The sequence below is a fragment of the Myodes glareolus genome, chromosome 5 (genome assembly GCF_982192425.1).
Source record: "Myodes glareolus chromosome 5, mMyoGla1.1, whole genome shotgun sequence".
Lineage (NCBI taxonomy): Eukaryota > Metazoa > Chordata > Mammalia > Rodentia > Cricetidae > Myodes > Myodes glareolus.
The window spans coordinates 41,702,419-41,828,557 of record NC_142030.1 but is presented as its reverse complement, the minus strand read 5'-3'; the positions used below and the strand labels follow the sequence as shown (position 1 = coordinate 41,828,557).

Here is a 126,139-nt window from a genome sequence, read left to right as displayed (position 1 = left end):
GAAACTCTAAATCCGAGAACTGTAACACTAGTTGCTGTCAAGGGCTCGGGATCCTGCACACTAGGCCTGTATGTTGCTGTAGGATCTGTATCTGCACTATGATATGAGAAGGTCCAGCCTACTGCTGCTTGATGCTGCCTCCTACAGACACTCAATGCTGTTAGAAACCAAAAATTGACTATATCTGGTAAGTTCTGGGGCTCCTGATGGTTAAAGCCCAGAGTGATAAGTCTCCAATCTAAGTGTCCAGATCCATAAGTCTCTGGCTTCTAGAGCCTATAGTAACGAACAGGATTTTAGCCTTCAAAGTTTGGAGTCTTAAGGCTCTAGTGCTCCAATCTATATGTTAATTCTTAGGTTCTAAGGACTGAGAATTGTCAGCACTGCAATGGATTTACCTTTTCTGCGCACAGTTCCAACCCAGGCATAATAAGAGGATCCCAGGTAGCTAATTGGTAACCTGCTCACCTGGCCGAGTGCCCCCAAACTGCCAATGCTCAAGAAAGCCCTCTGAAACAGACACACTCTCAGCAGCCTGTCCTCACTGCAGCCCACGTGACTTCCTTGCTGGCAGAGCTGACATCGGGACCCACTCCACCAGTGTTGATACTTGATTCCTTGGGCAGGAACTACATACAGTTCGCTTGTTGTCCCCAGAGTATAACCCGGGCCTGGACACATAAGAGGGACCCAGTAAGAGAGTGAGGAAAGAAGCTTGGCAGCTAACAGTCCAAGGCTTCTTGACCTTGGGTTGCCAGAGAATCCACTGCTTGCAGTCAGAGGCTTATCAAGTGGCCCGAGTCCCTGACATAACCTTTCATGCCTGACTTCCTCCAAGCTCATATCCACTCATTGAAACCCTTTATATTACCAAATAATGTGAGAGGTTTGTTTTCCCCAGAATAGAGTTGGCCCAGGTTACTTCCCATGACTCTGTGGTTGGTATTTTGGCTATTCAAGGGTCATTGGTCCATGTTTACACAAGACGCCATGTCCCCTCTCCACCCCTGCTGGAAGGAGCCTTCCAGGTACCTGGAAGGGCCCCCATTGTTAAGAAGTCACCTTTCAGGGCTTGGTTTTTTCCTGTTGGTACAATTTCTGGGCCTATAGGCTGAGAAGAGAACTGGCATTTACTGAATACATCAAATGGGTAGATCACTCCCAAAGGTAGGGGTTTATAACTTAAAAGGTTTACATAAAAACCCACTCTAAATATGCTACAGACTCAGGCAAAGATGGATAAAGTCATAGAGAGAAGGGGATTATAAGCAAAGAAACAAGAAGAAGATCTTGATCTGGCTTGGTATAAAGGTGCATACTAGTGACTATCATGCTGGGAAGGCTGAGATAGGAGGCCATCCTGGGCTATGGAGTAAGTAGCCAGCCTGCCTTGGTTGCATAGTAAGATACCATGACAAAAAAAGAAAAGATAAAAGGGGAATGATTATATTAATGGAAAAAATCAGAAATAGTAATTAAAATGTAACTGGTCATATAAATAAATAAATAAATAGTTGGCAGGCTTGACAATGATAGTTTGAATTCTTATTTCCACTTTGTTTCTTTCTTATTATAGAATTTTTGTATCCATTTCATTGCTGAAGTATATTACAGGGGGGGGTCTTCTTGAACCCCAGGAATAAACATTTAGCCCTTCTGCTGTTTGACTTGGCTTTGGGACTTAGCAAGTTGGAAGGAAACAGAAGCATCAAGGGTGCTCACAGGCTAAGTGTGACCTATTGTGCGTCTTTCCCAGCCCTAGAAAGAATATGTTGCTGGTAGTCACTGCTGGCAGGGTAACTTCATGACAGGATAAATACTAACTCACCTACACATTCTGGGCCCAGCCTATTCGGTTGAATCTAGAGAAATTCAACCAATATTTTCAAAGTTCAGCCCACTGAAAAGAAAAACAGCATAAAAAAGAAAAATGAGTGCTCTTGTGAGCAGCTGAGATGGTGACTTCTTTTATCAACTAATTGACACATTAACAATGACTATAGAAACAGTATAATAAATAGACAAATCAATAAAGAAATGGAATATCATGCTGATATAGGTACAAATGACATCATAAATTTATGTTATGTCCAATGGACTTTATGGCAATCTGTAAATCAGATAAAATTGATATTACAGGCTAATTTAAAATTATTTAAGTTATCATAAGGAATATTAGAATGAGTAGTGTGTTAATAATCATAAAACATTGAAAAAGACATGAAAAGTCACTAACTATCTTACCTATCAAGAAGGAGAATTTTAACATGAATTTTAACAAATCTTTAGAGATCATTTTTTTCTCATGTAAATGACTGGAATTAAATTTCAAAAAAAAACTGACCATAAACCACATCTGCCAGAAGACCAGGTAGACCAGCCACCCATGAACCTGCCCCCAACTCTCTCAGTTCTCTTGGGCAGATACCCCAAGCCCAACCACAGTCTTTGTCTGCCATTAAATCAGCTCCCAACTCTGGCAAATGACCCCTGCCCCGATATAGGCCATGCCTGCCAGAAGACCTCGGAGTCTGCCTATACATGGACCACCTCCACTCACTCAATGAAACACTCTAACACTGTCACCAATCTCCATCCCCTCCCCATTGCCATATTTCATCCCCCCCCAACTCTGTCAGAGACTCCCTTCTGGACCAGAGGGCACAGAAGTCACCAGAACTCCAGGTAGGTCACCAACTTTCTTCCTCCACTCTGCTGGTGCCCCCAGTACTGTTCCCAGTAACCCTCTCCTCCTTGTCATCATACACCAGCCCCCAACTCAGGGTGAGAACCCTGTTGGATCAGAAGCCACTTAAGCTAGCAGAAATCTATCCCTCACCTCAGTCAGAGAGACCATGCCTGACAAAAGACTACACCAGCCACTAGAAGTCCAGCCCCCATCTCATTTAGAAACTTTCTGCTCAACACTGACTATACAGACCAGAAGACCAGAGAGAAAACAGAAACCAAGATAAAAGAAAAACAGCTATCCAACAAAGAAAAACCCAGAAAAGCAGTTTCTAGACTTTTAATCTCCCCAAACCCTGATACCTAGACATCAGCATAAGAAAACAGTCAGAAACCAGGGCAATATGTCACCATCATAGCCTAGTTATTCCTGAATAATCCAAAACAGTTAGAGCACAAAAAAGAAAAAACCACCTTAAACCAAGTTTGTGAAGATGGTAGAGGTCCTTAAGAAAGAAGTGAATAAATGAATACATTAAAGAAATTGAGAGAAATACAAAAGAAAAAAGTGAAAGAAACAAGTAAATTCCTTAAGGAAAACCAAGGGAAAAAAAACTAACAGTTGAAGGAAATGGATATAACTGTTTAATACCTGAAAATAGAAATAGAAGAAATAAAAAAAATACAAACTGGAAACATTATGGAAATGTAATATCTAGGTAAATGAAGAGGAACTACAGACTCAAGATTAACCAACAGAATACAGGAGGTGGAAGAGAGAAACTCAGGCATTGGTAGAATAAATAGATACGTTGTTCAAAAAAATTGTTAAATCTGGAAAAGTTCTGACACAAAACATCCAGGAAATCCGGGGCACTATGAAAAGACAAAACATAAAAATAAGAGTAAAAGAAGGAGAAGAATCCCAGCTCAAAGATTCAGAAAATATTTTCACTAAAATCACAGAGGAAAATATTACTAACCTAAGGAAGGACATGACTATAAAGGTTCAAGAAGCATATGGAACACCAAATATATTCGGCCAGAAAGAAAGTCTTGCCACATAATAATCAACACACTAAAAATGCAGTCATTTGTGGTCTTTTGGCTTCTCGAATGCTGAAAGACCCTATCACGACAGAATTAAATCCTCATCCTTTTACATCAACTGCAGTGTGAGAGTGGTCTCTTGGGGTGACTCCTCCTCGGTGATTGGACTTCAGGGTCCAACACTCCCAGCACCCAGGCTGCTGTCTGATCCATTTACATTGTATGGTTGCCCCTCATTGGCTAGGCATCATGAGGACCTCTAACAACGCCTGTTGCTAGGCCCACAGGCAGACTTCCAGGTTGGCTCATCTCTCAGCCTTGTAGGCCTTATCTTCCTACAGGGAGGTGTTGCCTGCACTTTTCTGTGAACACCTGAACCTCGAAACAGGCGCGCGCTTTCCCGAACCGAGCCTATGAGAATGGATTAATATCCTAAAGCGTTGAAACACCCAGACACAGGAGACCGGCTCATTCACCAAGAGAGCAGATGGCAAATGGCAACTTTATTAAGCATAAGTCGGGTATATATACTGTGGGGCAGAAGGACACCAGCCCCCCATCAGGAACAGGGAAAGAGAAAAATCAGGTGGCCACACCCAAGCACCCAAGGTCGGAGAGCAGCTGATCAGAGAAAGAGGAAGCCAGGTGGCTGTGCTCAGGGTCAGAGAGCAGCTGACCCAGGAACCTTGCCTACTGCTAGAACCTTGCTTGCAGGTGGAATTACTATAACAGAAGAGGGAGAGTTCTCTCTAAGCTATACCCTTGGGCCGTAGGTGAAATTATCATAACAGGAGAGGGCGAGTTCTCTCTAAGCTACACCCTCAGGCAGCGGAGCAGAGGAACCAGGAAGCAGAGGAAGAATGGCCCTGCATAGCACCTCGAGCAAAATGGGGAAAGACCTGTGTACCTACAGGAGGGACAGAGGGAGAAAGTATTGGGAAAGAAGACTGCACTACGAGGGCATTTGTGGGGTGATGTGGAAACCTAGTGCTGCTGAAATTTCCTGTAACCTATGAGGGTGACCCTAGCGAGGAGTCCTAGATAGGAGGATAAGGAGCTTAAACCGGCCATCATCTGTAACTAGGCAAGGCAGTCAGTGGTGAGTCTGGGATACCAACACAGTCAGGAAACCTTTGGCATTGTGAGGCTCATAGTTGCCGCTCATTCTTCTTTATATTTGATGTGTGTCACTAGTTAGATTTTATTTATTTACCCATCTTATTTTTTACTTTTGAGATTATAATTTCAATATTTCTCCCTTCCGCTTCTTCCATCCAAACCCTCCTATACACTCGCCATGGTCTTCTTCAGATTCATGGTCTCTTTTTCACCAGTTGTTATTGCATGCATGTATATTGTATGTTCGTATACATATATTCACATACATATATATGTATATTCTTATACATATATTCACATACATATATACTCCTAAATATGATCTAGTCTGTGTACTGCTACCTGCACATGTGCTTTCATGACTGACAACTTGGTCCTGGACAACGAATTTGTGTACTCATTCCTAGGGAAGACCCCTTCTTCCAATCCCTGCTTTCCTTGGTTTCCCAGAGTTCTTTGTGTAGGGTTGAGGTCAGGTCTCCTATTTCTTTTTTCTTCATGACTCAGCAAAATCAGATGCTCAGTGTTCAGCACTGAAGTACTTCAAGAAGTGGGAATGATTTTTGGGGGGAGGAGTGTCTGCTTCTTTGTTTTGAGATAGGGTTTCCCTGGGTAGCCCTGGCCTGGATACCCTTGAACTCTCCAGATAGACTAGACTGGCTTCAAACTCAGGAATCCCCTGCCTCTGCTTCCCAAGTGCTGAGATTAAAGGTGTGTGCTGTCACTGCCAAGCCTGAGAATAATAATGTTATTATTATCTTCATCATTATTATTATTGAATTTATTCCTTTTTGTTTGTTTTTGAGACAGGATTTCTCTGTGTAGCCCGGGCTTTCCTGACTATCCTGAAACTCAATCTATAGACCAGGCTGGCCTCAAACTCACAGAAATCCACCTGTCTCTGCCTCCCTCCTGAGTGCTGGGAGGATTAAAGGCAGAGCCACCTCTGCCAGATTGAAAATGATTTTTATGCCTCCCTTGGATGGTAAGCCAGGGAAGCCAAGGGAAATTAAGTATCTTTATCCAAACAACTTAGAAGGATAGCCTCATGGGCACAGTGGGAGAAAGGATATTTTTTTATGCATGTTCCGAGGTCACCCAAGGGTGGCCAGCTCCCTTTTCCCACTTTAATCCTCCTTAGGCTAGACATAGGGATTGGTAACACTCCCAATGAGTGGCCTCATCTTTGCAGGCCCAGTGGTGGCAATCTTGGAGTCTTTCTTCGGTCTCAGAACCTCTTAGTCTCAGCTGTGCCCTGGAGGCCAATACCCAAGACTGGAAGCTGGCTCCACTCATATTTCTGTTTCTCTGTGCAACGAGACCATAACAAGCACCAGAACATCATCTGACAAAGTTCAGCACACACATTCCTGATTTAAAAGATAAAAAGTACCTTGGTCTCAGTGGCTGAACACCCCAGTCCTGCAAAAGGAACTGAAAGTAAACCTTAGCAAACTAAGAAAAAAGGGAGCGTCTCTACCTTGGTACCAAGTATCTCTTAGAAACCTAAAACATGCAAATTAAAAATAAAATTAGCATTCAAAAAATGGGTTTCACGATGATATTTTTGTAGAGACATAATTTGTACGTTGCTATGCTATCATCTCTCCATCACTCTCCCCTCTGATCTCTTTCATCCCCTAAGTCCCCTACCTGATTTCATGGTGGTTTTGTGTGTGTGTGTGTGTGTGTGTGTGTGTGTGTGTGTTAAATATAGTTTTTTACATATAAAAGAAAATGAGACATTTTCTGAGTGGTCTCAAGTCCATTAGTTCCCCCTCAGATGACATAATTTTGTTTCTCTTTATGTTAGAATACGACTCAGTTTTGTTCATATGCCACACTTTCTTTCTCTATTCATCTATTGATGGACACCGAGGCTATAAATTAGCTAATGGTAATATTGACACAATAAGTGGGGATATACATGTTTCATTGTGTTATATCAACCATCTACTCAGGAAAGATGGAGCAATGAATTTTCAATGGTGAAATAATAGAAAACTTCCTGGAACACATTAGAAGAATATGCTTATATATATGTTTGATATGCTCCAGTGGATGTCCCCACATCCATGCACACATAAGCCACACTAAATGAATTTAGTGTTTAAGAAGAAGAAGAGAAGGTTTAAAAACAGAGGAGGGGGGAACATGAGGTCAGGAGATAGATGTGTAGGAGAGATCAAGAAGAGTTGGAAGACAGAAATGAGCGTGGATGTGATCATATTTAATTATATACACATATGAGATTCTAAATTTTTATATATATAAATAATACAGGCAATTACACATACATGTATTAGAAACAAGGAAAAATGCCATCATTTGTAAATGCAATGATTAATGTATAACACATTAAAGATTCACCTGTATTGAAAGTATTAAGAGAAAAACAAGACTCTAAAATGTTGATTGGGTATAAGATCAATTAAAAAATTATGCTTTCCTTGAAACCAGCAATATCTCACTAAAAATGTGTCCAAAAAATACTATAGTAACAATAGCAAGTAATGTCCTAAAAATAGACCTAATAGGAAAGGGACCACTATCAACTTTTAGAGCTTTAGACTGTCTATAAAACTGGGAATATATGTTTTTTTCCTGTTTTTTGTTTCCCCTCAGGCAACCCTCAGCAGCTTGTATGTGGAGCCCTAATCACACAGAATAGACGGATCAGCTTAGCAGTTAATGTTTAAGAAAGTGGTAAGCAACATTCCTCCACCTGGCTGTGTCCCGGGCTTCCTGCTGCAGGGAGAGGGCCAGGTGGTGGAAGCACAGGAGCTTTCTAGAGATAAGAGGTACAGGTGGCTGTCCCCTCAAGGCATAGTTACACCCCTGTGACTCCTTGGGGTGTGGATCATGGTCCCATTCCACATAGCTGAGACTGGAGTGGGTCACATAATCTACCTTGTTCATTTGAGACTGGAATGATTCATGAAAAACTACACCTTGTGCTCCACCGTCACCCATGGCACAGCAGATGCCTGAGTGGGGGTGGAAAATATGATATCACTCCTCACCGTGGATCACATGGGCTCAGACTTGGAGTTATCTTGACATCAGCCATCAGTACTGATGTCATGTTCTTCCAGATACCTCTTTAGCTCTCATGCCCTTAATCTGGTTCTGTGGCATCATGTAAAGATATATTAGTTATATTAAACTATATCTAATAACAAATGTTATCAGTGCTTGTCAAGGTACTTGCTATGCAGAATGTGATCAGCAGCCTTTGTTGTACTAATTGGTATGGGTAGTAATTTTGATAGGTAGAGTAATTGCAATAATCACTTTATTTTCATCCCATAGATCATGAAACGGTCTCCAATGAAACAGTTATCCCCAAGATAACCTAACACCTGGAACATTTTTGAAAAATAGCTGATTTAGTTCATAAGAGGGAAAAAATGGAGTGTAGTTAATGATCACAGCTGTGTGCATTAGCAGGGAACTACCTGAGTTAGGATCTGGGTATAAAGGGTAGTGGTCTTAAAATCCAGGAGATCTGCTGTTAGGTCAAGAGGCAAATTGGCACCTCCAGACCCAAAGGAGGGGACTATACAGGTCAACCAGGGAAACTGTGTTCCACCAGTACTATGTTGTGGCCCTACCTAGCTCCGTGACATCTATGAGACCATGTTTGACCTGAAAGCTTGGGTGCAGGTGATAGGGAATATGGCCTAGTTCCACACATCAGACTTTGCCCAAAGTTCCTTATGCCTATTTTTATGTTTAACCTGAATTTCTAAATCTTAGGGCAGTGAAAGGGTGAATTGCAGAAGGATAGAAAGGGCAAGGGCCAGGCTGTGTAGTTTAGAGGATCCTTTCATGCTGGGACATCCTGGATACTACTCGTAAATGAAGAAACTGGACAAGGTGAGGAAAAAGTAGGTCTCCAGCTCATGGTGAAGGCCAAGGTTGGCAGTGGCTGCCTTGAGTGACTGCTCAGAACAGACTCTAATGGAGCATTCAGGATGAGCTAATGAGTATGGAGAAGAGTTTAGGGCCCATGTGGGGTGACTAAGAATGCTGCTAATTCTAATAGCCACAAAGAAATTTGGTTGAAAGGAACTTGCCACATTCTACGGGTCAGGTGGATCATCAGGAAAGAGGCTAAAAAACAATGTGGAATTTTATCTTTTTAATCAAAATGCTTGATCAAAATTCACAAATAGCCAGCCGGTACTGCAGGCAGCCCTTGTCATTCCATCGCCCATCTGTATACATCTCTACACACTTCTCTTTGCCCGTACCCCTGGGCTCCCCCGGGTACCAGTTGGTGTAGTTCACAGAAGCCCCATCCAGGTATTGGAACTCTCCAGGGATCTTGTCTTCAACCATGCCCAAGTAGGCATAGATGTTGTACTTGGTCACGATGCTTGAGATGGCCTCGTTCTCCTCTGGGCTCCTTGGTACAGCAATGTTGCCACCTGCCCTGATACATGTCTCTCTAATGGTATCAAAGTTGGCTGACTGCCCATTGGTGGAGAAGACTTTCTCTCCGACGGGCAACATGGATCCTTGCAAGCTGAGGACTAAGCAGAGAAGCCTGGGTTACACCACTGACCCTTAAGCTTTTTCCATAATCTCTCCATCTCTGTCTTTCTTGGTGTTTTCCCTTCCTTTCCCCAACCTCACTTTAAAGTCCATCTCCGTGTTCTCTAATAGAGATCTCTGAATAAACAACAATTATTTATTGACAGAATTTACAGTTTCACGCTTTCTTGGGAGCAAATCCATGCCCACTTCTGTGACATTCAGAGGCAGTAGAAAAGGAAAGCACCTTTCCTTCCTCCAAAGTCACATGTGTACACTTACTTGCCAGGCATTTAGGTTCTGGATTCTGGTACCAGAGACTAGAGGGAAGCATTAAGACATCTGTGCTTGGTGACACTCCACACAGTCCCCTTACCTCCCATCATTTGCTGTATCTTATGTCTTATCTCGAGGAGATCGGTCTGCAGTTCCTCATCCTGGTAAGCTGGAAATCCTGTGAAGACCCCCACAATTTCAGGATGGGGCAAGCCAGCCAAGAGCTCCACTTGCTACCAAACAGGTATTCCGCCAGCGAAAAGGCCAGAGTTCTATCTAATGCTGTGCACAGAGCCCAGGCCCTAGTTACAAGGGTCCAGGAGCAGAGCTTCTGTACTCCTACATACCCATTTCTTAATACAGCCTTGAGTCTGCTCTGCTTTCCTGTATCCCTTGACTGGCCCTGCATGCACATGCTCATCTATGTGTTTTTCTAACTGAAGAAAAGGACCCCCATCCCATATGCCCTACCAAGACCAGCAATAATGACCTCTGAACTCTCCTAATGGGCTGCTAAATTGATCCATACTCTAGAGCTTCTTCCAGTATGCATGATTCCTGATCACACTGTCTGCCTGGATTCCAAGTCCATATAACCCTGCCTACCTTACAAGATGTTCCAGAACCTCATCCCTAAGAATGACCCCTAGGCCTCCCAGTGGTGCTTCCCTTCCCCTATAGGACACCATGTGTCCCTCTGTCTGCAGCCATGATGCTTGTCAGTCTCTGAAATGTGATATTTAAGCCCCTATGGCTTCTCTCTTCAACTTCCTAGTTTCTTATTTAGGTTGAGCAGTATGCCTTGGACCCTCCCTACAATTCCTCATGTGACTGACAAGCTGTACCATATTACCACTGACTTCTGTCCCCAGCCCTGCTCACCTGGAAGACCCCTCTCTCCAGGCTCTCCCTTGTCTCCACGTTCTCCAGGGGCACCAGGGGCTCCAGGCATCCCATCACGCCCAGGAAGACCTGGCATTCCTCCAGGGGGGCCCATGGGACCTACAGAGTAAAGAGGACACAGACATGTAGGCCCCCTTTAGCCTGTGGATGAATCACTTGTCTCTCCATCGGAACATTGAAGACACATGCTACAACCTAAGGACTCCAGAGAAGTCCCATCGTCTAGTGCCCTGTACGGGATGGCTCTCATAAAAACAGGTCCCTGTCCCCGAGCTAAAAATGTGGTAATCCATACAGTAAGTACCTGGAAGTCCAGGGTCACCTTTGATACCATCTCTCCCATCTCTGCCAGGCAGGCCATGGTTTCCAGGAGTGCCAGGGATACCAGGACTTCCGGCACACACTTCTGTCCCATTGCACTTGATACCAGCAACAGCAGCCAAGAAGAGGACAAAGGCTAAAGAACACAGCGACATGGCTGCTGCTCCAGTGACTTCTCCTGCAGGAGGGAAGGATTACCAACCCATCTGTAGCATTAACGTGGCTCCCCTCTGCCACACCCCCATTCTTGCTCCACTTTGCGGGCCCCAGGAACAGAGTAGATCATGACAGACAAGCAGATATAGTCAAGATTACCAACAAGACCCAACTCTTCCCAGTCAGAAATCCCCAGGAGCATCTATTATCTCACACAGCCTCACACCCCAGCCCTCCAGCGTCAGATACTATGATCCCTGATCAGAGGAGTAGAACTCAGGGGAGTCAGGGGCCTGAATCCTCAAGGAGATTCTTTTTTGTTCTAGCCTCACTGGTAGCTCAAATGGAATCCCTGTACCTCTCTGATCTTAGCTGACCCCAGTGTGAAAATCCTAATAGGGCTGTCTATTAGCTGGTCTGTCCCTCAGTATTTTAAGTTACTCTGTTCTCAGGAGTCAGAGAGCCAACGACAAACAGTGATGAGTAGGGTTCATGGTTCCGCCAAAATGGCAGCAGTAAGCAGGACCCTCCTGCCCAGTTAGTCCTTAATTAGGTGTGCGGATCTTACCTCCAGAAAATCAAAACCAGAGGACACTCAAGCACTGGTGGCCAAGCTCACGCACACGCAGCCCACAGGTGGTGTGGCTGTCTGCCTCCAAGTCAGAGTGGATATGTGGACAGCATCACTTATAGAGGTACAGGCTGTCAGCTTTCCCCACCCTCAGAGTCCCTATCACAAGGGAGGGCCTGGCAGGAAGCAGCCATCTCGTTTACACAGCTCAGTTTCCTTCGGAGTACTTCACAAGAAAAGCACTTAGAACCCTTGAGCAGAGCACGGAATCTGCAGGAAGCAAACTCCAAGTGTGTGGGAAGGGAATCTTTGTGTCAATCAAAGTCGCCCCTCTCTTCTGAATTAACACCGCTGGCTAGCAGCACAGACTGAAAACCTTTACCCAGGTTCTGATGAAGATCCACTATCACTCAGAGAAGAAACAAAGCACCAGAACAAGCTTGACACAGAAACATGGCAAAGGCTAGCTACTCTATGCTCCACCGGTGGCCATAGAAAAGAAAGCAGAGAGCAAATTATGATGCTGAAAATTGATAAAGGTATTAGGTATTAAGAAGGAGATTAAATAAAGGAGGATCAGGAAAAAGAAAAGTAAAGAAGGGTTGAATAAAAGAATGTAGGGGGAGAAAGAAGAGGAAAGAAGCAGACCAAGACCAAAGAAAAAGTGTATTTACAAAGTAAACACACACACACACACACACACACACACACACACAAAGGTAGTTCAAGGTGAGAAGAGGAAGAGAAGAATTGAAAAATGCTTTTCAGAATTAAATAAAGTGCAATGCAAAGCAGAAGATGGTGCAGCCAGTAAGGGCTTGCTTTGAGACTGCATCCACACCCAACATGATGGAGCGGCGGTGGTCCTCTGTAGTCCCAGTTGCCCTCTGTCCAGACGGAAGTGGATACAGGAGAACCCGCTGGAACTCCCTCGTCAGCTAGCCTGGAGTGAACAGCGGCGATCCGGACTCTTATGAAATAAGGTGGAAGGCGAGGACTGATGCTCGAGCTGTCCTCCAGCCTCCACAAGCGTGCAGCACCATATGCATGTCCACATTCACACACAAACTTGCGAAGGAGATACAGAAACAACCATTTGCACATTAAAAGAGATCCAGCACCTTATCGAGCAGGGAAATACAAAGCAACACTATCATCTAACAAGCCAGAGGAAGAGCAACAAGTGCTGGGCACACAAAGAAACTTCCCAGCTCAGACTCTTCTAGTTGAGTGGAAAATAAGACAGTGGTTTTGGAGACAGTTTGGGAGCTCCACAGCATATTAAACAACTAATTATTCTTATAATGCAGCAATTCAATTCTTAGATTTATACCTAAAATAATTGGAAATAGGTATTACAAAAACCTGTACACAGCTGCTCAGATCCAAATGGTATAAACAGCCCCAGTATTTATTCATGACCCACTGATGAGCAAACCAAATGGAATGGCGCATTATTTAGGCAAAGAAAGGACAAAAGTAAGGATGTGTGATATGGTATAAATAAACCTTGGAAGCATTTTGTCAAATGAAAGGCACAAAAGACAATACATACAGTTATTCTAATTATATTAAATGTCTAGAGTAGGCAAGTCATCCAGACAGAAAGTAAAAGTCACCACTAATGGGTAAGGGATAGAGAAACTTAGAGTGACTATTGAATATAGGGTTTCTTTGGAGAAAGGATAAAAATATTAATTCTGGAATTAACTTTGAGGATCAATATGGGATTTTCTCAGAAAATCTACCTCAAGACTCAGCTATATACCACTCTAGGTCATATACCCAAGGGATGCTCAACCATACCACAAGGACACTTGCTCAACTATGTTCATAACAGCATTATTCATAATAGCCAGAACCTGGAAATAACCACAGTGTCCCTCAGTTGAAGAATGGGTAAAGAAAGTTTGGTACATTTACACAGTACAATAATACTCATCTGATAAAAACAATGACATCATGGAATTTGAAGGCAAATGGATGGAACTAGAAAAAAATCATCTTAAGTGAGGTAATCTAAGCTCATAAAAATAGTATGTACTCACTTGTAAGTGGGTATTAGCTATAAAATAAAGGATAACCATGCTACAATCCACAGACCCAGAGAGACTAGGTAACAAGGAAGGTCCAAAGGGGACATGGATCTCTCTGGGAAGAAAAAATAAGAGAGCTTGTGGGTGGGCTGGGAGAAGTGGGGATGAGAACATGAGGAATAGGATTGGGGGTGGGTGGAGGGGAAGAATATCAAAAGAGATGACAGGAAAAGCGGTATTTCTCAGGGTCAGACAGAAACCTGGTACAAGGGAAACTCCCAGGAATCTGTAAGAATGACCCCAGCTAAGACTCCTAACTGTTGTTGCCATGTTCTTACTGTGTTCGGCTGTGGAGGGCCGGACCACATTCTCCATTGCTTCTAGGAACAAAGGTAGAGATTGACCTCTGTGACCCCAAGGTGTGGCGGCACACGCCTTTAGCCCTGATGCCTGGGAGGCAGAGACAAGCAGATCTCTGTGAGTTCAAGGTGATGTAGCACACGCCTTTAATCCCAGCGCACGTGCTTTGTAACTCTCTACCGCTGTGTCCCTGCCTACTCCCGAGGCATCATCTGGGATAATGGGCAGTGGACCGATTCAAGAGTGACACGTCAGAAGCGAGGACTGTTTCCTTTATAAGGGCTGGGTTCCCCTCATTCTGGGTCTCCGCTTTGGAAGCTGATGCTCTCCCTCTCAAGAGGCATTAAAGCTTTACTGCAGAAGTATCCTAAGTGCCCCGCGTCGTTCTTGCTGGCGAGACCGTAGCGCGGGACAACTGGTGCCGAATCCCTCGGGACGCTGGGGGACCCTGACAACTGCTCGCACCGCCGGAGACCCCTTGGACACAAGGAGGATTCAGAACTGCAGGGTGTTTACTCAGAGAGGTATGACTATTCTTGGACTTTTCGGTTTTGGGCTTGACTTGTTTCCGCATTGGGAAGGTGTCGTAGGGGCCTTGCTACCTCTTTTAGCAGTCCTCTTATATTTTGCCAAAAATTGCTTAGAAGATAAATCCTGCCAGGCTGTTGTTGCGGACGGACAAAATGTATTGGAGGAAGTCCAGGATAGCATATCAGAAACTGAGTGCAGTGAGAGGTTAGGCGCGCCTACAAGAAAAAGAAATAAGGAAATTGGATCCCCCGGTGGTTCTGAGAAAATTAGAAAGGGGGAGAAGATTGACCTACAAGGTCAAAAGCTTTCTGATATCAATAATAAGAAAAAAGAAAAAACCAGTAGTTTATATCCTCTGCAGGGGCTTGAAGCTCTGCAAATTGAAAGTGACCATGAAAATGAGCACGAAAGTTCTGGCTCAGGAGAAGAGGAAGGAGAACTGGATACAGAGGAGGAAGTAGAATTAGCCAGCGGCAGGGCCATGAGGTCATCCCAAACGGCCCATCCGCCTCCTTACGAGCCGCGCCCTCCCCCAACTTCCCCTTCGGCGCCTCCTTATGAGGAACGCCTTGGGCCAAAGACCTTTTCATTTATGCCTGACAAGGTCAAAAGAAAGTTACACCTGGCCTTCCCTGTTTATGAAGGGGAAAATGGGCGAGTACATGCGCCTGTGGAGTACAACCAAATCAAGGAGTTAGCAGAGTCAGTCAGAAAGTATGGAGTAACGGCTAATTTTACCTTAGCCCAGTTGGACAGATTGGCCTCGTCTGCCATGACTCCAGCAGATTGGGAAGCAGTTGCAAAAGCGTCGCTCATCAGCATGGGTCAATATTTAGAATGGAAAGCGCTGTGGCACGAGGCAGCCCAGGAACAGGCCAGAGCTAACGCTCAGGCCTTAACTCCAGAACAACAGCAATGGACATTTGACCTCCTGACTGGGCGAGGGCACTACGCCATGGCCCAGACAAACTACCCTTACGGCGCCTACCGCCAGATAGCCGATACAGCTGTAAGAGCATGGAAAGCCTTGACAAAAAAGGGAGAAGGGAGCACTCCGCTCACCAAGATTATACAAGGGACGCAGGAGCCTTTTTCAGATTTCGTGGCAAGAATGACTGAGGCAGCAGGACGCATTTTTGGCGATACTGATATGGCCACGCCCCTAATTGAGCAGCTTGTCTTTGAGCAAGCCATGCAGGAGTGCCGTGCCGCCATAGCCCTTAGGAAAAATAAAGGGCTACAGGACTGGCTCAGGGTCTGTAGAGAACTAGGAGGACCCCTGACGAATGCAGGTTTGGCTGCAGCCATCTTGCGGTCACAACAACGCCCTTTTAAAGGACCAGACGCAAGAGTTTGCTTTAAATGCGGGAAGCCAGGACACTTAAAAAGGGACTGTAGGTCATCAGAAAAGGAGAGAGCGCCCCCTATGCTTTGCTCACGCTGTGGTAAAGGTTATCATAGGGCAGAGCTCTGCCGCTCCGTTAGGGACGCCCATGGTAAGATCCTCCCACCATTAGGAAACCCACAGATTGATGATCCAAAAAACGGAATGGCGGGCCCTCGGTCCCAGGGCCCCCAAAAATATGGGAACAAGTTCGTCAGGGCAACGACCGAGGGACCCTCGGAGGCAGAACAAGGATGGACTTGTGTGCCTCCACCGACTTCTTATTGATGCCTCAAATGGGGGTACAGCCCGTCCCTGTGCAGCTGCCTGAGCCCCTACCCCCTGGAAGCGTGGGCCTGCTTTTAGGACGTGGCTCGCTTACCCTACAGGGATTAATCGTCCACCCAGGTCTCGTTGATAGTCAGCACACTGCTGAGATACAAGCCCTATGCTCTTGCCCTAGTGGAGTTTTTTCCATCAGTAAAGGAGACAGGATAGCTCAACTACTGCTTCTTCCGGCAGACATCCGCCAGAGGCCGGAGAATAAATTAATGGGGTCAACAGGACAGGATTCAGCCTACTTGGTTGTTAGCCTTCACGATCGACCCAAACTGCCCCTTTGGGTCAATGGTAAATGCTTCGAAGGCATTTTGGACACCGGTGCGGACAAAAGTATTATCTCATCGCGCTGGTGGCCGCGGTCCTGGCCCATTACCGAGTCGTCTCATGCCCTACAGGGCTTGGGCTACAGTGCAAACCCCACCATTAGCTCCGCCAGATTAACCTGGAAAACAGACGAAGGGCAGTCGGGATATTTTACACCATATGTCCTCCCCCTGCCGGTCAACTTATGGGGAAGAGACGTGATGCAGGGCATGGGATTGACCTTATCTAATACATACTCATCTCAGGCCCAAGATGTTATGATCAGAATGGGTCATAGGCCAGGAAGGGGCTTGGGTCGCTCCCAGCAGGGAATACGGGAGCCAATAAATCCTAAACCTAATGTCGATAAACAGGGCCTGGGTTTTTCCTAGGCGCCACTGGGGCAGCACGGCCCATACCGTGGAAAACAGAGACCCCCGTATGGGTTCCCCAGTGGCCACTTACTTCTGAAAAACTGAAAGCAGTGAATCAGCTAATTAATGAGCAGTTGGCTCTGGGACACATAGAACCATCCACCTCTCCGTGGAATACACCCATTTTTGTCATTAGAAAGAAATCCGGAAGGTGGCGCTTGCTGCATGATTTGAGAGCCGTTAATGAACAAATGCACCTCTTTGGACCTGTGCAGCGAGGACTCCCGGTGCTTTCAGCTTTGCCCAAAAATTGGAGTCTGGTAATAATAGATATTAAGGATTGTTTCTTTTCTATTCCATTGCATCCTGCTGATAGGCCTCGCTTTGCTTTTACGGTTCCTTCAATTAATCATATAGAGCCTGATAAACGTTTTCAATGGAAAAACCTCCCTCAGGGTATGTGTCTCAGTCCGACCATTTGTCAGATGTTTGTGCAGGAGGCTCTTAAACCGCTTCGTGAACGGTTTCCATGTTTGCTCGTGGTTCATTATATGGATGATGTACTTATGTGTCATGAGGACTTACAGGTCCTAAAGGAAGCCTACCCACAGCTCGTTAAAAGTTTACAGCTATGGGGTCTTCAAATAGCCGCTGAGAAGGTCCAGATTGCAGATACTGGCCAATTTTTAGGTTCTGTTATTCTTCCTGAAAAGATTCTGCCTCAAAAAATAAAAATTTATAGGGATGATTTGCGAACGTTAAATGATTTCCAAAAGTTGTTAGGAGATATTAATTGGCTGCGACCGTTTTTAAAAATCCCCTCTGCTGATTTGAAGCCATTGTTTGATATCTTGGAAGGGGATACTCATATTACCTCCCCTCGGGCTTTGACGCCGGCAGCAGAGGCAGCCTTGTTGCTAGTGGAGGAATCCATTAAGGAGGCACAGCTGTGCCGTATTGATGAAACTCAACCATTTGCTCTATGCGTGTTTAAAACAAGAAAGCTACCCACCGCTGTGCTATGGCAGGACGGACCGTTACTGTGGATCCATCCGCATGCTTCTCCTAACAAAAGTATTGATTGGTACCCCGCCGCTATAGCTCAAATTGCCCTTAAAGGCCTTAAAATGTCTGTTAGTCATTTTGGCAAGCACCCAGAGGTTATGATAATTCCCTATACCTCCTCTCAGGTACAAACTTTGGCCGCTGCCTCTGACGATTGGGCCATTTTGGTTACCACCTTTTCGGGGAAAATTGATAATCATTATCCTAAACACCCTCTACTGCAGTTCGCTGCATATCATCCCATTGTGTTTCCCCGAGTTACATCTTTTGCTCCGTTAAAAGACGGGATGACGGTTTATACAGATGGCTCCAAGAATGGTGTGGGAGCCTATGTTGTCGGTTCTAAAACATATATAAAGAACTTTTCTGCCACCTCGCCCCAGGTGGTGGAATGTATGGTGGTTTTAGAGGTTCTTCAAAGATTTCCTTGTCCCCTTAATATTGTTTCTGATTCTGCCTATGTGGTTAACGCTGTTAAATTATTAGAAGCCGCTGGAATTATAAAACCTACTAGTACAGTGGCAGCTCTTTTCCAGAGGATACAGGATTGCTTACTAAGTAGGAGAGCTCCATTTTTTATCACACACATAAGAGCACATTCGGGGCTTCCAGGCCCAATGAGTCTAGGCAATGACCTGGCTGATCGTGCTACGCGGCTTGCTGCAGTAGCTCTTGCCTCCCCGTTGCAGACCACTAAAACCTTTCATGACAATTTTCATGTTACAGCTGAAACCCTGCGCAAACGTTTTTCTCTTACCAGAAAAGAGGCTCGCGATATTGTAACCCAATGTCACAGCTGTTGCCAGTTTCTTCCTATCAGACACACTGGCGTGAACCCCAGAGGGATTACGCCCTTGCAAATATGGCAGATGGACGTAACTCATCACTGCCTTTGGAAAACTTCAGTATGTGCATGTGTCGATTGACACATGCTCTGGCATTGTTCATGCCACACCGCTTACAGGAGAAAAAACCTCTTATGTCATTCAACATTGCCTTGAGGCATGGAGTGCTTGGGGCAAGCCCACATCTTTAAAAACGGATAATGGGCCTGCCTATACTTCTCAAAAGTTTAAGCAATTCTGTGCGCAGATGCAGGTCACCCACATTACAGGCCTGCCTTATAACCCCCAGGGGCAAGGTATCATAGAACGAGCGCATCGCACCCTCAAATCTTATCTACTTAAACAGAAAGGGGGAATATTGACAGAGCTGCCCACGACGCCAAGGGTGGCCATCGCCATGGCTCTGTTCACCATAAATTTTTTAAATCTGGATGATAATGGCCAAAATGCTGCAACACGACATTGTTCGGATCCGCAGCGGCCCAAAGATTTGGTTAAGTGGAAAGATGTGCTTTCTAATGAATGGAAAGGCCCGGATCCCATTTTATTGAGATCCAGGGGAGCTGTTTGTGTCTTCCCACAGGATCAAGAAAGCCCATTCTGGCTGCCAGAGCGATTGACCCGAACAGTGAAGAGTGATCCACAACACACGGATTCGCCTGAGGACCTGGCTGCTGTTCCTCCTGCCATTTTGCGGATGGATGACAGAGCACCGATGGAGGACACTCTCAGCCTTCCTGAAGCTGTTACCAGTCAACCATAGGATGGCGGTGTCTCCCCGATTTTTTACAACCAATAAGACTCTGGGCCCCCTCCCTACCGTCCTAGAGATGATTTATAAGCTTGGCCGTAGGACTCCAGTCCTGGGCCGTGTCTCTCATTCCCCTACTTCAAAGAATGGGTGGGGGTGGAAATGTTTTGGAACAGTCCTATGCTATGGATTAGTGTTTCTCCTCTGGATGGTCTGCTGACTCAAATCCCAAAATCGTAGGGACAAAGTGGTTATTGCACAAGCGCTGGCTGCCCTGGAACAGGGGGCCTCTACTGATGTGTGGTTATTTATGTTAAAGCAGTAAGGTTTAAGCCAACCAGCTCCTGCACCCCTAGGACTGTGGTCCATTGCACAGGGTGGAGTGCTTGGCTTAGCTAGCCCTGAAGGTTGTCGAGCTGAAGAGCATCGCACAGAGAATGGCCCTCTCTGAAAGATAAGTCGCTTTGCTTAAGGGTTTCCTGCCGTATATTCCCTTTCCCAGAAAATTGGCAGAGGGCAGGCTGGATAGGTTCCAGGTGTCATGAGCCTAGGGACAGATTCCGTGCAAGCCCATCGTAATGTTTTCATTTTGGGAAGTGCGACCTCTATCTTTACCTTCCTAGGGAGTTGCCTTTCTGCAAAGAAGTAAAAAAAGGGGGATATGTGGAGGGCCGGACCACATTCTCCATTGCTTCTAGGAACAAAGGTAGAGATTGACCTCTGTGACCCCAAGGTGTGGCGGCACACGCCTTTAGCCCTGATGCCTGGGAGGCAGAGACAAGCAGATCTCTGTGAGTTCAAGGTGATGTAGCACACGCCTTTAATCCCAGCGCACGTGCTTTGTAACTCTCTACCGCTGTGTCCCTGCCTACTCCCGAGGCATCATCTGGGATAATGGGCAGTGGACCGATTCAAGAGTGACACGTCAGAAGCGAGGACTGTTTCCTTTATAAGGGCTGGGTTCCCCTCATTCTGGGTCTCCGCTTTGGAAGCTGATGCTCTCCCTCTCAAGAGGCATTAAAGCTTTACTGCAGAAGTATCCTAAGTGCCCCGCGTCGTTCTTGCTGGCGAGACCGTAGCGCGGGACATTCGGCATTATGATTACTATGTGGAAGAACAGCATTGTATCTAGTATAGTGTGATTATTCCTTGGGAAAATCCCACTCCTCACTGGGCAACTTATTTGCATATCATAATGAAGATGATTTTTATAAAAGCAAAGATGATTAGTTAGATCTATGATTTAACTGGACTTTCTGAGTTAGCCTAAAAGATACAGGTGGTTAGGACAGATAGTAAAGATGATTAGGGAAATGGTTTAGGCTAGCCATTCTGCCAATTGCTCCAATAAGAGATACAAAAAAGACAAGAGAAAAAATAGGCTAAAAGTTACTTTCCCCTTCCTTAGATATGAGATTTGCAGAGGATGGAAAATAAGAACAAGGAAGTTTCATGCATTATAGGCCCGTGAATTCTGCCTGTGGGAAAACAGGCTCATGATCAAAGAAAGCAGCTATGTCCCTACACCCAGGGTTAGGTCTGAGCTCCTCGGTCATGGAGCTTATGGAATTAATCACTGGCCCCGGTGTGCAACAGGAAGATACAAAGTTGGGAACAGAATTAAATGACCCTCCTGTGTGTAAAGGAAAATGGTGAAGGGGCCACTGGTTTAAAGTTTCTCTGGAGTAGAGTTAAGGACAGAAATCTGTCCCACTGAAACCTCGAACAGCTGTCTGCTAGTACAAAAGGAACTGGCTGGAATTGTTTGCTTTGTTTGCTTAAAACTTTGTTAATCTCAGTAATTTAAAAAAAAAAGTCATTGCTTTGGAGAGAAGATGTTATGGTGGGAAAATTAACACAAATAAAAATGTTTAACTACTTGTGGGCTTCCAAGGAAACATGTGACTTGTGATCTTATTGTGATTTCATCTTATGTAAAGACTTTAATTTGGTTTTGGAAAATATGTAACTTGCGGTTATGAAGTAATCTTTCCTTGCATAGAAGTTTTTGTCTTGGGTGGTATAAAAGGGATAAGAGAAAAATAAAAGACATAGTAAAAGGTTAATATCGTGGATGATATAAGAGGAGAACAGCTGGGAAAAAGAACAGGTTAAAAGAACAGAGCAGAGAACAGGGTAGGAAGAGCAACAGGTAGGAAGAGATAAGAGAAAAATAAAATGAAGGATTAAGTGTTGGTCCTTAGATAAAGTGTGTCTCTGTGCATCTGTTCCAATAATTCACCTATCCACATCTCCTCTCCAGTCTCTCTGACCTGCTGAGAACCTGCTGGGGGCTGAGTGCCCTTGTGGCAGTGGCCAAGCAGTGATTGATCCAGTCTGCGGTCCATGCTGGGAAAGCTAGCCCACTCTTGACACTGCCTGGAATGCTAGGATCCAGAGGCTAGATTGCCCAGAGACCAGGAGAGAACCAAACACGACTGGAGAGGAGAAAAGTCAACATGATGATGCTTAATAATGTTCTGCTATACTTATAGAATGGTGGCTACCCCAGTTGTCATCAGACAGTCTTCATCCAGTAACTGGTGACAAAGACACAGAGACTCAGTCACAGTCACATTAGGTAGAGCTCAGGAAATCCTGCTGACAAGAGGGTGGAAGGATTGTAGGAGCCAGAGGGGTCATGGACAACACAAGAAAACTCACATAAACAGCTAGCCTTTGCTCATACAAGCTCACAGAGACTGAACCAACAACCAGGGAGCCTGCCTGGGACAGATCTAATATGTGCTGACAGTTGTGTAGCTTGGTCTACTTGTAGGACTCTTAACAGTGGGAGCAGAGGCTGTCCCTCTGCTCTGACTGGCTTTTGGGGACCTGGTCCTCATACTGAATTGCCCTGCCCAGTCTCAGCACAAAGGACGTGCTTAGTCTTACCACAACTTGATATGTCATGGGTGGCCTACCTGTTTCTAAACACAAGCAGAGAAGGAGTGAATTGGGTAGGGGAGGCAGCAAAAGGGACTAGAAGAGGAGGGAGGGAAAATTGGGGTAGGTACGTAAAATGAATAAATAAATAGATTTAATTAAAATACTCAAGAATTAAATAATGGTAATGATACAACATGTAAGGCCATTGCTTACACAGTTTAAAATGATGACATTTGTAAAATGTACATTAATCCACTTTTTGTTTCTACAACAAAATACTTGATCCCAGATAATGCATTTAAAAAGATGTTTATTTTGCTAAACAATATCTTAACTTTTGTTGCAACTCATACATATAATCCTAGTCCCTGGAAGGCTGACAGGGTAGCTACTTGGGAAGTTCAACGGACTGCTACACTACAGAATAAGTTCCTGTCTCAAAGTAAACTAGCAAACACACAATCAAGGAACCCACAAACAAAAATGTCAGCAACTTCCTTAGATGTCAATGTACTAAATATTTCTGTTAAAGGTAGATGAGCCTAGTGGCATGGGCCTATAGCTCTAACTATGGAGGCATCTGAGACAGGAGGATTGCAAGCTCAAAGCTTGCCTGGCCTAAAGAGTGAGTTCAAGACCAGCCAGAACAACTTAGTGAGAGAGTATCTGAAAAAAAGATAAGAAAAGTGAAAAGAGGAGTCTGAAAATAGGTCTGGTAGATTGCTTACCTACCTGAGCACCTCCAAAGAAAGCAAGAACCCAGCAGGGACTCACTGCTTCCTTTGATATTCCTCCTGGGAAGTCACACAGCGGCACTGTTTCTATCACGGAGTCCCCCCCCCCCACACACTCAGGTCGACAGTGGTCAAGATGAACAAAACAGTGCTGGGCGAGGGGATTATAAAGCTCTAGGATGCCACAGCATATGCCACAGTGAGATATGGGCTGGTGTCCTTAAGCAGAAATACCCACAGAGCCCACGTAGAAGGTTGTTTCTAAGACCGTGACTCCCCTATACTTTGGACTCTAAAATAGCTGTTCTGGGAGCAGCAGAGATTAATTTCAGCCACTATTTCCAACACTGAAAAGGTGGGAAACCATCATAAGCACCAGGTTTTAGTACCTCAAGCAGACTGGGGGCGGATGGGAGAAGGTGGTTGAGGAAAGACGGAAACACAGACCCACAGAATTTTCCTCGACACTTCCTGGGCTCTGTTACTTGTTGACCATAGTAACCTTGCAACAGGCCTCAGTATCTTATATTTGTAATAGAGACAGTTCTTAGCTGATCGCTGCTGAAGTGTTGCATGATAAAACATTTTGTTTGGTCCTACTCTTTAATAAAGGACTCTCTCAACAAAGGAGAAAAACGGAGCTTTATATGGGACAGGAGGATTCTGGGGCACAGGTACACTAAGGCATCCAAGAACCCTGGGTGGATGGGTAGGAAAAGTAATAAAACATCCCGTAGGGGGCTCATCCTCTCTCCTGGAACGAGCGGAACTGTCAGAGGGGCCTTTCCACAATGGTTGTGTGGGTCAGCTCTACCCTCTGCTGGCTGCATGGAAAATTGCAGCCAACTGGAGAGCTGTGCAAACAAGCGTTCAGAATGCGCCCTCTTCCTCAGGTTCCACGTTCACATCGGGCTGCTTTGACTCAGAAGGCCTGACAAGGTAGGCTATGGGGTGACTTCACTAAACCTTCTAGTGAATTTCTCTCCCACTTCGACTCTCCTAGTCTGAGAGGCAGAATCTTTGTTCTTGTGTGTTTCCCTTAGTCAGGGCCCTTCTCACTGCCTGCCCATCTCTGTTCCCCACAGAGTGCAGAGCGGTGCTGTCCATCTGGGGAAGCCTAATGGGAACCAAGGCACATTCCAGACTGCTTGTGAGGTACCGGATGCGAGACACTAGATAATAGTAGGTACTGGGTACTAGACACTAGATATTGAGTGCTAGGTACTCGATAATAGTAGGTACTAGGTACTAGAGACTAGATAGTAGTAGGTACTAGATAGGTCCTTTGTGCCTTCAACATCCATCTCCGACTCACCTTCCAGCAGGATCTGTCTTTTATTCCCGACATCACATGAAGGAACTGAGTCTCGGTATAGTTCTGTGTCTTTCCAGAGATGACACAGCCAGTGTGCTCAGAAGCCTGGTTCACACCTCATCTTGTGTGGCCCCAGAAGCTCTATTTAGGTTTTTCTAAAGACACCAGTTCAGGCTCTGTCTGTCCACAATACCCAAAGCCATGAGGCAAGCTCAGATCAGCCTTTCGATCTACAGGGTTGACCCGGCCCAGACCTCAGCCCTCCAGACTGCACACTATATCACCTAGAAGCTCTGGTCTTTTTCTTTGTCCATGGTGCACACAGCCCTGACATGTTTGACCTTAGTTCAGCCAGGCTCCTGGGCATAACAGCACCGATTTCACCAGTCTTGGCCCTGAGGTTGCAGACACCACAAACCCCATACAGGTTACCCTGAGGCCCTCAGGGTGTGCACCTGATGGCAGTGGTGGTGATGAGGCAGGTGTTGTGGCTCAGATGGTGCTGAGGGACACAAAAGACCTCTACATTTCTCTTTCCATGAAGGCTGAGCTCAGCCCCACTATGGCCAGTATCCGATGGCCATGCGGTAACAACTTTGCTGAAGCCAGACCAGCAACGCTCCCCTAGGCCCTCATTTCATGCACCTACATTCCACGAAGTCACCCTAATCCAATCATGATAGCATCAAATCAGGGAAAGCTACGAAGACCCTCTTTTGATCTCTTCACTAAGCCACACAAAAGCAGGAATTTAGAATGTTCTGACATTTTAAAGGTCTCTGGCTGAGCTGATCCCAGATAGTGGGTGGCATCATATTTAGGAACACCCATATTAACAGACACCTAGCTAAAACTAACAATTTGCATATTCTAGAAATCATAATGTGGATAGTTAAGTGGCCACAAATTATTTAATTTTATAATAGTGTTGGGATGCAATTTGAGGGAAAAGGATGCTTTCATTTTTAGCTAATTAAAACTAAAATACTATGGGAGGCAGGAACAGGTGGATCTCTGTGAGTCTGAGGCCAGCCTTGTCTACAGAGTGAGTTCTAGTACTGGCTCCATAGCTACTGAGAAACCCTATTTTGAAAAAAAAATTACATAGAACATCACACAGAGCAGAGATTAGGCACAGTAAGACCTTGCTAAACCTCAGATTATCAAACTCATAGTGGTATTTCTCAGTCTTGACTTCCAAAGACAACCCTCCTCCTGAGTCCCCTCCTTCTGGGCCTGTTGTCCCTTCCCAACCTCCTTTGCTTCTTCTATGGTGCTGCTTAGGTTTTCTGTCAACTTGACACAAACTAGATTCATCTGGGAAGGGGAAACATCAGTTGGGACAATGACAGACAAGACAAGCAAGACAGACAAGCCTTTGGAGATGGCCTTGACTAATAATTGCCATGTGAGGTCTCAGCCCACTAGGAGCAGTGTCACTTCTGGACTGTCCTGGGTTGTATACCCTGACTTCCTTCCTCCATGGCTCCAGTTCCTTGCTCTGGGCTCCTGCTCTGACTTCCTCACTCAATATACCACAGCTGTAAGCTGAAATAAACCCTTTATCACCCAGTTGCTTTTGGTCATGGTGTTTCATCACAGGGATAGAAAATACACATCCCTATTTTGCTACAAACTTGACTTTTGAGAATTCCATAGTTCAAAAAAGTATATTCTCCTTATTTTCTTTTTGCATGTGTGTGTGGTGTGCATGTGAATACGCATGTCCTTATGTATGTGAGCACATGTGTGTATGCATATGTGCACACACAAGTGGAGGCTGACTTTGGGAATCTTACACAATCATTCTCCACCTTATTTCTTAAGGCAAGATCTCTCAGTTGGACTCAGAGCTTGTTGGTACAGTCTAGTTTGCTCTGGGGGAATTCCCTGCCTCTACCTTCTAAGAACTGGAATTATAGGTGGGCTCTCATGCCCACCCAAAACTAAGCTGGATTCTGGGGACCTGAACTCTACTCCTGATGTTTGCTGCTTGCACAGCAAGCACCTTAACTGTTGATCCAACTTCCTAACCTTTCTTTCTTCTTTTATTAAGAATGTCATACATGTATGTAAATGTACTTTTATCTAATCCACCCATTTCCCTCCCCTTCAATTTCACCCCTGTACCCACCCTATCTTCTCCCAATTTCATGTGCAAAAAAAAAAAGAGAAAAACCACTGACTGCACAAAGTGTTGCCCGTATTTGCATAAGAATAGGATCATCTCCTGGAGCCTCTCGGGACTTGCATCTGTGAAGAAAACTGTCTCTTTCTTTCCTCAGCATCAACAATTGCCAATAGGTCCTCAGCAGGTGGTGGAACTTCATGAGGCCCCCTCCCACCCAGCCTGGAATTTTGAGCCCTTTGCTTCTTATTTCTAGTAATGGTTTTCCCTTTTCATTCTTAAACCTTCCTCCCACAAAAAAGCATTCCCAGGTGTTTGGTGGGGGGTATTGATGCTCACAGAAATTCTTGCAGAATGTGTGCCTGTTTTCTGTGAGGTCTAGAGGCTGCTTGAGATACAGAATCAGTCACATACAAGACCTGAGACCACCTGTCGTTGGCTGTTGCCTCTCTCCTCTCCTCAACAGGCCTGGGTTTTAATTATACCCCAGTCTTTCCTGGCATCCAGGTGATGAGAATGAAGAGCAATATAGACCTGCCCTCAGCCTGCATGTAAGCTGACACCTTCCCAAAACTGACACCTTCCCCCAAACCTTCTCCTAGGAAACTGCAAAAGTCCCAGCCCCCACTTGCTTCAACACAACCCCAGGGTTTGATGGCCATCGAAAGGGGAATTACAAAGCATCTCTAACTCAGAGGGTCATCGAGCACTTCTAGTAACTCAATCACAGTACAGGAGCTGGTCGGTGAGAAAGCATTGGTACACAGGGACTGGGGGAGATCATACGGGTCAAGGCTGGCGCAATCCTGAAGAAGGTACCCAGGGCTGGAGAGATGGCTCAGAGATTAAGAGTACTGACTGCTCTTCCAGAGGTCCTGAGTTCCATTCCCAGCAACCACATGGTGGCTCACAGCCATCTGGTGCCCTCTTCTGGCCAGCAAGCATACAGGCAGACAGAACACTGTATACATAATAAATAAATAAATCTTTAAAAAAAAAAAAAGTACCCAGAATTTCTGAGGTTTGGGAAGCCAGTGTCTTGCACTGAAGCAACTCAGGTTTTGCAAACAAACAAACAAAGAAAACCCCAAACAAACAAAAACAAGCATAGTGGGGCTGAGTTCAAAATCCTTGGCACTCATCTATAAAAGCTGTGTGTGGTCATGTGCAAACCCATCACTCCAGCACAGTGGTGCTGGGGAATGAAGACAGGGAATCACTAGACTCACTAGGGCTTGCTGGCCTCCAGCCCAGCTCCAGGTTCGATGAGAGACTCTCAAGGGAATAAGGCAGAATCTGATGGCGCAAGACACCCAGTGTCCTCCCCAGACACGCATGAACACACACACATACGCACTACAGGGACAGAAAACACAGAGTTGTTGCTCCTTGAGTTTTTATTCACCGTACTAGCAGGTAATAGTAACAAATATTGGCTTTGTTTCATATGAAATGTTGGAAGAAAAAAGAGAGTCTCATGACTCTTAGGGTTGGGGGAAGTATACAATTCTGGATTTTTGTTTAGACATAGTTTAAGTTACAGGAACTCTGCCATCAGCACACCCATCCTACCCTCTGGTATGAGGAACTTGGCTTCAGTCAGCCAGGAAACCTATGGAGAGACCTAGGCTGCTTCTATGTCACACATGGCTCAGGGTTTTTTGGTCACTAGGACTTTCCCTTCTGCTAACCCTCAACCTGGTGGAAAGGGTCTCTGTGGTCGAGTCAAGGCACAAAAGCAAGGCAGAACCAGCCTGAATCAGAACCAGCCAGAACCAGAACCTCCTAGCTAGCACCAACAATGTGAACCAGGGCCCTTCCTGAATCCATGACCCTGGAAGCTGGAAGGGGTCTGCTGTCGGGAGGTCCTGGCTAGGGACAGGTTGGATAGGTGGTGCCAATCATAATGGGACAGCATAGGAGCATGTGGCTTCCAGGACCCTGGTAGACAGATATGCCCTTCAAAGGCCACCTGGTTAAAGCAGGATCTTACGAGATCTTGGGTAAATTGTCCACTGCTTGGAGGCTGGCTCTGCACCTAAGTCATTCATTTCCCAAGCAGCAGTTAGACTCCATGCTCATGAGGGCCCAGGAAAGGAGAAAGCCTGGGGGCGGGGGCGGGAGTCCCCTATCAGAGGCTGGTTGCCTGTGCTGGAACACGCTGCTGCCTCTCCTCTATGGGGATGAAAACATACGAGGCTGTCTATGTTTAAACACCATGGCCAGGGCACTCACACACCTGTCTTTGAAAGATGGGAGCTAGGACCATGAAGCTTCTTAGTTCCAGACTACAGCCTGCTTGACGGGCTAAGATACCAAGTTTGCCCTTAGCTCTCTTCCAGAACAAATGAGATTTCCTGTAACACTTTCCAGGGCTTACCAAGAGCCACTGAGTTCATCTCCTAATTCCCAGGAAGGCCAGGCCTTAAATATTAGGCCCCACAGCCTCAAGCCAATCCACTTGGTCCTCACTCAAGCCAACATCTGGTTTGGGATGCAGATATAAGAATGATAAAGTCAAAACTCCAACTCTATTTCGTGACACTGATACATGGCTGTGGAAACTAGTGAGAGCTCTGTAGACTCTCTGTGCCTCAGTTTCCTCATGTGTTAATGTGGATAAGAAGGATGCCACCTTATTGTGCTGTGATGGAGAACACACAGCTCAGTCCCTCAAACAGTGCAAATGCTCAAGGGACATTGACCATATTACATGTGGCAACGTCTTGGAGGGGTCTGGAAAAAGCTCTGGCTCAGGAGCTCTGGTTGCAAATGTGAAGGGAAGCCAGAGGTATATGCAATATATTCATCTGGGCACATGCCCGGTTGGGAGGAAGAGATGGCCTAGTCAGGTTCAGACTATGGGAGGAGGTGAGGGAGCGACTTCATGCCTAACAGGGGTGACTTTTTCACAAAATCAACATTGCTGTTATCTGAGGGACAGACAGGGAACATTGTCTATCCTTGCAAGGAGACCTGATAACCTCACACCAGAAAGCCGTCTGCCATGTCATTCGTGAGATGCTTGCAGATTGCAAGATAGGAGAAGATTAGAAGAAGCTGGCTTTGCCCTCAGGGTGGGAGCAGGAAGGGAGAGGCTAAGGAGACCTGGGAGTCTCCTTAGAGGAAAGGAGAATATGAAACAAAGCCAAACCTCCCATCAGCTCTAAAACACAAGCTTCTTGGGGACCTCCCAGGGAAACTCATTTCTCCCGAAATGGCCGTAGCACGCAGTCTTCTGGTAGATGGGCTTTTTCAGGTCCAAGTCCCTGCAATCAGAGGAGGTGAGGATCAGTTTTAAATGGGAAAGGATACACTACAGGGGTGTCCTAGGAGAGCTTCCCCCACACCTGCGCTCTATCGATATCCCAGCCCTGTCCTGTTCAGGTTAGGAAGTGAAGGATCCAAGGTCAGAGACAGCTGAGGGTTCACCAGGATGTAAACGCCACCTGAGGTAACTTTCTGTCGTCTCTTGGCTTTGCCTAGGCCAGTGCTATCACAGCCAAGAACCAGAAAATAGAGATGCCATGAGAGCCCGGAGGAATGGATGTGCCTACTGGATCCCAGTCCTTTGGCCTGAGATGGCACAGCTGAGCAAAGATGGCCTCACCGGGGATTGTGTCTGTGGGGCCTCCTTCAGCTGAAAAGCAGGCAACCCACATTGGGGTCATGAACTGTGCTACGGGGCCACACACCGTGTGAAGGGGCCAGAACGTGAGACCCTCCTGCTGGTTAAGAGGCTGCAAAGCTCCTTCTGTGCAGGTGTCCACACCTGGGTGTAGGCAGGGCGAGGGCCCATGCAACAGCAGCATGCTAGCGTTTTTACCTGACAATGACACCGGGCCGGAGGTCGAAGTTCTTGTTCACCACCTCCAGCAGCTCCCGCTCGGTCTTCTGGGAGGTTCCGTAGGTGAAGATGGAAATGGACAGCGGTTCTGCCACACCGATGGCGTAGGACACCTTCCAGAAAGATCTGACTCAGGGACTCAGGTCGACGGAGAGATTTCACAGAGCAGAGCAGCAGGGATCACCCTTCCCCTGCTGCCAGGACCCCTGCCTCTCCTGTCTGGCAGCCCCTCTTTCCTCAGGGGTGCTCTCTCCTTCCCTAGTTTGCCACGGCTCCAGCCATGGTGACCAGGGCAATATATGCAGAGTTGCAACCGATGTCAAAGAGGGGGCTTTCCCGCTGAGCCAGGATCTCCCAACTCCAGGTGGGACTGGAGTCTTTGGCAAGAACAGGATGGGGCAGCCTACCTGAACAAGTACTCTCCGGCAGAGCCCAGCCTTCACCAGGGACTTGGCCACCCAGCGGGCAGCGTAAGCTGCTGAGCGGTCCACTTTGGTATAGTCCTTTCCTGAGAAGGCACCGCCACCGTGAGCACCCCAGCCTCCGTATGTGTCCACGATAATCTTGCGGCCTGTGACACCTGCATCCCCCTGCAGAGGTCAACGAATGAAAAAAGAGATGAGAACCAGCTGCCCCGGATGCTGGAGGAAGCAGGAGGCCTTAGAAAGGATGTCCTGAGTCACCTGTGGGCATTCTCAAAGACCCTTTTTAATCAGGCAGAAACCATAGGCTCTTGTCCCAGTCCTGGCACTGACCAGCTATGAAAATCGGGCAACCTGCCAAAGCCTCATTGGAAAGTGCAGGAGGCGGGCCAGAGGTCATCTGAGGTCATGCCTTCACTTTTGAGTCCATCATAAGAAGCGGTCCACCTGTGGCAGAATTGTACCGCAGTAAGTACAACCTGGGGCTGCGGTTCGGGCCCGTGCCTCCTGCTGCTCACTTCACAAATGTGCTCTGGGCAGTGGCACTTCAGGAATACCTTGCAAGGGAGCTCAATTTAAGAAAGAGAATCCAGTAACTCTCATCCTATTTAGTGATCCACACGTCACACTTACCTACTTAGACTTTGAGACACCCATCAAGAAAACAAGGACTTTAACCTTCTTTCTGCCCAATACCAACACTGTTTGACCACAGAACCTGTGATGGGTGCGCAGCCTTGGCAGCACCATCAGCTCTGCCAATCCCAACCTCCCTAGTTCTGTGTGCATATAGGAGAAAGGGGCAACAGCTCTCTATCTGCTTTTATAAACTCCAGCTCTGCTGCCCTGCCTATGACAGCTAGGGACCCCAGAACAAATATTCAGCAAGCACTGCCCGGGAACGTCTGCCATGAGCAAGCATGAGTGAGTGCCTGACCGTGTACGGAGAGGTGGTGGCAGCTGTGGGCAAGCATGATAACATCTGGAACGGCTCGGTGGTAGGACTTGACAGCCCTAAGTGGAGACCGCTATAGACATGTTCCCCCTTTGTCATATTAACAGATATAGAGTATCTTCAATGTAGGCCAAAGATCACCGAGCAATTTCCTTGATTGGCAGACACTGCTAAGCCACTCAGAACGACTTCTTGTCATCAGTGTATTCTGAAAAACAAGCAGTTTCGTCACCAAGATCTAGCAACAGCGCCTTTCCCGGAGACAAGTACTCACCTGGGGACCTCCAATGACGAACCGCCCACTCGGCTGCAGGTGGTAGATAGTGTCTTCATCCAGGTACTTGGCTGGCACCACAGCTTTGATGACCTGCTCCTTCAGGGCCTCGCGCATGGCCTCCAGCGTTATGTCTTCATTGTGTTGCACAGAGATGACGATGGTGTGGATGCGCACGGGGATGACCGCGCCATTGTCCTGCATGTACTGAACTGTAACCTGCCCATCGGGGGAGATACTGTGAGACCCAGGCCTGAGCTAAGGCCACATGGTTGCCAAACACAGATCCCCCAGAGGCTGACTGAGCTCCTGAGGGACCAAGTGCATCCCCTTGTCCTTAGAGCCTCTTTGGAGAGCTTCTATGACACATGCACACATTTGTTAATTTGCTCAGTACCACAGATGACGGCATAATGCACACACGTGTGGCGCTGTCTTTCAACTAATGACCAGGCTCTTCTTCGATGCCAGACACTGCTAGTGCCAATGACTCTCTCTAGCCAAAACCCTCTTGCCAATTCCTCTGGACTGCCCCCATGCCTATGAGTGAACATGGGCATTCACGGGCCACCTGTGATTGGCAGAGACAAGAGTACTTTGATCCTAGAATGTGAAAGACCAAGAAGAATCTTTAACCAAGGCTATATTGTTTGGCATATTTGGAGCCTCTGAGACAGATAAGAGGAGTCTGGAAAGTGGTTCTCTATCCTCAGTGAAGGATCCTGGGAGTGCATTGGGACCAGCAAACTTTGTCATCTGTAGGGACAGGATGATAGAATCTCTAGTTAGGACAGTTAAGTCAGAAGGGCAACAAGCTCTGAATCCGCTTTGTCGTGGTGCTTCACCCGAAGAAGGTAAAGTGGTGTCCATGTGAGTGGGGATCAGGTTCCGGCTTACAGACTCCTGGCTGCTCAAGCCATGCAAACTCCTTAACCATTCACCTCCACCTTGTCCAGTCCTGTGCCCATCAGGTATATGGCCAAGTGAGGAGGTGTTATGACCCCCACTTTACAAATGAAATAAACTAAGAGATCATAACTTGCCTGACATCACATAGCCAGTTTGTGAAATGCCCAAGAGCCAAACCTTGCTCAGGCTGAACCAAAGCTCATCATTCCCATAGTAGCGTAGAGAAAATGCTACCTAGAGACCCAGTGGTCTAATGACACATCACTGGGCACAGACAACTGATATCTCAAGTGGCAGGGAAAAGCAGGTAGGATGCCCTGGGCTTGCAGCGTGAAGGGATGGGATAGGGGCAGCAAATGAGGGTCAAGAAAGCAGCAATGAAGGAATAAGCTTTGCATGCTGGAAGCCACATCAAAGATTGGTAGCCATTGTTGCCCCATTCCACATACAACAAAGCCTAGGTTCCAGATTTACAAACACCTTCATCAAGATGACACACAAGATTGTGGAGGTGTGACCCAGAGATTTATAGCCAAGGCTCTGACTAGCAGAAAGTTGCTACTTAAGTCCATGAACCATATGCTGGGCTACATGCTCCATGCTGCCTGAGACAGTATGTGCCCATCAGAGCAGTATCTACAGAGCTTGGGGGCATGAGATGCTTGCAGAAGTGTGCCTATACCAAATACCGAAGTAGGAGTCTGACTGACTGGCTAGCAGGCGTAAATAGTTTTCCACTACAGAGCCAAGTTCAGACCCTGCAGCAAGCATTGCCCTGTTGAGGTGTGCTGCATTGAGGTCTTATTATCATAAGGCACCCAAGGTGCCTTAGACAGCCATCCAAAGATATCTATCACTTTTGAGTCTTTTGGCTAAGATCAAGTATAGCCAATGAGATATATATATTATACTTCTGCTCTGTGTCCTGCTGGTCCAAAAAGCAACAGAGTGGGATCTAGAGGAAGGGAGAGAAAGAGCCCTGGCCACTTGCCTTCTGACCTTAGTAAGGTGGGTAAGTACACAATCATTGGAGACCAATGCTTAAATCCTGCACTGTCCACCCATGGGAATTACCCAGGCATAGGGCTAGAGGGAGCTAGAGTGTGGGATGCGGATTCCCAAAAAGACCCTGGCAAGCTCTAGGATCAAATTATCTCCTGTAGCCTTGGAGGAGGCTCAGTCTCGAGGCAATGCTCCAACCTGGCAGGTTCCAGCTGAGCTCTAGTGTCTCCATCCCTCCTAGGCATATACCACACTGCATCCTTGCAGAATTCCTGGAACAGGGTGGCAGAGTGAAGGGCCTGAGCTCTGCTCTTATCTTGCCGTGTCAGCAGATACGGGGAAAAATACACTATGGAAAACAGAGCTCTGACCTGGTACAAAAATAGCCTCTGGACTGCCAACCCTGGTTATCAGTATCAGCAGCAGCAATTTGTTCAGGTGGAAAGACTCATCCTGGCCACAGTCAACACAGGTGACAGTGGAAATCCTTCACAAGGGGACTGTAGAGGAGGAGACTAGCTACTTTCCTGACACAGCATAGAGGCAGACCAAGGAGGCCATGGGGCTAACAAGTGACCAGTTGACAAGCCCCACATAGGACCACCAGCAGGCATATATCCTCATTGACTAGAGTAGACTAATGGTCCCTCATGATAGGCATCAAGTACTAGCATCCTATGAGAACTCAATGCATCCTCTCCCTCTTTTCCTTGGTGCTCCTGAGCCTTGAGAAGCTCTTTCTTATTAAAAAGGGAAAGTGAACGAGGCCTTTTCTACCACACTTGCTCTCAAAGCATTCCCTCTGTTCCTCTCTTACCAAAGGGAAAGGACATTAGGGGGCTTGTTGCCTTCTTCCCACCCCTGCTCTGGAGTTGTCTTTTCTGTAGAGCCCTTTCTTTTTAAAAAATGATTTATTTAACTTTTATGTGCATTGGTGTGAAGGTGTTAGATCCCCTGGGACTGGACTCTCAGACAGCTGTGAGCTGCCATGTGGGTGCTGGGAATTGAATCCGGGTCCTCTGGAAGAGCAGTCAGTGTTCCTAACCGCTGAGCCATCTCTCCAGCCCCAAGCCCTTTCTTTTGGTACCACCACAGTCTACATGTTAGCTGTCCTGTCCCATAACCTCCAACAATACCTGAGAAATGTTGGTGACCCCATTTCCACTTTGAAAGTCATAAAAATAGCACATGAAGACCCAAGAAAATGTTCTGCTGGGGTCATAAGCACCCTCACTTGCTTTAGGTGGAACAATGTGAGATCTCTGCTCAGTGAGATGCCCACCTCACTGAGAAGGTTCTATCTGGTGGCTGGAGGAACTGGACACAGACAGACGTACCACAGTTGGTCATATAAAGCAATTACAAGTCCAGGAGTGGGGGAGACTACCTAGTGGTGGATCAGAAGTGGCAGTCACAAGGATATTGACTTTACTGTCCCCAGAAAAAGAACCCAAACAAGATGAAGGATAGAACAAAAGTCCTATAATCCAAGGACAGCCTGAGAGAAATGATGTCAGTTAAGTGGAAGTGCCAAGAAGGGGACAGGCAGAGGAAAGTTATGGCGGAAATATCATAAAGGTCTGAACACAGAATGACAAGTAGATTCTGCCCCCCTCTCACAGGAAGTAGGAACTCATGAGAATTCTGAAGAGATGGGATGGTTTAGAGGAAAACTTAACTGCAGTTCTCAAGCAGGGAGGACCTTTCCGGGGCAGAGAGTACTACTTCTGACTTGGGTGGAGTGGGAACCGCTCCAGGAGAAGCTGGCCGGCAGGGAGAGGGATGCTCATCTGAGAAAACGTGAGATGCCAATACCGTGGAGATGGAAGGCACCAAGCCGGACTGAAGAACGTGCCGTGCAGGTGTCAGCTGAGTCAAAAGTGACAGTGAGAAGCATGTAATGGGCTCTCAGCTCATGAGTTTGCAGAGTGAGTAAGAAAAGGGGCTGCTGATTCGGAGGGACCGTGGTAGAAGATGTATGAGCCCAGGGTGTGAAGAGATGGAGAAAACATGAGTGAAGATGTGCCAAGACCTTGGAGCGTCACACTTTGGAACACAGGAAAGGAGCCAGGGCAGGCAGCCATTGGCCAAAGGCCATCGGGAGACTGAAGAGCAATACGGGAGCTCCACATGGGTCGTGTTTGCATCACCACTGTCCTTCAAACAGAAGTGGGTTTCAACATGATGGGGACGTGGGAGGCCAGAGCCAACAGGGCTGGAACTGGACACATCAAGGGTAAACGAGAAATAAAGACAGGGAAGGTGACCTCAGAGAGACAATCTGCTCACGGGCAGGAGACCAGACCTGTGTGCACATAAAGGCAGGAACCACCATGTCTGAAGCTGGTGAAGAATAAGCCTGTGGCAGGAACTGGAGAATCACTAGAGTCTACACATGCTAACAAAACAACACAAAAAAATAGAATTATATTTCAAGCCTGCCTGAGTTTTTGTTTAGCCTGAAAGTTTTAAATGATAATTCTTTTCAAAATGGAGTGCTGGAATAGAATATTTTCATCTTAAAAACAGGACCGAGGTATAATCAATCGCATTCTAATTAGACTTGAGGCTCCCCCACGGGAGGAAATTCATACCTAGTACTGTAAACCTGGTCAAAAGCTGAGTAGAGCACAGGCCCTACTGAGCAACCTACTACTATTACTTTACTAAATACACATGATATCAAGTTGCCTTCTAAATATTTAGGTTTATATTCTTAAACTGCTGCTGTATTAGCCTTGGTTGGAAAAGAACCTGTCTGCTATAGGTAGCAGCAATGCGAAGACTCATAACTGGTCAAAGCGCTAAGAATAAGTGATCGTTAAATACCTATCCCTAAAGGGAATATACCTAGCTCACCCTTGGAAATGCAGGGAACTGGGCAATGGAAAGAATGCAAGAAGAGTCAGAAGATGGGAAGGAACTCTATGAAATGCTGATTTCTGGATCGTACATGGCATTGTACCCATGAATCCACAGCAGCTTGGGATATCTGCATGACATCAGCACAAGGCTGGGCCTACCAACATTTCATTATGGAAAGGAGTCAGGCTCATAACATCCCACTCTCCTTGAAGAGTTATAGGCAATAAATGGTAAAATACCTTTCTTCAAATAAGTAACCCCCTTACTCAAACTCATGTAATTAAAAGCAGTGGGTTATACACATCAATAAAGACACAACAGTGGGAAGGAGAACTTGTTAGAAAAATGAAGAGGCTTAATGGAAGTAGGAGAAAGAAGGGAGGATAACATGGCATAAAATCAAGCACAGAGAATGTGTGTGTGTGTGTGTGTGTGTGTGTGTGTGTGTGCGCGCGCGCATGCGCGCGCGCAGGCACGTATGTGTGTTGTATGCTGTAAAATCAATTAATTTAAAATAAAATAAATATGGCCAGAACCAAAATGACTTGTTGAACATGAAGCTCCTGTAGGGAGGCCTGCAGGAGGCGATGAATACAGCTCACCTGAGTTTTAGAATCAGGTCTCAGCCAAGGAAGGACCCCAGAGCGCCTTAGATCTGCCATCCGAGTGTTGAGTTTGTGGGCAAGAACAATGGTGAGGGGCATACATTCTTCTGTCTCATCTGTGGCGTAGCCAAACATCAGGCCCTGGAGTAGAATACCTGCCTTAGAGCTCAGAGCAGCAACATTTTCCAAATCTCATATTTTGTTTGGTGTTTCAACAGTTATGGGGGAACCCCTACAGAACACTTTGCTCTGGGCATTTTAGAAGGGGAAGGTATTGCCTCTGACCCCCAACACTCCGGAAGGAAGAGACAAGACTACATCTGTTATTAACAAGCAGAGCCTTCTACCACACAGCCTGCCAGGTTGCAAGCAGTGCTTAGCTTACTGCAGGATCTCTAGAGTGATGAGACCACCCACAGTGTTATTAACCCATCCTGCTTCGTGTCATGGATCATAGCTCAGTCCAAACAAATCACAGGGTTCACCCCTCACACAGTCGACATACCTGATCTCCTGCACCCACATCCTCTTCATTTCTATCCAGATGGACACACTGGGCGATATCTGGGGACTGTTGCTCCAGGGCCACCAGCACATTGCAGGTCTTGAAGTCAAAGCCTGGGCAGAAGCAAGCCGAGTGGGGACATGTATCAAGACAGGACTTTGAGTTTCTTGGTGTGCTTTGAAATCACTGACGTGGCATTTCGTGTTAGGAGAGGGAGCCTCTTGTTCCCAGCTGAGACCCAGGATGTTGAAAGACCTTATATTTTCTTCCATGGCCATATAGAACTCTTTCAAAAGAAAAGATTCCCCAGGACATATTTTACTGTATTCAATTATATCTTGGTTTAAAAAAAGTATACCCTACACAGAAATGTAACAACCCACAACAACAACACAAACCAGACAGCATGAAGGACACTCTGACAAGGAGGTGAGCAACTTAAAGCCTTGCTTCCCTGGGTGTCACAGAGGAACCCTCCATCCAGAATCCCATCTGAAAATCACAGCACCAGCAGGGCAAGGCGATGCCTGCTTGTAATCCCCAACACTTTTAAAGTGAAAACAGGAGGCTGTTCTTGGCTGCATTCAGAGTTTTAGGCCAGGCCAGCCTGTGCTACATTAAACCCTGTCTGATAAAAAGAAAATGAGGGGAAGAAAGGGAGGGAGGGAGGGAGGGAGGGAGGAAGGGAGGGAGGGAGGGAGAAATTACCATACACTTATTGAAGAGCAAGGGTCCTTCCAATGTTGTCATTTAGAAGTTAAACTATATGCCTTACCCATACATATATGTATATTTATTATATACACACACCCTGAATAATAAGCACCATGTTTGTGAACTATCTAGAGGATCTTCTAGATCTGGGATTCTATGACAAATAAGAGTTAAATGTCTGGGGCCCAGGCCCTCTCTTCAAAGTTGCAGCACAGAGTTGAGGGTCCCTCTCTGGCATTCTGGGTGCTAACTTAAGGGAGCCTCACTAACAGTAACCCCTGTCATGGAGCCAGAACTCCTTTAGACAACAAACTTAGAGCTAGCCTTAAGCATTATGTATTTTTCCACTTCCTCTAGGTATCTCTGGACAGAGTGTTCCTCTTCTGGCTCCACCCCACACACCCAAACTTGACTAGCTTCTAGTTAGTGTCTCTGGACATTTTACTTATGCAATTCTACTCCCTTATTGCATAAGATGAAAACAGATTCACGTAGAATACCTCACAGTGGGTCATCTGAGGACAAGCCGTCCCCCTACCCCAAGCATGTGGTCATCTTTGCTCTTTGCCTACCCTCCCCACTCCCCACCATCCCCCAGTGGATGTTTTTGGTGTAGAAATCAGTAAATAGTCTTTAGAGGTGACAAAGATCTCTGATCTGTTTATTAAGACTTTTTCCATTTTGCCTAATCATCGAGTCTAAATAATATATCGTCCTAGTGTTAACCAAGTACAGTTCAGCCAGAGTTGGGCTGTTTCAGTTAGCCCTTTCTAAAGGACATGGAAATTTTCTTTGTTATCTAATGCAAGGTTTGGTCTTGAATAAATAAACTGTTTCTTAGGGTATAATGGGGAATGGCTATACATAGTAACATCTCAAGATGCTGTTCTCCAGGAGGATGTTTTCTCTATGAAGCCCTCACATCTTAAGTGAAAAAATTAACTTGCATGCACTCTTTCTCTTCTTGGCCATTCTAAAACACCCCCAACCCCCAAGAAGTAGGTTTTCTTATGATTGTTCAAGGTCAACACATCTCTCACGGTGACCTCTGGGAATTGAGAGAGGGTCAACAGAGACACAAAGGGAGTTTTTCCTTAAATAAATAAATCTGAAAAAAAATTAAGACTGGAATTACATGAGAATATACTGCTAGAGGCTATAGTGGAACCTTTACGAAGTCAGGTCAGAACCCTATGCAGGAAGCCCGTGTGGATAAAGGGCACTGGCAGCTCTAGAAGAACATGTTTGCAAGGAGGGCGCCCATGCCCTGAGTCTCCTGATGCACTCCCAGGCTTGGTGGTTTCCTGACCTGCGCGGGCATTGAGCAGTGGCATCTCCTGAGAAGCCCTCAGCTCTGCTTGCATTACCTGGTGCTTCCCAGTCCCCTCCCTTCCTCGCCTGGTCTGTACTTCTTCCTTGGGTGTCAGCTCCTACACCACCTAGAATGGGTGCTAACCTGAGCTGCCCTGTCTCCTTTACCTGTGATCAGGCCCAGGTGCTTGAAAATGAGGCCCCATTTCCTGCATCTACAGTGAGATGCGATGTAGCTCAGTAGACAGTATAGGAGCACTGACCTGGTGGCATCTCACTGTATTTATAGTCTAAGCCGGGATACCCTCATGTCCATAAGAAACACACCAGGGGTTCTGGAATATTGAAGTCAGAAGACATAAGGAGACACTAGCACCTGTGCTTGGCATAGAGCATGCTGTCACTAGAGGGCAGCTGTCTTCATTAGAAGTTCCATTCAAAGCTGCCAACACCAGGAAGGCCGGACCATAAATGAGACCTGTCAGTAGTGGATGGGTCCATGCTGGCCCCACCAGCTACTATCATGGCTGTTTGCCCTCCTAACGGAATTTATATTTCTATAAAACTGAAGTACCAGATTTGACTCCCTATGGGAGACGGACACCCTCAGTAGAGATCTACATGCACACAGAAGCAGCAAGCCCGTCCTCACCCTTGGCAGAGTCGTCATAACCGATGTACTTAATGGTGTCTCTCACCACCCGCTGGTAGTCAACCATGGCCACTGAGGTGATCTCCCCACACAGCAACACCATACCTGTCTTGCACACTGTCTCTGGAAGGGAAGGAAGGCAGGAAAGAGTCATGGGACAGCAGAGAGAAGCTCAAGGGTCTAGACCTCTCAAAATGGATATGAAAAGACTCATTGAAAAATTCACAAGGAGTACTTTCTAAGAAAGGATAATTGTGCCAACCAAAAGAGCAACTTCAGCACTAAACACTGAGTATCTTCAAGTAGTGCCAGAGAATAATTGGGAAGAATGACTTATATTTCAGTTTCATGCAAAGTATTTGCTGCTTATGCTATCTTGGACAACCTACTTAATCTATCTCAAATAATGTAGCTTTCATAATGAGCATGATGAATGCATCTCTCTCTCTCTCTCTCTCTCTCTCTCTCTCTCTCTCTCACACACACACACACACACACACACACACACACACACATGCATACAGACATACAACTCTACTATAATGAGTGGGATCCTCATCCCAGGATCAAGACAAACCAACTTCCTCAAAGGGAATTTTTCTTTAAAAACTGGAATTGCATGAAATTGCATGAACATCTGAGGCTAGAGGCTCTCATGACATCTTTCATAACGGGAGTAAGAACCGTAGCTAAGAAGTCGGTGTAGATGAGCACATCCAGACAGTGTTACCATTTGTTTCAAAGCTATCAGTGCGAGATCTACTCTCAGAGTAGCATGGAGATCTGAGGTACATGACATGGGCTGACATGCCTCTAGAGGAGGGAACACCGCCCAGACAGTGACAGTGGACTCTGATCTCCACATTGAGGCTCCTTGCCCCATAAGCTATTGCAAAGGTCCAGGTACAGACAGCACTGTGGACCCATTAGTAAGATCAGAAGTCAGACCTGGGTCTTCCAAGCTCTGGAGTCAAGGGCTACCTTGTATGACAAGGCCTTCTATCAGGCATAAGTTGGAGAACTTATCCCACAAACAACAGTAAAGGTATTTTGCCTACATGGAGTTCCAAGAAACATTGGGGGGTAAGGGAGTAGACAAGGACCTCAGTGGTTTATTCAACAGTAATAACCCTCTGGAAAGCTGCTGGTTTGGTTTGGAACAGTTGATGGAATTGCTGTTCCTAGACACTGGTAAATGAGATGCATAAATTATTTTAACATGTGAGGTATACCACAAGCGGAAAATAAGAGGAGGATCCAGACATGCAGAGCCATCAAAATGACTTTCTAGACAACCCCAGACATTTTGAGCTCTTTACTTCCTCTGGAAGACCCACCCAAGAACTTTGAAAGGCTCCCTTACTCCTAACGAAACCTGTGTTAGGAGGGTCGCATTCCTACCCAGCCCTCTGGTAGTTATGGTAGTGATGACATCTAATGTCAAATCCTAGTAGAATCTGTCTCATGGTTAGAAATGCTTTTCCTCCCTGATACAACATAGGAAGGTCACTTGAAGAAGGAATCTCCTGCAGACAAGAGGACATTGACTTTGGACCTGATCATATGGTCTTAGGTCCATCATGAACTTCTCTGTCCAACATACTCAGGTCTTCAGCAAAAAGGGTACTTGTCTCTTACCACAGGCCACCTTGGCATTGGGGTCTTGCTTGAGATGGGCATCCAGCACTGCATCACTAATCTGGTCACAGATCTTATCTAAAAAGAAACAAATACTAAAGGTAACCGATTATATCACTGTTAAGCATGGCAAAGTTAAATGCTAAAAATAATTTGACATTTTTATCAGTCCGCCTATCAAATCTACCTATCAAAGATAAAAAGATATTTCCTTAAATACAAGAAATATTTCATCCGATGGGTCCTTGCAGATTTTGAAATCTTTACTTATTTTCTGACACTTTCATGTGTGTATATAATACATTTTGATCATACTCAATTCCCACTGCCCTGTCTTATGCCCTTCGAGTCCCTCTGAACCTTTTCTAAGGTTCTGCTTCAACTTTAGTGTTTTGCTTTGGTGACCCACTGAGTTTGGCTGTGGGTGTGGTGCTATTTACTGAAGCATGACAGACTTGCCAGTAGCTATAGCACAGGAAAAAAAATGACCTTCCCTTCCTTAGCTGCCAATAACTGACAATATAACAGCTCCTTGGCTAGGTGTGAGACCTCATGCGGTACCAGAAACAAAAAATATTTTGAACTCTTAATTTCTTCTAATTCTCACTTCATATTGGATGATATGCATTAGAAAAAAATTATGGAATTCCTTAAAAGGAAAATACATTTCAAAGCCAGTTTATCTAAGAGTCTAAGCAATTCACAATCACGTTATAATAAAAAGTCTTTCAATCCCGAAACCTATTCCTTATTTCTAACATCTGGAAAAAAATATAGATGCAGTCTAAAATCCTTCATAACATCAGTAAGATTGGGTAATAAATGATAAGGCCAGATAAATGCCACACTGAAGGCTCCATAGATAAAATCAATCAGATACAAAACACAAAGCCAGGCAGATGGTGCCACCTGAGAGAACACCACAGGGGCACCCATCTGCACCACTGCTGTTCTACAGAACATTTCTATAAGCCCTCAGACCCTCCCTCTGGTCACTCAGCCTCCTCAAGTCAGATATCCTGATAGTGGAGCTAAGATTGGACTGACAAATAACACAGAAGGACCTGGGAACTGATGTTGTTCTGATGTTTGCCTTAAAGGATTCACATAGTCCAACATGGAGATCACCAAGTGACACTGTGCACAAACTCACTCCTGCTTTCCAGTTAGAGTGTGTCTACTAACAAATTAAGACATAAAAGAGACTTCTATTTAATGAATATTGTCTTTCACTCAATGTTCAAAATGCCCAGAGAGTCTGCTCTTTAAGAGTATTTTTGTAAAGATTTATTTTTAATTGTGTATGTACATGTATGTAATCTGTGTGGGAGAATGTGCACGTGCAAGCACAGATGCCAGTGGAGTTGAGAAGAGGATGCTGGGTTCCTTGAAGCTGGATTGGATGCTGGGAACCACACCCTAGTCTTCTGTAAAAGCAGGGAGTGCGTCTCTCTTGGTCCAACATATTAATTTTGAGAATTCAGATCCTGAATTCAAGATTCAAGAAATTTAACTCTCAAAATTAGATACTAAGATATTGATTAACTTGCCATTAAAGGTAAACTTTCAGATTTTTCCTTCAGAAACAACAAGGAAACACACAGTGGATTGTTCTAGCCATCCTGGCAGTGGCAAATGCTGGTTATAAATCCAAGCACATGTGAGTCCATAGCTCCTGCCACTCCTACCAGGAAAGGCCTCCTGACATTCTAAAATAAATTACATGGTGGACAATGTTGACCTGTCTGGATGCCTAGAAGCAATTCATAGGTTAACTACAGGCAGACTTCCGACATCCCATTTATTTAAAGGACCCACCTCATGCAGGTACCACTATGTAGGGAATTATACCTCTAGGGACAAGTTAGAGTTCAGCAAGGTCAGCTAGATAACTGATTGATAATTCCTAAATCCCTGAGGGACCTACCTCTCTCTCCTCCCTCATCCTTCTATCTGGGAATTTTGAGACACGGTCACACATGAAGTTTGCCTTGAACTTGCTAACTAGCCAAGGATAATCTTCGTATCTTAACCCCCCTTTCTCCAGCTTCCAAGTGTTGGGATTACAGTTTAAATCTTCTTTCTCTTGCTGGGAGCGAATCCACTAAATCTAGAGTCTTTCACATGCCAGGCAAGCTCTATACCACTGAACCACGTCCATTCCTGGAAGATTCTTTCTTAGAAGTCTGCTCAGGCTTTCAAAGTCTCTGTCATCAGTAGGGTTAAGACAGCCGATGGTAGCTCTCTTGGAAGATGAAGAAGAAATGTGAAGTTCATCTTTCTGATTAGGGAGAATTCAACCATGGAATAGTAAACAGCATTAGAGAAAACCAATTTACTTGGACATTATGTGTATAGAAGAAAGTAAACGGCAGATGAAATAACTTGATAGTGAGGTCACTAAGAAGGGAAACAGTCAGTGCAATGACGCATGTTTTCATGTTCTGTCCACTAAGTGCATTGCTGCTATGTCCAATGAGCCACACTTGAGATAAGCAGCCACTGGAAGCCAAAGAACTCATTTCCTCTGGGCATAGGAAGTTCTAACATAGAGATGACTTTCAGGAACTATAGAGCTGCCCAATATAGGTCAGGTACTAGGGATGTATCTAAAATCATACATACATCTGGAAATTGATCTACAAAGAAATATGATGAGAACAGTTATTTTCACCAAATGAAACCTCATACTAAATAATCTAACCCAGGGTTTTTCTTTTTTAATCTGTTTTATACTTTTTTATGTGTATTGGTGTTTTGCCTACATGTATAGCTATGTGAGGGTGCCTGATCCCCTAGAACTAGAGTTATAAACAGTTGTGAGCTGTCATGTGGGCACTGGGAACTGAACCCAGGTCCTCTGGAAGAGCAGCCAGTGCTCTTAATCTCTGAGCTATCTCTCCAGCCCCAACCCAAGATTTTTCAACAGCCACATTCTTGACATTTTGCACCAAATAATTGGTTGTGGGGGCTCTCTCATGGATTGTGCAATGTTTAACTGCATGTCTGGCCTCAACCCAACAGACTTCAAGAGCATCTTGCCTCCAAGCCCTAGGATGTAACAATCAAAAATGTTCCTAGACATCACCAAATGCTTCCAAAAAAAGGCAGTCAGGATTGCCTTCAGTTGAGGGTCAGGGAATGAAGCACACAGGTGTAGTGTACTGAAAAGTCCAAAGCGAAGTTTCAAGTTAAATTTCTTGGAGAAAGAAGGAAGGTGGGAAAGTTAGACTCAGTGGCAAGTCAACACACACCATAAGCACTCAAAATAAATGTGAAGAAGAGTTTAAGTCTTCACATCAGTGTGCCTATCCCCGGAGTTCTCCCAGAACACTTGTTCTCAATGTGGTGTTGACATACAAGCAGAAGCAGCCCCTCCTAGAGCTGTTACATATTGGAATTCTTAAGGTTCTACAAAGACTACCAAACCGGACACTGTGGGAGTCAGTCCCAGTCCTTGCCTTCATCAAGCCTTGCAGGGTGATGCATCTGCATTCCACAGCTTAATCAGAGCTTCTGGCTCATGGTCCTGTTGCTGAGAATTCTCTTTAGCTTCCCTACCTCACAATCAACAAACAATGCTTGAATGTTCCTCTATAGCGGTGATTCTCAATTTTCCTAGTGCTACAACCCTTTAATACAGTTTCCCAGGTTGTAGCAACTCTCCCTGACACAACCATAAAATTATTTTCTTAGCCAGGCATAGTGGTGCATGCCTGTAATTCCAGCACTCAGGAGGTGAAGACAAGTGTATCTCTTTGAGCTTGAAGCCAGCCTGGTCTACAGAGCAAGTTCTGTTACAGAGAAAAACCAAGTCTTGAAAGTTCAAAAGAAAAAATTTGTTTGCTACTTCTTAACTATAATTTTGCTACTTTTGTGTTTTGCAATGTAAGTATCCGTGTTTTCCCTTGATCTGCGGCAGCCCCTGTGAAAGAGTTGTTTGACTTGACCTACAGATTGAGAATCACTGATCTTTGGGAAGTTTATACTTGTATCAGAAAACATCTCTGAGAACCTTGTCATCTGGAGCTCTGGCTCAACCGTCATTAGAATTGAGAGCTGTTCCTTTCTAATCTGTGCACAATTTATGTGCAAAGCTTGTTCCTGCTTGAGGACCATTGACTTTAATAGGTCATTGGTAATAGTGAAATAGATGAAAGACTTACTCAAAAAACATATTATTTAATTCAGTTCCGTTAATACACATAGCATATAGCAACTAGTCCTTGTGGCTGAGATGCTGGGCAGTAGCATCATCAACCTAGGCGTCAAGATGAGTGACAGCCTCAGAAGTAGCTTACACTCTGGAGAGAGTCTCTACAGCAACTGATGAATCTAAGGTATCTAGTAAAAGTGACTCCCTGAGCACAGGCTGGAGATGGCAGGCTTGCCTATGAGCTCAGGACAACGCACTTACCTGGATGCCCCTCTCCTACAGATTCTGATGTAAACATGAAGACTCCTTCTTCACTTAGAGAATGGTCACACAAGCCATCCACAGGTCCATTCATTGTGTCACACTTTTTGACTTCACTTTTCCAAGGTGACAACTTCCAAATGCTGTAACTTTGCCTGCAGTCTCTTTTTTTCTTTTTTCTTTTTTCCTCCCCCTACAAAACCAACAGGCTGGCCTTTGGCAGAGTCGCGGGAATGACTTCTGCCTAAGTACGTATGAGCAGGTGAGATCAGGGTAAGGATGGACAGAGGAGGAGAACGGATGAAGTACAGATGTGTCGCTCCCTTCGGCTGGCACAGTTTGCTCCCGGGTGACTCCTATATATGGAAAAGTGAAAGTTCCTGAATAATCATAAAAGGACCTTGGAGGAGTCCATTTCTCGGGAGGGGAGACTTCTTACCTTGAGGAATTTCAGCCTTCAGTTCTGATGTCTCAAACGTGAAGCTTGTGGTTCATGAGAAGCGAAGAAAAATGTATAGGTTCTCAGACCGGAAGCGCTGCTCTGACTTGCTTCGATTACCTACCTGATCTCTGAATGGTTCCCAGGGTTAGGTCTGGAGTAACTCCCAGAGACTTCCAGGCAGTCAGAAACGCTCCCAGAGATGTGGTATGGGCTAGGGTTGCAACACTGTGCCCCTGTGCGTCCGTGCTGAGCGCGCCTCTCCTCCCCCGCACCTGATCTGATTGGGCTCACCCCCTCTACCTCCTCAGGGCAGAACAGGAGCCAAGAGCATGCACCTGTACTCTGAACCAGCTGTAGCGTTACACAACAGATTCATTTCGGTTAGAGGAAAAGCTTTGGAGCCCGCATTTTTCTGCCACCAGAAATCACCTAAACTGTCAATGTCTTTAAGACACCTGCAAACAAATTAACTAGCAAGGCGTTTGGGGGTGGGGGTGGGATGGGGTTGGCGGCGGGTGATCCGGGTAACAAAGATCTTTACTTATTAATAACGTAATTTTGAGAAACAAACACGGTAGTCAAGTTGGTATCCCCCAACATGATAAACTTCCATGTATTTAGTTCTGTTCCTCTCCCAAACATCCTGTTCCTATAACTTTCTCATTCTTTTTTATTTGCCCCCCCCCAAAAAAAGCGGGAGCAGGATTGAGGATACCCTTAATTAGTTATGTCATAAACAATAGCGTCTGTCCCCAGCTTTTCTCCCCCTCTCAGACCTACAACCTTTGAAAAACGGGTAATGGAAATCACAGAGAATGGTGAGAAACCGGTTCCTATTAGAATGTACTAAAAAGTAACCAACCAAAACTTTGTGTGTACAAGTTGTATCTTGGGAAGCACAAGGTAGGGGGAAATGATTACCCCCCCCAAAAAAATAATCTTAGTGACTAAAACCTCCTCTGCACTTATACAGGCACTTAAAACTTTCTCCCCCCACCCCCTGGCACAAATTTTGGGATTCCCAACCTTGAGGCTAGTTAGTGAACACAGTTGCTCTACGGAATTAAAACTATATTAAATCAATATGGAAGGCTAGGAGACAACTTGTGTGTACACAGCTGTCAAAAACTCTTAACAAAGAGTGAGCTAAGTTGCCTAGGAACATGACTGCTAAAAGTTGGGACGGGAAGGGGTCACTGGGAAAGGACAGACAAACGAAGAATCAGATTGGGAAATTAGATCAAATGGTCATCTCATTGCCTGCGCAGAACTTTCCTGTTTGTACTTAAAATATTTCAACATCATTGTCTCTGTAAATTTCTTTTGGGTACATCAGCTTCAAGCCTAGACTCAGTACAAGCTAATGTTTAATTTGGACTGTAGACCTGGGTTACCCTAACAGCTAGAACTGTAACATTGATGTTACAATGTTACAAATTTGTTTCAGAGGGACTTGAAGTCGAAATCAAGAATTCATCAAAGTTCCTAAATTCAGCAAGAAGCTAACTCTTTTTTGAATTCCAAAATGAGTAGTAACATCATGGGGCAGAGGGTGCAGTTTGAAGATGTCCTTTATATAGAAGTAGAGCCATCAGAAGTGTGTGCGGGAGGATTCTGAAGCCTGAACAGCAGCTCAGAATGAGGGAAGATCTTGAAAGCAACTTCTTCAGATGAGCTCATGTGTGAGCTGCGTACAACATGGCCCCTAAATACAAGAATGCCTCGTGTTCTTTCACAGAATAAATGATAAGAAATCACATCACAGAGTATGGCAGCTGGAATACAGGCTTCTCGGCGGGAGCCTCAGTTGTTTCTCTAACGTACTATAAAAGGAGCTTGTAAGCTTCTTTGGGGATCAACCAACACTATGCAGCCCAGCGCAGACCTCCAAATTTCTGTAGCAGGTAAAATAATTACCTGCTTTATAGAATTACTATAAAATTGAGATTAGACCACTTAGACATTATGAGTATTTAATATACTGCTAGAAAGCAATATGAAGTTATAAATATTAATAAACATAATTAAGCAAGCTATATATGTAAGCATAGTGTTCTTTTGAAGAAAAATAGAACATTGTATTTGTCTGTATGCTTATCCACATACATATATTAACATTTCACTCTTTTCCATATCATATGTTTAGTCCTTTTCATAGTCTATATACAGTAGATTTTTCTTTTAGCATCTGAATAGTACCGCACAGTAGAAATTTACTGTATATTATTTGGCTGTTCATTACCTGGTGGTTAATTTTTTTGTTTTTTTTTTCAATTATATTAACATCGCAATAATGCTGTCACAAATAAATTCATTATAAGCATGTTTTTGTAAAATATAATATGAAAGTAGGTGTGTGGCTGTTTACACCTATAAATTGAAGCATTCGGGAGTCTGAGGCAAGAGGATTGTGAGTTGGAGGCCAGTTTTGGATTCATAGCAAGACGATGTGTCCAAACAAAAACATACGCAGGCTTTAGCAATGCCAAATCAGCTGAAGATTTAACACCCATAGTAAATGTTATTAGTTAGATAAGATGAGCACCAATCTACTCAAGAACTAAAATAGTAGGTCTAGTCTACCCTCTCCAAAAAGAACTAACAGATCCTCACAGAGGTATAATTACTCTAAGAGACAACCCCACAAAGACTTTCTAGCTCTAAATTGCCAACTAAATGAAAATTGAATCCTCCTGTGCACAGGCTGTCCCGGTCTCCCTTAGGTATGACTTGTCCTCATACCTCCCCAGCCCCACTGATAACCTAAGTTCAACATGTGAAAGGCTCAAATTTGACCTCATTTTCATGTAGCAACCTTCATCTCTGAAACGCAATTGACAAGTCCCTGAAGGAACTTGGTTTACAGTTCTCAAAGGAAAGTTTAGGAGTGTTTTATATATAAGATGAGGCTGTTCTCAAATAAATCACCTAATGATATGACTCAGGGTCTTAGGAAAACAGGAACAAGCCAAACTTAGATTTGGAGATGTAAATAAATCATAAAGACCAGGGTGGAAGTTAACGAAACAGAGATGAAAAAATAATACAAGTAGTCAATGAAATCACTAATTATTTGTAAAGTTACATAAGACAAACAGCCAAATAAATACAAGAAAAAGATATTCAAATTAATAAATTTTAAAACTAAAAGTGATGTTAAAACAGATCAATACACTGAATTAAAGAGGAGCGGCCGAGAATATTTTGAAAACTTATATTTCTAGAAAATCTAGAAGAAATGAACAAATTCCTAGATTCATAATCCCTAACTGTGATGGATAAGCTTGATTGTGAACTCACAATGGGATGTTGAGTGGTGATGGAAACTTCTGGATATGTCTCTGAGGAAGTTTCTTTACTGTGTTAATTGAGGTGGAGAATTTTTACCTTAAATGTGGACTACACTATTCAACATGCTGAAGTCTTGAACTGGATAAAAAATAGAAAATAAAAGTGAGTTTTATACCAGAATTCACAAATTTTTGCTTCATGCCTATGAATGTAATCTAATCAGCTGGCAAGCTCTTGCTGCCATGAAGTTCTTTCCTGCCATGCTGGATTATATTTTCTAAATGTGAGCCCATATAAACAATTCCTTCCTGAAGTTGTTCTTCCACGTGTTTTATCACAGAAACAATGACAGAAACTAATGGGAAAAAATCAGTATCAGGAGTGGGGTCATTGCTGTGATAAGTTCGGCTGTGTGGTTACAGGTCTTTGGAAAGTCTTTTCAAGTAGACAAGTTTGGAACATTAAGCTAGAAAAACTCTAGAATGTTACCAGCAGAGACTAGTAGGCCACTGTAGTGGGAGACTGAGAGACAAAAATACTAACAGATACAAGGACCCTGGAGTCTTAGCTTATAAGGTTTTAGAGAGAGCAAGGAAGAGAGAGAGGGAGAGAGAGAGAGAGAGAGAGAGAGAGAGAGAGAGAGAGAGAGAGAGAAGGAAGGACTCTACTGGGAACTGAACTGGAGGCTATTAATGTCATAGTCTGGGAAAGAATCTGGCTACATTCTACCTGAGTCCTAAGAACTTGAATAAGACTAAGATAAAAAAAAATAATGATGGATTAGCTTGTTTGGCATAGGAAATTTCAAGATAATATCATACTGACTATTTCATAATTACTGCTCACTGTGCTTATCCAGCTTTACAAGGACAGGTAGCAAAATGTGGAGGAGAAAGAAAAAAACAGCAGTTGAAGATAAGGCAAGTTTGGAAGCACCTATAATTGTTAAAGAGATTAGCACCATTAAAGAAATACCCAGTCTGCGGCATTGCTACAATAGGATAAGGGCTCCCAGACCATGCGGATGAAAAACTCCATGTTGCAAAAGCAAAAATTCATCTGAAAGGAGGGAGCCTAAACTGAGAACGTCACTGCAGGGGTTTCCCTTGTCAAAATCAACTGTCTAGGAAAGTGGTTTCCCAGAGTCAGAACACAGAGACTCGCAGAGGCTGCTGCAGCAGAAGTCCATGGAGGCCCCACTCCATACCGGGCTGGCAAAGGAACTTTAAAGCAATTGTCCACATAGTACCCCAAGCATGAAGACGTAAACTGAAGTGGTCCTGGATCTTGAAACATAATCTCAAAGAGATGCTGAGGCAAGGAAATGTGTGAAAGAGTTGGAATCTGGCAGTGAGACCCTGAGGAGTTACAGTGTGAAGTCTAAGTTACATTGATGATTCCAGGATGTTAGAGATATCAGAATCAAAGAACACACTGTGTAAGATTGCATGCATGGAGTGGTTCAAGAGAGGGGCTATGTGTACTGCAGGCAGCAAGGCTAGAAAAAAAAATGGCTACCCAAGCCCTTTGGAGCCCAGATGATTGTGTTATGAGCCCTAGATACTGAAGATGGAACAACATGATTTGCTGTTCACCATGCTGGGATTTTTTTTTTTTTGCTTTTGTCTTATCTGTCTTAGATATGCCTCCCCTCTTCCGTTTTAGAATGGAGATATTTATTTACTCCGCACTATTGTATGTTGGAAGTATATAATTTGCTTCTGGTTTGACTACTTGTGAGGAGTTCATAGTGAAGAAGTTGGCTGGATTTTAGAAAAAAAAACTCTGCATGCAAAACTTATTAAACTTTTGAGCAGTGTTATAGCTACTAAAGACTGTGGGAACTTTACTTTGACTGAGTTCATTTTGTATTATGAGATGTCCATGTGCCTATGGGGACAAGGAGTAGAAGGTTATGGCCTAAAGTGATGTGTTTAGGTACAAAGTTGACTAGAAGTAGAGTTGTAATGGTTACTCTTAATTGACAACCTGATGAAATTTAGAATCATCATGGGAGCAAACGTCTGTGAATGCCTGTTGGGGCAGTTTCTGAGTTAGGTTAATTAGGATGCTAATTGGGTGGCACCATGCCATGGGGTCCTGGTTTACTATGACCAGCTGCCTCTTGTTCCTCCTGCTATGGTTATCATCCAGTGAGAAGCAAAACCACAAATACTACATAATGCTTAAGCCATAGAACAAATCAGTAGCTATTTTCACAATGAAGAATTGCCCTCATGGGTCTTTCTTATAGAAAGAACCTTAGGGAAAGGTTTCAACACCACATAACCTGGCAATTTGACAATCAAATAGGTTGATTTTTTTTAAAGGAACAAAAATACAGCCCCTCAACCAATTAATTCAGATTCTCTGTCAAGAGACCCACCCTCACTATCTTAACTATTATTCTAAGTCTAGAGTTATATCATAAAGCCAGACTGACTCTTAGCCTTTCTAAACCAGATCAGTTCTGGGGATCAAGATGTAAGTAGAAATCTACCTGTTGCTGGAATCCTGTCTCTGAAGTAGCTATCTAGACATACATTCATCCTCCATTCTTCCATTCTTTTCATTCTCTGAATGTAAATTAAACACCTGCCATATACCAATCCTATGGTAGGCTCTCTACAGTAAAAGAATGTGGTTCAAGAGGAAAAAAAGGTACTACATCCGGGAATGTAGTGCATGGAGTCTTGGAGATGCTTCAGGTGGCATGGAGTGTGATCTGATAAACAGCCAGAGAGAGCACCAAAAAAGAGGCAGAAGCCACACCACAAAGCGCTTTCTAAGTCCTATAAGGAGTTTAGAGTTTAACTTGATGACAGAGAGAAATGCAAGAAGGCTATAAAACAAACTATGTCAGTACACTTGGAATGTAACCAGATATGTCGCTTGTAGAAATGCTGCAAGCTATAGCTATGTCAAGTAACTGGACTCGACAAGACTGCCCTGGAGGAGCTAATTGATTTGTGTAGTCAGAGTAGGATTAGGGTCTGATACTTCATGGAGTATGGTAAGCAGGGGAGTAGGAAGAGTTGGGAGTCACGTCCAACTATCTGGCCTGAATAAATGTGCAGTAGCCCAGAAGAAATAACAATGGCAATCGACATAAACACAGTGTACTGCCAACATGTGTCCAGCATAGGCAGCAGGCGAGTGTTGTGCCCTGGGCGAAAGTGAGCTCAGTGTACACAGAGTACTCTCAGTGATCTCACGTGGCTGCCCTACTCTGTTGACACGGGTATGCTCTTGTATGATGACTCAACATCTTGTCAGTGTGTGAGGATGTATTTAACAAGCATCCAAGAAGTATGAGTTAAAACTCTTTCTTGCATTTTAAAAAAAGAATGTAAAAGTAATCCAAAACTCTGGCAAGAAGAGTCATCTTTACAAAGAACGTTATGAATATATGATTCTATTAACTAGGCGATATTCTGAATCCTGCAGAATCACTATGTCAACAATACTCATCTTGCATAAACAAATCCACTCACCAAGATAAATAGTCCACCTGTGTCAAAACTAGAACGAACATGGGTGTATTTAGAAGTAGCCAATAATTTCAGTGGGAAAAATGCAAAATTGGGTGGGATTGAAGAGCAGGTCAGGATTGGCCAGTTTATCTCCCAACCAAGGTAACTACAGTGAGAGGAGGGAGGAAGCAGGCAATGACACCCAGTGTGCGGGTATCAGGAATGAGGAGTGCAACCAAGGACTCTGCCCAGCTCCTGGAACTCTGCTCCTGAAGGCTTTCCAATATTTTTCAAGGAGAAAAGTTACAGCAATCAATTTATTAAACGTTATACTAGGGAATCAGGTGTCACATCTCAATTCTCCACATTTTCACTCACAGCTTTGATCTGATGGGTTGAGAATATTCCACTTGAGATCTGGATGTATCCCTGAAGCCACTTTGAAATAAGATCGTCATGGCCACAGTTACTAACTGTAAAGTGGTCTTATTTTCAAGACTGAAGATGGTCTTCACCACCCTTATTGAATTTATAGAAATGTGAAATAGTCTTGTCTAAGCCGACTCGTCAAAATTCAACAACAAAGACAGGGAAGCTAGAAACTGCGCACTGCCAAAACTGAATGACCTCAGTCTTTGATTTCCCTGGCTGCTATTAGGTCATCAGCCTAAGGTTGTGTAATATCATCAATGGCTGTGGCAAAGTCACTGACAAGTCATGCTTTCCCCAGAGCTACTTCTCTACTCAACAAACCACGGTCACGTCAACAAAACAGGGATTTGTAACACTTCAAAGACAAAAAGTATGGGGGCACAAAAATGATAGATCTCCGTATTTTACTATCTTTTGTGCTCTAGAAAATCTTATATTTATTTTATTTTTCTTTACGTCTGTGTGTGTGTGTGTGTGTGTGTGTGTGTGTGTGTGTGTGTCTGTCTGTCTGTCTGTCTGTCTGTCTGTCTGTAGGGAAGATGCCTATGGAGCATGTCAGATCTCCTGAAACTACAGATACAGCTGGGAACTAAACTTTGCAGGAATACCAAGAGTCCTTACCTCTTCATTCCTCCCCCTGGGTGTGTGTGTGTGTGTGTGTGTGTGTGTCTGTCTGTCTGTCTGTCTGTCTGTCTGTCTCTGTCTGTCTGTCTACCTGCCTGCCTGCCTATCTGTCTTCTATCTCTGTATCTTTGTCTCTCTTTCTGTCTCTCTGTGTATCTCTCTGTCTCTGTGTGTCTGTCTCTCATTTGTGTGTTTGTGTATGTGTGTCTGGGTATGCTCATGTATGAATGGTTGTATTCTAATATGTGTATATGTGAATGGTGAGCAAAAGATGGCCTGGAATGTCATTTCTCAGGAACCCTGTACTTTGTTCTATATTTCACAGATGAGTTCTCTTACTGGTCTGACTGAGGCTTGCTGATTCAGCTAGCCTGGCTGACCAGAAAGTCCTAAGGATCATCCTGTCTCTGCCTTCTCGGTGCTAGAATTAAAAGTGAATGCCACTATGCCCAGTTTTCTAAATTAGTTCTGGGGATCAAACTCAGATCTTCATGGTTGCAAAGTAAGCATTTTACCCTCTGAACCTTCTCCTCAGCTATCTCCCTAGGGAATTACATATATATATGTAATATATATACGTATATATATATATATATATATTAGAATTGAATTGTTCGAGTTTAAATATTTTTGTATGAAATAAAAAGCTAAAATACTTTAGTCACTTATATTTAGTCCAGCCTATCTCTCCCACCCAAGCTTCCACATAAAAAAAACTACACAAGACTTGGCCTCAAAATATTTCATGTCTGGAAATGTCTGTAAACTTGTCTGAGTGAGGAGCTGAGAGTAGAGTTTGAAAACATTTATGTGGAAGACAGCTGCCCACTCGTCTTTTCTGCTAACAATTTTTCCTATCAACAATTATATCATATCTTGCAGCTTATAAAATATTACTGCATACATTGGCCCCCTCAGCTCTCACAATGTATGTTGCGATCAGTACTGACCCCATTTAATGGAGGCAAAAGCTCAGGTCCACAGAGATTAGATGATTTATTCAGGTTCTGTGATCAGTAAGTGGTATGACATTTAAACTCAGCTCTTCTTATTCCAAGTATTATTTCACTGCTCCGTACTGTCCACCAAACAGGCTTCAATTCCCCTTTCCTGATTAATTCAAGATAATAAAAGTAGCTCCCTATAAATGGTGATTTTGATCACCTATTAAGGCTACTTACACACAATTATTTAGTTCATTATTTAGTTGTTCCCCTCAGTTCCATTGCTTTTCTATGGGGAGGAGGACCTTGACTTTGAATCTCTATAATTAATAAACAAAGCATCTTTGAAAGATGAAGGAAACGCATCTCTAATTCTGCTGTTCATATAATGTGCTTTCACTCGTTTAATTTTGTTTATTGCATTCATTTATCTACTTTGCAGGGAGGGTGAGCAGCCATGCCAAAGTTCTGTGTAGAAGTCAGAGGGTGTCTTAGAGCAATGGTTTTCAGCCTTCCTATTGCTGCGACCCTATAATACCGTTCCTTATTTGTGGTGACCCACAAACATAAATTACTTTCGTTGCTACTTCATAACTATAATTTTGCTACTGTTCTGAATTGTAATTCTGATATACAGGATATCTGATATGCAAGGGTTATTCAATCCCCAGGTTGAGAACCACTGGCTTAGAAGGAAAGAGTTTTGTCCTTCACTGTGTGAGTTCAGATCAAACTCAGTTCGTCAGGCTTGGCAGCTAGTACTGCTGCTGTATCATCCTGCTGCCCCACCATTTTCACCTCCCCATCCTGCTGTATCATCCTGCTGCCTCACCATTTTTACCTCCCAAGTCTCTTATGCACCTTGGGCCCCAAACGCCTACATAGCCAAAGATGACCTTGAACTCCTGGTTCTCTTCTGTTTGTCTGCTAAGTGTTGGGGTTATTGTACCAGTGTCTTCTGATTTGTAATTATCACTGGCAGCAAAGCCTTGCCTATAGAGTCATCAGACATCAGAAAGGCCAAAGCGACCACAGCGCTTGGACTGGATTCGGCACCACACTGTGGGCCAGAGGTTGACTAACATTGAATCTGCCATCCACGTCTTCCCCAGAGGCAGCCCTTCCATGCCTTTCTTGGAGCAGCTGCTCAGCCCTCAGACTTCTACAGCATGCATGTCTGTCACACTCCTTTCCTTTGGTCTCCAGACCATGGTGTTGGAGCTAGCACTTCTTCCACTATAAACTACAGGTGCTATCTAAACTAAATGCAGCCCAGATAATGCAGTAGGGTTAGGGTAGTAGGTGATTTTTTTTTCCTTTTAAATGAGAGAAGCATAATGTCAGAGATAACTGAATTTCAAAACAGAATAGGTTAAAGCAAACAGCTAGGTAGGAGGAATGGCCCTGTGGCAGTCATTCCAGAGCATGTGAACATTTCTTGTAACCCGTAAAAGCCATCCATCACCATGGCCAGTCTCTCTGTGTACTTCCCAGCTGTGGATTCTCCCACCTCCCACACTGACCTCAAAGAAAAGAAGTTAAAACACTGAAAATAATGGCAAGACTGTGCCAATGGAGCAGGAATGGAGCAGGAAGCTCCATTTCAAGCCGTCTCCCCTGTGAGTTGCCTTGGTCCTGACTCCACCTCCAGGAAAGCCCGCCAAGCGCTGACCCCTCCCCAGGGAGGGTCAGGACCCCTCCTGCAGGCTATTCAGGCTGCCGTCCAGAAAAGAAACACGTGGTCTCCGGGTTTTACGTGGTCTCCCTTTCTCTCTTTCCCTGGCCGGTGGGCCACCCAGGAGTACTGCATTAAACATGGGCATCTTTTATTTGGTCTAATTTGGTCTGATTAGATTTATTTGCATCAGTGGAGAGGCTCGTCCTTAAGAAATATTCCTAATATATGGAGGTTCCACCTCTCAGCAAGGCCTGGCTTTCACGGCATGATTGTGGCTTCAACGGAAAGCCCAAAAATCAACAAAAATAAATGCGAATGGGTCCCGAAGTCCTACCGGAATAGAGCAAAAAATAAGGGTGGGGGAGAACTCACTGAGATGAAGCTGATCTTAGCCTGGTGAAGAGCATACAAGAAGGACGTTTTCCCAACAAGTGGCCCTGGGCTCATGGGGAAAACAGGTTCCCTCGGTGGAGACCTCCATATATTAGGAATATTTCCTTTTCTGGGCAGGAGCCTAAATAGCCTGTGGCAGTGGTTTTCATCCTCCCTGGGGAGGGGTCAGCGCTTGGCAAACTTTCCCAGAGGTGGAATCTGGACCATAGGAATTCACAGGGGAGGGGGCTTGAAATGAAGCTTCCTGCTCCATGCCTGCTCCATTGGCACTCCAAGGATGGGTGCCAGGGGCTGGAGTGACGCTTTCACCCAAACATCCCAGACATCTTGGATATAGGGGTGTTAGAGGGATGTGGTCTCACTTTCAACCAAACAGCTGGAAGTAGGCTGACGTGTTTAAACTGGAGCAAACACACTTAACTTCAGTACCTGAAATGCCATTTGCCACCACCATTCAAATCCTGAGCCAAAATTCGTATTATTTGGTACAACTGCTAAAAGCACACTTTGCTATAATTTTAAATTGTAAGTTTAGACAGAGATCAGATAGACAGAGAATTAACTTGAAAAAATAATCCTTTGATCAAGTGATCTACCCTAGAAGATTTGAAAACAGTTCATTAATTAATGAAAGAATGAAAACATGAACGCGATATTTAAATAAAATAAAACTGAACAATTTTACGAAGCGATAAGCATGGCAAAACAGGTAAAGTCGGCCTACCACCTGAACACTTTCCCAACACACATAATCAACAAAGAAAATCAATAAGACAGAGACAAACAAATCAATACAGTGTGTAAGTAAACACTGAGCATGCCGTTCACAGATGGGCAAATCAATCAGCAGCAAACACAAGAAGAGGCTGCGTCTCACTAGTAATAGAAAAAAATGTGAGTTAAACCGCAAAGAACCTGCAAAGTGTATCCCTGTGGTGGGGGATGGTGGAAGTGAAGCATTACCAAGCACCAGGAGGGCCACCTCAATAGGGAAGCCCACAGCCTGCTGAGAGCAGTAGGACTTTGGAAAGCAGTGTAATGTTAACTAGGATCTTGAGAATGGGCACAACTTGTGCCCAGAGCTTTCACAAGTGTACCTTGTGTACCCTAACGCTCCACTTCTGACTCTCAAGCACTGAAGTTGGAAACGCGGGTAGCAATACTAATTCTCAGCTGGGGTGTGATGGTGGCGGCAAGAGAATCGGGAGCTCAAGGCTACGGGAGACTCTTCCTAAGTAAATAAAATAAAGGCAAAGCAGGAGGGAGTATAAGTTTTTCTGTCCCAGCCCAGGCTTGCGTAGTGGGAGTTGTAGTCTCATAATCTTCCAAATCTGAAGACCTGAAGTAGGTAGCAAGTGTTGATGCAGAAGGATGAGCAAGCTGCTTGGGGTTACTGTGGTTGAGGAAAATCTGTGAAAACAACTGTTTAACATTGATGAAATGATCCTGTCTTGGAAGCACAAAGACTATGCATTTAAAGACTGTGAGATGCTGCTTTTGGGTGGAGATGTTGCAGGCTACAAATAAAAATCCTCCTACAGCTAAAGAAGACAAGAACATTCAAGAATATGAGCAAGCATACTTTCCCTGTTCATTATCACCAGAAAGAGAGAGCCTGGGTAACACCAGCATTGCCTAAGGACTGGTTTTTGAACTGTTTTATACTATAGACAAGAATATTCTATAAACAAGGACAGCATTTCATTCAAGAGTCTTCTGGTCTGATGGATAGCCATAGCACATGGGCACCATCCATACTAGCGTAAAGGCTCTGTGTCTACCACCAACTTAACTGCATTCGTTCAGCCGACCAATGGACCAATGCGAGAGCTTTAGCCAAAGCATCCTATTTACAGCGAATGGTTGTATAAGTCATCAGAAGCGATCAAATATGGATGAAAGCTGCCAGGATCCTTGAATAATATTAACATTCTGCTGTCCAAAATGCTACAGAGAGAGAACTTACACCAGACACACTATAGGAAGAACAATTTAAAAACACATCCAAAGGTTAAGGTTGTCCTCAATGCACGAGGCTTATTAGCACCTTAGTAAGCTGGATGGCAGGAGTCTGAGGTAAAAAGCTTCAGTCACAGCTTTGTTTGGCAAGATTTCTACTCTCAACGGTTTCTGTGAGGAAGCAGGCTTAATTAGTACGTGACCTAAGACTTGTAACAGACTTAGGCTAACAGTTAGTTGGGAAACTTCCAGAACTGACCGCTGGTAAAGATCTTCACAAGCCCCTTGGCATGGAGACTGAAGAGCTTCCAATGATGAACTGAAGGAATCGGATGACAACAAAAACCACAACATGGAAGAAAAGGAAGAATTTAAAGCAAGAAGATTCACAACAAAGACCCTGGCAGTGGGACAGGACACTCTCAACAAAGGGGACAGATATCAGATAAGGTGGACAACACTGGTTCACGGGATCAGACAGACGCAGGCTGCTCTTGCTCACCATGAAGAAACAACATCAAAGGGGGGGGGGACAAATGGCGCAGTCAACACTTGGCATCTGCCCAAAGAATCCTGCACCTGCTCAAACAGTGGGTGTTGACACCTTTGCACCTTCTGCTTCCTGGACTTGAGTCTCATCAGAAAAGGGAGAAATTGATGATTACGCCATCATAGCACCCAGCCAGTGATCTTAGTGAGATGGTTTCAATATCCTCAAGCCCGCATGTACCTTCAGCTCTGTGGCTTAATGGTAGGAACCTGTTCAACCGTTCTGGATTTCACTTTCCACACATCATGTAAGCAGCCTCACAGGTATGAAACCCTTTGTTGTAACTTTGGCTTTCAAGGATCCTGTCTAACTATAGGCTTAAAGTAAGTGTCCCCGTCATGTTTGAGTTGGGCTCGGCTGAATTATAATGGTTGGCAGAATGGCAACAGTACGTGTGGATTGGTTGAGCTGTCCAACGTTGTAAGGCAAGGAGCAGCTCTAGGACCTAAATTGAATCTTTGTGACTTCTCGTGGTGACAAGAAGCGTTACAGCTTGGCACGTTAACAGAGACAAGTACAGCTTAATGAGTCCTTTATATCTGGGTTCCTGGATTTTTCAAAAGGTTCCTGCTTTCACTTTGTTACTTGCTTCTTCCCGTCCTCTCTACATCTTGGTCTTCTCCACGGGTAGGGCGCTCGGTAACACGTTCCTTGTATACATGAATCACGTGGTTCAGCTGCCAGTCTCCTGGCAGATATAACCATTGTGCCAGTTCCCATATTCCCCGACAAGGCCTCTTGTCACACTCTCTAAGTCAGAGAGAGCAACAGGAGACAGTCCTAGCTCTCGATGTGTGTGCCGGAGCGGAATCCGGGTCCTCTGCAAAGGCAATCTGCGTGCCCAACAGTTTTAAAGTATTGGACCTGGAGAAAGAGTTGCGTGTGCAGGGTGCTTACTGTCCAAGCATGAGAACTACATCTGGATGTGTAACAGTCACCTAGAAGTCAAAGGTGAGTGTGCCTGCCTGTAGCCCCAGCGGGTCTTGAGGGCTCACTGACCAGCCAGTCTAGCCAAGAAGTGGACTCCAGGTTCATTGAAGAGAACCTGTTTCAAAAGCTAAAAAGCAGAGAACAAGTGAGAAAAGGCCCCAAAGCCAAACTCTGACCTCTACAAGTATAGGCACATGCATAACACCCCCCATCATCATAATTGCTGTACAATTTAAAAATAGCAAATTAATTAAACACCATGAATCCATAGAAATGAGCATCGATTAAAGGAAAACCAGGTTAAGTGAGAAGGTTTGATGGATAAAAGTGCTTGCCATATGAGCCTGATAATTTGAGTTTGACCTTTAACTTCTGTTAAAAATGGGGGAGAGAGCTGGCTGTGGTGGCCTGTGCCTCATAGCGTGTGTCCCAGTGCTGTGAGACTGGAGGTGAAGACAGGAGAATTACCCAGAAGCTCCAGAGTCAGTTTAGAATATGCAGCAGAGTGGGAACAAGAGACACTGCTTAACTATGTGGAGGAAAGAACCTGGTCCCCAGTATAGTTCTGACCTCTACACATACACCACGGAGCACAGACATCTGCCCTTGCACGAGTGAGCATACACACATAGGCACACACACACACACACACACACACACACACACAATTAGATTTTAAAAATAAATCCAGAAAAAAAAAACCCTCTACATACATTAACTTTGGTAATCAACAAAACAGTTAAATGTTATTTTACTTTCACACAAGGAATTGTAGTTAACTGTTAATTGTAGTTAAGGTAATACAAATACAATTTCTCATTGCCCATGAGGAATCTGAAGATTTCCAGACACAAAAATAAGGTGAATATGAAAAAGTTTGAAATGTTGTTATTGCGTATTTATTGTGTATTATTGTGTATTGTGTATTACTGTGTATTGTGTGTTATGTGTGTATAGGCACACACATGCTGTATGCATGTGAAAATCAAAGGACAGCATGCGGGAATGTTTTCTTCCACCATGTGGGTTCAGGATACAGAACTCAGATAGTCAGGGTTAATGGCAGGGGCTTTTACTTGCTGAACTGTCTCGCCAGCCCTGAAGTATTTTATTTTAATAACACATAATTTACATTATTTATGTGTGCTAAATATATATATACACATACATACATACATATAGGTAGCAACTAATGGAACAATTAGTGTTTCTGTTACCTTGAATATTTACTTCTTTGTGGTAATGACATTCAAAACTCTCTCTTCTGGATAAATCTAGGGGTTCTCAAAAAAGAGAGAGTGGAGAGCTGGTAGAACAGACAAAAGTTGCCTAATTGTGTATACTTTTTATTATACTGATCCATAATTTGATCCTTAATTTTGCTCAATATCAGCATCCTCCCATTCCAGATTCAGTGTGTCTGCAAATATTTTCATTTTTAATAGTCTCATCTTTTACAGTGGAAGAAATTAATTCAATTACTGTGGTGGTTTGAAAGAAAATACCCCACAAAGGGAGAGGCATTGTAAGGAGGTGTGGCCTTGTTGGAGTAGGTGTAGTCTTGTTGAAGGAAGTGTGTCACTGTGGAGGCGGGCTCTGAGGTCTCATATATGCTCAAGTCATGCCCAGTGAGACAGACCACTTCCTGATGATACAGGCCAAGGTGTAAGAACCCTCAGCTCCTTCTCCCACACCATGTCTGCCTGCATGCTGTCTTGTTTCCTGCAGTGACAATAATGGACCAAACCTCTGAACTGAAAGTGACCCACCCCAATTAAATACTTTTTTTTATAAGACTTGCCATAGTCATGGTGTCTCTTCACAGCAATAGAAACCCTGACTAAGACAATTACCTACGCTTACATTCTATGTAGCCACCATTTTCCCATCTGTTTTCTCCTCTCCAGGATTCTTCAGCATCCTTGAGCCTGGTTCAGACAGAAGATCCAGATCCTTTCATATTAAGCTCAGGATGTGGTCCAACAGCAGAGACAGTCTACCAAAAGGAGCCTAGTTTCCACCAGCAAGGGAGTCTATGGCTCTGATGGACAGCCAGGATTAGCTGCCCTATTTGACACCCAACTCGCTTTAGGGTAAAGAATACCCATTTCTCCCCTTTTCACCTAGTTCTGGTCCGGAGTATTTTAAACAAAGACTGTACCCTACTTGGAACTGCAATGTCTCAGCCTGTGACCAGCCAAACCCACCCATTCTCATTGAGAACTGTACCAGGCTGTGCGAAGTTAAAAAATCACCTCCCATCCCCCTTCACCTCATCTCCTTCCTGTCTCTCACCTCCAGCCTACCATGATGGAGTCTGACGCTGAGTAGACCTGCAAAGACACAGTTCCTGTAGCACAATTAATAAGAACCCAGAGAGAGATGCTGGGGTTCAACCTGAAGGTCAGAAAAACAAAACAGCCCGCCACTGGCTCTTACCTCCACCTCAGTCTGAAATGGCAATCCTGCCTCCAAGAATCTCAAAATGAAACTGTGAGTGAGAGCTGTCTTCTCCCATCTTAATTCCTCTCAAGGGCTGGGATTAAAGGCATGCACCACTACCACCCAGTTCTTATGGTAAACTGGTGTGACTACTGGGATTAAAGATGTGTGCCAATGCTGCCTAGTCTGTAAGGCTGAACAGTGGGGCTGTTTTACTCACTGATCATCAGGCAAGCTTTATTTACTAAAATGTAAATGAAGTATCACTACACATTCCCTTCTCTAACAGACTTTTTTTCATGGGTGTGAATAATGGTATGCCATGCTATACCCTAGTGCCTGACAGATTCCTAGAGAACACATCTCTCCGGAGCTTTTTGTGAAAAACGTGTAGAACATGATAATATATACATTTAAAAAAATAAGTAAATTTCTCCTGTTTCTTCACTAGTTCACTTTCCAACTGAACAATGGCTTGGGAAAATGATATTATATACAAAAACATTAAAAGCAAAAACGTTTCTTTCTAGCATTTGTGGTTTTATATCCGTGTCTTTAAGAACTGAAAACTCAACACCATAGCCTTAGATGTGGAAGCATTTTGTAAAAGTTCTCCAGAGAGCGTTAGACATATCCTGAAATTTAAAAGGCACCAAAAAATCTGTCTGACCATGGTGCCCTAATGTCTGAACCTACTGGCTGATCAAGAAAAAGCATGTGCCGGGCAGTGTGGTGCATGCCTTTAATCCTAGCACTCAAGACGCAGAGGCAGGTGGAGCTCTGTGAGTTTGAGGCCAGCCTGGTCTACAAGAGCTAGCTCCAGGACAGCTAGGGCTGTTACACAGAGGAAATCCTGTCTCGAAAAACAAACAAGAAAGAAAGAAAGAAAAGGAAGGAAGGAAGGAAGGAAGGAAGGAAGGAAGGAAGGAAGGAAGGAAGGAAGGAAGGAAGGAAGAAAAGCATGCTCCAGACACCACTCCACTGCCTCTGTGTGAACACTCATTTCAGCAATGCTACTTTCACAAACCCTATAAAGAAGAATGGGACCTGGATACCAAATTGCACAGAGAGTAAAAGAAACCCCAGTCCTGTTCTTGAGTGGATACAGTTGAGCCAAGTTCGAAAACACCCACCAACAGAGCAATGGGAAAATACTCCATTCAAATCTGGCTACGTCATAGAAGTTTGATTAAGTGTTGCTATGAGGTGCCACCTGCCCGCAACTTGGAAAATGCTTTTCAGTTCATTCCTAGAGCAGACGCACTATCTGAGACTTGTTGAAACTCGTGAGACCTCCATCCTTCATTCAATAGTAGTTGCTTTACTAGAACTTTCTTTTCAAGTAATTTTCTTCTTTGTAGAGATGTACATTCTTTTGGCTCATCTCTTGCCTCTTTTTGCTGCTTCAGCAAATTCTGTCATGCTTCTACAATAGATCACACAAGTAACCAAATGTACTGAGAAAACTCTGTTTTAAGGATACCGTTGAGTCCCATTTACAAAGTTATTTGGTGGTGGAGGAGAGTAAAGTTCAAGTTTGGAGGGGGTAAATTACATATAAGGGCCCTTGTGATTTGAAGTCTGAAACAGGTAGACAGTATTTCTTCACAGTTGATTGATCTTACAAATCTTGATCAATGTTTAATGCAACCTAAAAGAAAAATACAGAATAAATAAACTTTACTGCAATGAAAAGACACAAAGAAAAGAAAATAGAGCTTAAGTACTGTCAATTCGATCCTGTAAAGGAATGTTTTTAAGTTCCGGTTTATTTTAGAAGAGTACCCATGTAGTATATAATTATAACTGATGCCCCCAGTGAAGGCTTATCCTTGTCTTTCTCATCCTTCCTAAGAGCCACACCCTTTCCTGGGCCACCTGCCATTGGGATTAGCATCCTTGTCCTGCTGATTGTGAGTTTTGGCCTTTAAGGGTGTAGTCATCTCTCCACTCCAGGCTCCTCTTATTGGAAAGCCTATTGGCTCCTTCCTACATACAACTTAGGCCTTCACACACTGTATTCATTTCTCAACACCATGTCCCCTCCTCTAGCTCAGTTAACACACATACCCTTGGCGGCTGAATTTGAATCTTCTGCATGGCCCTCCTGTCCCTACCAGAGCTATACCATACATAAAATGGGTTTTGGTCATGTGCATATAGAACCCAGAATCATGAGAAGTTCAATGTCTCCATAACTAAAGTCTCCCTGTCCAAAACCCTTCTTGCTTTTCTTATGTTCACCAACTCATCCCAGGATAACACTCACAGCTCAGTTGCTCACGGCTAAAAGCTAGGATTCATTCTTGGTCCCCTCTCCCCATCTCTTGAGCCAAACTCAAGTCTATTCTGGTCACATCTGTGCTTTCTAGTCCTGGTCACCTTGCATGCAGATGACTATTACAGCCCCAGGTGGTCTCCCTTTTAAATACCTGTTCCTTTCTAACTCTCCACCAGATAAAAACCCTCTATCATCCCAATAACTACCTCTGCTCCTAAGTCCCAACTGCCTAAGCGACATGCTCATGTGATCTGGCTTTTCCCAGCTCCCTACCATTAAGTCTCACCTCTCTCCCAGCTCTCTAAAGCTCATCTTGAACATTGGACTGTTTGGCAGCTTCTTGCCATCTCTAGTTTCAAGTCTCCTTGCTTGGTCTCTTATAGCCCCTTCCCAATGGCCTATGGGCTCAAAGGAATGGAGCTGTTTGTTAGTTGTAGCTCACTACTGTCTACCACTGTGCACTTCTAGTCCTGCTTTCTGAATAGCTTTGGAAACACCTAAACACATCTTTTCTTTTACTTCCAGTAGCCACCATTAAATATTGTAATTCTGTGTGGGTCCCCCCACCCCAGCCTGCAGGCCTTCTCAGCCTGTACACTCTCCTCAATACCTTGCTCCCTCCCTTAGCTCAGTTAGCATTCATGCTCTTTCTGGATTGCTATGAAAACCTGGTTGATCTCCTCACTCCTAGTTCCCCATTCTTCTCCCCCATTGTAGCCAGATGCTCTAATGATAGAGGTCTCCACTTTCTGTAGGAAAATATCTGAGATCCAGGCAGGAACTCCAAATCCTTTCAGGGTCTGGCTCCTGTTGTCTTCTGACCTCATCCCTTATTGACCTATGCATCACACTTTGCTCTCTCCTAGCTGGGTCTTTCCCCTTCTTATGATTTCTGCATAGAATTCTTTCCTCATCAAGATTCCTCCATCTTCATCATGGCTCACCCTCTCAGTGCCCAGAGAATGAGGTAACAAGATGTGCCCGTTCTAGTTTGTTTTCCTACTGTTGTGACAAACACCATGGCCAATGCAACATGGAAAAAGGGGGCCTTTTGGCCTTCATGTTCAGATCATAATTCATCACCAAGGAATGATGGAGAAATAACTGAAGCAGAAGCTATAGCAGACTGGACCAGGCCAGACCACTACTTACTATTTCATTGCCTCGCTTTCCTTACTTCTTATTCAGACCAAGATCTCAGTAGGCTGTGCTCTCCTACATCAATCAGCAATCAAGAAAATGCCTCCACAGATGCGTCCACAGGCTAATCTGAGGGAGGCAGTTCAAATTCACTTCCAGGTGTATCAAGTTGATAGCCAAGGTTAGCCATCACACGGCCTTCCTTTCAGGGCAGCCCCCTGCTAATCAGAGTCAGTTAGCACAGGCTCTTCCTTCAGTCTTGAACTACACTGGGATGGGCAGTAGAACTCTTGGTCATTCTAATGATAAACATCAAATGCTGCTCTGTTTGTGTTTTCAAAATCTAATTGTAAATTGCACGGATACAGATGTTTATAAATAGTTAGAAGCTTAGACAGTTATGAAGCTATAGAGGTTATATATGCTATATCATATATCTAGTTAGACATATGCCTCATCAACAGGCAGAGCACCAATTAAGAATCTGGTTAGCGGGACTGGGAAAGAGGCTCAGCAGTCAAGAGCAATGCTGTTCTTCTAGAGGACCTGGGTTTGAATCTTAGCACCTATATGACAGCTCACAAATGTCTGGAACTCCAGTCCCAGGGGAATCTGGCACCCTCTTTTGGCCTCCACTGGCAACTTACACATATGACACAAAGACATATACATACATGTAGTCAAAATACTCATACACATAAAATAAAGGTGCAATTTTTTTTTCAAAATTGGTTAGCACCTACACATTTGTTCTTCTTTGCATGAGGGAAAAGTATTATTTGTCAACCCACCTCTTGTATACTAGACTTCATCAACATGAAAAAGTCTCTTCTGGGATACATTTTGGTACTTACATCAGATAACATGGGTTCATCAAGTTCCTCCACTCTGCTCAAGTTAGGAGCCCCGTACCGATCACTTATTTCAGCAAGGGTTTTGCCCGAGTCCATCATTAATTCCTACAGACATAAAAGTCAATTTTTACTTTTACATGCCTTCAAAATGAACATGTTGTTTTTCTTGCAATTTTGATATAAAATTTCTGAATGAAGCACACAAACTAAACACTGTTAATTAGCAGAATTCACCAATGCCTGTAAATGATAAGAGAATTATGTTAAGAAGTACTAACAGTTATCTTCAAATACATTTGGAATTTCAAAATCCATAATTTATAAGTAATTCTATGTGCAATATAATAGGACGTTGTAGCTTCAAAATATAAAAGTACATACTGCATGTCCAAATTTTATATATTTTGAGTTCTACTTCAAAGCACCACGTACTTGTGACTTGTTAGAATATCTATTTGGACTGTCACTTTCATAGGGATTTTGGTTTTGCTTTTGTTTATTCGAACAGCGTCCTCGCTATGTCGCTTTAGGCGTGCCAGGAGTCACAACTCTCCAGCCTCAGGCACTATGGTGGCTATGGGCACCTCCATGCTCACCCTGTACCAGCAGTCCTGACACGTGCCCTTATTAGAACTTTAGCCACTGCTGCAAAAGTAAGGTTTCTGTTCTGAGATATGTGTTCATTTCACGTAACACACAGTAGCTATTCCTTCTCACCTCGGACGGGATAGCCTCCTCACCCCTAGCTAGGCTTTCCGTACTCATCTCCTAGAAAAAAATAAGAACACTGAATGTAGTTCATTTCTATTCCAAGTTTGGCTTTTTAATTTTTTTTATTTGTATAAAGTGCTATGATCAGTTTAACAGAAAAAAAACAATGTCACTTTCCAAGGAGTGATTAGAATATAATGCACACAAAACAATGGATCATAGCTTCACTTATTGCTATATACTAATAGGACATAACACTTTAAAATTAAATAAAACTCTTTCAAGGACTGACCAGAGATGGAGGTTAAATCTCAATTGCTGAAGATATCACACACTTCAGACACGCAGCCCTGAGCTGAAACTGACCTTAATGCCTTTTTCCCTGGGGACAAGCTTTCCTGATACCAGAAGGTGCCATGAGAGCTTCCAAAGGAAGGAAACAAACAACAGTCCTAGCCAGTTATAATGCCTACGAACCACAGCAATGAGCAGGATGGCACAATAACTCTAAGGGTGCAGTAGTAGCGCACATACCTTAGTGGTAGCCAACCGCTCTCCAGATCTCTTAAGATCAGATTAACAAAAGTGGCATCATGCTTGGTACTGGAAACCTAGCTCAGATCAAGCGAATTCATGGATCTTGAAGGAGAACCTGCAACCAATTTACTACACCAGCATAATCCCTAACTACACTCTAAATGCTTGCCCTTGTACCCAGAGATCGACGAAGTCCTCACCCCTCATTAGGGAAACTTCTCTTTGCGACAGACAGAGACCATTACAGAATAATCACATTAAATTCAACTTAAGCCACATTAAAATTAAATTAAAATAAAACCACAATCAATTAAAATTAAAATGCAGAGGTGTGGAGTGCAGTTCCAGGTTATACATCTACAAAACAATTCTTACAGCCAAGACTCCGGGGACACAGCAGGTAGGGTGGAAAGACTGCAAGAATCAGAGGATGGGGGGGTGCTATGAGACACTGCCTCCTCGTGATGTCAGAAGCCATATCTATAAAGTCTCACTAGCATCACTTTGCAAACATGAGCTGAACAAAGGCAATAATACATATGTCAAAGTGGACAGGGGATGGCCCATGAGACCACAACCCTACACTAAGAATTGCAGGCAACTAAGGAATGCTGAGAACAGGAGAAATACTCTTCCCCAGGGAAAAGCACACTAATTGAGTGTCCAATCTCAAATGGTCAGCGCTGAAAACGTACACAAAAGTAACATTATACAGACAGAGCAGGTTATACTTAGGAATATCTACACATATATGTGTAACAATTAATGAAAAAGACACCATGAATTTGAAAGAGGGCAAGGAGAGGTATATGGGAGGGCTTAGTGGGAGAAAAGAAAATAGAGAAATGATATAATTACATTATGTTCTCAAAAATAAAAGGAAAATGCATAAAAAGATAGTTGTATAAAATGTTCTAAGACTTAATAAAAATATTATGAATTTTAATGGCTGAAAGAAACATTAAAATTTAAGCAAAGGTTCTAGCAACTATGAAAAGCAACAATGTTAAAGAAATGTTTCAGAATAAGAGATTTTTAAAGAGAGTTTGAAGTCAGGCTTTATATACAAGAAGATAGGAGGACATATTCCTAATTGAATTCACCATGTCCAAGTTACTCTCCAAAGCCCAAGGGGTCTTCACAGGTCCGTAACAATACTCACATGCTGCAGGGGAAAATGCTGGGGCCAGCATGGGAGGCCACTCCTACATGAGAAGGTTCTTCTAACCAAGCTAACCTCCTACGGCCTCCATCGTTTGCAGCAAAATCACATGACTCATACTCGAATGAGCCATTTTGGCAGTTGGAAGATCACTCATCTGTGTCTGCACATATGGCCGCTCTAATTACAGGAATATCTGCGGTGCTATTTTGCAAAGATGATTTCTTTTTTTATCTAGGAAGTTTTTTGTTTATTTATTTGCTTTTTGAGACAGCGTTTCTCCACATAGTCCTGACTATCCAGGAATAAAAATGAAATTTGCTCTGAGGACCAAGTTGGCTTTGAATTCAGAGATACTCCTGCCTCTGCCATGAGAATGCTGAGATCAAAGATGTGCGTTGCTATACTAGATTTTCTAGAAAGTTCTAATTCTCAATCCACACAGTAGCCCCAGGCAGTTTATATTCTTACAAGACCACTACCTTAAACCATAAGGATGAATATTTGACACTAATCTTTCACCCAGTTCTTTTAACTAAAACCAGAAAATAAATCTGTTTCTCCTCAATGTTTGAAAGTACATGTGACTCTTGGGACCTCAATCAGACCCAAGTTCCTCATCCTTTGCCACAAACAAAAGCACCAGGAGGGAGGTGAAATCAGTACCCATCATCAGCGGGGAAGACAATCCTACTAACTCCTGACTCTTGCTCCAAAGGGTCTGAGGCAAACACCCCAGAGTTCAACCCCTGTTCAACTCAGGATTCTTCAAATATGTCTGAGAACAACAATTTACATGGTGCATCTGTAGATCAATGGAGTCTGAGCGGCGAGTGAGATAGGGATAGGCCAATGTGGACATGAACGTGTTAAAGTTGTGTTGATTGGTCACAGAGGCTTGCTGTCTGGAGACATGGGTATGACCCTCTTCTGTGTTAATATGTGTGTGAACTCATGGACATCACCCCAAAAAATGCTCCTTTTGCACAAGCCAGTACCAGTGTCTAGATATTAAAATTATGCACAGATACTTGAATTTATCCTTCAATATCTCATGCTTTTTTCAATTCACCACCTTATATGTTTTAAAGAAATATGTTTAAACTCAGCAATCAGGAGATAGAGGCAAATGGAGCTCGGGGTTCTAAGCCAGCCTGGTATGCATAGTGAGTTCCAGGACAGTTAGCACTACACAAAGAAACCCTGTCTCGGAAAAGAAGGAAAGAAAGAAAGAAAGAAAGAAAGGAGGGAGGGAGGGAGGGAGGGAGGGAGGGAGGAAGGAAGGAAAAAAGAAACGTTTCAAATGATTATTTTTTCCTCATTTAATACATTAATAAATATATCACATATATTTGATAAAATTTGCTTCTGCTTTCAGTTTTAATTATGGGTTCAATAAAGAGAGCTGTAGTTGGGGAGGGAAGGCAGCAGCCATAAGTGTAGTCACTCAGAAGTCAGACCTATATGGAACACATTTTTCAGTAGATCAGCAATTATTGGGTAAACTAGAGATTTAATTTTATGTATGTATTACACATGAAAATGGGCTTTCTTTTAAACGAAGTCACTGTGCCGTTTGTTTTCATAAGAGACATAAGAATCAACGTAAGAACTGATTTTAAAAACATAAATGACTTTCTTGGTATATCTAACATGAAGAAGAGCGACACACTATCTCATTCACCAGAATACCTTCCGATCAGCCAACATAATTAACAGCTGTCTGCTGACAAAGCCATCGACAGTGTCCCTCTAGAGGCCCCTGTGGCTGGCGAAGGCACACACGTGATGACTTAAACTCCTTACTTGCTGCCTATGGCACTGAACTGCAGACGCTGTTGTGAAACAGGAGAGCAGACAGAAAGGCTGAGGCTTAAAGTCCCATGCATGACGGGGAACAGGTGTCTGGCACAACTGGGAGAAACAGCCTGAAGAGTCTAGAAGTTTCTTACAAAACTTCAGATTACCTTACTTAATGCTTGAGCTCGCTGGAGTTCTTCTGCCTTCTTTTTCTCTTTTTCTTGCATTTCCAGCTCCAATTGGATTGCCAGCTGCTGCTGAATGGTCACAGGCGTTTAAATCGTATGGCAGATAGAACAGAACAATAGCTAGACATAAGCTCTACCACTCCTGTTTGTTTGTTTGTTTGTTTGTTTGTTTGTTTGGAAGGATGGATGGGTCGTACCTAAGTAGCCCAGACTGGATTCTAATTCATAACGATCCTCTTGCCTCCACCTCTCTAGTGCTGACGTTACTGGAGCTACCACACCTGCTTATGTGTCACTTTTAAGACCCCAGCTAAATTTCAGAAAATTAAGAAAACAATTATATTCAAATAACACTCAGCTTCTATAAGGATTGCTCTTTCAAGCATAAAAACAGACATTTCTTTGATTGTCAAAGATAGGAGGAATCTTATCACAGAATCAAGTTATGTCCCTTTTGTTCTTATAACTACAAATAAGACTAATGTGGTTTTCTTGAAGTGAGAATTCGGGGCTGGGAGAGAACCAGATCTTGGATGCAAAGCAGTAAGAGAGAACAATCTGATGCCCATGAAAGTGTGTATCTGTAAACACAGCTGATTAACAGTGCACTTGGTCCTGATGCAGTGTGCATGCCACACTAGGACAGATGTCAACAGCAAAGCCTGTGGACCAAATGGGACACAGCTCCTGTTTGGGTGCAGCTCAGAAGCCAAGAATACCATGCACATTCTGCAATGCTTGACGGCAAATAAAATCAAAAGAATAATGATATAGGAACGTGATATAACAACCAAGCTGCAGGATCTTGAAATAAAGTTTGGTTGAAATGCAGCTCGGCTCATCCAGTTGTGAATCGTCCAAGGCTGCTTTTCACTGGCAACAAAAGAGCGAAGTGGTCATCACAAAGGTCACATGTGGCACCATGGTGGCACTACGAATCCAACAACACTGCCCACCCATAGTCTTTGGAGGGCCGTGATAAAGCTGTGCTGTGGCACTTAAGACACTGATGTCATCACACAAACAAAGGAGCTGGACGCAGGGACACACAATTGTAATCCCAGCTTTTAAGAACTTAAGACAGGAGGATCTGAAGTTGGAGGCTGATTTGGGCTAATAGAATAACACCTTGTCACAAAGAAACAAACAGTAAGAAAAGAAGACAACACAAATGCTGATTGTCATTTTAGAGACACACTGGGGCATGAAATGCTTTCTTACCTCAATAACAAAATACAATTCGATTTGTTGTATATAATGGCTATGACACTACACTCAAAGAAGGCAACAAGCATCGTTCACAGATGATGCACACATCCCCATAATCTTAACTCACATTGAAAGCAAAGGTCAAGGGTCATCAGACAGCTAAGTGGGTAAAAGCACTGTCGGTGACCCTTACCAACTATACCCACAACCCATGTAAAAAGGGAAGAAGAGAACCAACCCCACAAAGTTGCCCTCTGACCTCCACGCGTGGGCCATGGTGTGCACATGCTCTGCTCCCCACCCCTGTGAAAACCACACACTCATGCACTCTTACAATACTATTTTCATTCAGAAAAGAAAGCAAAGGTCAAAAATAGAATATTTAATATTGATTCCTCTTATCATTGCACAATTTCCTCATAGATATTAAAAGAAGCTTGCAAAAATTGTTACCAAAATAACTTGTTTGTTCTCAAAGCAAAGAATGACATTTGTCAGCATGAGTTAATTTGAACAGTGTTGATCTGCATGCTCAAAGAAATGTGCCCCCCCCTGCAAAATTAGGGGGTTTTTTGTTGTCAGATTGTTGGGCTTTAGTGAGAAAGCTTGATATTAGGTCTCCAACTCGGGACAAATGGCTACCATATCAAAGCAGACCTGGCTGCCCACTTCTCTCAGCATCCCTCAGTTCATTCCTGTCACAGGGTATGGTTAGCATACCCCACCTCCTATTCTAAACTTTTCCAGCACAGGGGTTGGGGTGCCCTTCCCTCAGCTGCCCTTCCCTATATAGTCCAGACATTTTGGTTACCAGGCCCTTTTTTGTCCCCCCTCTATCCTCCTGGCTCTTCCCTCCTCCCTTTCCTCGTATGGCCCAACTCAGATTCACATTCACTCTGGACTCTCACTGATATCCTTGCCTCTGGCTATGATCTCCCTGTAAACCGTCTCCTTCACCATACCTAGGCCTAGTCATGGCCTCCTTTTTCCTTTCTTCTTTTCTTTCATTCACTGGTCAATTTGTTGACACTGGGAGCAATATCAGTTGTCAACTAAAATCAAGTCAACTGCTCTTGAGCAATTTCTCTCAGCTTTTGTTGATTTTTGTTTGCTTGCTTTAATTTTATTTTGTTGACAGAGTTTCACTACACATCCCAGGCTGGCCTGGAACTTAAGATTCTCCTGCCTTTGCTTTCCCAGTGTGGGGATTAGAGGCATGCACCACCATGTCCAGTTTTTTCCCTGGCTTTTGTTTAGAATACCATGTTCCCAAGGTGCCAACAAGTTACTCACTGAAGCCATCATCAGTATTGAGTTGGAAATGACGTCAAGGAAGAAGCAAAATCCTCAGCCTCCAACTCAAACACTTCAGGGAGCAAGAGAGAACACTCTGCTGTTTCTCCTCTCAATCCACTCCCTGTTAAGCCCTTTCCTATCTGTTGGCTCCACTCTGTTTCTCCCATCTACGTCTGCCCACCAATCTACTTCTTTAATTAGCCAGAGCATCTCCTGTAGAATGTTATCCGACATTTCACAGCCCCTGCAAATGTAATGCTTTGGGTTCAACAAAAGGCAGATTTGTTTTGCTGGCTAACATGCTAGGGAAATGTTTCTAGTGTCACTAAGTTTTCTTCCAGTAGGGTGAAGGAGATGCGTCAAAGAAAGTGAAGTAGATTCCCAGAGTGAACACATGGTCTCAGGGAAGGAGAGCAGCTGACGGACGTTCCTGCTTCTGTAGAGAGGGGCAGGTCCAAGCAGACAGCACTGTTATGAATGGCTTGGTCCCAAATGCTATACCATACAGGTTGAGCATCTTGTTTCAGATGTGATTTAGGGCTGGAAGTGGTTCAGAGCTCATATTTTTGAGATATTTATGAATCTGTAATGAGATGCCTCAGATATGGTGCCCAAGACTAAACATGAAATTCAACTATATTTTACCTTCTAACTGAACGTAACGATATGATGTATTTTAGTACTTTTTATGGGAAGCCAAGTTTAACAGTGTGGAATTTTCTACTCCTTGACAGCACATAAGCATGAAAAAAGTTTCATATTTAGGAACATTTTTGGATTTTTTTTCGAGATGTTCAACACATAAAGCTTGGTCAATGCACCCTTCCATCTTCCCAGTGATATTATTTCAAATCTTCATCATTCTTTCCATCCCTCCTACATCATTCCTTGATTTTTAAGTGTGTGGCCATGGTTGACTCTTCATAAAGAAGACAGAAACAGTCAGCTTTCAACTTCCTGTAACAAGTCAATGCACCCACCTATACTGAGGCTACCTATGCTTTGTCTTGGAGCTCCAATCAAAGGAGGGCTCATCCACTTGTTTTTCAGACCCATTTCCTCTTATTACTGTGGACAAAAGGTTTTGGACCATTTTTTCTATTTTTCTAGTGTCACTCATTGTATTCCCTGTGGTCCTAAATGAAAACAAAACCCATTGCCCTTCACCTCACACACTCCATGAAAGCATTGTCTCACTCATCACTCCCCTTCCTACCCACTACGCCCCACTCTCACCACTGATCCTAGACAGACTGTCTGAGCATTGAATGAGCACTGGCGAGCAGTGCTACCGCTGACTGTTGTCCTCTTGGCTTCCACAACAACACGGTATCTGGGTGGCCTTTTTACCTCACGGTATTTCCTCTTCACCAAACAAGGATGGGGATACTAGGCAGCAATGTCTAAGTGACCACAGTCAGGGAGTGTTTCAGGATGCGGGTTGAACCACACCAAGGGTGCCGCTGTTAACTTCCATCGCATTTGAGCTCCTGTCTCACCTGCTGAAACAAGAGTTCCTCGGCTTTGAGTCGCTCCATCATTTCCTGCTCCATCTGTGCTAATTGTCGCTCATGCTCCAAATCAATCATCTCTTTCTGTCTCTAGCGATTGGTGAAAAAGCAACAGCACGCAGCTCATTAGAGACCAATCTGTCAATGCAATGTTAGAAGCCTCCCTCCCACCAGCTTCAGAAGAAGGGGCAAGAAAACCACGCTCTATTCATTTGGAAACTATGCAATAATTTGGGGGAGTTTTATGCCTTAGCCAAACAAAGAATGTGCAATTAGGACTGTATGTTGAATATAAACAACGAGTAAAAGTAGAAAACATGTCAGAAAAAGCCAATACTGAGTTGAAAATATTTAAAATCAAAGCAGAAGCCTTTTTTCTGTTTTCTTCCCATCTACATTCAAAATATCCAAAGTTTTTAAATAATGAACAATTTTGTAATAGAAAAACAAGATTGAACATAAAAACATAGACGATGTGAACTAATTTTCATGCTCTTCTAATTTCCTCAAAGGAGACCCATATTTACCAGCTGCTCCATGGTCACAATGTCCTTGTACTTAGAAATCCACAAGGCTAAATATTCGATTGGATCCACTGGGCGAACTCTTGCCACTTCTGCGAGACCTTGAGTTAGGCATGTCCCCAGGCACTTCTGAAGATATATTGATTCCATTTCTAACTCCTAAACAAAACCGTCTACAAAAGTTTTGATTAGAGCCAAAAAGTGTTCTGAGTAGGCATAGATAAGAGTAAAGTCAAGCTAAGCAGTGGTAGCCCTTGCCTATAATCCCTGGACTCTGGAGGCAGGCAAATGTCTGAGATGCCAGCCTGGTCTACAAGATGAGTTCCAGGACACACAGAAATACGCAGAGAAAACCCAGTCCCAAAATAAACAAAGAGTAAAGTCAAAGAAGGCTACCTGAATACTCCACCCTGTCACTAGTCATGGGTACTTCTCATTAAGGATGAAATAAACAAGCTGGCCCTAGAAAACTTCAAATGGTCTACAAAAAGACGCTGTCGACGTCTTAGCTAAAATAGCTTCTCCATCCTGCAGGTTCTCATTTAGTCCCAGAGTCAGAACTGGACACCAGCATTGTTCATCACATTGTGCCAAGTTATGCTGGTGCCAGTTAACACCCACAACCTCCCAGGCAACGGGCCGATAGGGAGCCAGACTCAAAGAGCTTAAGTAAACAACCTAGATGGCTGGTCTGGCAGATGAGCACAGGGTTTGTACCTACTTCTTGTACCTGGGAGAGAAAGAGAATGCACGAGAGCATACTATGCTCCTGTGTCTGTCTGTCTGTCTTCTAGGAGAGTGGCTCCTCTAGGTTCCCAAGGAACTAACACCACTGCCTCTCCATGGCGGCAAGTGAGTAAGTTTGTGTCCCCTTCCAGCTGATTCCCAGTCTTCTCAGATATGAAGAGTGTTGCATGGCTCTTCCTGGGTTAACTATTTCTATTTACTCTGGAAGCATAAGTAGATAGACAATAACAGACCCAGCAAATGAGTCTATCTAAGCTCGGACCTGTGACCCCGTGAGTTTATTGGGGTTGTTCGCAGAAGCTAAGGTGAGGATATATGTCACAGTGGGCAGGCTACTGATATTGCTTCATTAAACATATGTTATGTGTCTGTCAGTTGCCTTCTAAGCAACTGCATTTGGACCTAAATACTATCTCCGACCTCATATGGCATGGAGATGAGTAGATGAGATGAATTTTAATAACAAATCAGTAAATACAAGATCAAAACTGAAATATGTTTGCTTAAGAGCAGACAACAGGGACTCCCTTTTCAGACAAGCCAGGAAAGCCAAGAAAACTTTCTGTGATAAGTTGGTATTTGAGCTAAGCTAAAGTTTGCTAAAGAAACAGTGACATTCACAAGGGAGAGAGAGAGAGAGAGAGAGAGAGAGAGAGAGAGAGAGAGAGAGAAGCAAGAACTCTAGCAGCCAGAGGAGACATGGTGCCAGGACTTGCCTCTGGGCAAAGGCATTTTTGCCTCTTGTAGACATCAACCTGGCCTGCAATAGTGATGGGAAAATAAAACTGACATTGGTGAGGGTGATTTGATCACCTCTAGAAATATCACCGTATGTACACCATTGCAGTTTTTGAATCCCATGTCAAAGGTGCAGTCTCAGACTGTACTACCACCTGAATATCCAAGAAGAGGGTCAATTAGGTACAACACTGTGGAATCTTGTCTATGAGAATGGAAAACGCTCTCTAAAATAGGGAGTGGTTCCCTAGTGACTCACAATGCACGGTGGCACAGAAACTGCTTCTGCCACCAAAGAAATATGTGTATGTGTGCATGAATGTAGCCCTAAGAACTGACAAGCTGGTCTACCAACTTGCCATTGGTGTCCTAACCACATAGAGAAAAGGATTACAGCAACTGACTGGACTCCATTGTGCTTCTTCAGTGGGAAATCCTCCAGAGATAAAATTGACACATGAACATCTGAATACCATTTGAAGTTTAGTTACATAAAACATGAAATATACTCCAGAAAACATGGAACCTGGTAACCGGACAATGGTCATCAAGGGGAAAACTAATTAAGGAGTTGCCCAAGGTCTATCTGGGACTTCTGGCAGCTGCTGAGAATTCTCAGTGGGGCTTACAGGTGGTCCCTGTGTCATCTCTGTAACACCTATCTCCTGTGTTCTACGTGTATCTCCTGTGTCTACCTGAGAAAATAATGGCCGTCACTCCTACCCTAAGAAATGTTACTTCCCAACAAACAGCAGTGCGCATCCAGCTCCACAGAAGAAAGTCCTTCTCACAGAAACAACTGCCTCCAGCCTGGAGTAGCTCCCTGAGCCACGGAAGGAGTTCCTCTGCCTGTGCCCAGGAGAGAGGGGACCTGGACAGCAGCGCTGGATTCAACACTTAAAAAAAAAAAAAAAAAAAAAAAAAAAAAACTACAGCAGACCCAGTTCAATTTGAGTTTCAGAGGAACACGATGAATAACACGTCTTATACGATATTTGGGCTAGGACATAACCAGTTTACCTGTAAATAAAATTCAATCAGGCAACTACTAACCTAGATACTTACCTTAGTTTTCCTATTGTGTTGTACGCCTAGAGGGCAGAGAAGGGGGAGGAGGATGAAAAGGAGGAGGAGCCGGAAGAGAGGAAGACGAAGAGTCACCCAGGCCCAAGGCTCCTTCCAGAGAGCTAACCCGCCCTCAGCCACCGAGTGAGATCCACGAGACTCGCGCAAAGTGTAATTTTGAGAATTGCATCTGCAGAGACACTAGAGGATCGGTTCTAAGAAAACCGCTCCAGCCTCCTTGGTGAGTGCAACTGACGCAGGTCCCTGCCGCCGGCGAGTGAGTCGCGTCCCGTTGCCTGGCAACGAGTGTACGGTGGTGTGTAGAGCTAGGGTTCCATTCAGACTGAGGCAGTGGGGGCAAAGGGAAATTGTATGGGAACACCTGCAGGGGACAATGGGAGGGTGGGCGGCGGGAGTGCCCACGAAGGGGCCGGGATCTTGCGGCCATGGGAAAAGGGACGTGCAAATGAGAGAACCAGATTTTCCTAGGGAAACACCGAGGAGTAGTGTCAGGACAGAGCGATGGAACCGAGAGACAGAGACTTTAGGGCCAGGAATCCTTAGATAGGATCCCTGAGAATCAACAGATCTTTGAAAGTCGGAGGAGGCACCTTTGATCGCTGGGGGACAGTTGCTAGGTGACTTGAAAGCTTTAAGATTCCTTTCAGAGGCGCAGGCAACTCCACGATGCCCAGAGACACCCTCCACTCTTAAGCTTTCTCCCGTTACCCTGCTAGCTTTAGTCAATGTGACACAAACCTAGACGTACCTAGGAAAAGGCACTCTCAAATGAAGAATTGCCTCCATAAGAATGATCTGTGGGCATATCTGTGAAGCGTTCTCTCGATTGCCAATTTATGTCGGACGACCACGATAGGTGGTGCCTATCCCTGGTTGGGCCCGGGCGGTGGTGGTGCACACCTTTAATCTCAGCACTCGGGAGGCAAAGGCAGTAGGATCTCTGTGTTCGAGGCCAACCTGGTCTACAAGAACTAGTTCCAGGACAGACTACAAAGCTACAGAAAAACCAAAAAAAAAAAAAAAAAAAAAAAAAAAAAAAAAAAAAAAAGAAAGAAAGAAAGAAAGAAAGCAGGAAGGAAGGAAGGTAGGTAGCTGGGTCAGCCAGGGAAGTAAACCAGTAAGCTGCATTCCCTTCGTGGTTTCTGCTTCATGTTCTTGCATTAAGTTAAGTTCCTGCCTTGGCTTTCCTTGATAGTGGTCTGACTGTCACCTATACGCTGAATAGCACCCCTAAGGTTGCAACACCACCCCAATTTTCTTTTGGTCCTGGTGTTTATCAAAACAACACAAAGTAAACTAGGATACAGACCTGATGGTGTGTGTACCACACTGGGTGGGGCAGGAGTCTCCATGTTATCTTCTAATTTCTGTGATCATGGCACTGCTCATAAACTCAAGGGATCAGCAAAGTCTGAGCCCTTCCTTCCTTTGCCCCCCCCTCCCAGCAACAGAGCCCTCAGACATATTTACAGAGTACTTAGTGTGTGCCAAGTATCAGGGATAGCATCTTCACAGATAGGGCTTGTCACTTTTAAGCAGTGTGTTAGTCACTCAATGACCCAGGAATGGAGGTGTCCCGGGAATGCAGCTGCTGATTCAGTGACAGGACTCTCCAATAACAGAGGGCTACATCAGTGGCCAGGGATTGCACTGGAGATTTATATATATGTGTGTGTGTGTGTGTGTGTGTGTGTGTGTGTGTGTGTGTGTGTGTGTATTCAAGATATATATATATTCAAGATATATATATATGTTCAAGATATATATATATATTCAAGATATATATACATATATATATATATATATCTTGAATCTGAGATAATGGAAGTTGCATTTCACCAAGCACATCAACAATTTGTCATCAGATCACAGAGCAGCCGGGTTTGGAAGATTGTTCATCCACAAGGGCACAAAGAGAGGATGACCTGCCCCGATCCCCCAGCCTCTGCACCTACCCCAAACTCAGTGGCTTTAAACACGTGTGTATAGAGGGCTGTTCCATTTCCTTGTCTTCTGGATTCTAGAAGCTAACATTGGCCCATGATCTTGAATCTTATGTTGTTTCTTTCCTCTGTCTTGTCATGGCAATTACAGCTGTGCCTATGTGGTGGTTTCAGTGAGCATGGTTGCCATAGGCTCATATCTTTGAATGCTTGGTCCCCAGTTGATGCAACTGTTTTGAAAGTCTGGCCTTGTTGGAGAAGATGTGTCACTGGAGGTGGCCCAATTTCTCTCTCTCTCTCTCTCTCTCTCTCTCACACACACACACACACACACACACACACACACACACACACACACCCCTCCAACTTGCAGGTAGGAAGTAAGCCCTTAGCTACTGCTCCAGTACCAAGCCTTCCTGCCTGCTGCCACTCTCCTGACCCCCATAATGGTCACCCTCGGAAACTATAAAGCCCCCAAATTAAATGCTTTCTTTTATGAGTTGTCTTGGTCATGGTGTCTCTTCATATCAATAGAAACGTAACTAAGTTGAACAGCTTGTGCAATACACTATCTCAAGATCCTTAATCACTACTGCAAAGCTCCTGTCACTTATAGGGCCCAGCCATGACAAGCTCAGCAGAGGCCTGAGTCTCTGTAGTTTACCCTAAGGCAATACTGGTTCCAAGAAAGACCACAAACTGAGACCACCCCGGCATCACCCAGGAACAGACCATCCAAAAGAAATTCCTAATGTTCCAACCATTGTAGATAGGATCACCTGCCAGTATGCACCCATAGCTTTTCACCAGGACACCCCTAGACAAATGCCAGTCAGACAGGGATCCTGAACTTTAGAAATCCCTCACCCCAACTTCTGCTTTTATAAAAAACCCACCCCAACTGAGTTCAGGGCTCTCCAATCACACCAATATGTTGGACACACAGAGAGTCCAAGTTCCAACTTGAATAAGAACAAAGGCTCCTTGCTTTTACATACAGGATTTATTCTCCTAGTTGGTTTTTAGGAGAGTCCGTGATCTGAGCATAACATTATCATATAAGGTAACGTTCACAGGTTCCAGATTTGAAATAAGTCTTCCAGACGGTTCCCATGCCCACAAACATTTAGTTTGATAAGAGTCTTCTTACTTTCTGGTGTAATGATTGCCTCTGACTGGTTAGACTTTCTTTGCCTCAAGTGTGGAACCAATCTCTTCTCTAAAGATCTCTGGTCCCTGAAGATAATGAAAAATATTTAATTCCCCTTTGAAGCTGGGTATGGTAGAGCACACCTCTCATCCACCACTGGGAAAGGTTAGTCAGAAGAAGCACAAGTCAAAGCCACCCTAGAATACTCACGGAGCTGCAGGCTAGCCTGCGCATAGTGAGACACTATCTTGTTTTTTAAAAGAGAAAGAGTTAAATAGATACTGTAGTAAAAGGAACAGCGGGCTGCTTCCCACTGCCCGGCTAGCTTTACCAGAAATAATTATATGGAAACTGTATTCTTCTAAACAATGCTTGGCCCATTATCTATAGCCTCTTATTGGCTAACTCTTACATATTGATCTAACCCATTTCTAATAATCTGTGTAGCACCACAAGGTGGTGGCTTACCAGGAGGATTCTAACCTGCGGCTGTCTCGGAGAGGAGAGTCATGGCATCTGCCTCATTGCCTTCTTCCTCCCAGCATTCTGTTCTGTCTACTCCACCTATCTAAGCTGTTGTCCTGTCAAAAGCCAAGGCAGTTTCTTTATTAACCAATGAAAGTAACACATAGACAGTTAACCCTCCTCCATCATTTCCCCTTTTTCTGTTTAAACAAAAAAGAAAGGCATTAACTTTAACATAGTAAAATTACATACAACAAAACAGTTATCAAGCAAGAATTATAGTTACAATATTTTTATCTATTTTATCTTTTATCATAACTAAGGAAAACTATAACTATAACTAACCATTCTTCAACTCCATCAAAGACCCCACAAGGATATAATATTACCTAAGTAAACAAGAAATAAGCAACTTCCAAAACTCTAGAAATGAGACATCTCGCTGCCTGGACAGTCACCCAAAGTTCTTTTGTACTGTTGGGGCATCCGTCTTCAGCCTTTAGGCCCATAGTATCCAGCAGACTTTTCCATGAAGCAGGAAATTTCAAAGACAGTTCAGTCACTATCTGCTGTGTCCTGCAGAATGTCTCGCAGACTCTTTCATGAGTCAGGAACCCCAAAGAATCATCTCACCTTTAGGCAAATTCAGCAGTCCTCTTTCTGCAGGTTCTTTGTGTCCAGTTTATGCATCAGTCCAGGCAAGAGCAGTTTCTTGCCCAAATGGCTAACAAACTCCATAAGGAGCCTCTTCGATGCCCATCTTCCTCTTGAAGTAGATTGTGCTGTCAGGATCAGACGTATCTCATTGTCATGAAAAGCCCTAAGTTATTAAAACATTAAAATGCCATATTCTGTAGTCTTTGAAAGATATGAAGAATGCCTATCTAACTGAAATATATCTCTATATATCTAGAAAATCTAACTAATATGACTACAAGCTTGATTATTATCGATGATTATCTATTAACAACCTATATTTTCTAATTATACACTACATTTTTAAAATGAACTACATAATCACAATACTTTAATCAATATCAGAAATACATATACATATAACAAAATTGACCTTAAATTTATGTCACTAAAGTGAAATCCATACAAATGCAAATTATTCATATCTATATCATATCCCCCTTTAAATGTAAAAGAACATTTATAAACAATATTTGGGAATATGGGCATAGTTATTTCTCTCCAAAGTTCTTCCTGCTGAATAGGGGCGCTGTTATTCAGGTCTTTCATGGTATAACCTGTGTGCTAGATTCATCTCAGTCGGCAGTTGAGCAAAGTAATTTCTTGAGGGTGTTCACAGCAACCTTTCAGGAGGGCGTGGTCTGTCATACCATACTGGGATAGAAGCAATCCACAGGGTCTCATTCTCTGTGAAAACACAAGCAGACCCTCTCCAAAGCATCATATCCTTAGACCCAAATTCTGAAGTCATAATACCCTTATGAAATCCATTCTGGTTTAGCTTGGCAGCCCATATAATGAAATGTCTCTCTGTACTTAGCTCCTTTACAGTCAAAAGATTCAAAGAAAACACAGTAATACACAGAATCCAGACTCTTTGTGAATTTTCCATTTTTACGTGGCTTATTTTCCTTTATTTCTTTTAATCTATAACTATCTGTACACTGTCTCTTTAAAGACTTTACCCTGTTTTTTAAGACATTAACTTTATTCTCTATATTCCTTTTCTTCTCTCTCCCAAGCCTATGTACACTCATCCAACACTGTAACCCATTTAGAGGTTTTTTAAGTCTGAATCTGTCCTATTGTGAATCTGTAATTTTTTACTATCTAAGAGCATTTTTGTTTTGCAGTTTTAAATCACTAAGTACTTAAGAATCTAAAGCTGTGACATTCTTAGGTCAAAAACAGGTACTGCCTGCTTGCCCCACCCAGCCCAACATGGCGGAGCCGCTGGTGCCTCTGAGCCACAGCACGCAATGACCCCCTTTTAGGCACACAGTGAGTCTAGTTGCCATCAAACAAATCATAGCACTTTACTCCAAATGTTCCATTTATAAGCTCTGTCTCCCACAGGAGCCAGACAGAGATCGTGATGCGGCACAGCCCAGAAACTGGTATTTCAAAACTGCCACTTTCTAGTAAACCTGATCTCGCTGCCTACTCAGGCAGGAAGAACCAAGCCACAAGAATAGTCTCAGCTACTTTGCCCCCGACCCCGAGTGGGCACACAAACGTCCAGGTCCAGAAATGCTCCATAGCCGGAGTTTGTACTGGCGGCAGGACCCAGGAAGCCGCGTTTTAAAATGGTGTAGCTTTTTTTCTGCAGCTAATGCTGAAACAGGAAATCTCTCTACAGCATGCCCTAGCAAACAGCAAAATCTGTGTTAAACTCACTTTCCCTTATTTTTAAGCTCTCTCGGGTTTTAAAGTGGATTTAGTTACCACGTTGGGTGCCACTTTGTAGTAAAAGAAACAGCGGGCTGCTTCCCACCACTCGGCTAGCTTTACCCGAAATAATTATACGGAAACTGTATTCTTTTAAACACTGCTTAGCCCATTATCTATAGCCTCTTATTGGCTAACTCTTACATATTGTTCTAACACATTTCTAATAATCTGTGTAGCACCACGAGGTGGTGGCTTACCAGGAGGATTCTAACCTGCGGCTGTCTCGGAGAGGAGAGTCATGGCGTCTGCCTCATTGCCTTCTTCCTCCCAGCATTCTGTTCTGTCTACTCCACCTATCTAAGCTGCTGTCCTATCAAAAGCCAAGGCAGTTTCTTTATTAACCAATGAAAGTAACACATAGACAGTTAACCCTCTTCCATCAAGATACAATGCCCAGAAGCTCACTGCGTCTAGAATGTTTGGGTTTCCCAGATTATGATAGTAGTGAGGGGTAGGAAATATAAATGTTTTCTATACCAACATGTCTTCTTATCCATATTTAAGCTGAAAGAAAAATGGGGATATGGAGACTGGGTGCTAAGGCTGTACTGACAGTCTTGTTTCATAATAGCTCTTGTTTATTAAATTCTTGCTGTGTGCCAGGCTAGGAGCCTTCCATGTGATTACTAGCTCAATGTTTCCTTTCAATGTTATGAGGAATGTATTCTGCTTCTGTGTTCCAAAGGACACCAAGACCCTGACAACAAACAACTTGCTGAAGATTGCACAGCCGCAAGTGGTGACACCAGGCCTGGCACAGGTGTTTGCGCTGCTGTGGCTCTGCTTTGGTTCACCGTTGCTCCTAGTGCGGCATTCGGTCTCCGGCTGCATTATCTGCCACTCTTGACACCTATTAGGAAATCTCGAGCATCATCTCCACTGAAAGTGATGCTGTGGGAGCGTGTGTCAGCTGGGGCGTGGTGGGCCCATCGCTTTCTTCCTTCTCGCTCCCTGTAAAGTAAATGAGCCTCTGTTGTCTATGTCATAGACTGGCTTCCAACCTCACAATAGCACAGCTTGCTGTTAGCCAGAGTTTCTCTGCACTTAGGGGCAAATATATGTGGGTTAGTTAAAAACTTTCACCCCCCAAGCCCTCTCAAGACTGATAGCCACCTGGACTCATGGTCTGACATATTCCAACTGAAAGGCCTTTGGAAAGAAGCCCACGTGACTGTAACAGCTATCGGCAAGTGTGATTTGGTTGGTTCTTCTAAGAAAGGTAGCGTTATGATTGGATCTTAAATGATCCGCAAAAGCCACGTGCTAAAGGCTTGCAATCCCCCCCCCAAACTTCAAAAGGCAGTCCAAATATCCAGAAATGGGCTCAACTTGGACTATAGGAGGACTTCTGATGGCTAAATAAAAGCCAGCATTCCTCAGGAACTTTTGAAGCCAAAGCTGGTTCCCCTCTACATTTCCGGTATCACTGGGGGAGGCTACCTGTAGTGCCTATTGGCATAAAGTGGGTGCTGCCCTCTCCCCGCTCCTTCCCCGTCTGTATCACAGGTACCTGTTCCAAAGTAGTTCTTCTCGCCTCCTTCCCAACCCTAAACTCCCTCCAACTCATGGGCTTCCTTCCACCCAGCTGTACGTTCTTCTTATAATCCTGCTATTTTCGATATGCTCTCAACCCCCCACCCCTCTTCCCTGCTCTGCTCCTGCTTCTCTTTCTCCTGGTCAAGTCCAGTTTGCTGGCCATGTTCTACTTTATTCTTTGCCCCCACCTCCCACCCGCTACCCGCTCTTCCAGCTCTGCCTGTTCACACATTCATATCTCCAATAAAAGTCTTCCCCTTAATCATACCATGGAGAGGTCATGTGGTCACTTTATACATGTAAGCACTGTTGGAGGCTGAAGGAATCATTAATGAGTAGGGCCTACAGGATGAAGGTGCATCATCAGAGGTATGCCACTGAAGGGAACTGTGGAATACTGACCCACCCCTTCCTCCCTCTCTCTTTACTTCCATAAAGTGAGCAGCTTTGTTTTAATATGTTGCTCCCTACCCTGAAGTTCTCTCGCTGCCTTTCCAGAGTCCCAAAAACCAATGAAGCCAAGTGGCTGACTTGAGACGTCAAAGTCATAGGCGAAAGTAGACCCTGCCTCTTTTAGTTGACTACTTCAGGCATTTTGCTATAGCAGCAGAGTTTACTAATATGAAAATTGGTGCCACGAAATCAGGCTCCTTGGTTTGATCACTTGAGGATGTGCTTCAGAAATCTCTGGAATTTGTGGAAGGAATTTTGAAAATTTTGGAGAAACAGGCCTACACTGCTATATGCAGAACTTGATGGGCAGTTCTGGCAAGAGCTCAAAGACCAGAGTACCAAGAAGTATGTAAGCTGACGATATGATCACTTGATGGAATGGTTAGGAGGAAGGTTTCTTGTAGATGGGAGGGGGAGAATAGTCAGAGTAGAGAGACAATGGCCAATGGACTGGACCTGACCATGAGAGAAGCAGGAACATAGAGACAGAGGGAAAGAGGTAGGGTGGGGGAGAGACAGAGGGGGGGGAGGGAGACAGACAAACACATAGACAAAATAGCAGGACTACAAGAAGAATGAATTCTTGGGGGAGGGAAGCCAGTGAGCTAGGAGAATTCGATGTAGGGCAGGAGGTGAGAAGAGCTAGGATGCTAGAGTGGACTCTGAAATGTGCAACAGACCCTGGGATACTGAGGGAGCCTGAAGGCCAGCATGCACTCTGGTATGCTAATAGACCCCACAGATAGGCATTTGTCTTTTCTGCCTTTCAGAATTTGGGGAAGTGGAGTTTCTTTCCTCTGGACCTGACAATAAGGATGTGAAGCATAGGACATATGTGGAATGTAAGGAGGGGATCATGTGGATTCAGAGAGAGATGAGGATTCTATTGAAAGCTAATGAGAGGCCCTTTGTGCTGTATTCTGGCAAACTTCTTGTCCGTGGTTGGTCCATGCCCTGAAATTTTACGTGAGACTAAATTAAAGGTGAGAATAACCAGGCAGGAGACATTGCTGGACAGTACAGCATTCAGGCTAAGCATTGCTGGCTGCTTTTCACCAGATTTAACATGAAATGTGGGAAAAAGAGAACAGAGTAGAAGAATTTGAAAAACTTGCAATTTAAGGAAGTATCTCTATGACCACATCCAAGGAGGACATAATTGCCAAGGATAGTGACATCATGGATGCAATGAGGCTTGTCTTTAATGCTTGCTCTCAAGAGGCTGAGGCAAGTAGATCTCTAAGAGTTTGAGGCCTTGTCTACATAGACCCTGTCTCAACTGCACCCCCCACACACACACATCAAAGGAAGAGAAGACATAATCGGGTACCTCACATCAGCATAGTTGAACAGATCCCTTGAGGGCATCTCAAGAGCCAACAAGTTCCTATCCATAACAGATTTAAGACTTGATTGACAAGAGGACCTAGAGGACTCTGGGAGCTCAGAAATACCCAGGTAATTGCTTTCCCTGGGCTCCTTTCCCTATATTTAGCCACCTAGACATTCAGAAACTTCTGCATCTATGGTCCAAGTGGGCCCAACTACTGCTCATACTAGTGACAGATTTTATCATTGGCCATGCCCTGCTGTTCTTTCAGGCACACAGAACAAATGAATGATGGCGTCATGAAGGCTTCCTCTTAAATCCCAAAGGAAGTCCTGGAAGATCAAGCATATGTGACAGAATCCCTGCAGGCAGTTCCTGCATGGACAGAATCTGAAGCTGTGTAGTGAAAGCCCCAAGGGAGGGCCCAGAAAGATAGAGATGCCAGAAATGTGCACAGCAGAGCTAGCCCCAGAGAGAGGCTGTGTAGACTTCTGCCAGCCAGGTATGCAAAAGAGTCTGCCCAGCACTTACAGCCCTTATAATGCTACTCTGCTAGTAGACATGGAGTTACAAGATTTAATGTTTGTCCTGCTGGGCTTTGATCTTGTTGCAGTCATATTTCTCCTTTGTCTATTCTATCCTTTAGGAGTAGAAATGTTTTTCCATGCAACTACATTTACCTTGTCCCCTCTTCCCCTCTTCCTCCTCCTCTTGCTCTTTTTGTAGTATTGAGAATTAAACCTAGGACCTTGTGTATGCTAGACAAGTACTCTTCCACCAAATTATACCTCTAACCCTCTAAGAATGCTTCATTTTGAAACAGGGTCTAGCTAAGATGCCAAGGGACTTGAACTTGGTCTGCCACTCAGAAGGCATTGAGCTTTCAATCCTTTTGCCCTAGACTCCTAAGTAACTGAAATTTTAGGTCCTCATTATCATCCTTCACCTCCACTGTTTCTTAGAAATATGTATTACTGACTTGCTAACTTGCTCTTTTAATTTCTTTTCTGAGACAGGGTCCCATTATGTTGTTCAACCTGGCTTCAAATTCTTTTCCTTTTTAGTAGGATATTATTTATTTATTCCTTAGATATCTTGCACAGCTAATCAATACATTTTGATCACATCCAGCCCAGAGTCATCCTCCCCCTCCTCAAATGGGCCTCCAAGGCAGTTGTTTTCTCTTTTCTCTCTTCTCATTATTTAATTAATACACTGAGGCTAATTAGTGCTGCCTGTTGGAGTGGTGGCTGATTGTACTAATTTGATCTTGTATAGGTAGCCAGAGCTGCAACGAGTTTGTGCCATGTCATATAACGAAGAGAGCATTTCACAGCACCCACTCCCACCCTCTAGCTCTTATACTCTTTCCATCCCTCTTCTATGATATTCCTTGAACCCTGGGGTGGAGGTTGATGCAGATGTCCCACTTAGGGCTGGACACTCAATCGACACTTATTCTCAGCACTTGGACCAGTGAGGAGCCTATATTAACCACTGTACACTGCAAGGAGAAGCTTCTCTGCTCCATCTAATTCTTGATCCTCTTGCCTCAGCTTCATGAGGGCCAGGACTGCAGACATGTGCCACCTTGACCCACTTCTGTTGATTTTCGCTGAGGCTCACATCTTCCAGTTTTACCGAGTCTCACAGGAGACTCAGGAACTTGACTTTTGAATAGTTCTGGGACTATTAAGACTTGAGTGCCAGGCACAGTTGTACATGCTTGTAGTCCCATCACTCAGTGGACTGAGGCAAGATGGCAAGTTCAAAGCCAGCTTGGGATACAAAAACCTGTCTCAAAACCAGAAGCCAAATCAACAGCAAAAGACTTCAGGGACTTTTGAAGATATACTGAATATATATCATACACTGAATATATATCTCATACTGAATATTATCACATGCTGAATATATATCATATACTGAATATATGTTTTATGGTAGGATAAGTACTCACCTTTGGGAGCCAGGGGCAGAGTGTTGTGATTCAGATCTTAAACATCCCCCAAACAGTCTTATGCTAAAGGCTTATTTGTGGGGCTGTGGCAATACTGGGAAATGGTAGAGTCTGTAAGAGGTGGAGCCTAGTGGAAGGATACTGTAAGAATTCCTACAGCCAGTAGCCTTTAAGCTACCCACCCACTTGGGTGTGGCCTCATACTATATATGCTGCTGTAAAATGTGCATCTGGCCTCTCTTTTCCGGCTCCTGGATTCAGTTGCTGTTCCCTGTTCGAGCAGAGTCTTCCTCTAAATAAATAAACTTTTATTATACTCAATTCTGAGCTAGTGTGGGATTTCTTTTTTAGTGTCCCTCTTCAGAAGGCAGTTAGGTCATTAAGGTCACACCCTTGGAAAGGAGCTTCTCTCTCTCTCCTCTCCCTTGTATGTGGGGTGGGAGCATGTGTTTCTCTCTTCCTTTTTTCTCCTTCCTTCCTTTTTTCTCCTTCCTTCCTTCCTTCCTTCCTTCCTTCCTTCCCCTTCTTCCTGAAGTGAGCTACTCTTACCCACTGTGCACCTTTTCTTACAATGTCAGGCCTTATTATAGGCCCAGCATGATGAGACCAAATGGTCACAGAGCCAAAAGAACCCTTTCCTTCTTTAGTTGATGATCTCAAATAACAGGTCACTGTAATGGAAAACTACCACAAGTGTGATCCAAAAATACCTCATGTTTGTTAGAATGGATCCATTTTTTAAGATTTTTTTATTTATTATGTATACAGTGTTCTGACTACACGTATCCTTGCATGCCAGAAGAGGGCACCAGATCTCACTATAGATGGTTGTGAGCCTCCATGCGGTTGCTGAGAATTGAACTCAGTACCCCTGGAAGAGCAGACAGTGTTCTTAACCTCTGAGCCAACTCTCCAGCTCAAATGGGTCAATTTAAACAGTCAGATCACATTTGTAACCCAGAGTATCTGATTTGATGCCTCCCAGGTCCCCGGCATGGAAACTGCCTACCTGAAGAAGTGCTTTGGAAACAGCCTGACCCAGGCACTGGCAGAAGTGGCAAGAGTGCGACCCAGTGACCCAATAGAGTATTTGGCTCATTGGCTTTACCACTACAGGGATGTGACTAAGGCTAAAGAAAAGGTGTGTTTATGACCTGGGCCTGCTTGGGGGAGGGGGGGGCTTGCTCAGAACAGCTTGAAATCTAAGGCAGGGTTGAGCTGGCCTAGATTTCATGATTCATCCCCTTTGTGAGGATTGCTTAGTCCCAGCTATGTATGAGGACTCTGAGGGTTAAGGAGGGAATCTAGCTCAAAGGATGGTAGAGTTGGGTTTGGAGTTACTTGCCAACCAATCCTGCTAATGAGAAGTTCACTGAGCCTAGTAGTGATCCAGGTCAATCTCAGGTGAGGGAGGGTTCCTGTCTACAGGATATGGCCTGATTTGTCTCTGTCATATTACCCCAGGAAAAGCAAGAAGAGCTACAGCTAAAGGAGGAGTATGACAAAAGCCTCCAGGAAGTGAAAATGACCGAAATGCGGAAACAAGAGGAATATCAGACTCAACAGAAGTGTGAAAAGTGTCACCAGGTAGGAGGGAAGAATGAGGCAGAGGTTCCAGGAATCCTGAAGGCACCTAGTACTGGGCAAAGCACACCTAGGCCACCCTGGGCCTGCTTCTCCCTCACAGTTGCACGTTAGGCATAAGCCAGTCTCACTGACAGCTCGTCCATAAAATACTTGACAATAGAAAAATGAAGTGTAAAACAAACAGGTTTATTTTAGATTTCAAAAAATGTCATTAATATGACTGGCTTTCCAAACTTAACATTTTAATTTTTTTATTTTTTATTTCAAATTTCTTGAAGACCTTTTATATTATTCCATATTTTTCAGAAACCAAATATAATTCTCAATGCATATACTAGATATAGTATCCACTTAGCATTTTACCTTTAGATTAGGATTATCTCTGTGTCAAGCATCAAGTGTGCCCTCTATGATAGAATACAAACCTCCAAACAGTGGAAAGCAACTCGGTCTTCCTTGGTTTCGCAAGCAGAACTTTAGTCTCCCACCGTCTTTTCTACAAACACCTAAAGATTGTACCAGTTTACACCTGGCTAGAGAACTCTCACCTGGAATTGATACTAGATGTCTTTTTAATCACCAATATGTCCTTAATGTCCTTAGTGAAGTCCTCTACATGTTCCGGCTTTGCTGTCCCAAAGCCAACCTGAAAGACACAGAGAGTGTTTACATTTGATGCTAAGATATTCAGCAATCTAATGTACTCTCCGAATCAGTAAGCTTATTTGTAAGGCTGAATGTCTTGTCAGTAAATTGAAAGGAAGGCACACCAGATTTAGAAGCCTGAGATACATGCTAAATTCAAGGTCAGCCTTGGCAAATAAAAATCCTAAAGATAAAAAAAAAAATCCTAAAGAAGAGCTGAGACCATATCACTCAGTGTAAATGGAAACTGTATGTTCTTTTCTCAGCCTCCCAGACCAGAATAATCACACAAAAACTGTATTAATTACAACACTGTTTGACCAATTGCTTAGGCATACTCCTAACTAGCTTTTACATCTAAATGAACCCATTTCTATTAATCTATGTACCACCACAAAGCTGTGGCCTACCAGTAAGATTCCCGCAGCATTTTTCTCCTTAGGCAGCTACATGGTGTCTCCTTGTCTCCGCCTACTCTCCCTATATATCTCTGTTTGGATTTCCCACTTGGTTTTCCTCTGCTAAGCCACTGGCCAAACAGCTTTATTCATCAACCAATAAAAGCAACACATATGCAGAAGGACCTCCCACATCATTAGAGAATCAGCTAGTGTGTACAAATGTGAGGTTCAATCCCTTAGAATGAAGAGAGAGAGAGAGAGTGTGTGTGTGTGTGGGGAGAGAGAGAGAGAGAGAGAGAGAGAGAGAGAGAGAGAGAGAAGGAAGGAAGGAGAAAGGGGGGGGGATAAAGAAAAGAGATTCACTATGTGCCCAGGAACTTACTTCAATCTTCTTGCCTTAGCCTCCCAAGTGCTAAAAGTTACAATCACAAGCTACCACATCCATCGGGAAGTTATTTTGATAGTACATTTTGACGATCCCATGACTCCAATCCATGCACTCCGACGTAGCTGTGAACACAGCTGAATATATTGCAATATATTTCTGTGTAGCCCCATTGTGGAGGTCTGAAACTTGAACTTTGCAGTTGGCCACGTTTTGCAATATTAAAGGTTGGACATGCATGAAAAGGAATTTGCCCTCCAGGGTTTCTTCTTTGAACAACAGAGATGGAGGAGATGAGGCACATTAAGCAAAGTCCTCACTACTTGCTGTCCATGTTAATCACTTCCCAACACAGTTTTGTGAATAAAGAGAAATACAGAAGGTAAGGTATGACTCCCCGCACCGCCGTGTTTTATGTTGCATTATAATATATTATATTATATTATATATACATGTTATTGTATAGAACGCTTCCTTTACACTAATAGTGTAAATTGGTCCTTTGTGTTTCACTTAGGTTTCTGTACTCTGTAGCTAAGATTAGATAGATAAAAAGTGTGCCATTGTTTTCACAAGTGTGAGAGGAGGCCCTTGTAAGGAAAGTGAGAAAGGAGAGCCAGTGATGCCTGGACCGTGCAAACCCTTCCTTTGGAAACTGTTTGTAGGCAAGCTGTAGTCATGGACAGTCACTCCCTTTGTTAGAAGGGATGAGGACAACCTGAGACTGAACCACGCTGAATGGATCACTCACCTGGCCTCCTGACTCAGGAATGGGTTAATGTCCAACTCAGATTTGAAAAGATGAGGCAGGGATGTGGAGAGGCAAGGAGCAAATAAGACAAATTGCAAGTTCTGGCTCCTGGATGATTTAGTGGGGATTTCAGATGATTTTGTGTCACTGGTAGTGGGAAACGTGGTTTCAGACAGGCCTAAGATAAGTTTGGCACTAGCTCAGCTGGCCTGGGGTTTACTTGATGCCTTGCATGTACTTTCATTTTTCCTTCTTATCTTTTATTTTGCTTTTGTTTAGTTTGCATTGCTTGTCTGGGTTTGGAGGTGTTCATTTTGGTTTTGAAATTTTTGAAATAGAGTCTTATTGTTCAGCCCTGGTTGGCCTGGAACTCTCAAGATAGCCCAGGATGACCCTAAACTCATAGGACTCCTCCAGCCTCAACTTTCCTGGTGCTGGCATATAAGGCATGAGATGCCATTCCAACTGTCTCTCTTAAAACTCTCTGTGCTTGGATCTGAGTCTTTGAGTTCCTCAGATAGGATGTTGCTTGCAGAAGTAGATTAATGTCCCACTCAGATTTGAAAAGATGAGACAAGGAGGTGTAGAGGCTTTCTTCTGTTCAGCCCCCACTTAAGAACCCTAGCTATACATGGTTCCTCCCTACCATTTCCTGTCAGCTAGTTGCTGACAGCTGGTGCGGGAGAATTGTCTGTATTCTGTCAATCATGTTTTAAATAAATGCTGATTGGCCAGGCAGGAATTATAGGTGGGTCAACCAGACAGGAAGTAGAGGCGGGGCGATGAGAACAGGAGAATTCTAGGAAGGAGGAAGCCTGTTCCTCCATTCCTACCAAGATCACCAAGAAGCAAGATGTAACCTGCCCTGCTGTGAAAGGTACCGTGCTGTGTGGATAGCATAGATAAGAACAATGGGTTAATATAAGCTACCAGAGCTAATAAGTAGCCTGAGCTAAGGGGTCAATCAGTTTTATAACTTATAGAGATCTCTGTGTGATTTTCTTTGGGGCTTTCCGGCTATGGGGTATTGGGCAGGACAGAAACCCCAACAAGCCAACCCCTCATGTTACAGACAGCCTCCTGACCCTGGGTTAATTTTATTTAATCAGAGAACTATAGCACATCTTTGCATCACTAAACAAATATTCCACAGCATGAACAAATGTAACACATCTTAAACTAATGTTCTCAACAGCCCACACTGTCGAATGGACTCCTGGAGTGTCCATGCAAAGACTGGATAGAATTAGCCCACCAAGCATCAGTTCCAAGGGTTCTTACCTCAGCCATGGACTGCAGTAACAGAGTTGTTATACTTTTAGGCATTACCCCATACATCACAGGGACTTGGGTTTCTTTGGGTTTTATGTGTGTTGGATTTGTGTGTGTTCATGTGTATGTGGGACATGTTTGTGTGTGGTACGTGTTTACACCTGCACATGTGTACACATGAGTGTGGAAACCTGAGGCTGTGCTCTCCATCTTATTCATCAAGGCAGGAATGCTCAGTTGAACTGAGAGTTTGCTGAGATGGTTACCTAGTTAGCTTGCTCTTGGAAATGGTGCCTTACCCACCTTCCACCCTCTCATCATTTTATTCTGGGCATACTATGCCCAGAAGACAGTGTTCTGCAATGTTCCACACCTTCTTTCTGATCTTACGTTCTTTCTCCCTGCTCTGCTGCCTTGGATGAGGTGATTTAGGTGCCCCTTTTAGAGTTGAGCATTAAATAATTAAGTCACTTATTCTTAGCAGCTTTTTTCTCAGCTTCAGATTGGATCATTTCTGTTGCTGTTTTGCCATGTTTAAACCTTTCTTCTGCCATGGCCAGCATCCTATTTAGGAATTTTCATGATTATTTTCTCTATCTTTTGTGTAAGTGGCTATGTATGTATGCATACATATGGAAGTCAGAGTTCATCCATCTTGCCTTTTGTTTTTGTTTTTAAGGTTTATTTATATTTATTTTATGTGTATAAAAGTTTGTATAAATGTGTTTATGTATTCTGTGTGCAAACATGACACACGAAGGCCAGAAGAGGGTGTTGGATCCTCTGAAATTAGAGTTACAGATAGTTGTGAGCATCCAGGTAGGCATTGGAAACTGAACCTAGGTCTCCTGAAAGAGAAGCAAGTTCTCTTAACTACTAAGTCATCTGTCTAGCCCCCATCTTGTATTTTGAGGCTAAGCTGACAGGCTAGTGAGTCCCAGGGATCTGCCTGTGCTGGCTTCCCCAGCACTGGGATTACAAGCACACACTATCATGCCTTTTTGTTTTGTTTGTTGTTGTTTACTTCATTTTGGGGAACCAAACAGGTCTTCCTGCTTGTGCAGCAAGTTCTCTATTGTTTGAGCCATCTCCCCAACACCTCTATGATTTTTTTAGTGAAGAAATACCTTTCAACTCCAGGGTTCTTCTGTTTCCATTTTCTTGACTACCTACATTAATTTTTACTTATTTTATCTGTGTTTCTCTCAAACAATTTTGAAAATATTAAATGACTTTTTAAGTCCCTGTCTGCTATTCCCATCATCTTTGGCATTCTGAAGTTAATGACTAATGTTCTTCTACTTCTTCATTTATCTAGTAATTTCTATGTGTGTGCAGAACATTGTGGTTGATGTTTTGCAGAGATTCTAGAGAGCACTGTATGAGGTTTTATCCCTGCAGGCTTCTGAGTCCCTAGGGACCACTTTGATCCCAGCAGGTTTGATCTCACGGTTCTTTGCAGTAGGTTGATTTCAGCTTTGTTCTCTACTGGTGCCCGGCATAAAAACAGCAGTTGTGTGCTCTTGCTATTCCCATGTTTAATCTTTACCTTCTTTCCTTTGTGTTTTCACTTTAGGATCTGCTCCCTGAAGCTCTTTCCTCAAACAAGACCCCAGCCCTACAGAAAGATACTGCCCCTCTTGAGGAGACCAGGAGGCAGGAATCTCCACCAGGTGTCTCCAGGATGGTTGCAGAAACATCTCAACGGGTTTTTACCTCTTGAGAAAAAGATCTGCAAGAGGATCTCTCACCTCAGCTAATACTGAAGAGTATGAGGAGGAGGCTGGCGTCTACAGATGCTCTGGACTGCTAACCATGAATACATTAATCATGTGACATTTTAGATTGACTATTGGATAAAAACGAACCCAGACCACAGATTAAATACAATAAGGCATCACACTGATGAGACCCTCTCCTTCCACGTTACAGGGTGAAAGCTTGCCCCTCTCCCATACTCTTCTTCACTTTAGCTATGCTCTGCAGTCAGGGCTCTGGGAATCTCTACAGGTGTCATGGAGGCTGCTCATGGCACCAATAACAGGTGTTTCTCTTCACTATATGTCAACACTTTAAAAAAAATACGTTTCCATTTTTTTATTGTGATAAAGCCCATGATATACAATTCATAGGTCAGTGACCTTAACACATTCATACCATACAGCTATCCCTACCAACAAGCCTCCAAACTCTCCCTTTACCTTGTAGGAGTAAAACTCCATCCCATTAAATAATAACTCTATTTTCTCTTCCTCCAAACCCTATAAACCATCATTCTACTTTGTCTGGGTTGTTTTGACTATTCCAAGTAACTCATATAACCGGAATCGTGTGTGTGTGTGTGTGCGCGCGTGCGCACGCGCGCGCGTGTGCACGCATGTGATTTAGCATTGTGTAGTAATCCTTAGTGTTCTAGTGGCTAGGCTTCAGCGCTTTTATTTGGCATACTGTGTCCTCAAAGTTCACTCACCCTGTAACATGGATCAGAACTTCCTTCCTTCTTAAAGTTGATCAATATTCTACCCTCATATGCAAAGCATAGACTGTGAGCATTTCTGAACTTAATCATGCAGTGTGCTGTCTTGTGGATATGAGAAATAGTTAAAAGGGAAATTAGAGGGGATTTGTTTGGTTACAGGATAAAGAGACTGGGAGTGTGGGTCATCAAAAATGGTTGCTATGTTTTCTGTCTGGGTCCCATGGCTGAGTGGAGGTAATTTTTCCTTATGTATAGGATAGAAGAGTGTGGCATGCTGAGTATGTGGTGCCTATGAAAGGGATGGGAACATCACAAAAGAGATACTGTCCCCACCCCAACCCCAAGAAAGGTCAAAGACTCCAGGCCAGCCCTGGCTTCTCTGTAAGATGCCAGAGCAGGAAGAAGTATTGCTATCTATCTGAAGAGGCCTCAGATCTCTCTCTCTCTCTCTCTCTCTCTCTCTCTCTCTCTCTCTCTCTCTCTCTCTCTCTCACACACACACACACACACACACACACACATTCTCTTTCTCTCATTCTCTTTCTCTGTCTCTCTCTTCTTCTCCCCCTCTCAATTTTATCTATATATATTATAAATATGCATGCATTTATGTATTTAGTGTGTGTACTTTTGTATGTGTGTGAATACTTGTGACATGAGAACATGGGTTCTCAGGATGGAATTTGGGTCCACAGGTTGTCTTGGGACTTTTGCCCTACTAAACCATCTCACAGATCCATTCTTAGATATGTTTAAGCCTATATTAAAATGTCTGTGGGACATAACTTGGAATTGTCTAATGGAATTTCGATCAAAGAGTGGCATATTTTTGCAAATGATTACAAATTCTTTATGCACTCTATTTCAAGGTCACCATTCCCATTGACCACGATTTTGTATGATCCCTGCTCTTGCAAATGATAAAGTACTGTGAGATTATCCCAGAAAAACATTCAATTTTGCAGTTTAGTTTTACCACTGGTGTAAATTGAAGCCAAACAAAACAAAATGGTACTTCTTGGTGGCCATGCAAAGTCAACTTGAAGTCAGAATGCTCTTACGAACATTCCTCAAAAAGATTTCCAAGCTTGGCTTTCTGTGCTTGATAGCTTTATGTCAACTTGACACAAGCTAGAGTTATCTGAAAGGAGGGAACCTCAATGGAGAAAAATGCATGCTTAACATCCAGCTATAGGATATTTTCTTAATTAATGATTAATGGAAAAGGCCCAGCAAGTTGTGAGTGGTGCCATCTCTGGATTCTATAAGAAAGCAGGTTGAGTAATGAAGCTGCAGGGCGATTGGTAAAGAAAAGTCCCCAGACTATCTTGATACAAAATATATAGCTTTAATAAACAGAAGTAAGACTTACAACAGCTTACACCAGAATCCAACCGATCCGTCCGGACACAGGAGCCAGGCGAAAAGAGGGCTAGCGGAGCGCATTTGCAAGGTTTATAGGCAGGCTTTTGCCTGAGGGCGGCACGCCCCGAAAACAGAATATGGTTGGCTGAACTCCCCTATCAGAGCAAGCCATGCTGAGCAAGCCAGTAAGCAGCACTCCTCCATGACCTCTGCATCAGTTCCTGCCTCCAGGTTCTGCTCTGCTTGAGTTCCTGTCCTGACTTCATTCAATGATGAACAGTGATATGGAAGTGTAAGATAAATAAACCCTTTCCTCTCTGGCTTGCTTTGGTCATGGTGTTTCATCCCAGCAATAAAAACCCTAAGACACTTTCCATTGGAAGCAAGCTCCCTGTGGAACTAGCATTCACTGCCTACAGGTGTAGCCAACCTCTAGAATTAAGAACCAGGGACACATTGGGCCATCTAAGAGTTAGAACAAGCCTTCTATATTAATATAGAATACTGGGTACATTTATTTCACTGAGTAACAAATACTGCCACCTAGCAGCATAGAACTATACCCATTGAAGTTTCTTAGACCATATGACCAAATAAGACTCAGCTTATTGAGTCTTAAGATAGAACCATAGTGATGACTATGGTAACCATCTTATCGTAGATGTGAGATTCCCCTTTTCATACTTACAGAAATCTTTCCTTCTTGCTGGCAGCTTCTGGGGTCTGTCTGTCCCCCTAAACTGAGACCTCTCTAGAGCATGCTCCTTTATGACCAGCAGGAAAATCTCTTTGATTCCTTTTAAGGGTTCACCTTATTAAACTTGATTCACTCATAACAGTTCCCAAATTTAAATTTTTATTTTTCAATTCTTTTTCCTTTTTGAGATAGAATCTATTTTTAAAAATCGCTGGCCAGTGGTGGCTCATGTCCTTAATTCCAGCACTCAGGAAGCAGAGAGAGGCAGGTCTCTCTGAGTTGAAGGCAAGCCTGATCTACAAGTTGAGTTCCAGGACAACCAGGGCTACACAGAGAAACCCTGTCTCAAAAAAAAATTACAGAGGTAGATTTTGGTGTATGTAGGGAGTTTCATGTATTTTGAGAGTTTCTCTACATAGCCTGGGCTGACCTTGAAGTCACAGTGTAGCTCAGGTTGGCCTAAGGTTGACCTCAGACTATCTTCATGCCTCAGGTTCCTAAGTATTCCACAACTGGCTTAGCTAATGTTAATGGCAAGATCCAAGTATCTTTCCCACTAAAATCATAAACAAGGTAAGGATGTTCCTTCTCACCAGAGTTCTTTTCAATATCATTGCTGAAATCATAATTAATGCAATAAAAAAATCAAAGTAAAATAAATATGTACAGATGCACACTTGTGATCCCAGGATTTGTAAGGTTAAAGGAGAAGGGTCATGAATTTGAGCGCAGACTGAGTTATATAGTGAGTTCCAGACCAGCCTAAGCTAGAAAGAGAGACCCTGTCCAACAGTGGGTTAACTTGAGGAACTTATATAAGAGACCAGTTTCAAATAAACAATGAAAAGTACACTGATGTACTTTTTTGGAAAGAATGAAGTCAAATTGTCTTTCTTCAAGATTTCCCAACTGTTGGTGTAGGAACCAAGAGAAAGCACAAAAGGCTCTTGGAACTGGTAAACAGATTTCAAATAGTTACAGGATACAAGGTCAATGCAGAGGCCAATCAAATTCTTAAGTTTCAGCAATTATCACAAAAATCAAAATTAAAACATAATATTTAAATTAATATCCTCAAAAATACTTAGGAACAAATGAAACACACACACACACACACACACACACACACACACACTCTTTATTAGGAAAACTACATGGCTCCAATGTATGAGGTCAAAGAACTAAACGTTCGACATGGATAGCAAGACTGAATGCTGTGAACTTACCAGTTACTATCAATTTTATAGATTAGTGAAATTAAATAAAAATAGCAGCAAATGAGCATATGTCAGTTAACAGTTATGAGTTACCTACGGAGAGGCAAAAGTCCTCCCAAAAGCTGACACCATCCCAAAGAACGGTGCGAGAAACGGACCCTGTCCAATGTCAAGTCTTACAATAATACTACCGTGATTGAGATGATGGATTCTTGGTTAAAGAGTAGAAAAGTTAGTCACTGTAACATAGTAAAAATCCCAGGAAAAACATGCATAAGCATATTCAGTTGACCATTAACAAAGGAACAAAGGCCAGCCTTGAATGTGCGATCCTCCTGCCTCATCCGAACAGCTCAGATTACAGGCCTGCACCATCAGGCCCAGGTTAAAATAGTTTTCTTTCTGTTTGCTGGGTATCAAACCCATTGCCTTTACAAGCTAAGCAAGGGCAAGTGCTCTGCCAACAGAGCTTGATCCTCAACTATCAAAATAAAAAATTTAACAGAAAAGTACATGGATGAGAATACACCAAAAGAAAGGGTTGGAGAAATGGCTCAGTAGTTAAGACCACCTGTTATTCTTACGGAGGATGTAAGTTCAGTTCCCAGCACCCATGTCAGGTGGGAGCTCCAGTTCCCAGGGATCTAACACCCTCTTCTGGTATCTTGGCACATGCACGAATGCACACACAGACATACCCATACACATGATTAAAAATGGAATCTTTTTTTTTTTAAAAAAAAAGACTTTTTTATCTTTGCATTTTGTTTTTTGTTTTGTTTTGTTTTGGATACAGAGTTTCTCTGTGTACCTTTGGAACCCGTCCTGGAACTTGCTCTGTAAACCAGAATTTACAGAGATGCACCAGCCTCTGCCTCCCAAGTGCTTGGATGAAAGGCGTGCACCACCACAGCCTGGTTTATCTTTGCATTTTTTAAGCTAAGCATTGCTATAAAATAAAAAATAGTTAGATTAAACTAGGTTTATTATGGAAGAAAGAAACCCAACCTAATGTCGCCTCCATGCAGCTGTTTGTAATGCAGCAGTGACACCACAGCCTTGACCTAGACCATTATGGTCAGTGCGTACTCACCCTTGGAAACCACCCAAAGCAATGCCCAGCCCTGTAAGCTCCCCTGATGGGAAAAGTCCTACACAAGGATACCAATTTTTCATCTTTTATAACACATTTTTACTGTGAACACTCTCTGTTTAGAGATGTTCAGATATTTTTAAAATGTTTGTGCTGTGAAGATCCGTAGCCTGGAGCAATAGACTGCCCACGTGGTTTGGGCATATGGCAGGGTATTCCTTCTAGGTTTGTGGCTATACATCAAGATGTTTGTACAGTGATAAAATTGCCTAGCAACCGATTTTTCTAAATGTAAACCCTCCATCAAGCAACACACGACCCTTTCCACTAAAAGCCACCAAAAGCCAGGATCTCTCAGCTGCCTCAATATCACCCAAGCTAAAGGCCAGAAGTGAGATCCTTCTCCGTTTATTATCTATTGTTTCCTTAGGTTCCATGGACACCCTCAGCCACATGCCTTGGCAACCATTAACTCTGCACTTACACGTGCTGAGCATGACAGCCACAAAACTTGTCACACTCCTGGAGTTTACTTGTCTAGGGATTGAACACTGCAAAGTATTATGGCCAAGCTCCCGCCCGCTTCCCTCTTTCAGGCAGTGCTTCGAGTTCATTGTCAATGCCCCGTCTGAAAGGCAGTGCTTGGAGATCATTGTCAATGCCCCATCTGAAAGGCACGTTGTTGTAGGGGAGTTGAATCCCTTCACTGAGGCAGCCTTTTTCACCTCTCTCTAGGTGGTACCATTATGTATTTGAATTCCAGCCAAGCTTGTCTAGCTTTTACAGGTGAGCTAAAAAGACCACTGTTTTCCTCCCTTCCTTGTTCTTGGACTTGCTTAGCTCTCAACCTAGACTGTCTACCTCTCATGGCTACTGTGACAGAGAAGTGAGGGATTTTGTCCTGAGCATGCAGGAGGTGTGGGATGACTATGGTAGTATTCCTGGTGCAGGGAACACATCACATCGCAGACCAGGAGCAAGATTCATGCAAGATGAGGGTAGGTGTGAGCATTCACTTGTGCCTAAGTAAGGAGAGATTAGAGGAACTGCCCAAGAGACTCAGGGAGGGGCACATAGGCAGTCTGGATTCCAGAAGGCTAGAAAGACAGACTCAACAGTGAGGAAGGGGGCTAAATGACTCCCATCTTCCACTTATTAGGGACAAATTGAAGATATGAGTAAGTATATTCCTAAACAAAGCCTTTTTTTAAGTGACAAGGATAAAGGCCACTCCCAAAGAGCCAAGAAAGGAACACATGTTCATTTGCTGTCTCACTCAGGGACAGTTTAGAAGGCTTAGTTTCCCAAAATAGGTGAATTACTTGACCTATCTAACCTGTGTTGGGCAGGGGCTAAGCTTCCGTGCACGATTTCATTCAGTTCTCACACTTCCAAGTGATTGGTGCTTTCCAAACTCTCACACTACAGATGAAGAAACAACTAAGGTTCAGTGTAACATGAGGGCCTGCTTGTTGGGGTATCTGTTCCCGCCCAGCACCCCACAGCCGGCAAGCCCCCAAGAAAAATCACACAGAGGACTCCATATGATTATAAACTGATTGACCCATTAGGTCAGGCTTATTATTAGTCCTTGTAACTTATATTAATCCATTATCATTATCTATGTTAGCCACATGGCTCAGTACCTTTCTCAGTTTGACAGCTCACATGTTGCTTCTTCGGTGATCTGGGCAGGAATGGCAGAGGGAGCATCTTCCTTCCTAGAATACTCCCAGTCTCTTTGCTCCACCTCTACTTCCTGTCTGGCTTTCCTGCCTATACTGCCTGCCTGGCCAATCAGTGTTCTATTAAAATATGATTGACAGAATACAGATAATTCTCCCGCACCAGTTCAGCAAGGCTAATGAGCAGAGGCCACGATCAGAGAGTTAAGAGATGGTTCTCGAGTCTGTCTCAAAAGCCAGTTCCATTCCAGACATGCCTGACAGTCTAACAGAGAAAGCCAAATAACCCTGACCATGAACAGGATCCTGCATGAGTCCATTTGCTCCAAGTTAATTACAGCCTTGTTCCTGCCCCTTTGATGAAAGGAAGCCTTCATGGAGCTTTCAAAAGGACAGTATTATTCAGAATCGTTTAAGCTCCCTCACGCATTTTTATACTACCAGCTTACATTAACTCTCTAAACATTTATAATCCCGAACAGGAAGCTTTAAATATTCATACTTGGTCCTTTAACGATAAAGCTTTCACAATATAAATGATAAAGTCCATAAATCAATGTTCTTCCAGTGAGATAATATTATCTGCTAGTGAAAACATCATTTGACTAATAAGAACTGATTAATCTCACTCTTACATTTTTATGTAGATTACAAATATTTTATCAAAAGGTTGAATCCTCTTCTAGAGCAGTGGTTTCAACCTTCCTAATGCTGAGACCCTTTAGTACAGTTCCTCATGTTGTGGTGACCCCCAACCCTAAAATTATTTTCATTGATACTTCATAATGTAATTATGAATCATAATGTAAGTATCTAATATGCAGGATATCAACCCCTATGAAAGGGTCATTCAACACTCCCCAAAATGTTGTGATCCACTGTCCTATAGGGAAGTATATTTTCTTTTTTGTTGTTTTTTATAATTAATTAATTTATTTATTAAAAAATTCCACCTCCTCCCCACCTCCCTTTTTCCTCTCCCTCCCTTCCTCCCCCTCTCTCTCCAGTCCTAAGAGCAGTCAGGGTTCCCTGCCCCATGAGAAGTCTAAGGTCCTCCCTCCTCCATCCAGGGCTAGGAAGGTGAGCATCCAAACAAACCAGGCTCCCACAAAGCCAGCCCATGCAATAGAATCAAAACCCAGTGCCACTGTCCTTGGCTTCTCAGACAGCCTTCATTGACAAGCACATTCAGAGAGTCCGGTTTGATCACATGCTCCATCAGTCCCAGTCCAGCTGGCCTTGGTGAGCTCCCATAGCCATACTGATGAATATCTTGCATATCACCATAGAACCTTCATCTGGCGGTGGATGGAGATAGAGACAGAGACCCAGACTGGAGCACTTGGACTGAGCTCCCAAGGTCCAAATGAAGAGCAGAAGGAGAGAAAACATGAGCAAGGAAGTCAGGACCTCGAGGGGTGCGTCCGCCCACTGAGACAGTGGGACTGATCTAATGAAAGTATATTTTCTTTTTCTGCCTGTGGGCAAATAATTTTGGGAGTAAAAAAAATGTAAAATTTGTGATAACAGATATTTTTAGAATATTAGAATGAAATAAGGGCTGGAGAGGTAACTCAGTTGCTGGGATGCTTGCCAACCATGCATAAATACCCCTGTTTGGAATCCACTAATGTATAAACTGGGCATGGCGGTACACACTTGTAATCCCAGCACTCAGAAGGGAGAGTCAGGAGAATCAAAAGCAGTGTGTCATCCTTGGCTACATAGCAGTTCGGGTACAAAGCCAATCTGGGCTACATGAAAACCTGTCATAAAACATAAAAGGTGAGCAAGAGAAAGAAATGACTTAAATCAATTAAAAGTGTGGGTATCAGAAGATGCCTGTCAGCAAAGAAAGATTGATGCTTGACATTTTCAGGCAGTGCTAAAACTCACGATCTAAGTATGAAGATGGTCAGATGTTTGAGCCCTCAGACCCTGCTGCATGGCTGGCTGCTGAGTCACAACCCAGGCCACATGAGAGTGAAGGAAAATTCCAGATCTCCCTCTTTCCTGTTTGAGTCCATTTGTCAGGAAAGAAAAGTTCCTCTGACATCTTTCAACAAAAAGCAAATGCCAAGAGGAAAGAGAATCCCTGGAAGAGTTCCCAGAAACCAGACATGGGAGCAAAAGTTAGGAGGTGCATCGGCTCTACCGAGGATCTCCTGGGTCTGACGTTCCCCAGAGTCCTGGTCAAAACACACTAATTCCAAACACTTATTAGTGCAGTTTTCACTAATCTTCAAAAGGATCATCTCCATGAAGAAAATGACAGCACCCAAAACTATCACTGCCCGAACAACTCCCCCCTGTAGGAAAGTTTAGACAAGGTAGGATAGGACAATCACAAATATCAGAGGGCTGCTGCTAGGTCTCAGTGGTACGGCATTTGCATATCATATATGAGATCCCATATATCAATCCTCGTCACTGGAAAAAAATAAAAATGTACAGTTTGCAGGTAAGGTTTATTGGGCAAAATTTTTTCACAAAAGACACTGGAAAAAGAACTGGATGCAGAAATAGCTCAGGATTAATAGTGCATACTGATCTTTCAGGGAACCTGAGTTCAGTTCTGGGTACCACATTGGGAAGCCCACAAATGCCTGTAATCCTAACTCCAAGGAAGTCAATACTGCTGCATTCATACATATGCGCTTACACAGATATATGCATATATACATCATTTTTTAAATCTCATTTTATAGGCACTAGAAAAGACTCTGCATATAATGTCTAGAACGTGTAAACTAATGGACAACCATTTGCCCTAATGATGCCACAAAGTCATCCAAACTGAAATTGTCCCAACAATAGCAAAAGAAAAGTAGTTGCAGGGAGTATATTCTAAGATTATAGTGAGCCAGGATGAACCAAGTCCATATCACTGTCTTAGGAAATGAGGTATATGGCTACATTAGGTTAAAGTGAGGCTTTTTGAGAACTATCGCCTCAGCCAATGAAAACCCTCAAAACAGTAGTAGTGTTTTGGTTCCTGTGGATCACTGTGACAATATGTCTGAGACCATGGAAATTATGAAGAATAATCATTGATTGCTTATAGTTGCACAGGTTGGGGTGGGGGGAGTCCAAGGTTAATTTGCTGGTATATTTAGTGTCTGCTATATGTAATCTTTATGGATGGTGCCTTTTGTGTGTAAATACATTCCTCAAGTGTCCTTTTGAAAAGGTACTGCTAACTGCATTGATGAGGACAGAGCTCTCATGACCAAATTGCCTTTCAAAGGCTCCATCCCTTGCTATTACCTTGAAGATAGAGTGATGTGGGATTTCCCTCTGTATGGTCTGAATACCATTGGTTAATAAAGAAACTGTCTTGGACCTGTGCAGAGATTAGAGGTAGGCAGGGAAAACTAAACAAAATACTGGGAGAAAGGAGGTAGAGGCAGAGAGAAGCTATGTAGCCGGTCGGAGACAGATGCTGGGAACTTTAGCCAGTAAGCCATGTGGCAATACACATAATAATAGAAATGGGTTAAATTAAAATGTAAGAGCTAGCCAATAAGAAGCTAGAGCTAATGGGCCAAGCAGTGATTTAATTAATACAGTTTCTGTGTAATTATTTCAGAGGTCTGGGCAGATGGGAAATAAGCAAGCAGCCAGGTGGTCTCCTTCAACAAATTGGCATGCCAATGTAATCCATGTAAAAACTGAGAAAGCTTAAAAATCCAGATACAAAAGAACAGAGTTAAGCATGGTTGGGTTGTGACATTTTCTTGGGTGGGTTTTGTTTGCTAGAAGCAAGCAGAGGCATGGCTCTTTTAAGAGAGGTCTTCCTGATTCAGTGGTAGCAGGAAAAAAGCTGTGCACAGTTTTGAAATGCCAAGTTTCTGGGTCATAGTGCCAGCGCGACCTCTGGCTCTTTCAGAAGATTGAGCATTTGGATGGGGTTTGTAAGAAGCATGCTGTGGTTTGCTTGATGGAAATGCTGTGTGCCTGGAAGTGGGCAGTGTGCTTTTGGAAGCAGTGAGCAGCTCTGCCATGTTGTGCAAGGCAAGCAGGAAGTATTGTATTTCCCCTAGCAATGGTGCAGCTTAGATTCTTAAGTGCTTGGATCTTTAAGAAGTGCTTCTGGTCAGAAAATAATTACAGATATGCAATAAATACAAATCCAGATTTAAAAAAGACCTATAAATGGGTCACAGTGTTGGATAAATGTATATAGGCTTGGGAGAGAGAAGAAAAAGAATATAGACAGTTATAAAAAGAAGTAAATGGTTTAAAAAGAAAGGTAAAGTCTTTCAAGAGACAGAATACAGACATAGATTAAAAGGAGTAAAGAAAAATAAGCCATGTAAAGATATAAAATTCACAGGGAGCCTGGATTATGTACTTATTGTGTTTTCTTTCAATTTTTTCACTGTGAAAGAGCTAAGCACAGAGAGACATTTCATTGTATGGGCTGCTAAGCTAAACCAACATATATATCTTAGAGTTATCTTGATATCAAAATATGGATCTAAGGATATATTGCTTTGGAGAAGAGGTTCTTCTTTTGTTTCTACAGAGAATAAGAACCTGTGGAATCCTTCCAGACTAGTGTTTTTTGATGGACCAAGAGCCCCTGGAAGGTCACCTTGAACACCCCTCAAAAAATTACTTCACCCCAGTAAACAGCAGGAAGCAGTTTGGAGAAAAACTACACCCATATTCCCAAATATTGTTTGTAAATGTTTCTTTACATTTAAAGGAGGATATGCTATAGAGATTTGCATTGGCATAGATCTCGGTTTATTGATACAAATTTAAGGTCAATTCTGCTATCTTGATTAAGGTATTGTGTTTATGCAGCTCATTTAAAAATGTAATGTATAATTAAGAAATATAGGTTAATAGATAATCATCTATAATAGTCAAGCTTGTACTCGTGTTACTTAAGTTTTCTAGATATATAGAGATATATTTCAATTAGATTGGTATTCTTCAAATCTTTCAGAGACCTTCAGAATATGGCATTTAAATGTTTTAAGAAGTTATTACTGTTCATGACAATGAGACACACCTGTTCCTGGCAGTACCAATTACTTCAAAAGCAAGATGGGCATCAAAGAGGCTCTTTATGGAGTTTGCTAGCCATTTGAGCAAGAAACTGCTCTTGCCTGGACTGCTTGATGAACTGGACATGGAGGACCCACAGAGAAATGACTGCTGAGCTTGCCTAAAAGTGAGACAATCTTTCAGGGTTCCTACCTCATGAAAGAGTCTGCCAAGCATTCTGCAGGACACAGAAGAAAGTAACTAACAAACTGCCAATATAAGTGGAACTGTCTTTGAAATTTCCTGCTTTGTAGAAAAGTCTGCTGGATACTATGAGCCTGTAGGCTGAAGATAGATGCCTCATCAGTACAGAAGAATTTTGAGTAATTGTCCAGACAGTGAGATGTCTCTGTCAATTTTAGAGTTTTAGAAGTTGCTTAAAATGCACTTTCTGCTTACTTAGGTAATATTATATCCTTCTGGAGTCTTTGATGGAGTTGAAAACTTTACAGTTATAGTTATAGTTTTCCTTAGTTATGATAAAGTAGGTATAAATATTGTAACTATAATTATTGCTTAATACCTGTTTTGTTACATATAATTTTACTATGTTAAAGATAAAGCTTTCCAGTATATTTAAATGGCAAAGGGGAGGTGATATGGGATTTTCCTCTGTATGCTGTGAATACCATTGGTTAATAAAGAAACTGTTTTGGGCCTGTGCAGGGAATAGGGGTAGACAGGGGAAACTAAACAGAATTCTGGGAGAAAGGAGGCAGAGGCAGAGAGAAGCCATGTAGCCCACTGGAGTCAGATGGAACTTTAGCTGGTAAGTCACAGCCATGTGGCAATAACAGATTACTAGAAATGGGTTAAATTAAGATGTAAGAGTTAGCTAATAAGAAGCTAGAATTAATGTGCCAAGCAGTGATTTAATTAATACAGTATCTGTGTGGTTATTTTGGGGCTGAGCAGCCAGGAACCAACAAGCGGTCCCTATTTTCAACAACAGAGTTTCAATATTTGCATTGGGCGGCAGGTATTTGTATTGTAAAAATGACCAATAGTAATCAATTTCATGAAAAAACGAGAAATTCCCTACAGTCAAATGTATTACAAGCAATTTATAAAATGTGTTTATGAGACCTCTTAAAAATCACTTGCTGCAAAATTAATTAACCACAAAGTAATTAGTCTTGCAGACCTGGGATCCTTATACAAAATTTGAACACCCAAGTTCAAAATGTATGGTGTGTGTGTGCATATATTTGTATATGTGCTTGTACATGAGTGTATACTGCGTGTATATTGCGTGTGTATGTGTGTGATTTGAAAGCCCATTTGAGGGCACATTTCCTCAAGTGACATCAATGGGTATGTCATCAGTATACACGTATAACTAGGACTCAGTTCTCTAAAGCAGCAACTTCACTGAATGTCATCACATTGGAAAGAGGTTGACCAACATACAGTGTCTCACAAGGATGTCTCAGTGTTTCAGACAAAGTGATGTATAAACCTAGAGGAAAAAAAATCCCAAAATTCTGATCTGGATAAAGACAAGTGTTTCCAATGCCACAAATATAATTAATTGGAGCGTTAGCCTTCAAGCTGGGTTTTCGGCACAAACTTATAATTCCAGCTACACGAGAGACTGAGGTATACAGATCAGAAGCTCAGGTTCAGTCTGGGCTTCAGAGAGAGTACCAAGTCAGTCTGAAAAACTTAGTAAGGCATTTTCTCAAATCTCAAGGGAAAAAAAATTAAAAAGCAAAGTAAAAACCAAACAAAAAATGGGTTAAAGGTTTCGCTCTATGCCAAGCACTCATGCTCAGGGTTCAACTCCAACTATAGAAGCAGAAAAAGAGAAACCTTTGTCAATAAGATTAACCAGAACAGAATATGTTTAGATAATTTATATATAATACATATTGATATATAATAATATTCAAAGATCAAGACATTCAAAATAAAACCTTTAATGGAGAAGATTCTGACTAAATGGGGATTCACTGACTTCATTAGGAACAACAAAATTAAGGAAATCAATAAGGTGATTTGCCAAAAACATGCCAAAAGCTACATTAATAACTATAACCAGAGCTCTCCCAGACAAAATATCAGAAAGTTTATTATTGTCATGGGTAAAGCTCCTAGGTTAAGAACAAACTTCTTAGCAACTTTTCCCAAAAATAACAGTATAATATGGGAGTGATGACCCAGTGCACACAAGCATATTTGAATAGTATCTCCTGGAGAATTTGTTTTTTAATGTTCCAGAATAAAATTATTAATGGCAAAACTTTTCCAATTAATTCTTTGGGAGAGGAATATAGTGGGTGACAAGTTTAGGGAAGGCAAGTCTCCCAAGAGGATAATGGGGAGTGCCATGGAAGAAATTAAATTCAGTAAGGAAAGTCCCCAGCAAGCATATCCAAAGATTAAAAAGTCTTCAGAGAAAGAAAGCCAGCCCCAAATGCCTTAGGGCCTGGGGCAAGGCTGAATGGATGCTGTCTTAGTTAGTTAGGGTTTTTATTGCTGTGATGAAACACCTGACCAAAAAGCAAGTTGGGGAGGAGAGGGTTTAGTAGGTTTACCCTTTACCATTGCTGTTCATCACTAAAGGAAGTCAGGACAGGAACTCAAACAGGGCAGGATCCCAAAAGTAGGAACTGATACAGAGACCATGGAGGGGAGCTGCTTACTGGTTTGTTTCCCCTGGCCTGCTCAGCCCACCTTCTTATAGAACTCATGACCACCATGGTCTGGGTCCTCCCTCAAAAATCACTAAATGAAAAAATAACTTACAACGGGACTTCATCAAGGCATTTCCTCAACTGATTCTCCTTCCTCTCTGATGACTCCAGCTTGTGCCAAGTGACACAAAACCAGCCAGTGCAACTGATTCCTTGTAAACTTGACGCATAAACACATCCCTAATAAACCACAATGCTTCCTTTCTTATTCATCCCCCAAGATCTCACATTAACAATGGAAATAACTATAGAAGTCCCACAGTCTTTACAAATTCAAATACATTGAAATTTTAGTAGCCAATCTTTTAAAATTCGAGGTCTTTCAAACTTCAAAGTCTCTCAACTGTGGGCTCCAGTAAAATATGTTCTTACTTCAAGAGAGAAAAATCAGGGCACAGTCACAACAAAAGCAAGCAAAATTCCAACATCCAGTGTCTAGGATCTACACATGATTTTCTGCACTCCTCCAAAGGACTTGGGTCACTTCTCCAACTCAACCCTCTCAGGTACACACAACTTGTCTTCTTTTCCCCAGCTGGCTCTACTCCACTGCTGCCGCTGTTCTTGGTAGTCATCCCACGGTAATGGCATCTCCAAAATGCTAGGGTCCCTTGCTGCATCTGGGCTGCACTTTCTCCTAGGCTTGCTTCATGTTGCCAAGCCTCAACTTCTTTACATGACCCCTTAAGTCCTGGACCTTCAACCGCCACTGAGGTTGCACCTTCAACACTGGTCCTTTCTGGTTTTGCATAGTGCCAAGCCTCAGCTGTTCTCCATGACCCCTTTATGCCTTCAAAAGTAATACCACCTGGGTGATGCTTACACATTACCAAGTCTGGCTGCCAGCACAAGGTATAACATTGGCGCCTCTGGAACACAGCTTCTCTGTGCTCTCAGGAAACACTTCCCAGAAGATTTCACCTCAGTAGTGCTGGTCTCTTCTTAACCACTGCTAATTTCTCAGCTCCAGTCAACCAGAGTCAAGTATCCCAGCAAAACAAAAATTTGCTTTAGTAGTTTTGGTATCTTGTTTATCACAGCTGATTCTTTAGTCCCACTAACCAGAAGCACAGGATCTTAATTCAAACTAACAAATGGCCCTGGTAGTCTTTAAACATCCCTGGGAAGTTTCACAAGTCATGCCTCCATCTTCTGTTTCGCTCCTAAAATTCTTATCTTCCAATCTGCTAAAGAACAACCCACTGAGCCAGGCGATGGTGGTGCACGCCTTTAATCCCAGCACTTGGGAGGTAGAGGCAGAAGGATCTCTGTGAGTTCGAGGACAGCCTGGTCTGGTCTACAAGAGCAAGTTCCAGGACAGGTCCCAAAGCAACAGAAAAACCCTGTCTGGAAAAACAAAAACAAGCAAACAAACAAAAACAAAAAAAGAAAAGGAAAAGAACATCCCACTGAGCTCTTAACACTCAATGGTTCTTCTAGACCAAAGTTCCAAAATTCTTCCACAATCCTCCCTGAAGCATAGTCAAGTCTGTCAGCAATACCCCACCATACTGATACCAATTCGTCTTAGTTATGGTTTCTATCACTACGATGAAACACCATGACCAAAAGCGAGTTGGGAAGGAAAGGATTTATTGGGCTTACACTTCAGCATTGCTGTTCATCACTGAAAAAGTCAGGACAAGACAGGATCCCGGAGGCCGGAACTGATGCAGAGGCATTGAAGGGGAGGTGCTTACTGGCATGTTTTCCCTGGCTTGCTCAACCCACCTTCTATAGAATCCAGGACCACCTGCCCAGGGATGACACCATCCACCATGGACTGGGCCCTCTCTCACTGATCACTAAATGAGAAAAATAACTTTCAACTGGATTTCATCATGACATTTCCTCAGCTGAACCTCCTTCCTCTCGGATGCCTCTAGCTTGTTTTAAGTTGGCACACAAAACCAGCCAGTACAGATGTTATGCTCAGGAGCCTGTGCCTCATCAGGAAGATGTGCTCAGTGCTTCTTTTCTGCCTATGTGAAAGTCAGTTCCTGTACCTCAATTCATCAGTTCCCAGAAAAGCCATAAAAATCAAGTATGCTAGTGAGGGTTTTCTAGGGGAACAGAAACAATTAACTATATATACAAGAGGGTATCTAATATCTAGGGTCATGCAATGCAGGCTGGTTAGTTCAACAATGACAGTCTGCATGCTGGAGAGTCAGATAACTTAGTAACTGTCCTTGCCAAGAAGAGGAGTACATCAGAGCCAAGGGGTCCTATTTCATTTCTGCTGCTGTGGTAAGTTACCCTGACAAGAGCAACTTAGGGGAGTGAGGGTTTATTTTAGCTGACAGTTCTAGGTTCCAGTCTGTAACAAGGGAGTTCAAAAGTCAGGAATGTAAAACAGTTATATCATTTCCACAGTCAAGAGCAGAGAGAATGGAATGCAGGCAGATTCAGCACTTGGCTAGCTTTCTCTATTTTTAATTCATCCCAGGGTCTAGGACAAGGGAATCACGCCACTTGCTTTTAGGCCTGTTCTTCACTCATCAATTAAGGCAATCAAGACAATCTCTCACAGGCCTGTGCTGTGGGAATTCCTATAGCCAGTAGTCTTTAAGCTACTCACCCACTTGGGCGTGGCCTCTTATACTGTAAATGCCTATGTGAAGCACATGTTCGGCCTCTCTTCCAGCTGCTGGGTTTGGTTTCTTTTTGTACAGAGAATTGTGATCTATGAGTCTACCCTAAATAAATAGCCCTTTATTATACTCAATTCTGAGCTAGTGTGGGATTTCTTTTCGGCATCCTTCTTCATCTGGTGCCCATGTGGATCCGGACTACACACCTACTAGGTGTACCCGCTTAATAGCCTAACCAGTTGACAGCCCAGAAAGTCTCCCAACCCCATCTGCTTGGCTTACTTTTACCTAAGCGGTTTTTTGTGAAACCCCTGCTACAGCAGAGCTAACTGTGTGCTCTGACTTGGAAATTTCCCAAGCTCGCACACATCCCGTTGAAGAAGAGAAAGAAAAGAATACCACTCTTGATGCTGGTAACAGTAATGCCATATTGCGAGGCCTAAGAAACAAACAAGTCAGGGCTTGTCAGGAGTCAGGATTTCCACAATCAGACATCTGGTCTCCAGCTAGGGGAGGGAGGAAGAATGAGTCAGAATACCTTCAATCAGACATCTGGTCTCCAGCTAGGGAAGGAGGAAGAGATAAGAGGAATGGAAAATTCCTGAGCAATCCCCTCATTGTTATTTAGGTGAAAGGCCAAGAATTTGCCACCCAGCATGAGTTCATGACCCTATTTGAATTGAACAATGGAATTCCTGTAACCATGCATCTCACTTCTGTACCCGCACTTTTGCTCTCCTATAAAAACCCCTCGCCCCAGCCTGACAGCGCGCAAGTCCTCCGAGAGACTTTGTCGTCCCAGGTACCTGTGTATCCGAATAAAACCTCTTGCTGTCTGCATCCATACGAGTGGTCTCGACTGGTCCTTGGGCACGGGATCTCTCCCGAAGGAAGACACCCCTTGGGGGTCTTTCATTTGGTGCGTTGGCCGGGAAGTGAGACCCCCACCCAGGGACCACTAACCCACCATCGGGAGGTAAGCTGGGCAGCACTTTATGTGTCTTATGTCTTTTGTTGTCTAAGTGTTGCACTGCGAATTTGATTTCTGTTCGATTCAGCTGAGTCGATCTGTATCTGGCGGGCCTCAGAAGGGGCTGACGAGCCCGGACTTCTCCCCCGCAGCCCTGGAAGACATTCCAAGGGTGTCTGGAGCCCGATTTTTCAGGGCTCATCTGTCTGAACCCACGACCAAAGTCGGACTTTTTGGGTCACCGCCCTTGTCCGAGGGGTACGTGGTTCTTCTGGGAGGCGAGGGATCCAGACTCTCTCCAAAGTTTCCGTCCGAATTCTTGCTTTCGGTTTTGCGCCGAAGCTGCACAGCGTGTCTGATTGTCGGTCTGTCCGTCCTGTTGTTCATTTTTGTGGTTTTTCTGTTCATTTATCGGAATACTAACATGGGACAGTCTCTAACTACCCCTTTAAGCCTTACTCTAGATCACTGGTCAGACGTCTCTAACCGAGCGAGCAATCAGTCGCTTGAGGTCAAGAAGAAAAAGTGGCGGACTTTTTGTTCCTCAGAATGGCCCACATTCAACGTGGACTGGCCGCGGGACGGCACCTTTGACAAGAATCTTATCTTACAGGTCAAAGAATGGGTCTTCGATAGAGGACCCCAGGGACACCCTGACCAGTTCGCTTATATCGTCACCTGGGAAAGTTTGGCTTATGATCCACCCCCCTGGGTGGCCCCCTTTATTTCTCCAGACAAACCCCAACCCTCCCTAAGCCTCGTTCCTTCGGTCCCAAATCCTCCTTTGCCTTCCCCTCCTTTGCCTTCCCTACCAAAGCCCCTTACTCCTACGGTCTCCTCTCTTTATCCTGCACTGACGAAGAAGAAAACCCCTAAGCCGAAGGAGACCCATAAGCCGTCTGTCCTTCCCCCTGACCCAAATTCCCCTCTTGTTGACCACCTATCCGAAGATCCTCCTCCCTATAATCCCCAGAAGGAGCCCGAAGATCATGAAGCTGACCCTGCGGCGCCCCCGTCACAGGACTCCCCGCCTGTTGCCTCCCCCGTCGCGAGCAGGCTCCGGGGAAAGCGTGAACCATCTCCCCCGGACTCCACCTCTCAAGCATTTCCCATGCGACAGGGAAATAACGGCCAACTTCAATACAGGCCCTTTTCCGCCTCTGATCTATACAATTGGAAACAACACAATCCCCCTTTTTCCAAAGACCCCGTGGCATTAACTAACTTAATAGAGACTATTCTGATTACCCACCAGCCAACATGGGACGATTGCCAGCAGCTTTTACAGGCTCTCCTCACTTCTGAGGAAAAACAAAGGGTCTTCGTAGAGGCACGGAAGCAGGTCCCAGGAGACGATGGAAGACCAACCTAGTTGCCCAATGAGATTGATGCTGCCTTCCCCCTCACCAGGCCTGACTGAGACTTTGCTACGCTTGCAGGTAGGACACACCTACGCCTTTACCGCCAGTTGCTCATAGCAGGTCTCCGAGGGGCTGGTCGCCGCCCCACTAATTTGGCACAGGTAAAACAGATAATTCAGGGGGCAGATGAATCTCCAGCAGCATTTTTAGAGAGACTTAAGGAAGTATACGCCTTACGATCCTGAGGACCCAGGGCAGGCTACCAGTGTGTCGATGTCTTTTATCTGGCAGTCCGTATCTGACATTAGAAACAAGTTACAGAGGTTGGAGAACTTGCAGGGATATACTCTGCAAGATTTACTTAAGGAAGCAGAGAAAATCTTCAATAAGAGGGAGACTCAAGAGGAAAGGGAGGACCATATCCATAGAGAAAAGGAAGAAAGGGAGGATAGATTGAGAAAAGAAGCAGAGGAAAAGGAGAATGCTAGAGACAGGAAGAGAAATAGGGAACTGAGCCGCATCTTGGCCACCGCAGTTCAGAGTCAGGACAGCCGAAAGGGAGACAGGATGGGAGAACAGAGAGGCCCTCGCGTGGAACGCAACCAATGTGCCTACTGCAAGGAAAGAGGGCACTGGGCAAAGGACTGCCCTAAGAAGACCCACAAACCCAGAGGCCCCAAACCACAAGCCTCACTCCTAGCCCTAGATGAAGACTAGGGAGGTCAGGGCCAGGAGCCCCCCACCCCCCGAGCCCAGGATAACACTCGATGTCGGGGGGCAACCAGTTACCTTCCTAGTAGATACCGGGGCTCAGCATTCAGTTCTTACCCGGTCACCAGGCCCTCTCAGTGAACGAACTGCTTGGGTACAAGGGCCCACAGGCGGAAGAAGATATCGTTGGACCACCGAGCAGAAGGTACAGCTAGCAACCGGTAAAGTAACTCATTCCTTCCTACATGTCCCAGACTGCCCCTATCCATTACTGGGGCAAGACTTACTCACCAAACTGAAAGCCCAAATTCACTTCGAGGGGGGAGGGGCTCGAGTGTCGGGCCCAAATGGAAACCCCCTCCAAGTCTTGACCTTACAATTGGAAGACGAATACCGACTATATGAACAGGACTCTAAGACACAAGGATCACGCCGAGGCCAGAGGAAATCGGCGGGCAGACAGGGTGGCCCGAAAGGCTGCTTTGGGACCACAAATTCTCCCCCTAGTATCAGAGCCCATCCAATCCGCAGACTGGGCCTATGATAAAGAAGATATACACCTGCTCCAAAAACTGGGGGCAGAATATAATCCAACAAATAAATGCTGGGTTTACCAGGGAAAGATAGCAGTGCCCATAAAAATAACCCAAGAACTTATAGGCAACTTACATAAATTGACCCATCTGGGTACGAAGAAAATGAAAACCCTCCTAGACAGAATGGAAACTGGACAGTACCTCCTGAACAGGGACGGGGCACTCCAACGGGCAACAGACAATTGCAGGGCCTGTGCCCAAATTAATGCAGGCCACTCCAAAGCCCTCAAAGGGGTGCGCCTTAGAGGACATCAGCCCGGTGTCCATTGGGAAATAGACTTTACTGAAGTCAAACCTGGCCTGTATGGGTACAGGTACCTGCTGGTTTTTATAGACACCTTTTCAGTATGGATAGAGGCCTATCCCACCAAACATGAAATGGCCAAAATGGTTGCCAAGAAGCTATTGGAAGAAATTTTTCCCCGATACGGAATGCCAAAGGTATTGGGATCAGATAACGGGCCAGCCTTCGTCTCCCAGGTAAGTCAGTTGGTGGCCAAGTTACTGGGGATTGATTGGAAATTACATTGTGCTTATAGACCCCAGAGTTCAGGACAAGTAGAACGTATGAATAGAACTATTAAGGAGACTTTATCCAAATTAACACTCGCAACTGGCTCAAAGGATTGGGTGCTACTCCTGCCCCTGGCCCTGTATCGGGCCAGGAACACTCCTGGGTCACATGGCCTTACTCCTTTTGAAATATTATATGGGGCACCGCCTCCAGCCATACATTTCTTTGATACGGACATTGCAGACTATGCTAACTCCCCTTCTCTACAAGCCCACTTGTAGACCCTGCAGCTGGTACAACAAGAGGTCTGGAAACCCCTAGCAGCAGCCTACCGAGACAACCTTAACCAACCGGTGGCGCCTCATCAGTACCAAATCGGGGACACTGTTTGGGTCTGCAGACATCAAACTAAGAACCTGGAACCGCGCTGGAAGGGATCGTTCACTGTTCTCCTGACCACCCCAACAGCATTCAAGGTGGACAGAATCGCTGCCTGGATCCACGCCTCACACGTGAAAGCCGCCAGTCCAGAACAACAGACAGACAGCCAAAAGAAAGGATGGAAGGTCCAACGCTCCCAAAACCCCTTAAAGATATGACTGGTTCGAGAATAATGTTATGGGCATTAGTCTTTCCCATGTTGATCTTGGGATCCATGGGGGCTCATAATGAAAGCCCCCACGCAGTTTATTCCTTGACTTGGCAGATTATTTCCCAGACTGGGGAGGTAGTCTGGAAAACGACTGGCCAACATGCCCTCAATACTTGGTGGCCCTCCCTCACCCCCGATTTCTGTCAACTAGCTGCGGGACTGGATACCTGGGACATAGCCATCACTGACCATAGTCAACTGACAAAAGAAATGCAGCAAACAGGGGAGGGAGGAGAAGGATCTATAGGCTGCTCCACCCCCAAGTGAAGATGTAGATTAGCGGGGGCCGACTTTTATGTTTGCCCCCGGGATGGCCGAGACCGAGCTACGGCTTATAAATGTGGAGGATATAATGAAATGTTCTGTGTGGCTTGTGGGTGTGAAACTACTGGGGATGCCTATTGGAATCCCAGTTCCAGCTGGGATAAGATCAAGGTGACCCGAGGATGGAACGAACCTCCAACTTACTGGGTAACCCATAATTATTACCAAAGCCCTTGTTACAGTTCCGATTGTACTGATGGAAGATGTTTACCCCTCAACATCACCTTCACCGAATAAGGTAAAAAGGCCACCGAATGGCAACAAGGATATACATGGGGGCTTAGATGGTACTTGACGTCCACAGATAGGGGATTGACTTTCAAGATACAGCTCAAAGCTGAGGCTATAGTTTCCCGGTCAATAGGACCCAACCGGGTCCTGGCAGATCAGAGGCCCCCATATTTACCCAAAGCACCAGCTACCCCTAGCCTGACTAACTTTACCACTACTCCCACCACCACCTTTACCCCCCTAGCGGCCGCAATCGAGCCGGAAAGAGGAACGGGAGATCGACTTTTGAATCTCATTGGGGGGCTTACCAGGCCTTAAATCACTCAGATCCGGATCGGGCCAACGATTGCTGGCTCTGTCTTAATCCAAGTCCCCCATATTATGAAGGGATAGCTCTCTGGGGTAACTGTAGCAATGTCACCTCACCACCCCCCACCTGCCAGGGCATGGACCATCATCTGACCCTTACCCAGGTGACAGGTACCGGATCTTGCATAGGAACTGTGTCTGGCCAGCCCTTTTGCAGTTCGACCATGCCCGTCATCAAGGGAAACTATTATCTAGTCCCACCAAATGGGACCCTTTGGGCTTGCAATACCGGCTTAACCCCCTGTGTTTCGGCAGCAGTATTTAACCAAACTCATGAATATTGTGTTCTGGTACAAATTTGACTGCGCATCACATACCACTCAGATGAAACCATCCTCAAATATTATGAATATCTGCCCCGGAGGGAAAAACGGGAAGCTATCACCTTGACCCTGGCCGTGCTCCTAGGGGTAGGAGGCGTTGCTGCAGGAATAGGCACCGGGGCCACCACTCTAGTACACACGGATCAATACATGTTTTTACATCAAGCTATGAATGAGGACCTGAGGGCCCTTGAAAAGTCAGTTAGGGTCCTGACGGAATCCTTAACCTCCTTATCAGAGGTAGTGCTACAAAATAGGAGAGGACTGGATCTGCTCTTCCTAAAAGAAGGGGGCCTTTGTGCGGCCTTGAGAGAAGAATGTTGTTTTTATGCTGATAGAACCGGCATAGTGACTGAAACTTTAGATAAATTAAAAGAAAGGCTAGAGAAACATAAGAAAGAATTTGAAGCCTAACAGACATGGTATGAGGGGCTTTGGAACCGATCCCCATGGTTCACCACCTTAGTCTCTTCCTTAATGGGACCTATGATTCTTTTAATGTTAATTCTTGCGTTTGGCCCTTGCATTTTAAATCGGTTGATTCGATTTATTAAGGACAGACTCTCGGTTATTCAAACCCTAGTCTTAACCAGCCAATACCAAAGATTAAACCAAAGGGAAACAGAGATCCTATAAATACTTGAGTAAAAGATTTTACTCAATGATGACGAAAGAAATGGGGGAATCAAGAAGAGAAAGAAAAGAATACCACTCTTGATGCTGGTAACAGTAATGCCATATTGCGAGGCCTAAGAAACAAACAAGTCAGGGCTTGTCAGGAGTCAGGATTTCCACAATAAGACATCTGGTCTCCAGCTAGGGGAGGGAGGAAGAATGAGTCAGGATACCTTCAATCAGACATCTGGTCTCCAGCTAGGGAAGGAGGAAGAGATAAGAGGAATGGAAAATTCCTGAGCAATCCCCTCATTGTTATTTAGGTGAAAGGCCAAAAATTTGCCACCCAGCATGAGTTCATGACCCTATTTGAATTGAACAATGGAATTCCTGTAACCATGCGTCTCGCTTCTGTACCCGTGCTTTTGCTCTCCTATAAAAACCCCTCGCCCCAGCCTGACAGCGCGCAAGTCCTCCGAGAGACTTTGTCGCCCCAGGTACCTGTGTATCCGAATAAAACCTCTTGCTGTTTGCATCCGTACAAGTGGTCTCGACTGGTCCTCGGGCATGGGATCTCTCCCGAAGGAAGACACCCCTCGGGGGTCTTTCACCGTCCCCTCACTGCTGCATTCCCTGCCCCTGTGGTGGCTTGTGTAGCTTCCAGTTTGTGCTCCCTACTTGTGAATTTTGAGCTTCCTGTTCTGTGTACAGAACTGATTTAATTGCTTTTCATTTGTCAAACAAAGCATATTTCTCAATATTTAACCAGCACCAATGCCAAAACAACCAAAGTGGCTCAGGTCTGTTCATGGCACCAGGTTGTGCTGCTGGTTATGACTCTGCAACCATGACACCTGCGGGACAATTAAGATCATTACATCTAAAACAATTTACCAGACCTCATAACATAACATAACATAAAGTAAATATTTTATTAATTAATAAATCAATAAACTTGAAAGTTATATAATTGCAGACAATATTACCATACAGGATTTTAGTAACTTTTTTCTAACACTACAAATTGTATTTTGCAAGTGGTTATTGTGATACATCCATTTATTGGATATTGGGACACAGTTTTTTTCTTCATATTATATTCTTAAGAAAATGGTTTGATAACAGAGCTAAGAACAAGGCACTTTTAGAAATGATACAGTCTTTACAGACTAATAATGAACAGCTATCTGACAGGATTAATACAATCAAAAATCAAAAGCTACCTGAAAAAAATTAATACTTTTGAAAAGGATAATATTAATTTGACAGATAAAATGGGATCCATGTCTAAGTGTACTGAAAAATTATCTGAAAGAATTCATACTGTTGAAATTGGCAATCAAAATTTGTTAAAAAGTTATGATAGGTTAACAGATAGAGTATCTCTCCAATAGGGCAATCTGCATGCTATCCAAATAATATCCAAGGATGGGATGCTATCTTTAAAGGAAAAACTTCAGACCTTTGAATCACATGTGCAGAGTGAGGACCAGAGGCTTGGTACCTCAATGAAATCACTGGAGATATAAATAGGCCAGGAGATACAGGCTTTACAAAAGACAGTAGTAAAAAGATTTGAAATGATTGAGGAAATTATTGGAGCTGATGAGCAGGGAAAGAAGGTACAAGGACAGGGTTTAACCTTGCCAGTTGCTGTCAGAGATGACTTACCCAGGGTTTTAGCATCCTACCCTGTAATCTACTCTAACAAAGCATCAAGTTCTAAAGGCCCAAAAGGATCCAAAGAAAGTAGATGAATATGTATAGGAATAAATGATCCAAAAGAAATTAAGCAAGCTGTAGTAACTTATGGATTGCATTCCATATTTGTTAGGGAGATGATAAAGACGTGGGTTTCTATCATTAAAGCCACACCACAAGACTGGCTTCAGTTAGAGTAGTCCTGGATGACAGGCCTCAACTGACATTTAAATGCTATTTCAGAGAAGAGGCTAAAATTTTAGAACAATAAGGAAAAGCAAAAGGACTTGAGAATTCTCAAGATCAATTTCTTGATGAGAGCACTTATGCTGACCCACAGGCTCAAACTCTCTACGATGAACAAATCTTGTCCCTATGCCACAAAGCAGACTTAAATGCTTGGTACAGCATTCAAGAACTAGGAAAGAAAATTGAATCATATACCAGGGCTAAACAGGGCCAGAGAGAACCCTTTAGTGACTTTTTAGAAAGACTAATTAAGGCTGTGCAAATAGGAGTAACAGTCCCAGATGCTAGACAAGTACTTTTTGAATCTCTGGCTTTTGAAAATGCCAACTTAGAATGCAAAAAGATACTTGGGCCTTTCAAGGTTAGATCAGCACCAATGGATGAATGGATCCCGCATACAATGAACATTGAGATGTTTGACTATAATACTGAATCCTGAGTAGGAGAAGCAATTTCCAAAGGAATGAGGAGATATCAAAATGCCAAATGTTTTAATTGTGGTAGAATAGGACATCTGAGAAGGGATTGTAGACAAGAAATTCCTAGGAATAATATTTCCTCTAGGAATGGCAAGAATAAGAGGACTCAGCCTTCAGGTATATGTAGAAGGGCAAAGGCCAACATTGGACCAATGAATGCAGATCAACAAAAGACAGACAAGGCAACCCAATACCATCAGGAAACTCTTTTGGCCCCCAAGCCAAAAGTGGTCCAGTCATTCCCAGTCACTGTGGAGGGCATGTCTTACCAGGAACATTAAAAAATTCAGAAACTTTTGTAAAAGACCATACTGTTCTGGATGATGGGATAAACATGGAGGAATCAAAAATTCCAATAGTAAATAGGAAATATATATTCTGGCAGACTTCTATTCATGATCAAAGACCAAAGCTAAGAGTACATATTCATGGCATTGTAATTGTGGGTTTGATAGACACGGGTGCAGACTCCATTACTCCATAATCTTGGCATCCAAATTAGCCTCTTCAAGAGGCAGATGTTCAATTACTAGGAATTGGAACCCTATCTCAAATGAAACAAAGCGCAGGATGGGTTGAATGCATAGGTCCAGAAGGACAGAGAGGAAACCTGAGGCCATATGTGGCTACTACTGCAGTGAATTTATGGGGTTATGATCTGATGCAGGAATGGAATACCCAGATTAATATTCCTGCAGTCCCAGAAATTCATAATTCGGGGAAGAATATTATAAGGTACTATACACAAAGGTCACCAGCCATTCAAGGTGTACAAGAACACAAAGCAACTTGGAAACCTTTAGAGATACCAATGGCCCTACCTTTAAAATGGTTAACTGAGAAACCAATATAGCTTAAACGTGGCTGTTAACAGAAGATAAACTGCAGACTTTAGAACATCTGGTACAGTAACAACTAGATGCTCACCATATTGAAGAATCAACTGGCCCTTGAAATTCTCCTATATTTGTTGTTAAAAAGAAATCTGGTAAATGGATGATGGTCACAGATCTAAGAGCTATCAAGAAGGTAATTCAACCTATGGACCCTCTGCAATCTGAAATTCCTCTGCCTTCTCTATTACCAAAAGGATGACCTCTTATAGTTATTGGTTTAAAATATTGTTTCTTCACTATACCTTTACAAGAAAAGGACAGAGAAAAATTTGCCTTCACAATGCCTACTTATAATAATTCTCAACCTACTAGGAAACACTAATGGATCATCATTCCACAGGGAATGCTTAATAGACCCACCTTATACCAATACTTTGTAAGTCAGCTATTGGAAATAATACATAAAATTTTTCTAAATCGGGGCCTGGAGAGATGGCTCAGTGGTTAAGAGCACTGACTGCTCTTCCAAAGGTCCTGAGTTCAATTCCCAGCAACCACATGGTGGCTCACAACCATCTGTAATGAGGTCTGGTGCCCTCTTCTGGCCTGTAGACATACACGCAGAAAGAATATTGTATATATAATAAATAAATAAATATTTAAAAAAAATTTTCTAAATCTATAAGTTACCATTACATGGAGGACATTTTGCTATCTGATTCAAACATAGATACTTTAGAAAGAATGTTTGAAGAAGTAAAGAAAGTTTTGCCAAAATTGGGATTACAAATTTCTCCTGAAAAAATACAGAGAACAGATTCCGTCAATTACCTAGATTATAAAATAGGTTTACAGAAAATTAGAACACAAAAGGCACAAATTAGGAGAGATTGATTGTGGACTCTTAATGACTTTCAAAGATTGTTAGGAGACATTTCCAGTCTACAACCGACTGTTGGGATAACACCTAATATAATAGTTCTTTTAAACAAAACCTTAAATGGTAACAAAGACTTAAATAGTTCCAGAGAACTAACAGCTAAAGCAAAAAAGGAATTGATTGTCACTGAAGAAAAATTATAGTAAGCACATGTGGAGAGAATGAATTCAAATTTTAATGGCATTATAGTCATTCCAGAATTTCCCCCACAAGAATTTTAATGCAAAGGGAAAATATTATCTTAGAATGGATCTTTTGACCACATAAACCAAGTAAAAAATTAAAAACTTATGTGGAAAAATCTCTGAATTAAATATAAAAGGAAAATTGAGACTTTGTCA

The 126,139-nt window shown here is 43.7% G+C and overlaps 4 protein-coding genes across 18 annotated transcripts; 1 reads left to right on the top strand and 3 right to left on the bottom strand.

The window, feature by feature from the left end:
* Positions 1 to 8,986: 8,986 nt before the first annotated feature.
* LOC125391697 (pulmonary surfactant-associated protein A) lies at positions 8,987 to 11,778 on the bottom strand. Its single transcript, XM_085687887.2, has 5 exons — positions 11,621 to 11,778; positions 10,880 to 11,074; positions 10,555 to 10,674; positions 9,773 to 9,850; positions 8,987 to 9,395 (listed from the first exon to the last, which is right to left on the bottom strand). The coding sequence occupies exons 2-5, from the start codon at positions 11,049 to 11,051 to the stop codon at positions 9,019 to 9,021; spliced, it is 747 nt and encodes a 248-aa protein (XP_085544013.2). The 5' UTR covers positions 11,052 to 11,074; positions 11,621 to 11,778; the 3' UTR covers positions 8,987 to 9,018.
* A 16,281-nt stretch (positions 11,779 to 28,059) lies between these two features.
* Positions 28,060 to 47,644, bottom strand: Mat1a (methionine adenosyltransferase 1A). Its single transcript, XM_048421653.3, has 10 exons — positions 47,236 to 47,644; positions 46,797 to 47,152; positions 42,380 to 42,457; positions 40,742 to 40,864; positions 38,065 to 38,177; positions 37,557 to 37,700; positions 32,179 to 32,397; positions 30,935 to 31,117; positions 30,507 to 30,640; positions 28,060 to 29,949 (listed from the first exon to the last, which is right to left on the bottom strand). The coding sequence occupies exons 2-10, from the start codon at positions 46,888 to 46,890 to the stop codon at positions 29,847 to 29,849; spliced, it is 1,191 nt and encodes a 396-aa protein (XP_048277610.3). The 5' UTR covers positions 46,891 to 47,152; positions 47,236 to 47,644; the 3' UTR covers positions 28,060 to 29,846.
* An 11,323-nt stretch (positions 47,645 to 58,967) lies between these two features.
* Positions 58,968 to 100,210, top strand: Dydc2 (DPY30 domain containing 2). Of its 11 annotated transcripts, none has more exons than XM_087906280.1 (6): positions 58,968 to 60,845; positions 63,420 to 64,005; positions 79,748 to 79,994; positions 91,988 to 92,143; positions 92,467 to 92,589; positions 97,620 to 100,210. In XM_087906280.1, the coding sequence occupies exons 4-6, from the start codon at positions 91,997 to 91,999 to the stop codon at positions 97,764 to 97,766; spliced, it is 417 nt and encodes a 138-aa protein (XP_087762406.1). In that variant the 5' UTR covers positions 58,968 to 60,845; positions 63,420 to 64,005; positions 79,748 to 79,994; positions 91,988 to 91,996; the 3' UTR covers positions 97,767 to 100,210. The 11 variants fall into 11 exon arrangements, with proteins under 11 accessions (XP_087762406.1, XP_085544010.2, XP_085544007.2 ...); XM_085687881.2 differs by lacking the exon at positions 79,748 to 79,994 and having other exon boundaries at positions 58,969 to 60,845; positions 63,420 to 63,605; positions 63,814 to 64,005; XM_085687883.2 differs by having other exon boundaries at positions 58,972 to 60,845; positions 79,748 to 79,958.
* Dydc1 (DPY30 domain containing 1) lies at positions 65,410 to 79,859 on the bottom strand. 5 transcript variants are annotated; one of them, XM_048421154.3, is made up of 7 exons: positions 79,718 to 79,859; positions 77,171 to 77,340; positions 76,632 to 76,733; positions 72,607 to 72,696; positions 68,947 to 68,997; positions 68,230 to 68,334; positions 65,410 to 65,605 (listed from the first exon to the last, which is right to left on the bottom strand). In XM_048421154.3, the coding sequence occupies exons 2-7, from the start codon at positions 77,315 to 77,317 to the stop codon at positions 65,576 to 65,578; spliced, it is 525 nt and encodes a 174-aa protein (XP_048277111.1). In that variant the 5' UTR covers positions 77,318 to 77,340; positions 79,718 to 79,859; the 3' UTR covers positions 65,410 to 65,575. The 5 variants fall into 5 exon arrangements, with proteins under 5 accessions (XP_048277111.1, XP_048277113.1, XP_048277112.1 ...); XM_048421156.3 differs by having other exon boundaries at positions 72,607 to 72,693; XM_048421155.3 differs by lacking the exon at positions 79,718 to 79,859 and adding an exon at positions 77,564 to 77,855.
* Positions 100,211 to 126,139: the final 25,929 nt, after the last annotated feature.

What these genes read in the sequence shown, in the direction of transcription:
- LOC125391697 (XM_085687887.2), bottom strand. Translation starts at nt 11,051, where the DNA reads ATGTCGCTGTGTTCTTTAGCCTTTGTCCTCTTCTTGGCTGCTGTTGCT. An exon ending in AGGTGACCCTGGACTTCCAG is followed by an intron (nt 10,675 to 10,879) that starts GTACTTACTGTA and finishes TTTACTCTGTAG; the next exon opens with GTCCCATGGGCCCCCCTGGA. An exon ending in TGGAGAGAGGGGTCTTCCAG is followed by an intron (nt 9,851 to 10,554) that starts GTGAGCAGGGCT and finishes GGGTCTTCACAG; the next exon opens with GATTTCCAGCTTACCAGGAT.
- Mat1a (XM_048421653.3), bottom strand. Translation starts at nt 46,890, where the DNA reads ATGAATGGACCTGTGGATGGCTTGTGTGACCATTCTCTAAGTGAAGAA. An exon ending in ATGTGGGTGCAGGAGATCAG is followed by an intron (nt 37,701 to 38,064) that starts GTATGTCGACTG and finishes ATTCTACTCCAG; the next exon opens with GGCCTGATGTTTGGCTACGC. An exon ending in TCGTCATTGGAGGTCCCCAG is followed by an intron (nt 31,118 to 32,178) that starts GTGAGTACTTGT and finishes TGACCTCTGCAG; the next exon opens with GGGGATGCAGGTGTCACAGG.
- Dydc2 (XM_048421162.3), top strand. Translation starts at nt 63,895, where the DNA reads ATGCTGGGGTTCAACCTGAAGGTCAGAAAAACAAAACAGCCCGCCACT. An exon ending in AAGAATCTCAAAATGAAACT is followed by an intron (nt 64,006 to 91,987) that starts GTGAGTGAGAGC and finishes GATGCCTCCCAG; the next exon opens with GTCCCCGGCATGGAAACTGC. An exon ending in AGTGTGAAAAGTGTCACCAG is followed by an intron (nt 92,590 to 97,619) that starts GTAGGAGGGAAG and finishes TTTTCACTTTAG; the next exon opens with GATCTGCTCCCTGAAGCTCT.
- Dydc1 (XM_048421154.3), bottom strand. Translation starts at nt 77,317, where the DNA reads ATGGAATCAATATATCTTCAGAAGTGCCTGGGGACATGCCTAACTCAA. An exon ending in TTGTGACCATGGAGCAGCTG is followed by an intron (nt 76,734 to 77,170) that starts GTAAATATGGGT and finishes ACCAATCGCTAG; the next exon opens with AGACAGAAAGAGATGATTGA. An exon ending in AGGAACTCTTGTTTCAGCAG is followed by an intron (nt 72,697 to 76,631) that starts GTGAGACAGGAG and finishes GTGACCATTCAG; the next exon opens with CAGCAGCTGGCAATCCAATT.